This window comes from Anopheles arabiensis, chromosome 3 (genome assembly GCF_016920715.1).
Source record: "Anopheles arabiensis isolate DONGOLA chromosome 3, AaraD3, whole genome shotgun sequence".
Classification (NCBI taxonomy): Eukaryota; Metazoa; Arthropoda; class Insecta; order Diptera; family Culicidae; genus Anopheles; species Anopheles arabiensis.
Genome location: NC_053518.1, coordinates 94,017,884 through 94,162,062, shown reverse-complemented (window position 1 = coordinate 94,162,062; position 144,179 = coordinate 94,017,884). Strand labels below are relative to the sequence as shown.

The window sequence follows — 144,179 nt, the reverse complement described above, 5'->3', positions numbered from 1 at the left end:
TGCTGCTGCTGCTGCTGCTGATACACATTCGGTAAGAATCCGGCGTCCCAGCAGGAGACTACTACCGAACCGGTGGTGGACACAAGCTTTCGATTTTTCCGGTTTCCCCCCCGGGGTGGGCGGGACGGAGGGCGAGTAAAACCCCTCCAAAACACGATCTTTTTGTGTCATTCCGGTTCCGACCGGTGTCGAAGCTGGTTTCACAATACTGGAGGGTTTATACCCTGCGGTTAAGCGTTCTTATCGTGCGCAACGAATCTCGACCACATTCTACCCGATCGCCACTTTTCGCAACCAAAAGGTTAGGCCCAAAGGGCGGTGGAGGGGTGTTTGTGTGTGTGTGTCGAAGTGCACAAGGCGCGTGCAGAAACCACACCACGCGTCTAGGAAAAATGGTGGTGTAAATGGGTGCGCTGGAAGGAGGTTTTGGAAAAATATGGTAACGCTCTAATGCTGCTCCGGTGTGCAAGTGTGTTTCTTGCGGGTGCTCGATTCACCCCACTCGATTCATCTTGGCACCTTTCAGGGATTGGGTTGGGTGGAGCTGGGGGGAGGTTTTCTAATTTGCTTGTGCAAATTTCAATCATACAGTGCCAGCTGCACCGACTAAAGTGGATTAGGTGGTTTTGGTTTCTTTTTTTAGAGTTACAGGGCATAGGCTGTGGAAAAGCCTCGTGAAGAAGACTAAGACGTAGAAGAGGCTGAAACAACTCTGGAGCGGTGAATGTCTCTGAAATAGAACATAATTATAAAGGTGTGATGTAGTTACAGTTTGTTTGTATGGTAAAATCCATTTAAAACCGAAACCTAAGCTGACATTTCCCCTGACCTCCCAGCACCAGCTTGTGAAAGACGCAGAAAACCACTTTAATTCAAAGGGCCAAACTCCTTTCATGGGCATTGGCTTGTAACTCGCACCGTACATAGATCAACTCCTCAATGCTCGCGCCTTTCGATTCAACACTCCAGGCTATGGCGACTAGGTTGGCAATTATGAAATGCCCATTCGAGAGCCCACGCCACTGGCAAACTGGTTCGCATGGTCCAGGTGCACGAGGTGAAGCTCTCACTGTTTGGGAATAAAAAAAAACCGCACGGAATGCGGGCCTCACTTTCCGCGAGCCCTAGGTGCCGAAAAAGGGCCCCTAAGCCTTTTACAAAGAAAAGAAAAAGCCTGGACGGGATAGAGGAGTATGAAAAGCAAACTTTAATTGATTAGTTTTCTTCGAGCACACGCACACGCAGATATTTCCCATCCTGGGGGTGGAAACTGGGCAATTAAACAAGCTGTAATTTCTTCCACTCCAATTAAAACCATATCGCGCGCACCGTTCGGCGAGGATCGTGCGGGAATGGTTGAAATCGGATCCGCTGGACGTTGACTAAATCCCGTCACAAACGGGCCCAATGTGGTGGCGAAAACACTCGGCAACAACACAGCCACACGGCCAAACCGCAGAAGCAAAAAAAGGGAAGCCAGCTGCTGTTGGGAGTGTGCTCCCCCTTTCGGCTCCTTTCGGCGTGTTTATATTGCACGCATTTCGTACCGGTGACATATGAGACGCTGAGACGCTGTGAGCGCAATTTTTGCCCCTTGGAATGGCAGAGTGAAAGGTGGCAACCGTGACACAAAAGGCCTGCCCAACGGGGAAACAGGTTAGGCCGAAGGGGCACCACAACACAGAGTACAGTGGAAGAAAGAAAAGATACACCCCACGCTTCAGTCCCCCGTTTGCTCCCATCTACCCGCGGGAGCTCACGCTGGAACAGCCGAGTCTCACTCCGGGAGCCATTACAATTTATCATTTCTCTGTCTTATAAATTTATCAATCAATCTGTCAGCGTCCCGCAGGTGAAGAACGCACCACGGAATGCACGAGAGCGCGCGAGTGCGTGGGATACGATAGCCTCCTATTCCTCGCTTTCCGCAGGGAACAGGTTCGCACCGGTTGGGTGTTGGTTGGTTGTGGTCGGAAAAGGTGTGATAGAACGCTAGGAATGCAATCAATATTTGCAATCACACTTCACTGCTGCTTGATTTGCATGAGCCGTGCGCGGTGCTTCTGCGAATTCTTCACGCAGCCTTCTGATCGAACCCATCTGCTTGGGAGGAATGATTTATGTGGGATTCAAACCGGGAACAAAATCGGGTCAGCTTACTATGTCCAGACGAAGCTGGCCAATGGTAAAAAGGAGAGGTTAAGACAGTGTGTGAGACTCAATTAATTTAATAAAGCTACCTCCAATAATAATGCGCCTGGGCTGTTAAATTGTCTTTCCTTTTAATGTCTGTCACTCCTGAGCCCCAGCCGGCGGGTGGTGATTACCCATTTTTGCCAAATCTCCAAAGTTCCATTTCTTCCCAAGGTTCTGTTTTGGGGCATCGCGGCTCGTAAAATTTTGCGACACACACTGGCAGATTCAAACATCGATTGCGGCAACGGACATTTCTCATGTTAATTAAACCAGGCCCGGGCCACAATCTGACAGTAATTACCCTGTGCCTCGTTCAGTTTTGTGTCTCACACGCACCACTCCACAATGGGCATTTGCCGGGATGAAATTCAAAAAATCAACTTTGTAATAGCGGAATTCCAAATAATAGGTTTTAATAATAAGGGTTAAACTAAGAAAAATACCAAATATGAGCTCTTTATCTTTTCTGGTTCTCTAGAAAAGGCCTCTCAAAGTCGAGACTTGTTAAAAAAACGCAGAATTTTTTTCACTTTTTAGGAAAACTTTGAACCTTTGTAACTTTTTCAAATATGAACCGATTTTGATAAGTTTAGACATTTTAAAAAGGATATTTAGTCAGCTATATAAATACATTAAAGGTTTTGAGTTTAGGTAATTTCATGCAAAAATATACGATAATAACTAAAAAAACTTCTCGAAAATTTTCATCATTTTAATTTTTGACTTGATGCCATTATGGAAGTGGCGTAGAGTGGCGTTGTCTCATATATGTGACATAATAGTGTAATATATATACTATTAATCTATGAAGAAATATTCTGCGAAAGTTTGCGAACACGAATTTTATAGAAGTTTTTTCACATCAACTTTTTCTAAAAACAGACACATGCGTAACTAGGCGACTCCATAGGTGGCTAGTGCAGCGTTTTAGTGTATTATACAAAAATATATTCTACGTGCTTTTGATTACCTTTAATTTCCATTACGAAACTGTGAATCTTAGTTTCACCTAATGTACTTATCTAATATGTAAATTTCTATTCTAATCTAACCTTATTATTAAATATAACGAAGCAAATCAGAACCAAATACCTTTTGGTCCTGCTCCAGATTAGAAACGGATGTAAGGAAAATAATTCTAAAATTATACGCATAACAGGAAAATGTTATGAAGGCACCAGCATCTATTGCCGTTTTGGGAGAAGAAAATCCCAAAAGTTATGACAAACTAAATATAAGGATAGAGGGGAGTGTGCTACAAAGAATATTTTGCAAGAAAGAAAATGCATCCAGAAGGACATTTTGTATAATGAGCTGTATTCCTCTCATTCGTTAACCAGTTTAATATCAGTAGCTACACGCACTAAAATAAAGACAGAGTTTAACTTTACAAACGAAGTAAATTCTTTGTTTGTTGCTATCGTTGAATTTTGGATAGTTGTAAAACCAAGAACATCGGATTTTTAGTTTTATTACCCCTTCTGAAGGCAGTACAGCACTTGGAAAGGTATTGGATGAATATTCAAAGACAAACAATATGGGCTGCTTTTCATTACGAATTTGAGAACTACTTTATTTCAATGTACTTGCTCTATCTAATTATTTAAATGCATTTATTCATGTCTTTAGAAATGTGAACTAGACGTCAGAAGCTTGTAATAGCATCCACCTAAGTTGTGTATGTACATTTTTAATATTCGTACTACCTGTGAGTAAAAGTGATGAGAATTAGCTACAATTGTCCTATACAAAGCAGAAAATATTATCTTATTCAAAATATTATGTTTTGTTCATATATTATGGAATATTACAGTATATTTTAAAATGGTTTATACTATTAGAAACAACAAATACAAAAAAAAAGCACACAAAATTAAAATACAAAAGTAAAGATCCCTTAAAACACTATTTTATGAAGCGCCACCGGGTGGTATGGACTTGAACTACATATAAAATGTTATTTACTATCATAACACTTTACTACAAACGATAAAAACTAACAATTTCTGCAAAAATAATTTTATCCCGAAATTTGTTCTAAACTGCCCATTGTGCACTCGCCGTGCCGGGGCGATACGATACTGGAACGATGCCTCACGATGGGGATAGCGAGTTGCTATCGTGCGATGGGGACAATTACGGGCGACAAACAAGCAGAAAGCCTCTCGTACGCGATATTACGTAGTTTTGGAGCTTGTGCTTTTTTTTTTTTTTTTTTTTTGCTGGAGCCTTTTCCTCCGAAAGGAAAATGGCACACGAAAGTGGTCACACAAATGTGGACGGGATGCAAAGGCAAACACACTCGTCCGTTTGATCGCAATGGCGAAAGAGAAAGAAAAAAACGAACAACTTCCCAAAACATTCGCCACAAGGCACGGATCGGCATCGACACACTTGGTCTTGGCGTCGGAGCCTTGACACCGGGACATTGCTGCATCGTCCGCGCCTCCCATTGCCCAGACCACAAGTCAAGCTTGCACTTTTTGATGAATCGATAAAGATAAAGCATTAAAAGGTGGAATAAAAATGGTAATGGGATATGTTGTGCTGGGCTTTCGAGGCGAGGAAGGCAGTGATCGATATGAAAGCGGAGCGAAATTCCCAAGCATTTGCTGGCGGCTTTGGGTAGGGGGAAAAAAACAGAACAAAAACATTTCCCCGAGCCTGGCTGACAGGAAACGGATGTCTGTTTGGTGATCTTCGATAGGGAAAAAACGAAACATTTCGTAAACAACGCGAACGTGGCAAACGTGTCGTTGTGGAGGCGATGCGACGTGTTGCTGAATGTGCTGCTAGGCCATGCGAAGCCGTATAGGAGTGCTTGCTTCACTAAAATGATGCCATAAATTCAATATCAATTCATTCGCGGTCAGAAAAGATATAGATGCGTTTTGTTTAATTTTAACGACTTTTAATTATTTTATTTGCAAAACCAGACCAATTAAAAGCATTCAGCAGTGGAGTTTCGCATCAAATGTTTCAAACACAATCTCAAGCACCATAAAAACGGCAACACCGGATCGCCAAACATTCCAGCCACCTCGTGGCGAACTAAATGTAAAACATTCAAACCGGCTCTCAGGTTTGGTGGGGCTTTTGGCGCGAAGAAAAATTTCTCTTTTTTGCCCGAGCCGATCAAAGTGCACGAGGCCCCAAAACTGCATCGCAGAGTTCCCGTTCTGGAGTTGACAGTAGGCTCGCTTAATGTATGTGCATACATCGGGCCCGACAGCCCCGAAGTGCCCTGCATTTCGATCGATGCACGCCTTTGCAGCAGCAGCGGCGACGGTCCAGCAGCGTCGAGCACGATCCATCAAGCCGCGCAAAGTGACGTGGTAATGATCGGCGCGGGTGCGAATCGCGATCATTGCGCGTTGCCCGTTTGTCAGCAGCAAAAGGAAACACCGGACGAAAACGACGGAGAACAAAACACAGCAGCAAACACAGGAAAGTATGTTTGCACTGCGGGGCACAGTGGAATGCACACGATCATAACAATAATCATATTGAATTATTAATGTTGCTCAATTTAGAATGCTTTTCTGTCGCGTTCGTCGTCTCAATCGGGCGCATCGATCGCACCACGCGAAACTGGAGTGTGTAGCGGCAAACGGAACCGGTGGCGACCAAAGACCCCGAGACCCGGACTGGGGTGACAATTGCCGGACCATTCTCGACGCAACGGTGAAAGGGGAAGGTAAACAAGTACGGGAGAAAAAAAACCCTTTCCGTACGTGCGGCTGCGATTTAATGATGACGCGAACGGTTCCATAATTAATGAAAATGAAAAACAATTGAGTGCAGTTTTTGTCACATTATCAACAGCTCGGAATGGAACCGGGGAAACGATCGTTGTTTCTTGCTGCCTTTGGCCAAACTGCAATGTCATTTGATTCTGATTCGGATTTTTCGCTTCTTGCGCTCAAGTAATTTTGGAGCTGTTGGATGCTGTGTGTGTGTGTGTGTTTGTGTGCCAAAATGAAGCAGTTATCAGTTGGCCGTATCTGTACACTGTGAAAGAAAAATTACATCACAACGCATGTTCGAGTACACTTTCCACCGTCCCCGAGCGATGGGTTCAGTAAGATAAGGCCAGCTTTTTGGGAAAACGGGGTAGTGCGCGGGATGTTTAATGGACACTCAGCTCGGGGAGAGACAGAACGAGAGAGAGAGGGACCCTGAAAGGGTTTATTATGTCAGCCCTGCGGATCGATGATAAGGGATCGAGAAATGTGGTGAAAGGTTTGCATTGTAGCAATGTTGCTTTCATGTTGGTTCTTAGTGGAAATGTTGGTTTTTTGTTTGAGTTTAAGATTTGCTTCGCTTTTAAGCTTGATAAGGGCCTTTTTTGTTAAATGACATTGACTTTTAACCATTATATTGTTGGAAAATAACACAAAGTAATCATTTTCTTAGTGATTTTTGATACCCTCGCTGCATTTTTATCTCGAATTTGTCCTCCAAAACAAGAACTTCAATTTAGTGTATCAACTCTTGTCGGTGCCTTGCGTAACAGCTTTATTTATTATCACAACCCACCCCTATTTCACTCTCACTTTTCCGCTCCAGCCCGCGTAATCCATTAAAAAAAGCGATCAACTTGCTTAGCTCTCGTTTTTTTTTTCTTCTACGGTTTTGATGAAACAAGTTCACCACTTTAACCGTAAATTTCGTCGTTGGTACGCTTTCGCCGCAATTCGCTCCATTTGTTCCGTCGCCGATCCCTCGGGGGTGACATTTTTACATACGTGTTCAAAACCCTTTCCAGCTGCACCTTCTGGCAGCTAAAACACGCTGCTGCTGCCGCGAGAGAAAGAATGCTGATATAGTAGCTGCCCCGAAACGGTAACAACATCAACCTCAATCTCGGCGACAGTTACACGCATGCCTTCGCCGCGTTCGCCGGGCATCACGCGAAGGGAAGCTGTATCGACGTAACAGGCGAACGATGGGCACAACACACACACACCTTCAGGGAGGAGGGAAAAAATTAACTACACGACTCATTCCCTCCAGATCGACCGGCGAGCGCGTGGTACGACCCCTCGCAGGTGGAGTGTGATTTGGTGTAAGAAATGGAACAAGTTCACCCTAAAAAAGCGTGTGTGTGTGTGTCTGTGAAAAATGCAGTGTCACCTGTACTGCGAGCATGTACGCGATCGGGGAGCGTTTGAGTGGGCAAGCAAAAACGGCTGGACGATCGTTCGGGCGAACCGTGCACCAAAAACCGCACCGAAACAACCGGACCTCCGGGCGAGAGGTTTCGCTCCTGCTACAGTTTGTGCGCTCACTGCCTTTTTGTGGACCACTTTTTCTTTCATTTTTAGTTTACAAAAATCACCCCTCCCCACCAAGGGTTGCATGTTTGCTAACCGAAGCAGCGGTCTCCGTAGCTTTCGATCGAAATTGCGCGATCCGCGCGATGTTCGCGCAAGTGGATGCAAATAACGCGCGGCCAGGCTCGGTTCGGCTCCGCTAAAATAAACATGCCTTTTGGGGGTTGGCCTGTCTTTAAATAAGGCGCTTGAAAGCGCGCAGAGGGGAAATAATAAAATCAATCCCCTTTCCGATTGCCACCCTGCCCCGAAATTGTGGATCGAACGAAAACAAGTTCGATGTAAAAATTCCCATGTAAACGTTTATTACTGCACCCGCAGCGACACGTACGGCTCTCGGAACCGTCTTGAGCAGCGTTGCGATTGCGTAACACCGATGCTGGATCGGTGGCTGGACCAGAATCGCCTTGGAATGCTCTCGGAATCGCCCCGAGGTGGTGACCGGTCTCCCTGATTTGTGAGTGACCGGTTTCTGCGAGCGACCCGGGCAAGCAGGCAATCAAAACGTCCCAAAAGCCACTCCGAATGGCCGAACGGAATCCGTCTAGCTGCGGCTAGGTTGTGTTGTTGTTTTGCGCTCTATTTCTGTCGATCTTAATTGCCCCCGAGGTTTCGTGTTCGTAGAGCACAGTTCCAACGCCACTCTTGTGCCTCCCATTTCCCTTCTTCCAGTAGTGTCACTCGCGCAAGTTGGCACGGAACGAATGCCATGCCGTGCCGTAAAGTCAAAGTGTATTCATATCAAATAATCATCGCGTTTTCATCAACTTTTTCAACTCGTTCGGTTGTGTTTTTTCGCAAAAGAAAACCCCTCTCTGATTTGAACCACTTAAGTGTTGCTTGTCCGAACCGAATGCAAGCGCACCAATCGAACATGGAGGCATAGCTTGATACATATTTGCTTGACTGGTTGCAGTTGGTGGCACGGAGTAAGTTAGTCAAAATTGCTACAAAAACTTTAACTGACCTGTCCGAAAGTGCGGCTATCGAGAGCAGGTTGCGTAAATATGGCCCGCTCGTTAGTGACAGCTGTCATTAGAGAAGGGAGGGCGTTTGTTTGGGTGAGAAATTAGCCAAGATTATCTGCGACTGTGTTTGCTGCGTGCTGATGTGACGCCACAGTGTCTAAAACAAAGTCAGATGGTAGTTTGCAAGTTTTTTCGGTTGCTTGAAGGAGCTTTAATTAAGAAAAACAAATCCTACACCTCGTTGATTGCATGAGTATGACCAAAAATATATGTTCGCAAAAGTTAACGCAAAAAGTATGAATAGTCATCAACATGCTTATATCTTTTTTGTTTTGATATTTCTAAATTTTTGTGATAGTCTGACAAAATGTGTAACGATGATCGAAACAGCAACAAAAACACGACATTCCATTCCAATTCTCCGTAAGTGTTGGTAAATGTGTTTTAAATTACATCAACAAGGCATCGTTGCCAACAAATCTCACTCTCGAAATGATAGTGACTTGCCAATTTTCCCGCTTTTTTGCCCCAAATGGAGATTCCATTTGAAAATCTGCTCACTCATAGCCATGTGCTGATAGAGTCATCCTTCCACGACGAACCTCTCTCCAACGGACCGAGGAACAAACTAGCTAGCTAGTAAACTTCATCTCAAACTAGACGCTTTCGTCGGTAAATTTGATTATAGTACAGGGATTTCTTCCCTCTCCGGCAGAGAGTTTTCATCCACCAAGCCATTTAAAGGAAGGAAAGTAGAGGAAAAAAAGCCATCCCAACTCGGATCGATTCGACGGCAGGGATTTATTCCGCATTCGATTCAAGGCAAAACCCGATGTACACCGTGGTCCTGGGTTGGTGCGATAGTGCAAGCGCTTCAGGGCCTGCAGCAGGATGGCAGCAGGAAGGATGCGTCTTGTAAAGCCGCATGCTTTACGTAAAACTTCCTCGCATGCTCTCGTTCTGCTTCCGCACTTGGAGCTGAAGGAACGATGAAGGAATTTTATTTGCGTAACCATGTTTTCTGTCAAAAAGTTTCTGCTAATCCGGCTGAGATAGACAGACAGCGCGGTGCTGTACTCGATAGGACAGGGCAGGAGCTGTAGGGTCAAAGAGAAAGAGGTTAGAGGGGAATTCCGGTGTCTGGATCGTCCGAAAATCCGACACATCGGGAGGCAGGTGCGGGGGACAAGAAGATGGCCGACCAACTTGAAAGTTGGTTAGGTCTTGGTTCTGTTCATGGTCGAGGCTTTCTGGCTCGTCTTGGACGGTTCTGTCTGTCGTTCGTACAGGGTTGAGCGAGTTAAGTTTGTTAGGCGATGATTACTTTGGCAGTTTTAAACTCTTTTGCCGGCGACGAACCATCGGCACTTGATGGAGCTCTCTCTCTTTCTCTCTCTCTCTCTCATCGGAGTGTTGATAATCGTGTTTCATGAGAAGAAGTGTTTCAATCATGCTTTACCAGCGTTCTTGCTGTTCGGTGGCATGTCATGATGAGGATGGTTGTTGCGAAACAGAAAAACTTTAATCCACAATGCAATGAATTTGTGAGCATGTCTGTGAAATTCTGATGAACCGGCAGCCAGCCGTCTGGATGAACATTCCAATCGCCCCACGTGTTGTGTTCTGAAATGGAAAACTCTCGTCCAGCTTGCGTGACGTTTCTATCGTTCCATAAATCGATGAAAATATAATCGTTTAAATTGCACCACCGCAGGCTATCATTAAGTACGTCGACAGTTTGCATTATGGAATGGACCTCGCTTGCCGGCTCAGCCCCCTCAGCACGATTGCATTATCTCATTAACAGTCCTCACCGATCAAAATATTGATCGTCCGCCTATCAATCCGCGCTAGATGTAACGAAGAGCAAACAAAGTCAACAAAGGAAGTGCACGCCCGTAATGCAACTGCTGCTTCTACCGATTCCGCTATTACGTGCGCTACCAACCCCTTGACTGTATGCGAGACAGAGACTGTAGCCTCATTGCAGCGGCGCACCGTACAACTGGTGACCTTGTAAAAAATTCATCGACCCAAATATCCACTGAACCACATTCTGCACACAAAAGCCCCGGGAAGCGCACGCACGTGTTCCGTGTGAGCGTGTGTTCCCGGTCTATTCGTGTCTTCCGGACGTGCACACAGCCCATCCTGGCGAACAAATTCTGGACCGGTTGTCACGTACCTGTCATTCAAAGCAATCAAACACAGCTGAAATTGCACAACAAACATCCTGTCGGAGCGTCCGTACCGGCTGGGGAAGGAACAGCGCCATCTACACGGTGGGCTCGTTATTGAGCCATTCTGGTGTGTTATTTAATGGAGGCGGTGAGGAAAAGGAATTAAATTATATGGAAAGCGTATACCAATTTTAACACCAATTAGGTCGAATGCTTGCAAAACCATGACAATAATTGAAACTAATTTTAAAGACCGTTTCTCAAGAATAGATTTAACACAATAAATTTAATATTCATTTCTGTTGGATAGCTTTTCAGGTAAAGGATTATGGACAGTATGAATCAGTACATATATTTTAGGCACTCTGATAAGGATTCAATTCCATTCCCATTCCAGGGGATTCCAAAACAGAAGGGGACTGGTTTAGTCGATGAACCCTTTTTCACGTTACCCCAAAAGCAATAGTTTTAATTAAACGACCTGATGGCCCTACTGCTGAGGATAGCATGACTTCATAAGAGCCGAAAGGCTCCCTCTTTCTTAGTTTATTGATTCCTGGAATTACTTCCAAAATTTCGACTGTATGTAGACGGTATACTCTCTCATAAGGTACGTTTCCCTGTTTTACTTGAAGCCCAACGAGCTCAATTATCACTTCAAGCAAGTGATGACAGCTTTTTCCTGCGCTCCATGACATATCCGGTTACAATCGATGCCTCAAGAAACCTAACAAAGCGCGCAAAAACACTTAAAGCAAACACCTTTCAGCAGATAATATAGAAATAGACCTTCCCTGAAGGTCATTGAATCATACGGATTTTAATGCAGATAAACGCCATTGAAATGATTCGTTTAAAAATGTCTAGAACCCATAAAACCGTAGATAGAACTCGCCACAAACAGCAAAGGTGGCCTTCCCAATTGCATCCGGTAAAGTACCGAATCCCCTGCCAAAAAAAAAAAAACCATCCCCAAGCTAGTCATTATTGTTGCAGGTGAGCTTAAGCACCGTAGCTTAAATTTTACGATGCACTTTGTTCCGAACAACCGTTCTCGGGATCGGGCCAAAGCGCTCCACTGCCATAAACTGCACCATTCCCGGAGTAATTAAACAAAAAAGCAGCGCGTACGAATGCTACGTGATGAAGTGCTGGAATCGTCACGTTCAACGGGCGTAATAGTTGAATGGTGGACCAAAATCTGAGTGGAATTTACTGTCGATAGAGTTTCTGTTGCTTGCATGACTGACTCGGGACAGATAGCGAAGGGAGGCGTTGGGGGTGACCTTTTGAAGTGCAACGGAGAGTGCATTTTAACAAGTGTCTTAAAATGGTTCAAGGTGACTTTTGGGGTATTTTTCGAGGAGTGCTGTTGATTGTTAATGGAGACATTCCGCATTGAATCACGTCGTGTTCTAGGTGACCCCAGCGGGCGAATAGGTTTTGTTTTTTCATTACTCCCAATAGCATTTAAGCTTGGGGGTTTTTTCAACTTCCTCTGGGCTGTTCTTTCATTTGCCTAAATGACCTCCACCGTTTCCTTTCTGTATCAGATATCTCCCCCATCCAAGCCACCCGGGAGCTCACGAAGACACGCTGCAGCTGTGTCCCGGTGCATGTTTGTGCACTCATTTGCAGGTGCTGACTTTCGACAGTGATTTAGCGCGGGGAACGTTTAACGAACCGAGATCAGCGTTACGGCGTTGGAAGCAAAGCCACCTCCAACGCCCGGCCACACCAAAACGGACAAGAAAATGGACATTAATCCGCCTGGGATGAGGTGGATGCACCCGTGAATGTACGGCCTCTAAGCCTTCGACCAAATGAATTCATTTGCATCTCAAGCCGGAGCAGCGCGGGTGCAATGTTCGCTGGCCGAAATCAGTGCTTGAACACAAAAATTGCAATACTAAACACCAACCGGGGCACAGTGCGGGGTGCGATTTCCAAGAGGGTGGGAGGATTAGAAGTGAAGAAACAAGGGTGAAGAAAATATTAAAAGCAACTGTCTGGGACGTTGGCCAGTGAAGGATAAGAAAAAACTAGTGCACTTGCAACCATGGTCAGCAGCTTTTGGCCCAACGACTTCCAGGCGTAGCATTCCCGGGGCATTTTTTGCGTCTTTTATCGTTTCATTTATGTTGCGCAAAATACCATCTGGTTTTTTTTTCTGTTGTGGTTGTTGATTTAGTTTTGTTTCGACTTGCTTTTTTCTGCTGCTTGTGCTGCTGCCGTCCAACTCGTTCATTAAACGAAGACGAACTAGCGTCGTTGGCTCTGCTTTTGGTTTGCTTCAAAGAGCCCTTTTTTGCACTGCATTTGGAGCATTCTCCATGTTTTTTTTGTGTGTGTTTGTGTGCTCAATCCCATCAACAAAGCTTTCCGTTTGGGATTTTCTTTTCATTACGTCGGTAAACATGGTAAACGGTCCGGCATAAGGTGCCTCGTTACACGCTGGCGCTTGGCCCACCACCGGAGACATTTGCGGATGACCTGGTGGTGCAGCTGTCTGACACCTTACGAGCGGACGGATTATCCAACACTATCGCTCTATTTGGAAGGTTACAAAAGTCCCAGGCCCGTGGTCCGGGTGGAAGCCTTTTCGAGCAAAAATATACAAAAAAAGCCTTTGGTGAGCACGAGAACGTCAAACCGGCCCGGGCCTATGTACATTTTGCCTGCCTGTGGAGGTCTTGGTTTGAGGTTTAGTTTCTTCACTACGATGAGTTAATGCATACATGCTGGCTTTTTTCCGTTATTAAAGACACACTTTTTATTCCCTCGCTGCAATACTCTCTGGGCAGCACGTTTTTTGTTCGCTGGATTTCCGTTGGCTCACTGTTTATTGTTTTCCTCCTTAAACCTCACCATCAGCGTCTTCGCTTTGGGCTTCTTAAACGGTTTAATTAGAAGGTAAATGGTGTGAGTGTGTTTCACTGTTTGACTTTCGTGCGAATGTTTTGCCTGGGCGCAACGAAGAGAGAGCAGAGAACGAACCAGAGCACCGCAGAGTGCAGCAACAAAAAAGCTTCTCCTCGACGAAATTAAGCATTGCGCTGTGACACAGAAGTAACATGCCATACCGAGCGAAACGATATAATTAATTCGTTGTTATGTTCTGCAAACCGGGCGAGCCGGAGCTAACTGGCAAAACGGTTCCCGTGGTGGGTCGTTTGATCCTGGAAGAAGTTTGGAGTAGTTTGTTTTTTGTTGTTGCAAGTGGAGGAGAAAAAATGGCAAATGTGATGAAAGTGAGAGCAGCGAGATGTATAATTATGCCTTCGTTAAGGAGAGAGCATCAGATATAAGTTGCTTTAAAGCAAGAAAACCCTGTATTTTTATTAAAACTTTTAATGAATGAGCCAATTGCCTTCAAACGAATGCTACAATTGCCTTCAATATTGCTGAAATGGAAACACAATCTTATCTCCATCTTGCCTCGCTAGAAACACATTCCGACCTTCCTATGACAAATGAGCTCTTAACCTACTAAACAACCATAGCACGATAAAGAACCCTCAGCATCTTTCACCACCGCCAGCATCATTCACAAATCACCCCCAGTCCATCCAGTTCGCTTCAAATTTTATCGCTTCACACCAATTAAGCCTCGCTGCTGACCGCCGAGCTGGCCGGCCAAGCCACGGGTATGTGTCATCGATGCCAATCAAAGCGCCATGCCAAGCGCAAAAGCGTGCATAAATCCCTTGCGGTATCCCTCGAGGACATGACTTTCTCTTCCTTCAACTTGGCAACGGTTGCACCGCTTCCCAATCACCCTACCGCCGTCTGCTCGTCCGCATTGACAATGGCTTTAATTCTAATGCTCGACCGAGAACGAGCCGTAGCGGAACTACTGGATGCTGCAATCACCCAGTCCCGGAAGGTGACGGCCCCGGCAAAATGGTGGTCGATGTTGCCTACATAAATTACTAATCTCCCGCAGCCACACACCACCTTCAAGCGGCCGAAGGTTTCCGTAGGTCCAACGTCGAAAGGCAAACGTGTGGTCACCGCGGCAGTGAAGCAGCGGCAGCGGCCTACCGATCAAACCGCCTTGATTAGGTGCTGCGGGACAAAATGGCACCTCCATCTGCGGCTACTCGCTTTTCTCGTTCGATTTTCCCCTCCTCCCATTGCAGTGGCGGTGCATATTTGCGTCAGTCGAGATCTAGGCGTACGGCGTCCCATTCGCTAACCGGGCACCCAAAAACGCCCTACGGGGAAACGAATAATTATAATTTTCTCGTTAACACTGACACTTTCCACTCGCCATCGCCCCATCGGTGCTAAGGAGAACCGGAGCGCAACAGTTGCTTGACCCTGGCACAGGCTGGCGTCGAGCCGTGCAAACGTGGAAGGAAGCAACACTCGAGGCTACTGGATGGCGGTAGAACGGAAAAATGTTTATGTTGCGAAATGTAAACCATGGACCATGGCGTCCGGATGGCTTGAGCTAACAAGAAACACAAAAAATAACCTTCTCAATCCCGTTCCTGAAAGCGTTCGATCATATGAGTCATAAAGTCATCGAAAGGAAGGCGCACTCTCCCCCGTAAAACTAAGAAAGAGAATAAAGGGACAACAGAAATGACACACACACACGGACACAATCTGACGGTAATTATCACTTTGCAAACATGGCGTCGAATAACACCGAAAAACGGGTGCTGGCTACGTCGTCCCGGGTGAGTTGGTGAAGATTTTATCATAACACATCCCGCTCTCCCGACGATTCCCGGGAGAACTCAGTACGAGGGAAGCTGCAGGCGACGATCGGTCGTGCCGTGGCCGGTTTGGGAATGGCCAGGCCCCGCCGTCCAACCGACCAGTTGCAAAAGGTGAAAGATGAGAAAAATTTTAATTAATTAATCAAGATGTAAATTAGTGGATAGAACATGAAGCTTACAAACCAACGCCGGAAGGGAAGAATGGGAAAGTGCCAGAGATGTGAGGGATGCTGTGTAATGTTGCTCACGGTGAAGAATTGTGGCTTTCGAGTTGTGATTGCTCTGTGGGTTTCCGTTTACTTTGTGTTCTAAAACACTGGAATAAAGCTTCAAGCTCTAGAAGATGACGGATAAAATACAAGAACTTGCTCCAATGTTTAAAAAGTTGTCAACTCTGATGAAAAGTCACAGTTTTTTTTGCAATTTTGTGCATCATTCTAACGCTCCAACGCGATCCAAATCGTTCCGGCCAAACAGTCCGACCACTGCTGCGACCGAGTCTGCTTAACATGTGACACAGACGATGAACTCCGCAGATAAGTCTGATGCCGTCCGGGAGATTTTCCTGTTTTCGCCCGTGCAATAGTGACGGTTCTGCTGCTGCTGCTGCTGCATTTACCACTTCCCAGGAACGTTCCTTTCCAATGTGCATACGTTCTGGCCACTCTCGGCCTCTCTCCCCGTGGTTGCGGTTACACACGTCCCCGGAACCCGATACCCGATGGTGATAATGAGGGGAAATTTATAATGAATTGCTTATGAACTTATGAACGTGTCGGGGCCATCGCTGCAGTACCTTCACCTGGTCGGGCTTCACGGTACCGTGTTCGGGTGCTTCTGGAACGAAGGGGAACAGCAAGGCAGGCTACATGCAACTCATCAAACGTCAGACACCGATGTCGGTGCGTTGTTCGGGCAGATAAGCTCTGGCCAACTCCGAGAAGCCTTCCTATGCTCGTGTGTGGGTTCTTCTTCGTGGAAGCAAATATAGAGAAAGAGAGTGAAAAAACACCATGATGTCCATAAAAACACACACGTTCGGAGCTCGGGCTTGTTCTTGATGCACTTCTCAACGAGACCTGCACACAAACAACACCTTCAACACCTCTGTCTCTCTCCCGTCCGACGTGAATGTGATGTGAACCGGCCACTCGGCAAATAAATTGCATATTCTTTTGTTTTCCTATGCAAATAACTGCCTTCGCCTTTGGTCGGTGATCGGTTTGTTCGGGCTGGGCTGGAGAGGACTGCCGAGTGGAGCAAAACCCATCCAAACTGTTTGCCACCGTAGGAATGCGTACGGCCGCGCTAGAACGGCTACCCTTTTTGCGAGCGCTCTGTAAGAAGACCGACAAACGTCCATTGGCCATCAACTGGGAGTCGACTTCCAGCAAGTCCTAGCCCAACTGACCAGCGTGGTCTTCGACACTTGGGCTTTCTATTTTGCTTTCCGCACACTCTCTCTCTCTCTCTCTTTCTCTCTTTCTCTAACTCACTCAGATGTCACACTTCAATCCTGACCTGGGACCCCGGAAGGCTTGTCCAGAGAGGCGTTTAAGTTGACGCGTTGGGTGATCTGACTTGCCCTGGCCTGTCGGATGGGGAGTTTTTTTCGATGAAAATAAAAATCACCCCACACAAGCAAACCCTCCGTGGTCGAAGGAAGCCGGATCTAGTCAACACTAAATGTCCAGCTATTCATGTGCCCCTTTTGAAGTGGGGAGCCGACCGTTTTGGAATGGGGCCTTCTCCTCGGTCCGTACCAAACGGCAAACAAGCCGAAACGGTTGACGGAGCTGAAATGCAATTCAACACGCCGGTACGGTACCATTTTTTAGTCTTCATGCAAAAAGACATTCAACTATAGCTCTGCTAGAGTTTGTTGTTCATTGCACCCTTTATAACGAGTGAAAATAGAATGAGAACTACTGCTTTAAGGGCATTTCAATGTTGGACAAACTTTCTTCGCCAAGCTTTATGCACAAAAACGCTAAAGGTTTGAAAATTCCAGAAATAGTTCAACCAAGCACTAGCCACTTTCATTTCTTCTACAAATGCTCAATAAGAACTGTTTAGAAACAGTACAAAAACAGAAGCATTGCATAATGTTATACCCTTCCTTTCCTGCTCCAACTTTAGTTGCAAAACTCACAACCACAGCAACATCACGCAGACCCTCTAGGTGGTAATTAAATTCTTTGCCAACTCTTGCCGTTGCTCTTTCTCTCTTAAATACAGCAGCAGGCAAACTTCCTGCTTTTGTGCTTTCCCGGAACCGCCCCTACCACGTTCCCCCAGGGTGCCTTCGCCTTTCCCTTGAGCCACATTACAATATTATTTGTATTCATGAACATATAAAAATTGCAAATAATAGAAGTGAGTGACGTCCCGTAACAACCGCAATTACATTCACGTCTCACCCGCGCGGCAGGCCAGAAGGCCTTCGGTCGGTCGGGCGGTCCTGTCAGCAAATCTCCACCGGTCGGTTGGAACAGAAAATGCCTGGCCCGGCGAGGGAATAGTGCACACACATTTGTGCATTCGTCGAAACAGCGCGTTCCGCGGTCAGTCTTTCGAGCTGCCCCGCTTGTTTTGCACACATTCGTACGGGTTGAGGAGTGAAAAATAGAAGCAATTTAGCTGGCCTCGAGTACACACGACGAGATCTATTGACCGAGATGAAAAATTGCCTTCTTTTTGCTGAAGAAAGAGAGAGAGAGAGAGAGAGAGAGAGAGAGAGAGAGAGAGAGAGAGAGAGGTATAGACAGGTAGAGTCGGAAACAAAAAGTGCATCACGCGAAAGTGCGCAGATAGGAAGTTCCCGTGTACCTCGGAGTTGGAACTGGAGGATCAGAGCGCACTGGAGCGCATGGTCATGGAAATTGTTCGAATTAAAAATTATTACAATGCAATTGTCGTAATTACATGCTTCATTTATGGATTGTGCTTTACACTTGCGCGTTCCGCGGCGTGTAGACGCATTAACCAGCATTGAGAGTGTGTGTGTGTGTGAGCTGTGACGCTTCTGACCGATCGAACCCTTCCTACCGCGTCGTGTGAGTGTAGAAAGATATCTCCCCCGGACGGATAATGATGATGATGATGATGACGAGGTGGACAGGAATGCACCAGGGGAATGCAATAATTTCTTTTTCAACCCGGGGAAGCCACAGCACAGAAACGAGGGAGTTGCAAACAATCGTAGAACTGGTATTTGCATCGGAAGTACTACTGCAGACCGGGCCGGTAGGTGTAATGGCGTGGACTAATGGAAGCTTGTTAGCGTTCGATTGTCTTGAAGGTGTTGAATGCATTTCTAGCACTGCTGCTGGGGGCTGTTTTTATCTGCTTATGTGCTCTTTTTACTGCGTTCTATCACCGACATTCACTTGGCACTTTCATGAGCCGTTGAAAAATCGATTGCATGACGGTCGTTAGCAGCATTATTTCATTCTGATTAACATTGTAACAGCTTCCAAGGGCGTTGAGTTGATGAGAAGAATGTCTATGGAAATAGATAAAAATAAAAACTTAATAAACATCATACACGAAAGTAAAAAAGGTTTTTATTAAATTTTAACATGAATTTGCAACAATATCCAAGCATAGAATTCGACACTGGTACGCGAATGCCTTCAGCAACCACATAGAGGACAGTTTTCCCCTTATCAACGAGAAAGAAATGATGATGGATTACGGACTGCCTGCCTTCCTTTCTTAATATACAACTCCTCCCCTCAGTAATGCTGCAAAAGCATTTCGCTCTTTCGCTTACTTATCACTTTCAATAAAAATGAAAACCAACGTATGCATGCTAATGAACAAAGCGGCCCAACCGACGATGCTGTGGTTTAAAAATCGAGGAAAGCAACCGATCTGACAGTTTGTGAAAAGGGGCGCGCGTGTGGAGCGCAGTTTTCCAACACATGGGGAGAAAATGGACGCATGATGGATGGAAAATAGCAACTCAAAATCCATCCTGCCGGAGCAACGCAGCAGCAACGAGGGGAAGTTTGAAAATGTTAGGTTATGTTTTATTTTTATTGTTTGTTTATGTAGTACGCATATGCTCTTTCGACCCCAGCGACTCTCCACCCCCGTTCATAGCCCGCTCCCTTCATGCTTCTATTTTTGCATGCCGTTGCTGTAATGTTTTCATATTTATATTCCCTTCGTGCGCTTTAACAGACGCAACGACTTTTCTCGGGAGGGGTTTTCCCTTATCAAGCTGCGCCGATCACACGGAACGAGACTCTCTAAAGAGCTGTGGGTGAAACCCGCCGAATCTCTGCCTTTAAATGGAAATGGGAAAAAGAGGGATGAGAGGTGGAAAATCCTGAAAAGCGAAATCAGGAGATGAAATCTGTCCAGCTCTGTACGGTACACCACAAACGAAACGACAGCGTGGAAGGGCACAAAAAAAAAGCTCAGGAATCAACCCGGCCCGTCACTTCCCTAGACTGATCTTTCTCCTTTTCCATACAGTTGGGGAGCGGGGTTGCCAGTCCACCTCCCACCTATCACCCAGTGCAAGCCCAACCCGTGTCAGAAGGAGAAATGCGAAAAAAGAAGAACAGGGCTCGCGCAAAATCCAATGGCGGAAAGATGATTGACGGATGTAGCGCTTAACATGGTAAAGGTAAAACGTGTTGTTTTCCTGCACTCCCTCCCTGTCTGTATCTCTTCACCTATTTCAAAGTCGCCCTAGTTTGCTCATCCACCCACACACACACACACATACAGTGTTATCCTGCGGCTTTACGATGCAGCACGGTACGAATATGCCATGCGGAAGAAGCAAAAAAAAACCACCCGAGCATATGCTTTTTGATGTCTCTTGCATGAAATTTCCTTCCCACATTCCTCGCACCCATCGAGCCGAGCAAAATGGCAGCAGCAGCAGCAGCAACGGCATCGTACATATCGTTTGGGATAAATCACATAAGCAGCGCGCGGCCCAAACCGTACCACGACCGGGGTGTTTGGGGCTTGGTAGGATAAATATACTGCGAGTGACGCGCTCGCGCGCCCGCTCTGCTCGCGCTCGATCTGACAGCAATCAGTGCGCCGGGAGTGTCATGTCTCGTTCGCTTCCACGTGTGGATTCTCGCGGTGACGACGGAACGGGGCAAAACGGGGCCGACGCGCGATCCGTTCGCGCCGATAACGACACCAAAGTCACCGCTAGGAAATGGAGCCAATCGCGATACGGATGCGTGTGTGTGTGTGTGTGGAGGAAGGCTGCAGCTCGGATACATTGTCTTAGATTAGAAAATTCAATCAATCATCCACACTGGCTGCTGCCGTAGCTGCTGCTGCAGTGTTGGACTGTTTCGACCGGTAAAGGTGCGGGGTACTGAAATCGATCTGATCGTCTCTCGATCTCGAACACGAGCGAACTGAATGCCGAACTGGAGCGGGTTTCAGTTAGCGACAAAGACGCAAACGCGCGTGTGTGCGTTTTATTTAATCAAGTGTTTTATTTTGCTCCAAAACAAGATTGCTCTTGAACGCAAACTGCTTCAGAATTCAGGTCAATTTGCCCCTCCCGAAACGACCCGCAATGCATTGATGCAGGTCAAATTAGGTGCATTTTTTGCTCCGCAACGTCACAGCAGCAGTGACTCAATTTTGAGCAAAACTCTCTAAGCAAGCATCCCCGAGCATTGCATCAAACAAACTGCCAAAGGGGCCCCGGTAACTGACATCAATCTGGAAACAACTCTCCGCACAACTTCGCCTCACTTTCATCGCTCTTGATAACTGATAAGATTCCAAATCAACATAATGATATTATATTTCTCGCTGCTCGCGGCCCGGCGTTCGTCTGCTTCGCATCATCGTGACGAGCTGGGCAGAAACTGACAGAAAGGCTTCCGACTAACAACTTGCAAACTACTTTCCTCCCCCCCCCCTCAATTCCTTCCCGTGTTCTTCAGTGGAGCGTCAAGTGCACACGGGAGCAGCGCCTTCGTCGGTTTGCCGCTGTGCCGAGAAGACAAACTTTAATAAATTTGTTTATGAAGCAAACAAAATTACTGCCCTCCCTTTTACTGGTCGCTCTCTGTCTCTCAACCTATTCACAATTTAGAATTTATGAGGAGCGAGTGAGAGCGAGCGAGCGAAAAAATAGCTAAAGGACGAAACACGGAGCTTTCGCATGCAATGTGGCATGAAACGTGAAGACGACCCAAGACATGATGATGTGGTGCGCGATCGTCGGAATGCTTTGGAAGCGAAACAGCCCATAAGCTTTCGGGTGTATTATTAAGTGAACCTTGATTACGAGCTGGGAAGATGTGTGCATGTGGCTGTGTGTATCATATTTTCACTCAAGATAAGCTGAGAGCAACTAAGAACTGAATCGGTCTCTCCGTTCCAGCCTCAGCTTGTTTTGATTTTATGAACAGATATGGTACTGCTCCACTCTACTTTAACTTGGAAGCTATTTAGCGCACAGTGGCAGTCGGTCGACCACTTGTGTTTACTTGGCAGCTCCTCAGCTCCACCACAGCTCTTCTGGGGTTCTGGGTTAGGGTCAATATTTACCAAGCTGCACATATCCCACACATGCTCTGGGGCATCCCTGAAGTTGCTCTCCAAAAATGCAAAATTATTCGCGAACACTGTTGGGAAACAGCTACCGTGCAGGTTCTAAAATGTGTTTAGCTGGCCGTGTGTGAAAGAACAAATCCGCCACCATTCGGTACAGTTTGCATCGAAGTGTCTCATGATGCGTTGGTTACAATACTTTGTAGTGCTGTTTGTGATTCTTGACGTAAGATCCTTAGAGTTTTGGGCTCTAATTGTTAGTGCAATAATCGTTTCGTTCCTCTTCTCAGACTTGCACCGTTCGAGGAGACTTTGGCCTTAAGATAGCAGTTTCGGGATCATCCGTCCTCGAGCAGTACGCTCTTCGAATTCGGGATGACTGTAATCTTATCGAAACCACGTCCGGAGAGATCGTGCTGGATGGACCGTCGGTCGCATTGAACGAGGCCGCTGTAGCGCTCAAGACAATGTTCGATCAGATTGTGTTCTATGTGAAACCGATCGGCCTGTCCGTCGCTACGTTGGCCGCGGATGATGTGGGCCCGGTTGAAACAGTGTTCAACAACGCGAATAAGACGATTGTCGCTTTCGCTGCCTTCATTAATAGCTCAGCACCAGCTCTTCTCGCCACAATCCAGACCAAAGTAAGCTATAACGTGCGATTGGAACTGAACAATATCCTGAACTCTCTGAAGACCTCAACGGCCGATCTTGGTAGTGCGTTGAGTGCGCTGCGTACCGGTGTGATTAGTGCACGGAATAATAACGCAACCTCGACCAACGTTTCGAACTATGTGAAGCCCTCGATGGTGTCACTGGCACAAACCAAGACACTTTTAGTTTCCACCGACCTATCGGCACCGTCGTTCTCCGCTGTCGAATCGGCCCGCACTATCAATCAGGCGAATTTGGGTATCCAGATTGGTATCTCGATTGAAAGCGGCACCATGCTGACCGAGATGTGGGAAGGCATGCTGCTGAAGGATTACGAGCGCATTAACGCCTCTTTGCAGCAGGTGACAACGCTTGTCGCAAGAGAAGTTCCGCTGGTCAGTGGGCAGATTGCACAGTTTGACTCGACGTACAGTCCGCTGACGAGCGTGCTCAGTGCCAAGTACAGTGAGATCAATTCGGTGTACGGTAACGTGACTAACGGCACCGCAGATAATGTTCTCAATGCGTACAAAACGCTCGTCTCCTCTGCCATCGGGTACATCAAGGCGCTGATAGAAAGTTTCTACCCACCGATCAAGCCTGTCATTACACGGCTAGCGGAGGTTTTGATACAGCGCGGGAAAAACAGTGACTTTTGCTACGAATCTTACTACCCGATGGTGGAGCAGTATCTGTTATCGGGCCAGCTGAGCATCATCACGTGCCTGAATACGGAGCTGGAGCGTGAAAAGTACCTGCTAGAGGCGCTGCTGGAGATTAACTATCAACTGCAGTTCTTCCTGGAGGATGCGAACGCGTATCTGAAGACGTGCTACCGAATATCTCAGTTTGATAATCCGCTGACTTCGCAATGTCTTCAAGAGGTAAGTTTATAAACGAAGTCGCTTCTCGGAAAATCACAAATCTTACACACCTATTCTTACAGCACAAGGACTTCTCGGACCTTATTCCATGCACGGCTATCAAGGAGTACGCTACCATGCTTCAGCTGCTGTGCAAAGAGGTGGACTCGCTACTCTTCAGACTGTGGTCCTGTGTGTCCCGCGACACGATACGGTTCCCACTCGAGGCAAAAGACATACTGGTTCAGGTTAACATGTGCGCTCTGTTTGGTACGACTTAATAAACGGACAACACATGGACCGGTCGATCGCTAGAATCAGTCGTGTTCAATTTAAATTGTCTTAAATAAAAGCGTATTAGATCCTTGCTGACTACCAACAGCTTCCCTCCACGGACTGGCTTGTGACTGCGTTAAAAGTCAATCGAGATGAGTAATGGCTGCATGTTCTAGTGTTCCTCCCACAAGGCAGGTGTACCTACAAGCCAAAGGGACACGCGAACCGATCCCTACAACACCTCAACCCACAATTGTTTGATGATAAATTTCTTCTGCTGCCATTGCAGAAGGGACAAAAGCCTTCACCATTTCTCTTGCTTCATCCATCTTTCTCTACTGTCTGTCCTATTTCCCGAATCTGAACCCGGCATAGGAGGTGTCCCAATGTCCGTTGCATCATCGATTGTATTTATTTTATTGATTTGTTACAACGGTGTGTCCTTCCACAGAAGCAGGCCCGAGCCAACTGGCAAAAAAAAAGGTTCGTACTGTGGTTTTTGTGGGTTTTTCTCCTCCAGCGCGCCGGACTGTTTCGGGGTGTCTCTTATTTATTAGCTCCGGGGCTATTATGCTACCGCATCCCTCAGGTTGGTTCTGCAGCAATCATTTTCTCTCCTCCGGTTTGCATCCTTCTGCCAGCTGCATCGGGCTCCGGAGAGGGCGGAGAACATGTTCCCCGGCAATGCAGCGATTCAACTGGTCAACCAAACGGACATAAAGGACACGCTCATACACATGTGGAACAGAAACACGCACATAGAATAAAAAAAAAAAAACACAACCACATCGTCTGACTTTTCGTGGCCGTGCCTGGCCGTGAACGATGGCAATGATAAATTAGTCACAGGGCGGAACTGCGCTGCGTCTTAATTTGTACTGCCCCTGGACTGCTGTGAGTTTTTCGTTGAATGCCTCGCACCGTGTCCCTTTTCTTCCAGGACGCTGGAGGATTCGCATTCCGCAGCTTCCGCATTCGGGAATACGTTTGAAAATGAGGCAGAAATTAACTTAAAAATCTCATTCCAAATTAACGGTAATCAGCGCCCGAAGAGTAATTTCGAGGCATTTTTAAGCTTCGGCCTGCCTCCGGTATTTCTCCAGCCGCCGGACGGCACATTCCGCAGTTTAATTCAAAGGAATGGCTCTCGCAGTCACATCGGTTGCCCGGGAAACAAATAACAAGCTGGCTTTTAAATCCCTTTTGTTTCGCTTTACCTTGCCTCAATTTCTCGTCCGACAAGGCTAGTGAAAAGGTTTTATTTGTATTGTTCTACATATCAATATGTTCTTTACATAATAGAGGGCTCTTTTTGTTCATTTACCCTCAAAAACTTTATGACATACGTTGCGCAGTTTGGTTTCAACTTCACCGTGCTGTGAATAATTAAAACCCAACCGTCAAAACTTCTACTCGCAGCTTATCCGGCGATTGCGAGCATGTTTCGCTCGCCCTGTTGATAGGTTATCCAGCCCCAACAGGTAACAGCAGCAAATTTAAGTTTGCCAGCGTAACAAACAAAAAAAAACTAACAAATGAAAAGTTTTTGCGTTCACTGTTTGGCGTGCAGTTCGCATCATCCCACCGGAAAAAGGCGAACTTTCACGTGTGGCGTTCGATGGTTGCGCCGTTACACACATCCGCGCACTAGCAACGGTAGCAGCGAAGGCATCGGTTTGCGTGTTAAAAGTTATTTCACATGTTTTGCTACTCTGTGTGTGTGTGTGTTTTTTTGTATGGCATTGTTTTGTAAAAGTCAAAGTTTGGATATTATAACAAAATAGTGGCATAAGCTTCGAGATAAATTGATGTGTTTGCTCAAAGTTGGAGTTTTTTGGTATTTTTTCTACTGTTCTGTTGCAGTTTTCAGCTGAAGCTTGTTTGGTGTAAATTAATAAGCAAGCTTGAGAACAACGATGATTATAATCATCTTCTCGAACGCTTCATATACGCTCTTTGTTCGCAAGCGACTGAGTCACCGGCGCACATGGAATTAATTTAATTGCGTAAAGGATTTAATTTCTCACCACACACTGTCCCGATGCTTGATCAATCCGAACGCTCTGTTAATAGCGAGCGATAAATAAAACTTACGTTTTTGTTATGTGATAACATCTCCACCCACCCTCTCCTCCCCTTCTGCACCGACAAAAAGGTAAAGATGAAAAATTGATCTGACAGCGATGTGCGAATGCAAATAAAATACCAAGCTCGAAACAAACCCAACCATGATGAAAATATCGCTCGCAGGCCTCCCGTTCCAGCGGCTTAAATATCTGGCCACTTTCACGCCATCCTCCTTCCATGTTGCTCCCTTTTGGGGGGAGCCAACAGGGAAAGCAGGCAGTGCCATCCGAGCACATCAACAAAGGGGGGAGACGCCAAGGCGACGTAAATTTAAATCACACCAAGCTGTTTACGAGCAACGCTCCTGACAACGCTTCGTTTGAGCGTATTTTCTTACAGACCCGTACACCGCACGACCGGTTTCCCCGGCTGCCCGGACGGTCGGCTTGCCACAGTGGCCATAGAGGGTGCTAAAAGCCTGGGAAGGTTGCCAACCGAACCGTTGGCGTTGGCTTGCAATAAAAACCGTGCCGTCCCCCGAGCCGAGCTGTGTCCTTGTGGAATTTCTTCCTGGAGCACACAAAAAATGGTGAGGCAAAAAAGAACCGGGCGAAAGAGAGCGCGGGGAAACAAAAAAGTGCCAAACGCGAGCCAAATTAAACGTCTGGGATTAAATTAAAAATGAAAGATCCCAGCATAAGTGTGCCTTCAAACAAGACACCAAGCGCATGGACATGATGGTAAAACAAAATAACGCACTGGACGGGAAGCAAAAGGACGGAGCCAAAACGCAATGTAAAGAAGAGGAAGAGGATTTGGTTGGCAGCTTCTCCGGGGGGTGGTTTGATTGAGAAACAGGAAACCATCCCGCTCGGGGTGTAAATAAAAACATCATAAACATAAATGAATAAGCATCAAAATTCACACTTTTGCACGTCTCCCGTTCCACGCGCGCGCTTGTGTGATGCTGTTGCATCCCTTGTGCATCTTGGCGTTTCGATTTCACACACTTACCTTCTTCTATCGCTGATGCTGATCAATCTTGCGCTTGTGAGAAGCGAAACCTTCACTGGTTGACAGCAAGAAGGGGCTTTTTCGTGCGGGTAAAAGAACGCATTCTTTCACCCAAACAGTTCTGCTTTTTTGATCGCAAACGAGGCTACCCAAAGGGGAAAAGAAAATATGATACCACCCTGTCCACCAGCCAGTTGGACAGTGAAAGGATAAAAAGACCGGCTTCATTCATTATGAATCAAAGTTTATGCCACATCCACATGCAGATGGAGATAGTCCGGACGGGGGAAAGGTCTCCGCTGAAGAACCAAGAGATGATCCTGATTAGATTTGGCTACCAAACGCAATTATGCCACAAAGATATGCAGCGAACCGTTGGGTGGGAACTCACAAGGAAAATGCAATCAGCGAGAGCCTTATTAATTAAACAACTTGCCTCGGTGTCCCTGGTGTTTTGCGCTAGGTTGATTATGCGCGAAGCGGTCACTGGGGTTCGTAAAAATGACCCCCGCAATCTAGCACACTCATCAGAACTTGGTGGCGGATAACAGCTCCACTGACAGTGCTACAATTTTCATAATTCCCTATTCCTTTCGGGGATAACAATACTAATAATAACTTCGAATTGTTCCATCTTTGACTACATTAAGGTAGGATAATAATTATTGTCCTTTTCTACGACTAAATCAAATCGTCTCGTATCACAGAAAAGAATCTTGCCGATACATACGATTCATTTTATTGCCCAAAGAAAGGTTCCTCTTTTTCCAGAAGATGGTCAGCATAATTGTACAACCTTTGACAACACAGGAATAACGGTGCCCAATCAGATGATGAGGTTCGGGTCAAAGAAATCGATCCAGGATCCATGCAGCAGTAGCAAAACCAGGGACTCAAACGGACGTCAAATCTATATCGATTGCTTCGTCAGCCTAACGATGGAAGGACGTCAAGTGTATCGTTTCTGTGTTTCCTACTCTGATAGCCCACCGAGTCCAACGCTGATCACCCTTTGTATGATGCCAGTTTGACCTTCACAGGTGAACCGATACCCAAAGGAACCTTATCTCACGGTGATAAGGCAAATCCTAGCTCTCCCTTCCTTTGCTCTACGAACGTTCAACTCCGCCCCGGGACGATGACTGTATTGGATTAAGGTTACAAAGACTGAAAATGTTTTGCCAGTCACGCCCGGTAAACGGGTTTGGAAAAAGGACGATGTATGAGAAAAGCTTCCAAAAAACGATGACACCACATCGGCACATTGACCCGAATTCTGGGTGGGATGTGGAACTGCACAGAAATTCGGTCGAGAGACTTCACACCCGACGTACACTATTGATTGCAGCCAAGCGTCCGAAACCAGGACACTCTATGTCCGAATGTCCAAGCTGATGTCCGCCCAACGGGTCAGAACCTCAATTGGATCGTTTGTATTCCACCGAAGAAGCAGCATCTCGCGTTAGTTCATCCGTTAGTCGGTGGTCGAGAACCCGACACGTCCAAGAACCCAACATCCCGGACCTTGGTTTGTCTTCCCTGGGACGGCTGTCCATTGGGGGATTTCGTGTCCAATGGCTGATGCTAGCAAAATGCGAAGAAGCACAAGCTAAGCACAATTAAACTCGCCAATCGGCTGCTGAAGCATCGCTCCGGATGTCAACTGGACGGTTCATCATCGACACACAAAAAGAGAACAAGAAGAAACGCTGTTGTAGTTTGTTATTCGCCGCTCGGTACGTGATCATCATTTTGTTGCGCCCGGGGTTTTTTCCGTGGTCCATCTGTTTTTTTGGGGAGGTTTCGGGTGAAACGTGATACTTTTGAAATTATTCACCGTAACTCACAGCTACAACAGTATGCTTGTTTTGCTGGGCATTGAACAAGCGTTTTTTTTTTCTCCGAAACATAAAACTTTGTAGAATTATTCATCTTACATCCTTAACTCGTTTTTCGTGTGTGCGCAGATTCTCTGCATGATCTCGCCTAAATTATTCACGATGTTGCGATATTGCCGGGTCGTCCTAGTCAAATGGGTAAAACGCTCGTGTCAAATGTGTCGTGTCACGGGCACTTTCGCTTTTGGTTTTTTTTTCTGGCGGTGCGCAACTCAACTGTTACAATTGCACGGCACGGTTCGAGCCAGTCAACCATCTCACGACGACACATTGTTTTCTATTGGACAGCTGAGATTTATCGCATGTGAAAGCGCACACACCGGCAACCGGCTGACGGTGTTGACCCGGGCGCACCGTTTGATGGATAGACTTCTTGCATATTTGATGGGCTGGTTGGTGTGGCAAACAGACACAAAAAAAGCTGTTGGCTTCCGTTGCGGGTGTGGCATTGGGTGGAATTTATGAAAATTCTTCACCCAACCGAGGCGTTGCGTCAACGAGTAGCGTACGGACCCAAGGTAGCTGAGCTGAAGGCGTAGTGCATAGGAGCTACCCAGTAGGACCATGTTTGTAAATTGTTATTAGCGAAAGTATGCTGCATATTAAATTCCACTCCTAAGGATGATAGCAAATACAGTACATGGGCCGTCAAGCAAGCAGCTGTTATGTGTTTATTGAAGCTACAGGAGAATATTCGGGTTGGACAGTTATTTGAAAACAATTTGGAGCCCTTGACAAGCTGAGCGCCGTGTGATGTGACAAACATTGAGCTCCAGCTTTTATTGAAAATTATCAATTTGAGCAAAATGAAATATTCACTCTTCATCTCGATATAACTTTTTGATTCCTTGTCATGCCACAAAATTAACACGAATTGTTGTTGAGACTTCTTCAGAATGTCTAACTCCTATCGGCCGTAAAAGCCTTCCAAACTCTATGGCAAAGGCTCCCCGCAGGGCAATGGTTGCGTTGCACCGTACCGGATCATCTCCAGCTAAACCTTCCCATATATGCACGATTGGATCCGTTTTTGGGCCGAACCCAACCAAATGTCCAAGGGCACAGGCGTGGGCCGTACCCTTTGCACGAAGAAGCTTCGTGGCCTTGAGACGTTTAAGCTGCGTTCTCCACCTCTTGGAGAAGAAATAAACAATAGCCACAATAAATTTCTCCTCCTTTTTTCCAGAGACATCGAATCACGCGAATAAAGGCTGCTAAATCATGAATTTTCAACACTCCACCTCATGCACCTTCGCTCCGAACGAACTGATTCCGCTTTGGATGCGCTGCTAGTGGAGTCAGAAGTGGTGTTGGAAGAAAAAGTTGAAACGATATGTGCGTTTTTTATCGTTCCAAGCTTTCGCTTGCTTCGTCAGAACGCAGCGAGAACCGTCAGAATCGTGGTATGGCACGCAAGGCCACCGAAAAAACGCCGGCGATTCCATAACGTCTTCAATCCTCGCTCCACCATTGCACGTATGTGGGGCTTGGGGCTTGAAAACAAAAAAAAGAACTCCTCCATAGGATCATCGCTCCGGGGCTTTCGGGGTTTTTTTTCTCTTCCCTTCGAGAAAGAAAAGCGTGAATAGCGTGTCAATCCCACGCACCTCGCACATGGTACCGCAAGGCGCGAAACACTTTCCTCCCCCGCCGGAAGAACCCGCGCCGAAAGGGGGGGGAATGAGACTTTTTAATGTCTAATCAAAAAGCACGAGCCACACAGGCAAATGGTTGCCGCACGCACACGGTTCTGCTCGTTTGCACGCACGCACGACCATTAAAACAGAACAAAGGGAGCAGTCATAAGGGTGGGGGTGGGAGGGAAGGAAAGAGAGGCGGCCAACAAACAAAAACGGCCAAATTCCCCTTGATCGTAAAGCGATTCTTCGAGTACTTTGCGCCCGATGGATGCCGCATGGATAATAAGGGCGACATACCGCGAAGCGCTTTCCAGGAAAACAAACTTTTTTCCTCCCTCTATCCTCCCCGCCTCATGAACTGTTGGGGTCGCGGCGAAGGGCTGCTAATGGCGTCCCTAACTGTCACGTTCGCTCCACCTGATGATGGTGGGGGGTTGCGGGGCTTGGTTGAACGATATGACACTTCCCGCGTCGCGTCGTTCCACGCGAAAACGTGCCTCTTTGAAGAGCCCTAAAAGGCACCGGTAATGCAGCCACTTTGTACACGGTTCCGAAATTGATCCATAAAACCGTCCACGGGGATGGAGCAGGAATGGGGCTGCAAGAAGTTTAGGTACAGTACCATACTGTACGCTCAAGGTGAACCTCAAAAAGAGGGCGTTTAAGGGTGATGCAGGCACAACAAATACTTCCCCATGCCCATGCTCGTGCTCTCCAACAAAAGCTCAAGCGGCGGGTCGACGCGGCTTTACTCCGCAACAATTGCTTCATCATTTATGCTCGGGCGTGAGAGATCTCCTTCCTCTGCGTGCCACGTTTGGGAGGCAATGTCCGTACCTTCAATCTTCCCTGTTCTCGTCAAGGCAGAGAGTCCCGCGTTGGCCACCCCAAAATACGGGGCGGGCGTTTATTTATTTATTTTTCGTTATGATGCGCGCGCGCGCGCGAAGGTGTCTTTATTAGTGCCGCACACAGTCGGTGCACTGGAGGGAAAGATTGCAAATTTTTATTACTTCCTCCCACGGGGTACCCACCGCATCGTTGCACCACACACACATACACACACATACAGGTACATCAGGGCCGTGTCCGTGACTAATGTGTGTCAACCAAGAGCACGAAAAGAGCCGCACACACAATGCGCCCTGCTTCCAGTCATTAAACGTTATGGCCGTTGGGGTGCTGTTGCAGTACATTGAGCATACATTGACTGCAGTAGGATGTCGATGGCCTGCAGTCAGTGGTTTATGTGACTCGAACAAACAAGTTATGACTTTGCTGCATGTTTTCAAACAACTTGAGCATTATGTTGTACTCCAATCGCTTCAAATAGATCGCAAAATGACGATTGAACCATTCAAGTATGCTTTTTAAGGAACAAAACACCACATCAATAAATGAGTTGGGACTATAATTGCTTTTTTGATTGTTGAAAAGTTATAAAAAGAAACCCTTGCACATCAAGCGAATTCTTCAGTGGCACAGAAACCTAAGAATGAGTTAATGCAGAACGTGTGATAATTTCCCATGAGGTCTCAAAAGCGATCATTAAGATGGTCACACTTTATTAGGAGCTGGCGTAAAACTGTCCCTGCAATGGCCAGCTATGAATTAAGATTATGGCTTTAATAAAATATTTCATCTTCATTGCCACATTTTCCAGCTCTTAGCTTCAAATAAAGATGCTCAGATAGGCGGCCCTAACCCACATCTACCAGGTGATCGTAACTCTTGCCAAGCTGCATAAACAAATCTCACCGGCTCTCACGTGTGGCTCTCCCAAAAACTACGATCTGTGCAACCACCCCATCCCCTTTCGAAACATTGCAACAAATAAAACAAATTTCCTTCTCCCTTGTGGAGTTGCATTTCTCCCTTTGAAAAACGCACGCACACAAACACTCAAGGAAATAAACTAATTTTCCCACCCATAAGCCAATTCCCGCCCGCCGCTTCGTGTGAGGGCATGATTTATGGACGCTTTCAAAATTCTTTCCAATTCTTCGCCCGGTGCGTTCCGGATCGATGGCCCGGGCCGAGCGAACGACCCGAGTCGGTAGGGAAAGTATTTCACTTTTATACCCTTTTTCTGCCCGTCACAAATCAATCCCGACTGCAGCAGCAGCAGCAGCAGCATCAGTTTGCATTGCTTCGGAGTCAATTCTATGCTCCATCAAAGCCGTGCACTACATGCCAATGGGGAGAGAAACATGATCATTCTGTAGAGCGTGCGCGTGTGTGGAGCGATGTGGGGCGAAATATGGCACCAATAGATAGCCGAAATAAATTGAACGTAAAATACGTGTCTCGCTCTCTTTCGCTGCATTGGGAAGATAGACTAGGGTGGAGTCGTTATCACACCGAAAAGATGCACTCCATCCGGAACCACCCCGTGGCAGGAACCTAAGCGCATACCACTCGGAAGTGCAGCTCGGCCATCCTCAGCGTGTCAAACGGCTTTAGAATCGGTTTCTGATCCAGCTGGCCGGAGAATCTCAGCGATAGAAAATGCAGAGAACACTTTCGCTCGCCCATTGCTTCGAATCATAAAACACTGAAATAGCTGTCCCCATAAAATATAACATGACTTCCAGCTAACGAATTTATGCTTTTCTCCGAAAACACGCCGCGTACTTGCGTAATGGCGTCGCCCTCGTCGCTTCTTTCTTTCTCTTCTATCTGAACAGAGGAAGAAGCAATCCTCCCCGAATGCTTCTGGATAGCTTCATCGCTTCGATAACTCCCGGATGGACCTTCTGACATCACTGCCGAATGACCTCTCGCTGCTGGTTGCCGCATGCAAATGGCTTCATCAGCGCGGAGACAGCAGCAGCATATGTAAAATGAGGTTAATTATAATTGAGATAAAACTCACATAAAAATCAATTAATGGTAAGTGTTTCTGCCCGAACTATAATCAACTCGGACCCGCTCCTGGAGCGTTGAACGCTTACATAATCCACTCGGCGCGAGAGGGACAGAGATATGATCGATCGAGCGCAGCCATCGATTGGCGGACGCATTAGTGGTGCCGATGACGTCCCGATCACCGGCAACGGCTCCCAGTTCTGCGACTTTTCGCTATTACCACCGGAAAGGGGCGGTGGTCTTAATTGTGGGCTCTCTTTGATGCCCGTTTTCGATTGCGCACGGTCCCTTCGAAGCCGCTTGCCGTGCTTATTAGTGACAAAATTGAAAGTTGAGCACGGAACCGGAAAGCCACCATATGTTGAGCATGGAGATCGGATTTAGGGTGAGCGTATGATCAAGCCTTCTCGCTCTACTTCAATGCTTTACAGTAGCTTTATACGACGGTAAAGACGCATAAAATGACACGCAACGATGCACTTCAAGGAAGGTGAAGCGATTATGAGCTATCACCCCGACAAAGGTTGAACTTTATGGAGCAAAACCTTCTGCTCCTCCCCGCGTGATCCGGTTGCACCGGTCACCTTTTATCGACAGGTACAGAGCGTATCGCTCTCGGTGCGATACCAACCCGAAAATGTTAACTTCATTAAGCCCGCAACACGCGTATGCAACCCCGCTCGTGGGCTAATGAGCTTGTTTATGAGCTCACTTGGAAGGGCTTGCCGAGCGCTGCCGGGCTTTAGCATTCGATTGTTTGCCCTTTTCGGAGTAGAAATTTCAATTTAAACCCTCGATCTTGGACACCGGTGATGAAGGCCATCGGGCCATGCCGTAACGTTAGACTCGCGTAGTCCGACCTCCCGCTGCCGGTGTAATGTGACTTGCGGCTGACATTTAAGGCACAATCGGCGCCTAAAACGCTCCGCATGCGGCACGACGGGAGGGATCGACAAAGAGACACACTTTTTTCCCCCGTCCAGTCACGTTCAGTGTGTGTGTGTGTGTGTGTGTTCCCTTCAGCTAGTTTGGATACACGCACCTGTGCGAGCATTGTTACATCGGTCTCGTTAATGCTTGTTGGTGGGCACAAAAGAGGAAGACAAAAAGCACGACTGCCAAAATCACCAAAGGCGGCATTTATGAGGCATTTACATCCTGCGGCTAGGCTCCTAATTAAGTTGTTCGCCGAGTGGGTAGGACGGCGTGGATTTAATTCTAATTCTTCTCACTAGCTACATTGCCGGAAGTTTACTTTTTACGATGCAAAGTAATGGAAAGTGTTGTTCCTGTCAAATTTGGGACCTTTTTCTCATTATAATTGGGCTTTTGTATGATATCATGGCATTAATTTAATTACCATGTTGTCTTTTGGTTTTGTTACACACATACTGAATGTTTTAGCAACCAAAATTGTATATCTAATGCCTGAAAACGGTGTCCATACAAATCTTCGCTGTTGTACTCCATTGTACCTCAGCAAATCAATCCAGTTTTGCCTGATTTTAACCTCCATCATCATCATCATCGTCATCATTGAGTTCAATTCCAACTGTTCGGAACGTTCAACGAGCCAATTTTATGCTCTCCCTTAGCCGAGCGCGCATATCTTCCGGTCCATCCGGATTGCACATCCTGTCCGGCCGGTCGGTCTCACGACTTTAAGCCGCAGCGAAGGTCCAGCCATCCCGCCAATGTGTCCGTTACTGTGCGAGCATAAAAGCGCGAAAATTACGATCACTGATAAGCCCTAAATAATTGACTTCTGACGCTCTTTGCCGACGCGATCGGAACGACCAGCAACGAACAACGGCTCAGGCTCCGCCGCACTCTGAGCAAAAGGTCATGAGAAAAAAGAAGCACGGGACAGCGAACACCGCCAACGGACGACCAATGGGCAGGAAATCATGTTGGCCAGCCGCATTGGATAATCCTGCCGTCGAAAGGCAGCAATATGATTTACATTACATAAAAAAATCGATAATAATGGCCCATTGGAGGCCCTGTTTCCTCTTGCTCCGATTGCACCGGTTGCATCGGTTCGGAACAAAGAGCTTTCGTACTAAAAAAACACAATCCTCTTCGCTAGCTTTCTACCCATCGATGCCACCGGAACTGTGGATAAGCGTAAGAACTCGAATCAAAATCAAATCATAACTATGCAGCAACATTTCCCCCGCCCCAAACCACACAGAGGCTTATGTAGACAAGTGAGAGAGAAAAACAGCCCTCGGGCTCGGAAAAAAGCTTAGTGGCCTAATCCGTACGTTCGGCAATCATAACAACATAAAATTTGGGCTTTACGTTGACAAAACCCTTCACGGTCAAACGCGAAGGGCAACGAACACGAGACAAAACAACGCATTGCTGATGAAAAACTAAACCCAACTGCCAAAGCAAAACTAAAAACCGGCCTCAGTCGGTCGCTCTGCCCGAGCGTAACTAACTCCACAACGAGTCAGAACTATTTCACTGCTCCCGAAGGAGGAGGTGCGGTTGGTGGGATGGCAAGTTTAGAATCCGACGCACTAGGTTGGTTTTGGTTTTTGGCGGTCCCTTTTGTCCAAACTTCAAATGAACTCAACAAAAATCATATTTCCAAAGCAGTAGTTGACGAGAACGGCTTGATCAGGTTCACAAACGAAAAAAACAATCCCAGTACGGATAAATAATCCACAAACGGAACTCAACAGAACAGAGATGAAGTTAGGACGACGGCGAGCTAGCGAATTATCGACGTCCGAAATCATGTCTCTATTAATTTCCCGCTGTCATCTGTCAATACATCGTCCATCAGGGTACGAAAGCCGCCAGAGGGACAACCAAAACCCGTTTCCAGCTCACCCGTCTAAGCGCACCAATATTAGCTTTAAACGAATTTCGGTGGCCAGCCTGCCTGGGACTGTCTGTCTGGATCGCATCCAGTTATTATGTACCTTTTTTCTCCCAGCTTGCCCTCCACAACAAGGCAAAACAAAAAGGGATCAAATTTCCAATAGTTTCACTCGCAGTCCACCCAAAAAAAAAAGGGGCAGCAAAACAGATATCAGTGGAAAGGATTATGTTAAGTCAGTAAATCGACTTGGAATGTTTTGGCTGAAGCTCGATTGATTCCGGCTGGATTAAAATGCGTTTATGTTATGCTTTCCCGTCGCCAGAGCGAAGGTTTGATTTAAACTTTATGAAAAATTGTTCCAAAATCAGCCCTGGATCGCGATAAGTAAACATCGGGAGGGGTGTGAAAAAGTCCCAAATCGATTGCTACCCGCTTAAAAGGGCCGATTATGGTTATGTCGCTTTTGGATTTAAATCTGTCGAAAAGCCTCGATCCAATCCAGTCAATCTGTTCCGGCGGATCGAGAGGTATGGATTTGGGAAAACATTGCCCCGTTTCCCGCCAAACAAGCTGCTTATTAAACAACGGCAGAGAGTCGACAAACACACGCCGTCTTAAAGCCAATCCCGCCTGCTCCGGTATCCGGTGTTTGTGCCCTTGAAGCTGTGCTAAAGGGAAATCCTCCAATAAGGCAGCCAGAAATAGAAACAAAAACTCGGCCCACTCTCGTCCCGAAACACACGCAGCGATCGAACCGAACACGATCCTTGAAAGCTTCAAGTCCTTGAACACACACAAATCCTTTGCCTAATCCTCGACTGCCATCCGCCCCTGGTGGGGTGGGGAAAGCTTCGGCCAAAACACGCCCCAGACAGCCCAGAGACAACCTTTTGCTGTTTACCCTTGGAATTACCTGCGGAATCTCACTTTCTCCCGCCATCGTTTTTGTGTCGTTCTGTGTTTCTAAGCTTCTCCTCCGCTGCAACCCAAGAAACAATTATTTCCAACACCGAGAGCATCTTCCCCGGGCGGCTCTCGAGCAAAACCCGTGGGGAGTTCGTGGCAGAAGACACGCGTTCAAGGTAAAGTCATTCGGGTCTCTCTTTCTCTTCCAGAAGAATAAAAACCCACCCAAGTTTTTATAAGCACTCGGTTTAAGGTGTCGATGTCTGTTTGCGCCCCGTTCTGTCCCTGTGGTCGAGCGGAGGAATAATTTACTTAAATGCTTAAAAACTTACTGATGTACTTTTGCTTTAATCCTGTTTGCAAGCAGCTTTCTTTCGCACCTTTTACCACGTCTCGACGCCGGTGCAGTGGGAGTCTGCTGAGAGGAGAAACAAGGTATGAAAATGAAACCATGAAGACATCTTAAAGTTAACTCGGTAATGCTCGTGATAAATCCTTCTGGAGTTGACCTTTTGATTGGAATGAAAGAGATTTGTGTTTGTGTTGGAGGTCTTCAATGTACATTCGCTTCAGGTACAAACATAACGGCAAATGTAATTGAATACACACCAGAGGTCTTTCAGGCTTAACATAAATTGCAAGTTTTACTGAAATGAAAATATTAAACCAACGTATAAAGTAAATTTGTGATCGGTTATTTTAATATCCAGCTTCGAATCAAAATTTATTCAAAGAACAACTCATGCCTTGACCAAGTGACGAATGAACCCTAATGAAAAACTGCAACAAATTTATTAATAGAACGGGATTATTGGATTTCCCATCACCGCAGATCTTGGACTCCGTTGTCCGCTCCGACTGACGCCATACTACAATTCCAAACACTGGTCTGACTTCTTCCTTTCATTCGCAAATCAGACCAAGAACACCAACCTTACTCAAACACACCATCATCTGCGATGGTATTTTTGCGGTCATTTTCAACTAAAAGAACCGATGCACTGATTATCGTCATCAGACCAACGATCAGCACACACAGCATGATCACCATTCTTTTCTTTCAGCGCCAGTTCAAAACAGCAAATGGCACGCAACAGCAGCGCAACAACCAAGGCAAAAAAAATCCAACACACACACACACACACTGCATAACAGCATTAAAATGTATGCTTTCATTGGAAACCGAAGAGCAGCCCACTGAGCCGAGCCGATGAAACGAAAGGGAATGCTTCCCATGCCAAACACGAGCTGAACAGAAATTTGAATTAATTATCTCTAAAATCTGTATTTAAGGGTCATTTCGTGGAGCTCCCGACAAAGGTGGGATGCGAGAAGAGAGGGAAACGCAGTTGCACTTCGATGTTACCCGGGTGCAGCAAGCAGCGGGCAATCTTGACACAGACGCAAGCGAAGAAACTATATCACTTATCTACCAACGGCCAGTGCAAAGTGGAACGAAAACGCAATGCCACAAACGGTGCTCGCCGTCCGGTCCGGTGTTTCGAAATTGGCACGCAGGAAATGCAAATAAAAATGCACCGAAATATTCGCTTTGTGCTTGCGATCCGAGATCTTTTTGCGGGAAACGAGGACGAGTGTCGGCGTGCGTCTTTTCAGGTCTGCTGATCTTCCGGCCGCAAGCGGGGGGCGAGGACAATCGAAGGTTGGGAAGAATGTACGGCAGACAACGTCCAGACGAAGGTTAGCGAGCGTAAGCCCTCGCTATCGGCCGGCAGTTGCGGCAGTCGGGACGCGTTGAAGGACATGGACGTTTGCCTTCTTCCTGCCATTCAATTCCGGGAAGACGCCGTCCCGAAAATACCGATCAGCAGGGGCTTAAACCGAGGGAGGCTCTTAAATAACTCGATCAGCATTCCGTGTGTCCATTTCGTTGCTTGTGTTTTTATTTTGCGGCGAGAAAGTGGGAGAAATACTGCAACTTTCAACAAAACAATAGGCTGGCCTTTTTCTAACGAGCAAACAGTTTCTTGATTCCCTTTTAAGTGAGCCCACACCTCCGCATGTTGTGCCTCGAATCCAGAGACCCGATCATTGCAGTACACGCAGATGAAGCTCGACCAACGGAACGAATGCCACCGATTTGCGCTAAACGGCGTGATGATTATGTCGCGATAAGAAGCTTCTCTTTCGCGCGGCAGCAGTGTTGGGGGTCGCGTTGAAAGAAAAGCAAAAGTCCAACACCTCGGCCCCCACCGTCCGAAGAACAAAAAGAAAGAAAACGAAAGACATCATCATAAGCTAAGTGATGGGAAACGAACCATGACCCCTGCACGCTATGAAGGTACTCGCTAAGAAACACAGCGCACGGACTGCGATCATGATGATGACGCGCGCTCTCGATGAAGATGATATCGCGCTGGAAAGCCCAAATCGAAGCCACTCACGGTGCGCAAGATGGCAAGAAGAAGGTACTTGATGTCGAGAGGTGGGCCGTGATTGAAACCGGTACCTTCAAGACGGTTATACCTTCGTTCCCTCTTTCTCTAGCTAGGGGCTAGGGGCCCGTCGTCGATTCTCGGGAAAGATTTGGCGGGAGTTTACATTTACTCCACAATGAACTACACTCTTCCCTGCGGAACAGCGGAGCGGAAGGAACATTGGTGCCAACATTCGGCAAACAACATACCGAACACGGTGACAGGCCCACGAAGATGACTCCACACACACACACAACCACACACACACACACACACACACACACACACACACACACACACACACACACACACACACACACTGCCGGGTACAGGGGGTAAATGGTAAGTAACTCAAGAGGCTGATTATTCGAAACAAAACACTCAACGCTCATAAATATTTAATATACACACTCTGCTAGGACGGGAGCGAGCAGAGGAACTACCGAGGGAAGGTGTCCGCACGGCCATCGACATGCTAACATCAGTAAGCCAGGGACTGAGCAGTGCTCCCGTGTACGGTCCAACGGAGACCCACCAATTCGAGAGTAGGCAGATGGCTCCGAAAGCAGTTCGAACGGTTTTGAAACATATCCCTCCCAAGTGGCGACATCGCGCGCTAGTACATCATGCAGTCGCTTCATGAAGTGTCCCAACTTCGCATAATAAATGCTACTTATCAAGATTTTGAAGTTCTCGCCCCCAGGAGGCGTGTGTTGTAGTCGTTTTTTTTTTCTTGCTGCTTCTTCAGGTTTACGTTAACCATTGTCCAAACGCACGTGTTGAGCGGGAGAGGCACCGTTCGGGACACTACACGGCTCCACGACTCCGCGGCTGACCTCGGTTTGGCACTCGACCGCAATTATAATTTGACGCGAGGTAGTGCCAGTAGTGAAAGAGAAAAGACCACACTTCCTCCCGGTAGGCCAATAATAACAAAACCTCGTTGGAGCGCTTGGCAGAGGAGATCACTCTTGGATAGGAACAATGACGGGTGAATGTCATCATGAGGAATTGTCAACCGTATCGCTTGGACGTGTTAGGCGAGTTTACATTGCAACATGAAAAAGGGGAAAGTATACACTAACGTTCCGCTACCGATGGACGCAAAAACGAAACGGAAGCTAACCAAGATTTGTCCGTCTTCGTCAATCGTCCAGCAGCCTAGCCGCCTCCCCGTTCGCGGATCACTTTCCTTTCAAAACAAAACCTTCATAGACCTCGGTTTGAAAAGAAAGACGATGTTAGATCCACAATGTGACCCAAAAGTGGCTGCCATGGGGCGCAATTGAGTGTGTTGACTCAAGAGTGTTATATCTCCCAAATCTTGTCTGCTCGACGTGTTTGCCGGTGTGATGGTGTGCTGACTGCCACTGCCTTTCGTATGCGCTCTCGAGCTTAACCGAGACATACACCGCACAAACGCAACGTGGTTGGGGAAGAAGGAATGGTCCGAATGTATCATTTGCCACAAGGGAGGAGATCACCAAACTATGTCCGGTGTACACAATGGGCCACAAAGCTGGTAGCAGGCAGGGCCGTTGCTACGACGGCAGGATCGTTGTAATTCAACGGACGCTCAAAACTAACCTACAAAAAAAGCATACCCTCAGTCAGTGGGAGAGGGCGAAAGAAAAAGAACTGACTCATGCGCCTTCCCTCCGGTTGCAAACCACTCCGGGTGAAATGATATGCAGCATAAGTATTGTTATTAATACCACACACTATCGTGGGCACGATCGGGGCCAGCTCGACCGTGTCCAGCGACTTCTACGTCGAGCGCAGAGAGGCCAGAAATGGTTCACGCATACACACACACACACACACACTCATACACACAAAAAGGACCAAGTTATGTGGTCACTCGGGATACATTTCGAGGCACAACACCTTGTCGCACATCAGCTATACCCCCGGCTTGGAGGGAGGAACCTTTATAGGGCAAATCCGTCATAATCATTTGTCGGCCGGGGAACACTTTTATGCGGTGCGAATGGAATTATAATTTGTAATATTTGTGCGACGCGCTCTACAGAGAGAGAGAGAGATAGAGAGAGAGAGTAAGAGAGAGCGAAAAAAAGAAAGAGAGCAATTTTGGTGAGCCGTTAAAGGAAGCAGTGAAGCTTTTAAGACGAAAGAGACAACAGGGAAAGAAATTAGTAGACCGGAATCAGGCAGCAACGAGCGGCACTACAAATTTGAAGCAATAATTTAAGCTTTTAAATAATTCCGGAACAAAGTGCTCCGATGCAGATTAATCAGATAATAACAATGATGTGCTCGATGCCGAATTCTGAGCATACAGCAACAAGAAACTCCACAAAATCGCTCGAAAATCCCAAACCGATAAATGTGGAAGTTTCTTCCACACTGGCAATGAGCATAATTATCGCCAGCAGTAAGCTACAATCCTTCCTGCCCACGTTAATAATCAGTATCAAGTGCATCGAATGAGCATCAAATCCACTGCACGGCAATAATCGAAATTGTTGCCTGCTTACTGAAGGTACATGGAATCACGTTGCTGATGTAGTTGTTTAATTTCATTACACGAGATAAACCGAACGCGTAAACCGAAATCGAAATTGGCGCAAGTGATTCTAGGATTTTCGAAACCCATCCTTCGTACGTAACATGCAGCAATGGGGAGAGCTTAATGTGATCCAATTGCAAGGTGGCCATTTGAGTGCACAAAATCAATCAGGAAAAAAGGAAAGGACACACGATCTGAAAGCATGATTTAATGACGTTCAGTTCGATCGGTTGTTCCACGAAACAAATGGAAACCCGTTGCTCTCGAGCTTATCAACACGTGGCGCTTCTTCTCGCCGTAAATTCCGATAACAAGCCAATAAAATGTAATCGCAAGGACACCCGCTCACGTTTGCTCGTTGTTTGTGTGTGTGTGCTGTGTTCATACGAAATGCAAATAGCACTCTCCGTGTCAGTGAGACCTCAATAATTATACGAACGTAACAGCATTGAAGAGATGTACGCACAAAAACAAACAACGCTCCGTCCGTAGAGGTGCGTTATCCCGACCATACACCGATGGCGATTTGCATAGAAATGCGTCGTTCGGTGCAAGCAATCTATCTAAACAACGCTGAACGAGATATGTGGAATTTATATTTTTACGTCTCTCTAGGCTCAAACCAATGGACACACAAACATTTTTTGTTGTTGTGTCGTATGGGGCTTGTGTTGTCATTTTTATGTGTCCGTTTCCCATTCCCAATAAATGATAACAATCCCCATAGGAGGAGCGCATAGAATGGTCAATAACTAACTAACTAACTAACAACCTTCGTGTGCGAGAGCCGAAATGGCAGCATGCTGTTGCATCACGACGGAAGCGCCTGCGAGTCATACCAGCTTCCTGATAACGCACCACCTTCAAACCCGCGACCCAACAGGTTCCGTCGGCGCTATCCGGGACGCAAATGTCCGAAAGCACACGGGACATGTTTTGCTTATCGACCGGGCATTAAACCCCAACGTGCAGTCGCTATCGGAGCTTATCGGCGGGCCCATTCCGGGAGGGATGCTAACCCGTCTGCAACATCAATCCAATTGATGACATCCTGTTTCCGAGGGTCGAAGCTTTTGGGGGGACTGCAGGCGCACAGTACGAATCCTTTAATCGAGTGTGGATCCACCGGTTTTGTATCCATCGATATTGTTTTTACAGACTATTTGCATAGAGGAAAAGGTTATACCTTCGCCGTAAAGGTAATGGTTTGAGTGACATCGATGATAAAGCCTGGTGGGACTACAACTATCTCGTTTGTTTTGTGAAAAGCATCGATGCGTTGAGTTCAAAATTCATAAACTGAAAAGCAAACTGAATGTGCTAGAAAAACAACATGGAATTACGCTCCGCTATCTCGATATCCACTGGTTGAATAGCTCTATCTAGTAATAGTGTAGAAAAACCGGTAATGATTCTCAATAAGCAGGTTGCTGCCCATTACCTGCATCGATCGGTAACCTTCGCATTATCGCAATTGATGCGTAACTAAGTAACAGCCACAATGTCGGGTTCTATTGCACGGGAAGTGAAAGTGAATTGAGCCACATCGTGGAATCGCTCCATCGGCGATCCACTGACACTGAACTGGACGCCTTGGGCGGCCGCCTCGATTAAAGTGGATGTGTCTCTCGACCCTCTATCGGCTGACCTAATCGAGCGAAAGTAAAATGATGGTAGACCAGTGCCCGTCCGAATTTGTTACGGGCACTTTGTTTTGCAGGCCACGAACGCCCGGCACATGAGTGGTTGTTGAGATACGTAGATGATATTGCATCCACCGTCTGCCGACAGTGCTGCTCTGGCACCGGAAAAAGGAAGTGAACATAAAATGGAACACACGAAGCATTTTGCGCGACCATCCACCTACGACCGGTGCGGTTCGAGCCCCGGAGATAAATACGATACGATACAAATTAAATTAATTTATTGAAATTATCGGGTACGGCTTCGGGTGAGCAGACACACTCGACCAACGCCACACGTACAGACACACACACACACACATGAGCTGTCGAAACATTGAACCTTGAGGCGGATAAACTATCGCAGAAAACACGCACCCGTACCACCGGTGCAGGAAAATCGATAAACCTCACACCAACGTGGCCGTGGCAGGTATGTGCAGAGAGTTAGTAGAACGCCAATTGGCAACTCCCGAGTTCCTGGCGGGACCAGGTTTTTTCGCACTCGCCTTACGCCCTATCCTATCTGCCTTCCGGTGTGAGCAGGCAGTGGGACGCAGCAAAACACAAAAATTCCACCCGTTCCGTCAAACCGATAATCACGCTCGTGTGGTCTAGATTTTTTCGTGCCCCAAACGCCGTGGTGACCTCTGGCGAGGGTGTTGATATGGGCCTAACAAGAACTGGAGCTGTTGAAAGCCCGGTAATTGTAGCCTGGCAAGTGGGGGTGGAGGTTTTGACTTCCGTCATACTAGTGGCCCCGTGCCCGACTACCGTGGTTGGGTGCGGGGCCAACCCAAGAGTCATCGTGGGCTCTGGCCCCTCTCGATAGGATCGCTTCTGTGTGACCAAAGCATCCGATCATGCGATCGAAATGGGTGAATGTGCGAATGCATGCTGCCCTCTGCCCAAATGGTAGCCCTCGTCGGACATCGAGCGCCTCTGGGACATCCAAATGAGCACCTTGAACCTGGGTTTTGGGCTACCGTGTGGAAATATTCATCATTCGCTCAAATCAGCTCCCGTCTAATGTGAAAGTGTGGCTCATTCCATCGCAGGGCAGGGAATGGTGATATGCCAAAAACTCCAGGGCTTTGGGGCTATCTTGCACGCAGGAAAAACAATCACAAATCAAACAACAAAAAAGTTCATTCAAATTAGCGCGCTCTCCCGCGGCGGAGAGTGGATTGAGTGGGAAATATAGGGCAACCAGTGATCGGTGCTTTTGCTGCAGGCTTCGTTCTGCAAATCATCAGCCCGGTGACCCTTTCCTAAGGCATCAAACAGAGAAAAAGGAGCGCATTTTCACAACCTTGCCCACCAAATGACAGGTTTTGGCCGATTTCGGACTAATTTCTGGCGTCCCAAAATAGAATCCACCGAAACGGCAAGGGCACGCGAGCGAAGAAAGTTCAACCGGCGGTAGTGCGGCTTGAAGGCAATCGTTGATTGAAAGGGAAACAATCCGGGCCTTTCGGACCTCCGGTGGCACAGCAAAACAAACATCCAATGGTTTCGTTGCGTGAGGAGCAATTTTAGCCAGCAAGGGTGTGTAACAATTCTAACGGAAAGCAAAAATCAATTAAAAACTCATTTGCACGGTGCGATGCATGAGAGGAGTTAAATACACCTGCTGGAATTTTCCGATATCACATCTCAAGCCATTCCAAAACTCGTCTCGATACAGCAAACAGTCGGCCAAACATGGACATTCGCTCACCTAAAACAAGATGCTCATAATTTACACCCCGAGACTGCAGTAAAAAGGTCAAATATCCGATTATAGACGTCCTACCCGGCCACAGCAACCTGGAAAGAACAAAATAACGGACTCGGTATAAATCAATCCTCGGCATCTTTGTTGGCAGATTTGCCTCTGGAAGGAATGCCGGTTGGGTATAACCTGACTGGAGTCGTGGTGAAACAAGGCAGAGGCATAATCTTCTTAGTTTGTTGAAACGTCCAAGCTTAAGCCGAAACTGGATCAGACACAGTGTAAACCGGAGCCGGTGGTCATCGAGCTTACCGAGCGCCGAGTGTTCAATCGATAATCGAAGAAGACTTCGCGGTGTCTCCGGTGTTGGGACACGGTGCGGTCCAAACAGATCCGTTGCAAGTTCACCCAAGCTAGAAGGGCCGAGACAAGAGAGCGAGAGAGGGATTGTTTACACTTATGAGAAGTGACAGTGCTCGTCGTATCAATCGAGCCTGATATTGCAGCGACTGCTGCTGCTGCTGCTGTTGCAGCACGGGTGCACGAGCTTCTGAAGCAGCCAAACGGGCTGGACATCCTGTTTTGGCTATCTCAACGCCTTCTGCAGACAACATTCAACATTCACAGCCCAGGCCATAGATCATCGAGAACCCGGTTTTCGTCCGCTCCAACCCTCCGAGACACTAATGTTGTCAGGGTCGTCTTCAATCTTTCTCTCCATGTACGGTAGCGCTGCAGTGCACCGGCGACCCATCATCCGGGACCCCTCTATGGAACCGGTTTTCCACCTTTCGTGTGTAGGATTCTGAACCAATTACTGGAACTGGGGAGGAAGAGAAAGGGCTCCCGGTAGGGTTACCGTTTGCCGCAACCCAAACACTCTGAACGATGCAAGGTGTCTCGTAACGGGGACCCACCGAAGGTTGGTAGCTAGTATTCTCGAAACACTCCACATGAACCTTTTGCGAGAACCTTGTGCAGAAAGAGTTTTGCTGGAGCAGTGCTGCACACACGACTCCTCAATCAATGATGGGTGAAAAATTGTCCTGATAAAAACGCCCAGAACCGTTTTGCAGTAGCACAACCGGACGGACTCCGTCCACCATCCAGCGTCCCGCGTGCGTGCTCCAAAGTGTTGCTAATGAATTTCAGCAAATACCCCCGTAATCTGCGATAATGTGCTATCCAAATATAAATTCCGTTCTGAATCGTTCGTTGAGAGCCGAACGAGCCGGGACTTTCGACCGGGCTCGTGCTTTCGTGCGTTCCCGTTTCCCGTACAAGGCGCAAAATTGCCTTCATCATTTCCAATTGCACCCGGTTGGAGCAAACCTCCTCAGCCTCATCAAGGACGCACACAGACACACGCACATGAACACATGAGCACGGTAGGATTAAACTCCTTCCCCTGGAGGTCCTGAGTGATTATGGGACCCGCTGGTTTGCTTTTAATTCTAATTTATCTATCATGCCAACCCCTTTCCTGGAAGGCCACTGACCAGTTGAGATCGTTCCCGACTCAAAGACCAGGCGACAGGTTTTGTTTGTGTGTGTGTGTGTGTGAGAGCAAACCATGTTTTTTCGTAGCTCGTTGGGGTAAGCCTCATTTCCTCAATAGGTTTTTAATTTTCTTTAATGTACTTTTTGTCCGCACAAAACTTCCGGGGTGTCGGTGCAGCTGCTAATTTAGACACCGTCCGATTTTGTTTTTCGGTGAGGAGAAACAACCAGAAGCTCCAAACAAGAACGGCCACGCATCACACACTGGAGCATTATTTGCCTCGGGTAAAGAGTGTCCCAACGCTTCGCTTCCTTCACGCGCTTATCTTTCCGCTTTGACCATTTGCGTGAAACGGTATTTTGTGTTGCCTTTCTCCTTACGGTCTCCAGCAGTGGTCGTCGTGGTCGTTATCGCCATCGTTTGAAGCATCGGGATAATTTGACGTAATGCTAATGGGTCTTGAAAGTACGGCTGGGCGTTCAGTTCAGGCTGCTGCAGGTGGTTGTTGGAGAGCGTGAAAAAAGTTTTGCGTTTTCTGGAACTGGGGAACCTACGTCAATCGGCAAACTGTCAGCAGCAGACAGACAGTTGAGGCTTCAATGACTCTTGCCAGAGAAGTTATGCACTTGATCCTCAAACTCCAAAGTACAGGTGTTTTCGAACTAATTAATTTCAAACAAAACATTCCATTGACCTCATCATTTCAATATCTGTAAAAATAAGGCCAACAAAAGGCTCAATTTCCGGTTTCCGTTTGGTATCATTCGATATTGGCAAGCAAAAACAGTTTACATGGAATGTGTAGGAGTTCCTGCAGGTATGAATCAACCCCATTAGGTGATATTGCTTTCGCATGCAAACCACAACATGAGCTGATCTCTTTCCCCTTTCTTCTTTTGCCTGGTGTTTAAAGCATGATGTCTGTCCTGAGGGGAAGTTTCTCATTTACCGGCCAGTGCATTTCGACGTGAGTGCATTCTCTAATGAAGAGACCCTCTCGAGGTGACCGCACACTACAATGGTATGAATCACAGTTTTGCGGTGTATCTACCCTGTCCCCAACCCAGCGGAGAGACGATTTTAAGGAGCTTTTAAGGTTTGTACCGTTAAATGAGCTCGAAAGTTTTATCTGTCCACCCTGACCTTAAAAAGAGCTGCTTTGCCGACGCGTGCAGTGTATGGCCGTTTGTGTATATATGCTCTGCTCCCAAAGAAATGAAGCGAAAGCCAGTCCGCGCCATTAATCATGATTCTTTCTGCATGTGAGGTTAGGAATGTTTATCCCTCGCGGCTCTGCCGAAGCGCTTCTTCCTTGAGGCTGATGAAGCAATTTAAATTGCGGTCGCTATCGTTCGCGGGATTTTGTCTCGTATGCGTCACTGGCAGCCGCAGCCGGCCAATTGGAAAATATTAGCTGCTTAATATGCTGCGCTACGAGTGTCATTTTGATGACTTGTGTTTCGGCAATTGGAGGGCATTAAAATTCATTCCAAAATAGGAGTGATTTAACACCGGCGCAGGCGAAATGTGCATTTGTCGGCACAAACGTTGTTATATTGTAATGGCTCACTAACAAGGCACAAACAACGTTAAGAACGACTTCATGATATGACATTATGTTCAAAACATTCTGTTCGGTTTACAGAGCAATTCTCCAAATGGAGGCAAATTGCATACTACAAACCCTAACAATTATTACTTTCAGAAATGGTACAAATTGCGAGTGGTTTTCATTTTGCTTTCCACTAAACCCAGCTCCCTTCCAAAAAGCAAAGGCAGCAAAGTAGTCCGATTTTATGGTCCTGTTTCGCGTACTTAACGAGCCAACTGGGCAGGCTAAACATGCTGAGCAAACGAGAGCAAACAACTGCAAAGTGGCTCGTTGATCGAAGTTTTACTATCGATAAAATTTTAAAAAGCCACTCAAAACATCCCCCCTTACCGAGGGACCGGGCGAAGGTCATTAAAAGCACTGCTGCTTAAGGGTTTTGGAAAAATGCACACGCGGCCCATGCAGCATTTTTGTATAACACATGGCACGCTGTGTACGTTCTTCGATTGACACTGTGAAGTGTTCCAAATTCGCTGCAAAACAGGAAACAAGGTTTCCCTCTCCTCCCCGGTGGCATGTTTTTGCTCCGCACCTGATGAAGATTTCATGCGTTCAGTTTCGGTGTATTCCGGTCACTCTTTCTGGCCACGAAATGAAGTCCTAACTTACGGCGCGCTTCGCACGATGCCAATTATTCTTTGCCCTCGCGCGCGCGCGCACGCTCGCTCACATACGCTAAACATCCATCGAACCCTGACGCCCTATTTCCTGTTCGATAGCTACGAGGGCTGAGGGGGGCTACATAAGTTCATGCTCTAGGATGGTTTGTTTTGCGATGGCAAACGGCTCTACGATGCTACACAAAACCTCCCCCCCCCACAAACGATGGGGTAAAGGAGGACGGAAAACGCGAATTAGAATTTCTTTCGTTCGATTATTTCGTTCCGCTCGAATGGGGACGTCACGGAAACTCGCGATTGCTTGCGCTGGTGGTGCTCAGCGTCACGCACAAAACGATTCTTAAATAAGGTCTAGCGGTGGACCGCTTTCTAGGGCAAGTAGATAGAGGAAAGTATTCATTGTATTGATGTTGGTTGGTCTAAGTTCATATTTTGAAGCATTTTTAAGGTGCTTTGCTAACAAAACGCTTAACAAACATTATATTTTCCCGATGATTGTTTCGTACTAGAGAACAAATTTCTATTTATGGTATAAATTTAAGTGAATTTCAAAAACAAACACAAAATAACTTATCATTCCGCGCAAACCATAGAAAAAAGCGAGAAAACGACACTCCAGTCCCACAAACGACCTCTTGTTGTGCCAACTGGCCTACATTATGTTTCCGTCCTGCTGCTAGATACATTTTAAACGCGCTACAGCGAAAGCCCCATTCACGTGGACCTCCCCCACCCCAAGCAGACCGGGGTGCGTTTAATGAAGCATAAAGAAGCATAAACTTGAGGCTGAAAGCAACATAAACACACACGCCCGGTAAAACGAGGGGTCACATCGATCGAGTATTAATATGTGTGGGCACTGGGACGGTTTTGCTGGGGACGACTCTCCCGATCAAGGCACACACAACACCACACGCCGGCACGACGCCATGAAACAATGGAAAATCTATAAAATTGATTTAAATACCCATTAACGAGCATAGAAACGAATTAAGCAATAACAAACAATCGAACAGCGCTGTTCGATGGCCTGACGCCTGTCCGCGGGTCATTTTCAGGCTCGCCCGCTGTGCCAGTGGTTCTTCCCCTTTTCCCCACACTTTCCTCCCTGCCAACCGGTGGTCTACTTATGCTGGGTTCCGGGTGAGTAAGCTTTAACGGGCGGAGGCGCATCCAGCGTTGGAGAAAAAATAAAAGTTTAGAAAATATTAAACTGTCCATCTGCCCGGCGCGACATGGTCAAGAGGACACTTTGACCTTAGTGGCACACTCTCCACACTGTTTTTCTTTGTCCATTTTCCTCGTTTTCAAGACAACGGCATCGTGCGCGTGTCACCAGACGGGTGCCACTCTTGTCGATTGCTTCGAATCAATTTTATCACATTTCATTAACCTCAAACGACTGTTTGAAAGACAAACAAAACGGTTCGAAACAAACAAACAAAACAAAAAAAAAAACGGAAAATGGCTTGCGACCGACGTATCGCGACAACGCAGCGCGAGGTTGACATTAATGACCCAGCACACGCTCCACACCAGCCAAGGGCCAGGCGTCGTTTATTTCTTTGCCTTTGCCACGGTTCTCGGCCGGCCAGCCCTGTTTTGATAATCTCAGCAATCGTGTCTGCGTGTCCGTCGTCCGGGTCATTGGTGACATTGGGCCCGAAAGTCATCAAATTCATTCCCTTGCTTTCAGGGCGTACGAGAAGAGGCAATTCCGCGTTTAGTCATCTTGAGGTTGTTGCTTTTCTGCTTTTAACAAAAAAAAAAGGTACAAGAGGTTCTTTTCTTTATTTTTATGTCATTGCACCTTTGCTGGATGATGACCTCGTGGGGAAATTCATTAGAGAAAAAAACAATTACAAACCAGCACGAAGTTGGCAAATGGGAAGTTACTAATAACAACATTGTACGCCAAAAAAATATAAAATCAATTCTGCAGCAAGTTCTGCAGCGTGTTTCAATTCCAAACACATGTTCAAATAGATTTTTTGACGTGTAAAATGTAATGTTCTCCGGTTAGCTGGCAGAGTCGAGGGCTCCTTCCCTTCCCAACTCCGCTGCAACAGCAACATCCGCAACAGTAAACGGCTTTGTGGAGAAATTATTCCATCCACCTTGTCAGTTTAACATGCGGAATATTTTCCGCATCATTTCCATCACTCTGCGCTGTCTGTGCGCGTTCGTTCTGACTCCATCCAACCCCTCCGCCTCGGAAAGCGACAGCGCAAAAAGAGCGTGTAACAGCAAAACAGGGAGATAATTTTCCACAGCATACATCACAACAAACAAAAAAAAAACAGAAAGGGCAACAAAGCCAAACACTCACGTCTCTAAACACAATACACAGCGAACGTCAGTCGAAAGTCACCGTAGCGCGGGCTTCGCGCGAAATCCGCTCAACATAAGACGCACGGGGCCAAGTGCGCGCCGCCACACAGTTTGCGTAACCCGCAGTGATGAATAATAAAACACCGAGCCGCGCCAAAGTCGCAAGGCTCTAAAAGCCAGTGCTTAGAACCTTTAGAGTGGCTTTAGAGTTGGAAGCTGAATTTGCCTGCCCGCCTGCCTGCTCAGACCCGTTCCATCGCCGCGTGTGTAGGCCAAACCGTTTTACATTTCGATGGCTTTCTTCTGCGCTGTGTCTTTCGCCTCTGCCCCTGTCTGCTTCGGTCCTCCGTTGTAATAAAAATGCATGAAGCATCTGCTTCACCTTATGGCAAATTTACACCATCGATAAAAAAAGCAGAGCCACACCAACAGAAGAAAGAAGGAAAAGTATTTAAAACAAAACACCTTAGCGCCACCGAGAAGAAAGAAGCATGACGAAGGGGAAAGGAGCACCCGAAAAAATTAACATAAAATTTTGTGCACATTCTTCACGACGAGCAGTATTTAAAGCAAAGTTTCTTTTCTTCCCTGCTTCCTACCCACCCCTGGCACACTGTGCGGATCAAGCGGAGCAAGAGCGAAGCGCAGCAAAACACTTACGCACTGGCACCTCCCGGACCCAGGCTGTGTGTGTTTTGCTTTTTTCGTCCGCTCCGTGGCGCTCTTGCGGTACCGCAGGGTGAGCGAAGGGAATGGAGGACAAAGCAAAAACGCCTCCCCATACCCTCCCATCACGCAATGCAACGAAGCTGGGAAGGGAAGTACGTCGGCCGGAATGGGCGGAAAGACGCACAAAAAAGGCCAGCGTCGTCAACCTGTCGTCTCCGGGTGTCGTGTAGGTTCGCGGCGCGCGCCCGCACACCCGCCATTGACCTCGTGAATCGTGACGGGAAGGGAAATGATACCGCCGGGCCCCTGGGGTAATGGCCACGGCACGCATCCGCACGCTGAAAGATGATGCGCCGATCGTGCGGTGTCACCGAAAGTTTAATTTCTCTCGCGTGACATGAGTGGATAGATTTCATGCCGGCTAAACGGATGTGTAATGGTTCGCTTCTGTGGGAGTGGGGTGTTTTTTTCTTCCAGGAAATAATAAATAGCGGTTTATAAAGGTTTGTTTCAAAGGTTTCTTGCAGCACATTGCAAGAAAGTCTAGTCAAGTAAGAGGTTTTCATTTCGATTGCAATGCAACAATTCATGCTTTAATCGATTTTAATCTTAAAATCCGCCTTCATGTTAACAACATACCTTCAACCTAGTCTCCACTTTGCCCCAATTTGCATATTTTTTCAACTAAAGCATCTCTTCATTCGAAAACTAACAGCTGCCAATTGTAATTTCCATCACCTTAGAATAAAAAAAAAACACACTGACATGCCTCCCAACTCCAACTCCTTCCCGGGATGTGGCTCCGGATTCCGATGCGTCCAGAGCACACAGCTAGACAAGCGCCCCGACTGGCCGGAACTGCGATAAGCGCGCCTTTTTTTCTATTTCCCAACCCATCTTCACAAATTTGACAAATAGCTTTCCTATGCAAATTGCTTTAACAGCTTCGGCGCGTTCTTTGCCCGGGCCCTGTCTGCATCTTACAGCATCAATCGATTCGAGCTTCCGAGACGCGGTGCGCGCCAGAAGAGCGCGAGCAAGAGAAAAGACGCCCCGAAGAAAGCAAGCGAAGCGGAATGCAATCAATAAAAATAATTACAGGAGCGCAAAAATTATGAAAAACACGAACACGCCACCAAGCACCTCCTGCTGCTGGTGCCAGGGAAGGACGCGCTCGGTTGCAATGGCGAAAGATTCTCGCCAGCGGATAACGAGACAGATGCTGGCATGCAGGCGGGACGGTAAACGGGAGTCAAAATCGGGAATGGAGCGGAGCAAAACAGGCAGAAACATGGCCCCCGACATTGCAACCGGTTCTTAACGATCCATCCATCGCATCGCATCCATCCATCCATCCAGTCGGCCCGTCCGAACTGCCCGTCGATATTCGTGTTCGTTGTTCGGAGGCACAGGCACTGGCACAGTGCGAAGAGCGACAGTCCGCCGAGTCGGTCAGATCCATCACACCGGGATGGGGGGTTTCGCTGCAATTGGGCTCCACAGCTCGTTGGGCACGAAATCGCCCTGCAGCAGAAGGAGATAGAGACGGAGCGCATTCTACGCCAACCACCAACATGGATGGAGCAGTGGCAGGAACCAAGCGGATGGAACGAAGAAATGGGCCCCGAAGAGGGAAAGGTTGTAGCAAAAAAAAAAACGTAAAACCTGTCGATCGTGATGCTGTTAAAAGATTTTGCATAATGAGAGCGTAACTAAGGGCATCGGCGGCGTTGCAGCGAACAGCACAGCCGCAAGGGGGCGAAAATGCTGGCGTTGTGTGCGGACGAGTGTGACGACGACTACCACCTCGAAGGTGCGCACATGAAATATTGTCCGAAGCAGCCCTCCCCCCCCCCATCCTTACCGCATCCCATTGCAAATGCTCACGATCGTGTCGATGCAATTGCTTGTCTCCTGCACTTTCATCGGGGTTGGCGCGAACGGGGCGAAATGCACTTTTCGCCCGAAACCGTTTTACGCACCCCAATGCGCGCATAATATTCAATTTTGTAGGAGAAAACTAGGCCTACCCCGGCTGGCCGTTTGCGCCATCGTGCTGCAGTCTCCACGCTGCAAATTGCACTCAGCTGCTCCCTCCTTATTTATCACGCCACCCGCTGCCCCGTGCGGTTCTGTGTTTTTATGTGTGAGGATAATTGCAGATAATTTGCCCTCCACAGCCCAATGATGCCCGTGAAGTATTTATCACCTGCCCGATGCTGCTGGCTCGAACAAGTTCGGGCCAGTTCAAAGCAACGTTCGGGCAGCGTGTGCATTAGGCCATTTGGGGGTTCCTTTTGCGTTGGTCACCGGGCGCTGATAGCGTGTCCAAAAAGTCACCGCAAAACGGCGTGCGAGAAGCGTCACCTTAAATGTAACTGCCCGGAAGGATCATATCTCCGTCCGTTCGCTCTTTCTGTTGTGGGGTCTATTAACTCTTGGAACAAGGATATAAAAACGCACCGCACACGAAAGCATCGTAAAAGTTAACTTGATTTAACTTAGCGAGCATTAAGTGTTTAAGTTACACGTTGCGGTGGTAAGGACCAAACAAAAAAAGCACCATTGAACTAGCTCGTTCCCGGTTCGTTTCGTGTGCCATTAATCATTTGCTTCAAGCAGCCAGTTCAGTCCTGATTTTGACAAATAGGGCCGCCAAATGAGCAAAGATCAAAGCGAGGATCATCCCGCTCGGACCGAAAAATAAAGGACGTCCAGCTGGCCCTGCGGGCAAAAGGCGGGACGCTTTGAAGAGAGGAGCGCATCCCCCGGCAAAGGATGTGCGCGCCAAGCTTAAGCGCTTTTTAATAAACGAAATTACGCGTCACCTTCCGCTTAATGATGCAGCGCGTCTCCATCGCCTGCACTTTCACCCACTGCAGCACAGTCGCACGTCCTTTTCCGTGCTTGCATTCCTCTCATTTGACCTCCGGTCTCGAAAACAAGATCCTGGGATGAGAAAATCGCTCTCCACCACGCTAGGAAGATCAGGTTCGTCGCTTGTCGGTGTGTTCTTTCGTTTCCTTTCGAAGGTTTCACGGTGTAAACTGCTCGACACGAACTGCACTTTAATCAGAGCCGCTCGTTGGGTGTCAGCAACGGTCCACACACACACACACACACACACACACACACACACACTAAAGATCGAGGTCATTCGTGGATGAAAGCGGTCATTTTTCGTGATGAGCCCGAAAATTGAAGAACGCCCCAAACCGTCGTGCGTGCTCACACACACACACAAACCGCGACACATAACTCACGGGTGTTTATCAGTCGCCGGGCGGCCCGCTGGAGAAAGTGTCGGATGTGCTAAAGCAGAAATCACTTCCAACGAGAGTGGGCAAAAAACGCCCCCAAAAAATGCGGCTTGCGGAGGAAACACCCTGTCCCCATGTCCGGAAGATAATTTCTGCCGCGGCAACGAGGGCTTGATGAAAAAATAAACGCCCATCACAGGGGGGGCGCATTAAAACGCACGCTCGTTATGACCCAATTTGGGATGGAAAGACGTTTAGAGCCCTCAGCTGCCTCCCGCGCAGTGTCTGCTACAATTTCCGAGTGCGAGACCCATCTTTCGGGGCGAACACAAAATTAAGCCAAGATGTGTGGCTGCGGTGGCCACTGTTGTGACGTCGGCTGTGCGGGTGTGCCCACTTTGGAACCGCACAAATGGTGTTTTGCCCTTCGTGCGACTCGAAACCAAAGCTCTTCCCGACTCGATGGTCGAAAATCTTCTTTCATTGCATAATAAAACGATTTATCATGCTCGCTCGCTCGCTCGCTCTCTCCCCACCTGATCGGATTAGTGCAAAGTATTGGCAAACGCTCTCGGGGCACCGAAACTGAAGGCACAAAGCGAAATCACCAAGCCGGGAAAGGGACGAGGAGAGCGAAAAAATAAGCAATAGAATTATGATGTCGGAACAGGCTGCGGAACCGTTAGCGCACGGATTGTTTGGGGAAATTGTGGCAACTGTTGGTGATAAGGTAACAGCACCTTTGCCGGCTGAGTGTGTGTGTCCCGGGAGCACCCGGGAGGGAAAAAAGTTTATGTTCCACATAATTCTCTACCTCTATCCCTGATGTCCCTCCCGAGGCCGAGGTGCAAATTGAATTTGGCATATTTTTAGTTTTCAATCATACAAATTGATTTCGAAAATAGGTCCCATTTGGAACGCGCACACACACACACACACTCGGGCTGCGTCCCACAGAGTGTTGAGCAATTTGCACATTTATAGCCTCATTTGTGTGTTGTGTTTTTGTTTTGTTGAGGGTTTTTTTTTCGCTGTGTGTTGCTGCTTTGTTGGTCAAATCTGCGGCCGGTGATTCGCAATTATGCGCAACATCTGCAAACCGATGGCGGAAGGTGTGAATATAGAACACCGGGTGGAAAAAGAGGTTGAAAAGGTGTTGTACCCGTGATGTGTCGGAGTGTGTGTGTGTTTGAAATAAATTTAACAAATAAATTAAACCATTGTGGTAATTGTGCGCGTTCCAGATGTCCCATTTAGAGGTGAGAGCAGTGAATTAGGAGCTGACCTTTTGTTATCTATTTATGAGCTGTTTTGTCATAGAGACTGTTCAATTTATTTTTCCATATACGTACAATTGGTGTGAATTGATTTAAACCATTTATATATTATCAGAAGGAAAAGGAAATAAATCGGGCAATGCCTGCTCTTTGAACCTTTTCCATATTGAGTTCATAAATAGAAACAAATAAAGCTAACACAAAGCTGCTCCCTCTTTGGCTGAAAATTTCAAATAAAATCCACAAATGTCTCCAACCTCATAACGCACCCTCTGTGGTCAGTAAAAACACAGACCCACACACACACACTCACGCACAAGAAACCGTTCCGTGTCGGCAAATAGAAAATCAACCTTCATTAAGTGTATCAACAGCTCGCAGCGTGCCCAAAATCGAAGGTGACACTTTCGCTCGATTACATTAGCCTTATTTATTTTCGCTACCGATCCATAAAATAAAGTGCTCCGGAGGCATTTTTCCTCCCGGCACCCGGATCAGATAGCTGGTGCGTGCGTGCGTATGTGTGACCTTTTCTGGTAACACCTTGTGAACCCTGGTTTCCCGTGCCCACCCTCCAGGCTCCCTATGATCCCTGTGGCTGTGGTGAGTGAAAAGATCCGATTAATCGAAGGGAAACCCCCCTCCAGCCCGACTGCCACACTGCGAACCGGAATCGGAATCGGAACATTGTTAAGATAAATAGCCCTCCCCCATCCCCGTAATCAAATTGAGCGGCGATGGTGCGTTATGGTGCGGATCGGTTCGACCTGCTGCCGCTACCTGGCCCAGAAGGGTACAGCAGAACAACAATCGGAAAAGCGAAATAAGACGGCGAGAAAAACGATTTCCAAAACCCCATGAAAAACTGTCGATATTGGGGAGACGAGAGCCCCCCGGAACGTCCCAAGAAAGTAGGCACCATCGTTATAGCGTTTTCCCCATTTTTTGTTCTTCCCACTTGAACAATGTGGGTGACAATTTTTCGTACGCTCGATTCCCCATTTTTCCAATCGGATGCATTTTCGGGGTGGAGGGGGTTCCTAAGAAGCCGGACCAAAAGACGCGCGGTGTGTTTGTGCTGTCCGTGTGGTCAGCTGAAACCGATAAAACCGAAGCCGGACTGCCGGGTGCCATAAATCGTTCGGTCAATTTCGGTCAGTGGCCGGGTTTTCCGTACTTTTATTTCCAGAGTGTGTGTTTTTGCCTTCCCTTTTTTGTTGTTGTTGTTGTTGGTTCCATCTTATCGGTCAAGAAGGACTTCGTTGTTGGGAGGGAAGGTATTGCTCCGGATACAGACGCAAGGGTGACACAAAAAATCAGGTCTAAAGCGGTAAGACAAATAATCATGCCGGTCGAAATGTGCCTTTGATAATGCGACCATATTTGTTTGCTTGTTCGGGTAAGGATCAGGAGACTTCACTAAACTGTTGGGGGCCGGTTTTTTTTGTGTCCTGTAAGGAGGATGCGGAAAACATGATACGGATATCAATATACTCCAGCTTAAGAAGAGGAGCATAAACGTTTCCGTTGAAAAAACAGGCACAAGAAAAGTGGACGTGCAGCAAAAACTGACCGCTTTCATAAAACAGCCTTGCACGAGCAGCATTGTGACAAAAACTATGCTCATTTTGGCGTCTTAGAGATAATATCTGAGCAAAACTATCAATGGGGAAAAAAACAAAAACACACACACACAGGCAAAACAATCTTGTAGATCCTTGGGTGCCTTTTCCAAATGAAGCAAGCAAAACCTATAAATTTCCACCTAACAATATTTGTGCGCAGGGAAAAACCATTCCGCAGCAAACACAAACGCACACACTCACACACATACACGCCCACACTAATAGAAGAGTTTATATTCCTCAAAAAGCCGCAGCTAATTTATGACCCCGAGCGTCGGTTTTCGGATAAACCAAAACGATTATTTATTCCGGGTGAAAATATTTAACCTTTCTTCTTTTACTTCCTCTTTTCCCCCATTCCTCTTCCTCTCTCCCTCCTCCACCCCTCTCACTAGACAACACCATTAAGCATGCTTTAGCACTGCAAATAACGAGCAGTGGCTGTGTATCGAGGCAAAGCAAAAAAATAAATAAATCCTTCACTAGGCAAGGGGCATGGTGGGACGCTTGGAGCTCCAAAATAGAAGCCAGCTATCTATTTCCCCCCCTTTCCGAGCGTGTGTTTGAGCGTGTGGTTTCGATGGGTTTATTTCTTTTCGGCTCTGGTGTGTGCGAAAAAAGGGATTTTCTTTATCGGTCCACGAGCGCGCGCCACCTTGTGGAGGGAAAACAGATGAGACGAATTAAGGTTTGGGGCTCAATGGTGGCCCCGTAAGTGGTTCGGTTCACCTTGGGCGCTCCACGGCACTCAAGTGCGGCACTTCCGATACATCGAAAACACTTTGCTGTTTGTGTGAGTGTGTGTGTGTGTGTGTGTGTGTATACGATAGTTCAGCTCGAAAGCAGAGCTATGTGTGTTAAATAAACTCGTAATCGTCCCAGGAACAAACGATCCGATTTGCCAACCAAAAAAAACCCCTGCGCTACTAGCCAACAAATCCTATCCACTTTGCTGTGCGGCATTGCATCTCCCGGTGGAGCACTTGAGTGAGAAAGAGGGGGAACAGGGTGCTGCAAGCCCGGGTCGTTCCAATAATTCCAAAGACCACCCCCGCGACGCTCATAAATTACGTAATGGTTTCGAAATAAACTATAAATTTGATCTTCATCGTTGCGCGGGACTTGGGAGGAAGGCATTCTAGCTGGCGATCGCCACACCGAGTTGTAAGCTGTTTTCCCTCCCCAATGGTTCTTTTTTGTAGGTCAGCAGACTCAACCTTCTTCTGGCACCGTAGTAGCGGGTGTCTTCTGCCCGCGGGATAAGAGCTCATCCCGCCTCAACACACACACACCCTGGTGGGCGCTTTTTTGGTAACGGATTAATTGTGCATATTTTACGCTTCCCATGAGCGATGAGCTTACCGCAAATGAGTTTCGCGCAAAACGATCGTCCGTCCAGCAGCAGCAGTTCCCGCGCTCCCATCTCAGCCACACAAACGGAAAAGGTAATTAATTTATCTTTCTTTCTCGCTCGCGTGGAGGCCCTCCTCGCTGTAGAATCGGCCAGAGGAACTCCGGCAACTCCACAGGAAGCATTTTCGAAATCGTTCGCCAAACCGCTCCGAATAACAAGATGGATTACCCTGTGTGGCGTTTCGTTGGCCAGTCCCAAGACGCAAAGCCGAAGAACCCAGTTCGGGCGCACCATCGCGCCATGTCGTCACTGCGAAGCTCCGTCCCGATCATTAGTGTGCCCCCGCGCGGAAGAGGAGAGAATGGAACGAAACAACACAGGTTATTAGTGCGACGCTATTGATGCTGATGATGATCATGATGGAAGGTGCAGACTAAACAGAAATTTAGCAAAAATCCATTCATTTCCCAACCGGGCGGCAGAAGGAAACCGTTACCCATCGGGCCCACCTGTTCCCCTACCGGTCCGGATTAATCCGATCGAGGAAGGAGAGAAAAACAAAAAAACAGGAGTAAAATCAATCCCGATAGCCAAATTTGTTGAAACGAATGCCTCCAGATGCCGTACGAGAACTGCAGGAGGCGAAGGGGCGAACGGGACGAACAAATCAAATCACACACGCGTTCGCACGACGCACTTGCCAAAAACGGAACGGGATTTCTTGCCAACCGCCTTCGGAAACCCATCGGGGACATTTAGCAGGAGGCCCCAACGGTCCACGGATGCTGCTGGGCGGACGGGCGGACTTTCTCCCACCGGGCGGACTGCGAACGATCACTCATTAGCCTAAGCCTCCGGGGGCGCTCGTCCGGGCAATCGATCGATCGATCGTCCCCCTCCTCACGAAAAAAGCATGCACAAGAAGCTAAACGAAGAACCACACCGCCGCCCGGGCGGCCTCCCACCACCTGCCAGAACTCCGGCGTGACTTTTAATCCGCCCGGGATTTGCATTACTAAGCGAATATTTTATGCGTGCTCTAGTTCATTAATGGGTTTTCCTTCTGCCACCGGAAGGCTGCCGCTTTGGCGCTTTGCGCTCTTTTCTGTGCGTTTCTTTCTGCCATCTTGCTAGTTAAAAATTCCCATCACGCTAACCGTTTACGACGGGTGATCGCGTGCAAAAATGTATGCTTTTTCATATTTATAAACCTACATCTTCTCTGTTATTGTAAAAGTCCCACTCGTCGGCCCTCCTAATCGCTTACCGGGCAGGGTGGTAATAAATCAACATTCCTGCCGCGGTTTGGTGTGATGAGCATGTTGTGTTTGGGGCACCACAGCGAAAAGCAGAGCAACGATTTACAACCAAATGACACTTTGCTGCTAGCAACATCTAGCAACCGCTCGAACTGAACCATTTTGCAGTATCAATAAGATTCCAACTTAACCTCCAAAGAGCAGAAAGAGAGAAAACACAGCATCTCTCTATGTGCGCGCGTGGATTTATGGTCCAACACTTAATCATTAATCTCCTCTTGCGGTCTCTCCCACAAAACCGCACCGAATAAACAAACTTTGGGGAGAGAGAAGAAAAAAACAAAAACATATCGAAGGCAATACTGCCCTTTCCCAGGTCTCTCCTCCACCCCAAAAGGGATTGGCTGTATTATTCAGCGTCGATCGCTCATTAAAATTCTCATATTTTTCTCATCTTCCCACCTTTCAGCCCCAAAGGTCCGCCCCTTTCTGCCCAAAACTGCGGTGGCAAAACGGATGTTTTCCTCCCTCGAAAACCACACACAAACACACGGCGAAGAACGGCAGTCCCCCCTTTCCTGGTCGCGATCGCATTCGTTCGATAAGGCATGGGCGACACGACAACCCAGGCCATCCACCACTACCACCCGGCTGGTCGTCTGTCCGGGTGTGGTGGTGACGGTGAATGCACGTTTAATTTCGAAATTGGGAGAAAATAGACACAAAAACGTACCAACAATCTGCCCCTCGAGTCGAGAAACGAAAACAACAGCAACCAGAGGGAAAAAAAACCTTTGATCTTTTCCTACCGAACGGCTTCCTGATCATGCCTGCTCTGCCCGCGCTATCAAAAGCCCCTCCAAGCAATCCACTCCAACCCAATCCCGCTCTGCCAGGCCACGTTTTCCGGGATTCATAAATCATCGCATTTAATAAATTTAATGCCGAAAGCTAACGGAGCTTTTTCGATGCTTTTCGCGCAATCTTCTTCACCGATTTCGGGAGCTCCGGGCTGGAAATTGGGCAGATTTTTGAGCAGGCGGGCATGAGATCCCATGCCTACTGGCCGGGCAGCGACGATCAGCATGATGACAGTGCCATTTTAATTTATTCCTGATAGGTGCAGATAACTTCCAACACTTATGGGACTTTGGGAACACGAGTTCCGAATGTGTTTCGCAAACTTCCCGTTTTCCATCAATATGCTACCCATGCTGGTTTAGCAAGATTTTAACGGTGATTCTGACCAACTTTGAATATAAAAATTCGAAAGAATTTGAGGTCGTTGACATCAATGAGCAAGACATCCGCCAGTAGTATCATTTAGTAAGATTCAAAAAGAGTTTGATTGCCGGCCAGATTTGAAAATACCATCGTCAAGTGTATTGAGTTGTTTTTAAACTTTGATCGGTTCGATTGCAGTTATCCTTCATTCTCATCCAAAGAGTTCCTGGTGTGAAGAAGTCATTAAGAACTCTGCTTTCTTCCGCAAGTACGCAGTACAAATTTGTTGACCAAACGGATAGCAGGTTGCATAACATTTTACGACCCACTATTGCGCTCTCATAAAAGGTCAAATAAAAAAGTTACTACCCGTTGGTATTACAAAACACAATGCCTCTATCATGGGGATAGGCCCGAGGGTCGAGAGGCTTCCACAGCTCCTCATAAACTCATTAAAAATCGATCGCTGACATTTTTATAATTAATTGTACGGTCCAATAAACCAATAAGCGCGTAATTGGTCCGGAGGGGTCCGCGTGTTGCGCGATTTCAACGGAGCAGATCAATTGCCCCACGGATGGACGATCAAGCGAAACATTGGCGGTGGTAGAAATAATCCCATTTTGGGGGATGTCTCATGAGAAGCCACGTTTTTAATGGGTCAGGAATTTCGTACCATCTTCAATCACGCTCGCTACTATTCCTTTTTAAATAGTACGTTTCCTAATTGATGCGATCGTGATGCTTTCCAAGAGGCAAGATCATGATGAGGCTGGACATTTTGGATTCATTTCTTTTCTCACTTTCCTTCGACGAACAAATGCATCCTCCTCATTTTACTGGCATTTGTTGACTTTTGGCTAAACGTTTACAATGCACCGACGTGCGGGAGAGATTCCTCCGGCACAGACCTTTTACTCCGCGTCGTGGATCGATTTCGGGTTTCATCTGTGTTTGATAATAAAAACACGATGGAAATTAAACCATTGACATTTACCATTCCCTCGAAATGATCGATATCGCGCCGGCCGCCCTTAGCACCGCTCGTCACGTGAAGGGCGAACTCTCCCTGCTGCTGCTATCTCCTCCTTTCGCCAGCCAAACAACAAAAAGCTACCCGAACGCCGCCTTGCCAAAGCGGAGGGAACCTTTCACGATCATGGCACTTCCCGGGGATTGTTCCCGGGGGCCGCAGAATGCACAACCAGTCCGGTGGAAGGTGTTCCCTTCTTTTTTCGGGGGCGGGAACGTGCCGGTTTTCGATTTTACGTCTAGCGTGATGTAACCCTGGTGTACTTTGCTGGCTGCGGGAGAGGTGCCTGGGAGGTCCTCATCAGCTCGAAGTAGACGAGATCGAAGACCGATTGTCGTCACTTTCGAAAAAAAAAGTGTTTGGCACAAGGCGGTGACGACGACGCGGTGGCACATTTTTTGGAAGCGTGAAATTTTCGGCTCCAAACGCTGGTTTGTGTGTGTGTGTATCGGTATGTTTATCTCTCTAGCAGGGGGCGGTTTGGCCGTTGGTCCGACACATTTTGGGAGACGTTCTCCCAACTTTTTTAAATACAGCCTACGCGTCAAATCTAGAAGAAGGGAAAGTGATCGCACGACGCTGACCTCCGGGGTTGTGCCCGCACTAATGTGCTGGTGAAGTGTTTGTACGGGCTCTCCGCTAGTCAACAAAGCTGTCTGCCTGTGTTCATAATATTACTGTTTTGGTGAATGCAAATGAAATGAAAACAAAAACTTTCGAGTGGAAGACTTTAAAAATTGTTCAAACTGAAGAAAGTAAATGACGCAAGTATTTCATGAAGAGTAGGTAAGATAATATTTGTGTCATTTTTAAGGTCAAAATCAACGGTTTTTAGTGGAGCTGTTCTCCAGTGCTACCAACAGACAAACTCCTGACTTTTACCCCTTCATTTTCAAGTCTATTCCTGTCATCTTTGTCTAGGCAATGAAAGGTTTAGCTGTGATCGTAAGACGTTTTCATGCAGCTTAATTTTCTCCGTTGTGTTTTGGCTACTTAATGCTCACCCGCAGATGATTGACACCTTCACACCTTGTCTCCTGTCCTGTCTCCACGCTGCCAAAGCAAAACAAACGAAAAAGAGCAATCTACTCTAAGCCTGCCAACGATGATGAACCACATTCAATGCATTCCGTGCGTTTATTCTAGCGTTAAGAACAAATCCTCTAACATTGCCACAGCGCCACGCCAGCTCCGGACGATGATGCACGGCCCTTCCCGCTCGGGGTTTTCAGGTTCGTGACACAAATTATCTGTCCCCCGCCAACCAGAGTGAGACGCCGCTGATGGAACGAATCCGCCAGAACCAAAGCCAACATTTCGGGGCCAAGCGTCTTAATCAGATTACCTGCGCTGTGGCCATTCTGTTCCCCACAAACCAATTCCAATCCCGCAATTGTACGCTTAGTTGCCCATTAGGGCTCCGCACGATTGGCTCGATCGGTCGCAGGGCAAACGCTGCCACCACCGCTAATGCCGCAGATAATTCCCTCCCGCTCGCTGCCGGGCCCGAAAATGCTCATTGTTTGGCTTATGAAGTCATCGGACTGACGGACCACGGACGTCCCGAGATAGAGAGGAAAAAAAGGGGACCGCGTCTTACCGCGTGCGCAAGAACACCTCTTAATCTTCACGTCCACACAGCAACCGCCTTCATCCCGAAATGAAATAAGCTCATCATCAATTGAACCAACTCTGCTGCAGCAACGGAGCTTCGGCGAGGAACCGGCAGAGGGCCCAACGCCCCGTGAAAGATCCGTGAGGAAAGCGAAAGAAATGCTCTTTCGCTCAACCGCGGCTAATACGCTAACAAACGACCAGACATAACCATTATAATCGTCATCGAATCGATAAAATTTGTTCAGCTCGCCCTCAAGGCGATGAACGGCGAAGCAAACCGAAGAATGAGCGCCGAAGTGCGTGCGAAGCAGAGCAGGCAAGAAGGGGGTAGCACCGATGTATTTATTGTCATCGAAATAGGGATCCGGATTCTGGCGCGATCGGTCGCCGTTTCTTGTGGCACTTTGCTGGACGAGTGAACTGATTGGAAAAATGGATGACAATCGTACCGAAGCGAATGGAAATATTTCATAGAATTATGGACGTCCGAGCGTGGTTTCGGTGTGCCTAGCATCGATTCCATTTTCGGTGAGCTAATTAACTGCAATTAATACGACGGTAGCTTTAACCGAATCTGACCGAGAGTCTCCCCGCTCCCTGAACCTGTTTTCAGACAGGCCAGTTGCGTTCTCTTCGGCCATCGCTGATGGCTTCTGGCCATAAACCGGAGCGAGACCGAAGCCGATAAGAACGGCTTGTAATGGGGAAAGGCTGGCGTTCTTAAAACAAAAACGGATTTTCCCTCCCCGAAAACACCAACCTCCTGAAGCAGTCCACCGAACGCCAACCACGCTATTGCGTGATAATCAACCGAAAAAGGGGAAACCGATCCGTTTGTGTGCGTTTTTCGATTACGCCACGCGGTCGAATCGATCGTTCGTAATATTCCAGCGACAGGCATGCGGATTAAGCTAATTTAATGATTATCACCGGGAGCGTATTTCGGGCGGAGTGGTGGTGCGCGTATGCGGTTTCGGGGTTCGCCTTTACGGCAATTCAACGTCCACCACAGGTCCCTTTTCTGCCATCCAGTCCATTTTTGTGTGTGTGTGTTGCCTTTGAGAAGCGAAGCTTTAATTCATGTTGGTCATTTTTATGTTTTCGGTGTGCTGTCGCGTTTGCCCGCGTTTGAAAAATACCTCCCGCCTTGAGGGCAGTGTGCTTTTCCTTTTCCGCTTTTTTTTTTGTGGGCACACACGCACACCTCCAATTCTTGGTCGTTCAATTTTCTCTTTTATGATCGCTTCGCTTTATTTCCTTGTGCATGCGTTGCGTTGCGCTGAACACGCAAAGCGAAATGTTGCCCTCACGCACGACTGTGATAGATAACAATCGGAGTCGCCGGGGCAAACGGTCAGCAGCGACGATGGCCGATGCTCGATCCTGCGGCCCTCCGATCGTGAAGCCGTTGACAGATCACGAATCAGCGGTGCGATGACGCACCAGGGCCCGCGTCGTAAAAAGAAAGCCATTCTGCGCTTGCCATTTGGGAAACAATATTTGGCGATTGGTTTCTTTTGTGTCGCTCCGGAAGGATGGTGGGATGTATTCATAACCGCTTTGGTGGATCGTAAAAGTTTATGTGTGAATTTAGCGCATTCTTAACGGGTAGCTTGAAATGGCAATCGAATGTGTCGTGGCTTTCTCGAGATGGTATTTCCATTCCACGGTTGATACAGTTTCGTCAAACTAGATTTAAATGTCGTCATGTATATCTTTTCTCGCTGTTTTAAAACTTCAAAACGATCACTCAAACACAATTCATTTTCCCCTGCGCGAAGTTCTCCAAACACTTTCCTGCGCGTGCTCGTAAATTTCCCTTCTACACACCTAATTAGAAGGAAGCTCCGCAAACGTGCTGCTTGTTTCATTCAAAAGCCCATTCCAGGCTCTATTAATTCTATCCGCGCGCACATGGTTGCCCTCCAGATCGCGATGGGTTTTGCCAACAGTTTGCGCATAAATTGCCCTGCTGCCCCCCTGCCGAACCAGAAGCTAAGCCACACCGCACGAAAAAGTCGTTCACACGGTTGGAGCTTTTCAGCGGCCGAGGGCAGTGTCATAAGAATTAGAAATATGTTAAACAAAGCCGCAAAACACACACACGCACACACATAAGCACACTTACGGCCTTTTGTCTGGGGCGTTGTTTTAACTGGGACGAGGGACTTCCAAGCGCTTCTCCGGCAGGAAGAAATAATTTGTATAAATAACTTAATTATGTTGAAGCCCGGTCATCGCGCCACAGCACCTGTTTCTCGCCCCGAAAACCCGAACCCGGGAGGTGCGTGCAGGGGTTATGGGAGCAGTGCCAATGTCATTCTTTGCTGCTTTGATTCTCCGGCCTCCGAGCCGAGGACTGGTTTTGGGGCGACGTAACCTACCACCCAGCGCAAAAGCGCAAGAACATTACGAAAGTTTGACGAGCGAAGCCCTCGCCCCGATCGAGGGAGCCGTTTAGGCGTCCGTAATGATTGCCGCGAGGAAACTAGAAGCGGGAACACATTAAAAAGAAGCAGCGGAATTCCTCACCCGTGCCACAGATAGCCTGTTTTTGCGCTCCGCTTTTTTTTACGTTGACGACAACACACACAAAACCCGCAGGAAAAAGGGACACGCAAAAACAGCCACCCAAAGAACCTGCCGACTAATGCTAATAAACTAATAAATCCAACATTTGCTCCCAAGAAGGATACCCCCGTGTCTGGATCGGGGCAGCTGCGGAAAGAGCTTCTACCGTCTCCATCATGCGCATTCCCTACTACCAAGCTTCGGGAGGTTCGTTTAAACCCCACACTGACCACGGACCGCACGATAATCCGGGAAAAAATGACGGCGTTAATTTGCGGGAGCCCCAACCCCAAACTCGAGGGCAGAACAGGTAGGCTTGAACATTGAAACTGAACGCACAGCAAAAAGTAACAGGCTGTGGGAGAAACAAATCCTGCGTTTCAACCGGCAGTGGAAAGAAAAATTGCATAACTCTCTATTTTCCCGTCACCGAATAGCCGAACGGGGAACGTTGCTATCTAATCGTAGCGCTAATTATTCAAATTCTTGGTCCAATTTTTCTTGCGGGAAGCTTTTAAAATCCAAATCGTCGCTTTGATCCTCGTTAACACATCCAGCCCCGGTGAGGACATTCTTTTGGGGCAGGAAGAAAACAGAACGATTATGAACGGTGATCACACGGCTGGTGGACGAAGTAAAAGCAAAACAAGCGTCCAACCACCGTACCAATAAAGCTGCCCGAGCGAACAGTGCCTTCATTATCAGAGTTAATAATTTAATTGTCCCAAGCAGGGGCAATACCAGCACCTTTCGTTTACTCGGCATAGCCTGGTGCCCGGGAAGATAAATGATGGGCTTATCTTTATTGGACGACAATGTTTGGAAAAGGGAGACAGTTTTCAAAGAACAGGATTTTGAGTGTTTTTTTGGGATAGTCGGTACAGACAACAAAAGTGGAGGGCATAGCAAGTCTACGAAAAATACTGAAATGAGGCCTAGATATGAGGTCATTGGTTGTTTATTCATTCTTCCCATTCTTGGTGGCTGGAACATTTCCATTTCAACTTCTATCAAAGCCTTCGTTTGTCACTTCCGACGTTCAGGGAAGGGGAACAAAAGTCTTTTGAAGCAAAGGCCTCTCAAAACCACGCTCCAAAGTGTCGGACGTTTCGCGCACCACTCTAGGACATGTGTTGTCAGCTACGGGATGTATGGGGCCATATCGACCACATAAATCTCGCCCGCTACAAACGATTGTGGATCACGAATTCTCGTCGAACTAGACGACGATCTAGCGGCGATGCGCCCGGCCTGACAGATGAGTCCAATTTTGAAGCCATTTTTAAATTATGTCTCGAGCAGTCGGACGGAAAAAAACGACACAATCCCAAAAACCGGGCCCATCCGGACAGCACGATTATGACTAAAGCCACACGATTCACAGTGCGGCAGGCTTTCTTCTAGGACTGTCCTAGGTGGGATAAGGCCAGCCCCTCGGAGCCTCTCAAACTCAAAGTTCGCTCTTGATATTTCGGGGCTCGGCACTTTGCGTTCGGCACTTTTTGGTGTTCACTTTTAATTTTCTTCTCGCGGTCCCTGTACAGACCAGGACCAGTGCCGTGGGGAGGAGTTGATGATTAAGACGTTTGAAAAACCGCTGGTGCCGGTGATGCGACGAACTCTTCAAAACTGTTCGCTTGCGATAGAAATGCAGCACCGCTTCTTCGCCCGTACCGATATCTAAAGCTTTTGATGGAAGTGAAGGTGAGTAAGAAGATGGGAGATATAGAGAGAGAGAAAGAAAAAACCCATCTGAACGAATAACATTTTAAGCGAGTAAGATTTTTCATGTGCCGCCGCTCTTTGAAGGAGCGTCATTTAAGGAGGAATTCCGAGCAACTCACTTATCCTCCTCGGGCGCGTCTCGCGTAGTAGTCTTTTCTAGCAATTAATAATAAATAATTTATTCTCCTTTTGTGATTGCATTTTCGGTGCTGGGGAAGCCGCTCGAGTGGAATCAAACAAGACCGGTGGGTAATCCTTTCGGTAAGGGTTTACTTTCTGTCTCTTTGGAATCGGAATTAGGGCCTAGTCGTGGATGCGGAATCGGTGGCGAGAGGTAAAGAAAGAGATCTCATTTTTTTAGCTGCGAAGTGATGAAGATGTCTTTGGCGGCATTTTGATGGAACGATCGGAATGGTTGGCTTCCGTAAGTGTGCACAACAGTAGGCGAAGAAAGGCGTTTGAATTATTATGAAGAGTAAGGCGATGGTATTAACACATACCGAACAATACGCTTAGGTCAAAATTCCACTTTTGGAATGCCATTGTATCGTGAAGACTTAATTAATTTAACAACTACTTCTCAGTTTATTAGTATTCTTTTCAACAGAAGAATCATGAAGATATTGTAGAACTTCAATTGATCATTTTTTTCTAAAAACAGCATTTGAAACGCAACAGAAGGAATTATACCGGCTCTAATAGCAATGTTCTTTCCAACAGCACCTGTACAACTGATTCTTAGTTTGACATGTCCCGAAAAACCATATCAATAAACAAATCTTCACAAGCCCTTATCGCTACACATCTTGCAACCCATCATTTACAGACCGATCAATGTCGCCGACATCCATAATGCCCAACGACATCGACGAAAAAAAAACGCATCACGCATGGAAACGCACGCTATTTACGCTAATCAAACACTGTCGACGTCCCCTCCACATGTCTTATCATACGCATGTCGCAGCACAGTGCCCAGTTACACGCATTTATTTGTTTTTTTTTTTGCCTCCCACCATAACCATATCGAACAATGTCTCATTAAGTCCCCATCTCCAACATCGCCAACACTGCCCTCCCCAAGGGAAACTAGCCTACTGGAACCCCTTGTTCTGAGTCGTGTTGGCGAAGGCTCAAGAAATCAAATATTAAATGCACCGAACATTGGGGCGCTCACAACGAAGGCAGCGCGAACTCGTAACTTATCGTCAATCGTCAATCCACCAGCATAATAAGCGATGGGATTTGGACGTTTCGTAATTTGATATGAATCAGTCGAAATGTCACGGGCAAAATCTTTGGCGCGGGAGGGGAAGAGGTGAAGACGGTAGGCACTCACCGGAAGTGGATTGACATTTAGCCGTACTTTATTTAACCGTTCGATTTGATCGATGAAATTGAATTACCTACGGTTCGGGAGCTGTTGTTCCCTTACGACGAGTGATGTGAGCCTTTTGAATAACAGATAAGGGAGAAAACAAGCGATTTGCCCAAGGGAAACGATAAGCACGAGGTGATTAGACGCATTCTCGCGCATGTTATTGGATATCGATGTCGGATTTCGGTGCAGAAAATGTAAACATGTAAGCAGATACGCTCGCAAACGCCTCGCACCTATTGAGAATCCCATATTTGTGTGGTTTCGACCCTTTCAACACGTAAGCGAGAAAACATTCTAACACACCTCTTATCGTAGTGATGCATCTAACTAAAACCGCCGCTCAAAACCCACATGATGGAGGCATTAAAGACTAATCGATCACGATCAAAGCAGGCGGATCGATTGGTGCAAGTAAGAACATTCGGGATTAACATGTTTAGAATAGTATTAGTTTCTGAAACTGCCCTGAGTTAAAGTCTTTCCAAGAAGAGGCAATTCATATTACAAGAGCTATGTGTGCTTCATAAGGATTATCAGCAGTTCTGCGGAAAATGAACGAGTCTACCGAAGACAACAGAATCAAGAACGAAACATAAACAAAAAGCCTGGTGCAAGTTTTCAGTGAAAGTTTCGCCCGAAAACTATTCCAAACTATAAGCTCTTCTTCAAACTCTAAGCCCCTGCCAGTGCCTCGGAATCAGAATCGCCTGCAGCACACAACACAACAAGCCGCCAGAGTACACCGAGCAAGTGCCAGGAAAAACTGCCTTCCCATCTTCCCATTACCATAGCAATAGCGCCGGCACAATCGTTGCTCAATTCATTCTCAAGAAATTGCCCCCAAAACAAAGCACCTACACACCATTTGCCTGACGCGGGAACTGATCGGTGTTCACACGCGAAACTTCCACTACAAGGCTGCGCCGAGAGGCCCGATTGCCCAAACCCACGCAAACGAAATCGCCGGGAGGGAAAAACAAGAAAGAGAGAGAGAGAGAAAAAACTCCCACACACATATAGGAGGATATAGAAAAGTTGCGATGGAAATTGGGCAGCAGTATCAGCTGCATGCTAAGAACCTATGGGTCAGACTCAATCAGCCGCACGAGGGTGAAAGGGCAATGGTGGAAGAAGAAAAAACTTTCACCTTTTTCCACCTATTGATCCAACTTTTTCTTCTTCGCCCTGGGTAGGATATAGCAAGACGCTTTTCTTTTCCCTTTTTTCCTGCTCGATGCTTTCTTCGTGCAAATAAATACTCTAATTCCAACAATGCCTATCACTCTTCGCGTCACTTTCACTACCTATAGTGTGTGCGTGTGTGTGTGTAAGTGTGTTTTCCCCCACCCAGAACAGAAATGACGGAATAGAGAGGAAAACTCAATGCCCGTGAGCTGTTTTTCGGAACACAAACCTTCTCCGTTGCGAACAAAGAGCCGTCTAACGGGCAGCTAAATTGTTGCAGCACAACACACTAGAAGGAAACGCCTCCCAACAACAAAAAAGAAGACAAGAAAAAGTTACACACACATACACAAACTACAGCGAAATCTTCCAACTCCCCACAACGCTGATCGCACCAGACACACGGACACAGGCCGAGTGAAAGTGATTGACTGGGTGCGAAAGGAAGGAAATGCGAACGACACGGGCCCACGGTACCAGGACACTCCGGAAGGCAGGACAAAGGAAAGCGCTGGGAAAACTCAGCATAAGCATCCGTTTTGCCGATGTGGAGAAGCAACCGCATGAATTCCACTGGAGATGGGGAACAAAGTGTGTAGGCTTCTATAAATCCATTGGATCAAACTAATGGCAAACAAAGTTTTTTTTTCTCGCTGCTCGCCGCTTTGCGCTCGTTCACCCTGCGGCACTGTTTGAGCGAAAAAAAAAACAAAAGAAATGTACCAACTTTTCCTTTCACTCGTCGTGGTGGTTGGATTTTCAAGCTAGGAAACGAAGAAAAGGGAGAAAAAAGACGTACCAATTGCCCGCGAAGACTCCGCTAAGCCCTTGAGCATTATCTAGCCGAAAAACTCGAACGCTTCCATGGTGCAGGACGAACATGAGTGATGAGTGAAGGTTCCCAGCGGCGGGAGGAACAACGAACCCGTGTTAGGTATCAGTTATCGGCGAGCGGATCGAAAAAAAAGCAAAGAAGCACCGACGCACCTTGCTCGGAAAACTCGCCGTTGCCGGTACGAAAGTGAATAAATAATCAATATATTCTACTATCAAGGAGAAGGAAAGCTCCTTGAGTGCTGGGGGAATGCCTCAAGGATGACTGGGCGGAAATGTTGGGTTTTACGCAAAGCTTTTTTCTCATCCCGTCCCTATGATCATGCAGTTGATCTTTCAACCTGGAATGGTTGGACGGATCTGGCTAGGATTTTCCGGCCCGCAGGATGCGTAGGATCGAACGCTTTTGATGCGATTTGTTGGCTTCGTGGGCAAACGGAAAAACAAGACATTGCTTCGTTAACAAGCCTTAGCTCTGGTGTTTGTTTCTGGCTGAACGAGCTGTATCCTTTTTGATCCGAAAAAAACATTTGCGATACATTATTTCATCGCTTTAAAGAGCAGCAAGACAAGCAGGATATAATTTATTTAAAATATTCTTGAATGCTACAAGCATGAACATTTAACTCTCCTGCTTTTTAGTGTGTACACGTATTGGGATTTTCTCTTTAAGTTCGAATCAAAAATCCCACCAGCCATTCAACCAGCTGAACTTGACATCATCATATCATCAATTTCCTTGTATTTCTGCGCTCTCCAAAGCTGCTACACCTCATTCCAGCTGAGACCGAACATCGCACCGAAATTGGAAAATATCTTCCGGCCAATGGTGACCCGACCGAACGAGACAGATGCATGGAAGAAAATGGGTCGCGAAAAGGGGAGAGTTGAATGTTAACAACAACGGCCAGAACCCGGGGCGAGCGAAAAATCCAACCCATCAACCCAGAGACCTACCCACAGAGACGTGTCGACCGACGGGTGACGGGTGACAGCCAGCGCCACACATCATATGTCAAATTGTGATCCAATCCACTGCCCCCGACGGCTGCTGGTCCTGGCGGTTTTCTTCCACCATTTATGGAAAGGCGAATTTTCCGCATCATCCGCATCAGTGAGGCGGTGAGACGAGGAAGGTAACGTGTGTCGTGTGAACCCAACCGTAACATATGGCACAGTGTGGTAGATGTGTGTGGAGAATATGCATATGCGAAAAGAAAATATGAAGCAAACGGAGGAAATGGCCGCAACCCCAACCACATGCCCATTTACGGATGGAAAATGGAAAACCAATTAGTGAATCTCCCCGGTTGCTGGATATGGTTGCTCCTGTCCTTCATAGGAAGTTGGAAGGATCCACCTCCCCGAGTGCGAATGGTGAGTAGATAATCGCGCATCAGTTTTTGCGATGCTGTGCTGCCAGCTGTTTGGCATGATGTATCCAAAGCTCCTAAACGGAACGAAACGCTGAAAACAAATACCACTTGTTGTTGGTGGTTGGATATGAAGCTTCGGATAACTGGGACATTCAGCGAGAGAGATAGAGCCGAAGACAAGGATGCAAATTCGATCATCATCATCATCATCACCGGCGTACACGTTTTCCGTTGCGTGAGCTCTAAACGTGCTCATCAACCGACGCCTAATACGCAACCGGGGTTTTTGCAAATCAATGCTGAGGTCATCGACGAACCGTACAGATCCCAACTAACCCGTGCTGTGCTAAATCCCATCCATCAGCACCCGAAACCACTCGGATCCTGGTTAGCTCCCGGTAGCAAATGACAGGAGGCAAAGGATGGCGCCATATTTCCAATCAGACACACCGACGGTGGAGACACACCGGATGTGAGAATTAGTTTTGATTGTTTTCTTATCTACACCGGCATGCTACGGCGAGAACCAGAGGCAGGGCATTTCCTCGGAAGGCTCCACACGTCGGTCAACGTGGGACGTGGTGCTGCTTCCAGTGCTCGGTCGGTCGGGTTGCTCCAGTTTCATAATTAATTTCTAATCTCGTATGCAGCGCCGACGATCACGTGCGTCGAACCGACCGGGACGACCACAGCCGGGACGCCACGTGTCACACTACCCCTCGGCGCGTACTGCAATCGAATCAGAAGAACTTTTGCGTACACGTTCGATCGGAAAAGGCACATTAGTACCGTCACCAACCGGCCACATCGGCTCGACTTAATCGATCATGCCGCCTGTTGGGGCCACATGAAAAAAGCCACTTTTTGGAGGTCTAGTTGCAGCAGCAGTTTAGATACCGAAGTCGCATGCACACATGCACACCGCAATCCGACGCACTGTCACACGTCCTAGCTGGTGGTCTCGATGGAAATAAATCGTGCAGCATATTTTATGCAAATTTTAATTTCGATTGTCCTCCTACGGGTTTTTTTGTGGAGGGGAAAATGAAGGGAGTTATGGAGGTTATCAGCAGACGAGCGTGTCCTTTGGGAAATTGAACAAAATTGCTCGTCGAGCGTACGTCGGTTTGATTTTCTTAAAAGTATGTCCAGACAAGCCTGGTGTTTGCGAGACATACGAGAACGATAATCGATCCCCAGCGTGAGGAAGACTACGGTATACGGATTGGGATTTATGTTGATGCATGTTGAGGAATAACTGAGAATTGTTTTCCAGGATTATTTGATACTACAATGCGCCATCAACAAGATCTTATTCTAACAACATTAACGCAACATAGCATGTAAAGTGTGCTGAGAATATTTAATAACTCAATTAACAGCACAACAATCATTTACAAGTGTGGGTTGCACCATTCCATCGCACAGATGACAGAGATGGCAACAATGCAAAACCAACAAGTGAACCAACAACGCCCACCAAACAAGGCTTTTGCTGCAACCAAGAACCCCAAGCTGTGAAGCAGGCTACACTGTTCGCCATTATTGCTTGCCGGTTGCTCTTTAGTACTCGATATGATTATTATTTCTGATGTCTCCATGCTTGCCATTCCATCCATCGATCGGCCACATTCCCCCCAAAACCCGTATTACAATAAGGCAGTAACAACAGTGCAAAGCAAAAGCACCCCGGGGCCGGTTTCATCCAGCATCTTGCGTCTTGTGTCTGTCATTATTGTCGTTATTGATTTTATCGCACACCCTGACAAGTTGTGGAGCTTGGGCCTAGGAGGTGCGCACATACAATCACAACATAGTATCAAAGCGACATAGTGTACACTATCGGTAGAACAATGAGGACGATGCTTGGAGTCTGGGACGCATCTGGTTCTCCAAACTCATGACAACCGAACCGCCCAAGCTTCAAGCAAGTCTTCCGTCCCAAGATTCCGTCCTCGAATGACCACCGTTATGTCCGTCGAGGAGCGTCATTGAAATACCACTTTGCGTACCAGATTGTGTGGCTGTGAGTTTCTGAAGAACGACGAATTCCAAAATCTTGCCCATTGCCGACTCTGGGTGGGAATTTACGCCACTGCTGAGGATGATGATGATGATGACGATGATGATGATGAAGTGACGAGGCATGCATGCATGATAAGAACTTATCCAACTGCCGCGTACAACCACTCACCCACGTACAGTCGTCTGCTAAAGCTCCGGAACAATTTGACCAACAACTCACAGAATGTTGATTCAGTGATCCTGCATTGCTCGTACCTCGGAATGCCCTTTCTACAGCCGCTGTGCCGGGCTGTGGTCTGCACGGGCTCAGGTCATGCACGCTGTCTCTGTCTCTCGGATTTTCGCATTCGGAGTGCTCACACAACCAGTCGGGGACAACACAAAAAAAGAAACGCATCCAACGGTACTGGCTGTTGCATTTGAATGTCCAAACAGGCGTCTCGTCATGTCCGCTGTGTCACAAACCGTACGAGCACGAAAGCCAGGCGAACAGGCGGGAGGTCCCAGTCCCAGACATTTTGAGAATGGGACATAAACGGACGGAGGATGACGGAGCAGGCCAAAACGACAGACAAATACACGAAGCGAAATATCGCGCGACAGCAGCAGGTCCTATTCCGGCATGAATTGTGGCCGTGGCGTGCGGGTGATGATGCCCGCTGCAGAACTGCAATAAATAAATGCACAAAAGTTGCACACGCATAAATTGCTTTAAATGCGACCGATGCGACGGGAACTCGGCGAAAAGGGCAATCGATTGGAATGATGCTGCGCTGGGCTGGATTGTTCAGCATGGGTGCACTGGATGCAGTTTTCGATTGAAGGGGAATTAAAATTAAAAAAATATGATCAATTGTATCAACTTTGAGAGGAATTGGATTTAAAGCTAAAATCGTAATCTCTTAAACAATTTGTCTATCATGGGTGCAATGCTCTTTCGAGATCGCGACCTCTTGTGCAGAACACAAGACCTTTTCGCAAATTTAATTCTAATCCATCATTGAACACAGGCTCTGAATGTTAACTAAGGTTAGTATGGACGGTTCGGTGGGAATGCAACCTTTCAATGTCTCGATTCGCCCAGTCTCGACGAATAAGTTTATGTAGCTTTATAATACAGAAGCACGTGCGTTGACTACAACGCTAATGTGTCTATAATTCCGTTCGCGATCGCTGAATGCATATTATTATATTCTTTTCAGAAGCAAAAAAAACCCTCGCGGCTCGGTCGGTATAAAAGCAAACAGCCCCAGGTACGACAAACGACTGGTTGTGCTGATTGGTGCGTTTGGAAGACATTAGGATGCAACGGTTCTGCTCGATACGGTTCTTGCCTTCATCCGTGCGCCGTTGATTCACATTTAATTGCTTTCTATGATGCATCCTTCCGACCGGTGGTACGATACAACCAGCCGATAACGGGCGTGCACCATCAGACTGGCCTTTACACATCCGCACAGCCAGCCAGCGAACGAGCGAAGATTGATGATGCTCACAATTTACATATACGGACCCTGGCCGCGGTTCGGACCCGGTCTTTGCAAATGCGAACTATTCTCGCTAGTTCTTAGTCACTCACACGAGGCTTGCTCTACGCGAACCGGCAAACCGACTTGCACCATATTTAGCACGGCATTCTGGGCAAAAGAAGGAAAGGTAGCATTTTCCGCCCAGTTATTCGCCCCGGACGCAGACAGATGCGAGTTCAGAAGCATCCCGCAGTGTCGTTTAGCGTGATAATCCACTCTTCGAGCCGTCCAGTGTCTCGGCTGGCTCTGAGAAAATATGAGAGAAAGCCAAACGCACGCAATCGCTACTTTGACTTTATTGACATTTTATGCATACCGCATCATCATATTGTGCGCGAACACAGCAAAGCAGATGGGGAGAGAAAAAAAGCATCGCACACCTTGGAATCGCTCGACCAACGCCTGGCTGGAATGTGCAGTCCACCCGTGGTCTGCTTTCCCGTTCCGTCGAAGCTTCGCGTAACGAAACCATCGTTGCTTTGCTTTCCTTATTGCTTCTTCTGCACTGTCTTCTTCACTTGCTGGTAATACTATTTCTGTGCACCCAGTTGCCCTGTGACGAGCCCTCTAGCGCGACGGAGTTTATGTCTATGGCTGCTACTAAATACGAGCCCCACACACATAGACGTTAGAGCCCGGCACGCCATAGGATACGGGGTTCGGAATGTTTAAGGTCATTTCGTTGATTGTTTTTCAATTTACGTAAGTGATCGGCGTTTGCATGGTACAGCGACCTGGCAGGGAAAAGCAAAATCGGTCATCGTGTACCTTGGCGAGTGGGTTTGTACGGAAAAAGGGGAAATATGTTCGGAAACGTAACACCGACGTAGCTTCCGATTACAGCACAGACTTGGCAGCGAAGGGTTTCGCTAACGAAATACGCGATGGCAAGTCCTTCCCGAATAAAAGCTTTTATTGATTGAATTTTTTTAACTAAAGACTAATCGAAAAACCTCTTTAAGTTATCAAAAACATCCACTTTCAGCGGCAGTAAATGGTTAATAACTTTTCAAACGCTTAGCTTTTGTATAAATATCCTGGTCACGGCACCAAATGTGTTCCACTTTAGCCAAAGCTTACAAAATGATTATCAAGATAGTTCCGCTGATTAAAATCATCATTATTTACGGTCGAGCACCATTTCCATCTTCCAACTCATAACATTAAAGCTACAAAGAGTTCTAAAGACACCAAACAAACCATAAGAATAATTCACCATCGCCGCGAGAAGTGTGCCTCAGCTTTCCTGCGGTTTGTCCCATTCGCCAACCCACGCGCGCACGCAAAACGCACCAACCAACAACGTCTAGCACGCCCCACGAAAAAGGAGTCCAAAACAGGACCCATTAGATAAATTTCTTAAACGCTGGTACGAGGGCGCCCACTATCCTACCCCACCCACAGTCGTTTTCTCTGTTTAAGTTTTACTTCCTTTAAATGAAAGCCTTTACCTTCGAACCGATTCTTCTCCAAAATCGAAATAAATGCGATGATAAGATGTGCTTGGTGGCCACAGAGCCCTCACCACAACACACCACACGGACAGCACACTTCGGACGCCTGATGGGAAAGTCGTCGAAGCGAGAGAATGAGATGAGAACGCGCATAATAAATTCCACGCAGCGCGAACCTACGTTCAACACGTTCGTGCCATTTGTTATCAAGTTGCTTTGCCGCGGCGCACCCCGAAACACCGAAACCATTCACCTTTTTGCCCCGACTGCTTCATGCCTTCATTTAGCGGGACGTGTGTTTCTTCTCCCTGTACCAGCCTTGCCTGCTGCTGTTGTTGCTTATGATCCATTCCATTGCTCAATTCTAAATTCCACCCCGTACGGACGTCGCGTCTTCGGTCCGGTGGCTAGTCGAAACAGCGCGACCTGTCTGGCTGTAGCTTTGCCTCACAACGGCACGTTCTAGGGGTGGCAGTGGTTACTCGGGAAGCTTTTTTTTGCCAAACAATTCTTTCCACTCTCCGCCTTCCCTACCCCATGCTTCCCTTTTCTCCCGATACGGTGATGAAAGCGCAAAAAGAGTTATCATAATAATCTCCTGTCATCCCCGTCTCCGCACAGTTTCGTGTCGTCCGCGCGTTCGTTGGCAGTATTTTTGTTTTAGATTTTTATGCTCCACCCTTTATGGGTCCTTATTTTTTGCGCTGTAAAGCCTTCTCACTACGCCGTAAGTTGAGCTGTTGTTTTGAGTTATGAATTTTTATGCTGAACCCTTTGGGGTTCGGACCACAAAAAAAAACGAGACTTAGAACGCTAATACGCCCCAGAGCTTAGAAAGTCTCGGGCAAGCTTGGCGTACTCCCGTGTGCGGGAAGAAATATTGGCGCTTAAAAATTAACGAAGTGGTGAGAAAATGGAGAAGCATTGCTTGGGGCTCGGTTAACGCTAGCTTCTGCTTCTGACGGGGTTTTCGGACAATTTTCGACCAAATAAGCAGACGATCAAGTTAAGGCGCTTGGTGTTGATTTTTATTTCACTCGGTCAACGATTCACCGAGCACTTGTACGGGAGGAGGTCGAATAAAGAGACCTAAAAACACATTACATAGGCTCAGTTTCTCGAGTTTTTGTGAATGTTTTGTTTGTTAGGGACTGACCTGGCAGCAGTGCAAGGGATCGTTTTGGCTGTTTGTTTGGGATCGTAACATTATTTTCAAAATTAATTTACACTTTATGCCAACAACGGACGGAAACATACATCCACTCACACAGCTTCATTACGGGGTGTCCATCGACGCGGGATGATTGCAGGGATGTGCCCGCGGAAAGGCTGGAATAAAAACAATAAATATCAATTCTTATGCTGAAACATTAGTTAGCGTAAAATATACGAAAAAAGCTTTCTCTAAGCCGGCTCCAAAGCTCTAACTGCCAAATCAAACACCAACAATAGAGACACCATAAAAACACACGCCGAACGACGCGCTGTCAAAACGGGGCCGTAACTCAGACCATTTCCAGCCGTTGACAAAATCAGTGATTTGATTGTTTCCTAATTTGAAATATATTCCACACACACCGAGAGCAACATCACCCAACTCATTTGCACCCCATTCGGCGTACGGACTCCGTCGCCTTGCCGTACGCGAAGCCATAAATACCTGGCGACCTTCCGCGACACGATCATCCCCGGGGCTTCAGGCCCAGGACGGTGCTCGTAGGCACGGGCCGAGATCGAGTAGGCGTCCCCGGGGGCAATAAAAGCGCATATAAAAATCACTCAACTTACCCTAAGCGATCATCAATCGAGCGACAGAGAAGGGTAGAGAAGAGACTGTTCAGCATTTGGGTTGCTGATACGCAACGCGAGCTCTCATGCCCACCATGCTCACCGGCCGGCATTCCATTTTTCCCACATTCAAAGCGAATCCCCCGAAGCAAGAGCGGTGCGTGCGGGGTGAGAAGCGAGCTCCAATAAAAAGTAAATTTAAAATGTAAATCATTAATTTGTTTTTAATAAATTAATTATCTCCGATAGGCAACACTATCGGCTGGCCGAACTCCATTTTAGGAGCCGTCGCAATCGTTTCCCCCTAGTTCCACACTTTTCTAGTCCCTACCTGGTTTCGACTAGCCTTCCCTTGCGCTGCCAACAACTGGGTTGGACATTTGCTGATGGAAGCTATCGTTTCGATTTCGTTAGATTGATTGGAACTGTCCGAGATCGTTCCCGATGTCATTTTCCATTCTCCTCTGCACCACAGCGAGGGGGACAGATAGAGAGGGAAACAAAACACAACAGCCCCAAATCCGCTCCCCGGCCATGCACGGACTACAAACTGGGCCGGGGTGCCTTTCGGAGGTCCGTATCGTAGATCTCTTCGCCTTCGGTATGCATATTTGATGGCGGATGCTTTTCATCATCGACATCACTCACAACGCCTATTCGAATGGTAGGCAGAGACACCGACCAGAGAAAGAGAGAGAGGGACAAACAGGACACAACTGCATGACAGCAAACCTATTCTCCTCTGTGTGGCTTTCGATTGGAAACCGGTCCAAAAGGGGTGGCGTTGGGGGATGAAAGATAAAAATCATCGAATGTCACGTGTTGGCATGAACGCGTCGATGTTCTGTTTGTTTTATCTCACCACACCGGTGTATGATATCTTGCGGAGCACATTGGAGGATAGAAGTAAAGGTTCGTTTTGGGGCGGTTGCTCTGCGGCTGCATGCTTGTTATCGGCGCTATTAAAGTTCTGCCGCTGCTTTTCAGAAGCAAATGTTTTTAAATTAACCACAAACAAGTGGCACGTGGTGTGGAAGTTTGAAGAAAATTAGCTTCCAGGGCACGCCACACGCCACGCTCGGTGGTTGATCGGTAGAGCTGCAAGGCCCCCGGGAGCGGTTTCGTCCTATGCGAAAAGCTGCACCTACAGGTTGTTAATCCAATTAGCGCCCGAGTAGCTAATGGTTTCGCTTTCGCCTCTCGCTTCTGCCGCTCTTGTCAAAGGATGCTGAAGACCTGCGCCGACAGGGCACGTGCCACAAAAGTCCTGATGGACGTGACGTGCACACCTGCCTGCAGGTTGCACATTTTTGGCCCGAAACCAAACGTCCTGAAGCAGGGCCATGGAAGGGAGAGAGTGGTTCTGAAATCAGCCGACTGCAAATCTTCTGGAGCGATCAGCTGTTTCTAGCCGGAGACACCTATTTGTCATTATTAAGGTAAACATGCAGCTGCTTTGTAGCGCAAAGCACTCAAATTATCAAATTCACACTCTACACGGTCGTGATGCATCTTCATTATCGGCTTAAGTACGGTGAAAAGGTCAACAAACGCGGCACGATTGGTGTAAGTGTGTTTTCAGCATAGCTTTGGACAATTATGCATCCACTGCGTACGCGATAATTGGACCATAAGTTTAGCTCAAATTTTAAAGAATAGCTGTCAACTCGTCTTCCAACGAAAAGGCATTACAGTGATGCAATCTGATCATGTTCGTAACTCAAACTAAATTGGACCAAAGTTGCTGCTCACAATTCTTTAATGAGGAAACCGTCCACTCACTTGAAGCCGGATTCCAGTTGTAACGAATTCACCAAGCAAAGGCGGGTCTGTCGCTAATAAAGCTCGGACTGTTGAAGCCCACTTGTCGCAATTGCACAGCGAAGATTGCATCCCGTACGTAAATGAGCAACGAGCCCGCTGCAGCTACAGACAGTGCATGCGACTGCACTCCAAAAATTGCATCCCGCAGGAGCGCTCTTTGTAGGTGCAGCAGCAAAAGGCGGAAAAAACTCGGACAGTCGAGTGGATGAGATAACGAATTGCTTCCCCTTGTGGTCTCGACGAGTACGTTGATCCCTGTTAACGGTTGGGTCGTAATAAACGCAAGGATTGAGGTTTACAGCAGAGGTTCCTTTGCAATTGCCGACTGCAATTGTAAATTTGTATTAAAATCTGCTAGAATCATTCAAATGCATGTAATTACATTAAAATCGGCTTGGTGCGACTTACTCTTGGAAAAGTTATTACAAAACAATTCCAAAACAAGGTCGGAAGGACATTCACGTACCAGCGAAATAATCACGGATGTCTGTGGCGTACTCACAGCGTAATTCCTTTCCCCGGTTGCTCATCATGTATCGATAATGAGAAATTTCAAACCCAAAAACATGACCGCTGCTATTGCTCCAAATGGCACGCATAGAAAGGATTCCCTTCACTGCAATCCACCAGCTGATCCGGCGCAATATCCGCTGCATCTAGCTACCGAGAGCGATTCGTACCGCTCTGGTGGACAACAAACGACAGTTGGAAGTAATAATAATGCATCGATTGTTGTTAAATTGTTTGGATTGGAATCCGATCGGGTAGCGAATGCGAACTCCTAATGACCAGGAACGCACACACACACACACCGGAATAGGAATTGGGAATTTGAAATTCCCATTGCGTTCCCGTCGCTCCAAAGCGAACCGTCCCGAAGAGGGCTGGTGCGCTTGACAAGCCGGCCGGCCGGGTTCGTGCTCATAATGATTATTATTTTATGTTTATTATTTTATGCGCCACTGCGTGTACGCACCGGGAGCGCCATAAAGAGTCACACTTAAACCTCTCTCTCTCTCTCTCTCTCTGTGTCTCTCCTCCAATCGCCCCTCAATGCGCTGCAGTATAAAAACACAACGCCATCACTCGATCGTTGCAGGAGGCGCACTTCCTCCCGAGGGACTGCGAGGATGACGGAATCGGAATTGGCCCCGTTCCGGTCGGTCCCAGCCATACCGATGCACAACTGCACATTTCCATTTCCAGCAGCAAACGCACCGCAGATGGCCACCTGGAATGTCATTATGCACCGGGGGATGCACAACACAAAGAGAATCAAACTTCAAACCGCGCTACGCGTACGTTGTCCGGGACCGTTCGAAACAGTTTGTTTATTTTAATGCACTACAGTTGGGCCGATCACGGGATGTTGCTGGTAGTTCCGAGGAAGAGCAGCAACAAAAAAAAACGAGTCATGATATCCAACCATCCGAGTGGGATGCTGCTGCTTTAGGGACGGACTGTTGCGTAGATGCAAGTTGTTCTTTTACCGATGCAACACAGTTGCCTAGTCGCGTACTCTCCGAGCGTCCGGGAATGGCAAGTCAGCAAACGGTTCATCATCGACGAGTCAACCGGGAGGTTGGGCAGCATTTTCTTGCATAAACAGGGTCTCTCGAACAGGGGTTTCGATTGCTGATGTCTGTGAGAGTATACGGTCGTAGTCCATCCCTGCGAGAATTATTGAAATGGCTAATTAGAGCAAATAAACTGCAACGGTAGTTGACATTGTAGCTTTGCGGATGGGAATAAAACAGAACATTTGTATGAGTTCCAAGTGAGCTGGCAACATCGGTGGTAAGAGATGTTGTTTGATATTTCCTTTGGCTAACTTTTAAAATTCTACCCAACATACTACGTATAATAAATCTTAAAATTTAATCCCGTATGTGACGAATAAGCCACTAAACCGAGAGTTTAGTAGGTGACATCGAATGATTTCCTAAACTCCAATAAGCTTCCGATCATTTTAAAATGATAATAACATTGCTCTCCCGCTCCACACCATTCTTCACAAGGTCCAATAATGCCACAGTAAATGTCTGCAGCCTTGTAAAACTATCAACCGCTGCCCAGAGACCCGGGACAGCTTGCCAATTTCCTGCAAAACGCACACTGCCGCTGCCAAAGAGTACCCATTACTACCGACCGACTCGCCAACCTACGCCAGCCAATCAACTCTAATGCCCTAGAGCTGGCTTCCGGTGCCCTTACCATTTGCGGACTATTAGCAATCATTAAACATTTATTCGATCCAAGCCACACACACTAACGCAAACTATACGCTGCACACTGCCACTGCATCGAATCAAACTACCCAGCGCCCAGAAGATCCAGCGTCCCATAGCGTGTGCGTTATTATGTCTTATGACACGGCCACACGAAGCCGGTTCCCATAATTCCCGCGTACACAAAGCTCCCCTTCCCTACCATTTCCCACCGTCCGTGTCCCGTTCACAATTTTTGCATAATGCCATTATGGCCCGATACTATCCCAAATTAAGAAATTTATGCGAATTATTAGGCGCTTCGGGTGCGTAAATGGTGCTTCCCCCCTATCGCGCTGGTGAGCTTTTATTGCTTCAAATTTCAAAGTGCTCCCGGTGGTGTGTGTGTGTGTGTGTGTGTGTGTGGGAGAGGACTGGCGGAAAAACAGGAAACAAGAAACGCATTCACGCATATGGACACTCCGACAGGAAATGGACAGATAATAATAATTCGACCTTTAACGCGCGTTGTCCGATCCGATCGATCCTGCCGGGTTACTGCTGCTGTCGGTGCGAAATTGGCGAGATGTCGCACTGGCGGGGGGTGGCGGGAGCGTTTGCAGATGCAGCACACACAGATACCACCCAGACCCTCTTTGCGCAGACCCCGGAATGGGAGACGAGAAATAAATCGAACCGCGAGCGAGGTTCTGCCAGCAACCGCACACGGTAGACATTCGAATGGACAAAGGAGAACACGGAGAGGCAGCAGTGTGGCCTCGTTCTTGTCGATTAAATGCACTTATGGACGATCAAGCGATCAGCCTGGGAGGGAATGTTGTGGGCGGGAGGGCCAGAACCGTGTGGTGATGCAGCGCTGAATTCAATGAATCAACCGGATGCCGACGACGACGACGACGACTGTGACCAAAGAGGCAACCGAAATCGGTTGAAAAAAGGCGACCGCGAGAGATGAAAACGGAAGGAGAGCGCAGCAAAAAACGGCACAGCACACACACACACACGCGCTGGACGCGCACGACAGAAGAATTGTGAATAGAATTCAAATTTATGTAATTTGAAATTATTGTGGAAAGTTTGCAATCCAATTAAGATTATTTAATTGATTACTCTCCGCGGCGGAGTGCAGCGCGACGCGGCAGTCTGCCACAGCATTGGTGGAGAAGAGCTTTTTTGTCGATGGGTGCGGGAGGACAAATGTTATTTTGCCGTTTTGAAATCCTTTCGGCAGAAAGGAAACAAACATTTATGGTGGAAACGGACAAAGAAAGCCTGGCGACCGACGACAGAGAGGGCCATCAGAAAGCCGAAACACACTATTTTTACCCACAATGGGGTATTGTGTGGGAAGGGTTTTAAAATGAGCGCGGACGACGTAGGCAACGATTACTTTGCTTGAATGCTTTAGACTTTTTGAGAATCTTTTTTATTGAACTGTTAAAATAAAAGGCATCTCTTGAGCAACTCCTACGCAAATATCACACAAGATTATCATTCATTCGCTTCTATCCATCAGCTTCGGTTATAACTCTCTCGCATATTCATATCAGTCGCCAGAACGAAATCCTTCCCATGGGAAATCGCATGACCATGATTTAAATTGCACATGTGTGTGTATGAATGGGTCGTTAACTGTACAGATGGTAATGGAGTTGCCATTCATGGTTTCGCCGGTAGCATCGGAACTCGAGTTGACAAGCTGCGCCAATGACAACTACTGCAAGCCTTCCGCCTAACTCATGGCGACGACACTAGAGTAGGCGCAGCGTTTACTTCACATTCAATGAGCTTATAATTTCCTCCCAGAAAGCATCCCGAACCCGATAGCAAACTTATTGGTGGATCGATGTTTCCATCGGGGCAACGCTTTGCACCATCTCGTTTTGCATAGCTAATTAAAGTTTGGCAAAATAAATGACGCGCAATGCTTTAATGATGCTCATTCCCTCTGTCTTGACGTTCATTTGTATGCCCAGTATCCAAAAAGGAAGCAGAAAAATCCATTGGATGGGAAGCTGCATGACTTTTTATGGGCTGAGCCAAACAAATGGTGACAATCAAGCATAAATATTGCCAATAGGCGCAGCGAAACATGCTTAAAATAAGCATAATGGGGTAATGGGGATTGTAAATGCACACCGTGAGCTTTGCCAAGAAGTCTTTTCCTCATATTGATAACTTCAAGGTGTTTTTTTGATCACTCTACCTATATCATCATATCATCCCGAATGTAATCAAATATTTAAACATAAAATAGTTATTCCAGGCTTTGAAAGCAACCCAAAATCTTGAAAAGATGCATCTTGCTCGCAATATCCAATTCTAACAAAGAAACCTAAGCCAAAATGGCTCCGGATGTAGTCACGTAATCAAAGTTGCCAACAACAAAAAAACGGTAACAAATGGACGATAACAACAGCTGGATAAAACACCTCCAAACTAAGCTGACGAGCTTGCTGCGTTCCACTCTCACCCATATCACCAAACCAACCCAGCGGAAAACTGATAGCGCACGGTGGCACCTTTATGCCAAAATGTCGCGTTTTGGTTTTGTTTTCTGTTTGGCTGTGGTGCTTCGTCCCACTACTTATTCACTTCACTAGGAATGTTTCGAACCCCATTTGCAATTCTATTCCAACCAGTGGATGGCCAGAACACCGCCGTGCGAGATAGACGGAATAAAAACCCTCCCAATACCCATCACGTCCGCAACACATTCCACGCGAGCCGAGCTGATGAACCGGGCGGTAACCCGGTGTGTGTGTGCCTTTTTTGCTCCTGCCTGCCTGCTTTCGAGTTCGTGCTTTCGATTCCAAGTGTCGAATCGTTCGTTTGCGGTGTTTTGCGGTCACTCCAAAACCACGGGGACAACCTTCAACAGCACACCGACACCTACCCGGATGGGTAGCACCGGGCTGAAGCAGGTTTTCGGGGGATTTGGTGAGTGTTTCCGCCAGCGATGGCTTTGGGGATGCTACATTTCTCTGTCACTTCTTGCTGGGCACCGGTAGCACTCCCGGCGGTGGCTCTCTGTCGATGCCGGTGAAACACAACGCTCAACCACACACACACACACACACGCGCGAAAAATGGAATGAAAAAATAAATTTCGATAACAGGGAAACAGAGTCCCGCATCCACATCAGCGCTACACGCTCTGCGTACTCCGTTAGAAGACGCAGTTGTCGATCGAACCTCGATTTGGTGGCCCTTCGCAGTGACCACCACCTGCTCCTCACTCACTCACCCTCCCGATCGAGTGTATTGCTTAATTTAATTTCGAGAAAAGTGGCTCATTTGCATAATTCGAGATGACTTCCTTGGCCGTGGCACTGTCGCCTTGCTGTCGGACACTAATCGAAGAATCGACCAGCCCGAAGACCGCCCATCCTCACCCAGCAAACCCGGTAGCCGCCACCGTTGGAGCTGCAAGCACCATTCGCTGTTGATGTTGATTCTCGTTCTTCGTTCTGTCGTGTTTTTTTTTTTCTGTTCATCCTCCTCCATGTAAACTTCCCACTCATCGACATGCTTCTTACAAAACGGTCGGTGCGCTTTGCGTATTCGGGCAGTCGGGATGGACGCCACGTCGCCCGAAAATTCAATTCCAGCTGGCTTTGCGGCAATAAAAACCCAAAATTTGGTTACACAACCAATGGCGGCGAGATTTTAGGGAACGGCTTTCGGGCAGTCGGCGGTCTGCGACGAATTATTATCGACAAATTAATGTTTTCGTGCTTTGCGAAGGTACATTCGACGGGGGAGAGGCAGCTTGGAGTGCTGCCCCTGGTACGCGACTGACTGAAGATAACGGCAAATGGAAATTGACAGCTGGCAAAAGAAGTTCATGGAGCATTTTACGGCTTCCAGACACTTTCCAATCAAGTAAGGAAGCGAGTGTTTGGGTATCGCTTGTAAACATCTGCGAATGTGTACGGCTGCAGCACTCTGTGAGGTCTGAAACCAGTAGATTCTTTAGGCTTTTTTATTTGATCGGTGCATGAAATGATAAAAAAGTGCCTGGACAACATTCAGACATTGCCCTGCAAATCTTCTACGAAGGATTACTTGCGGGCTTAAATGAATGCCCAACTCTCCAATAAATCCTACCGTCCAACACACTCCAAAAGCTTAGTTGCTGAACAAACTTCCGAACATCAAACGAATTATGCGGCACACAAGTCTTCTCGGTGCCATTTTTTCCCTTTAGGTCAACGATGTAACACTGTAACGTTTTCGCCTTTTCGTCTTGCCTAGCCGGCTGCTTTACGGCACAAGTACTCAGTGGGCTTTTCCTAATTTTTGGAGGCTCCAGCGTGGGTGCACGAAGAAGGATCAGATTTCATGCCGTAATACTCGAGCCTGGTCAGTGACCATGTACAGTGCCATGTTCTCACCCAGAAGTTCTACTGACTGAAAACGGTTCCCCTCCACACACATGCCACACACGGCCCGCGAGCTAGGGCGTGCACGTAGTAGGTCTTTTCCGACAAACTTCACGCCACAAAGCGTCCCAATCCCAGGCCGCCAGGCGGTTTCGGTTAGCGAACACGGAACAAATCCGCATTAAAAAGATTTCCTGCGCCGTAATCTGCACCTGCTCGCCCGTGCGCTGCCCACGAGCACTGTCCAGCCGTTTCCGTGGCGTAATCGTGTGGCATTTTGGGCATGGTGGGCCAGGTCTGGTGGACTCATTCCGGCTTGCCACCGTTGCTAGAGAGCCCCCGAATTATAACTACTGCCGGGCCCGTTCCAGGTACGGCTTGTTTCAGCATCAGCTAAAGCCGGCGGTTACATCGTCGGTGCAATCGTTGGAGCTTCCAATGGGGTTTCCAACCATTTTTGGGCATTGATCATTTTCACTTGCCCAACTTGGGTGCTCTAGCTTCCAAGCGTGTGTGTGTGTGGGGGGGTTTTCTTTTTCCTCGTATTAGCTCCGGTCACAATCAGTGAAAGCAACGAAACTTATGCTAAACAACGCGCTGCACCAACTCGTAACCGCGGAACCCGATGCAATGTACTTGTTTCTCGTTTCGTTGGCGAAAACTCTCGCTTTTCCCACGAACACGAAAACACACATTCACATCGCTTGATTGATGGATTCCGGGGCTACGAGCTTCAATGTTTTTTTTTAAACGGAAAACAGCTCATTCCGCACAAACCGAATTGATCGCATTCTCGCCCGATGATGGGATTTTCCGGCAAGCGGAGGTGCCCGGTGGGAAAGTTATCCATTTCCGTAATCACATCGGTGTGGTTACGTTTCCGGGGCAGTAGTAGCAGAGCTTGCTGAATTGCACCGTATGCAGTTCGCTGAAACACAAGTGTCTGTGAAGTGGAACTCACTTTTCGGCTAACGCAAGCTATGGGAATTTTGTAGTCCAGAGAATGTAGTCCGCTAATGAGGCATGTATTTGGAATGTGCAAACAATCGTTCTCAACTCGTAGTATTCCAAAATATCTAATAACCCTTATCCTGGGTCAATTCACATTACACTTTAAATTATTGAAGTCTTCCAATATATCCAAGCTGTCTGCTTCTGGGGTAACATTTTTCCAACTCATTCCATGCCTCGGGTTTTGCACCTTAAACTGCTCCAATTCCTTCACAACCGATGACCAATCCCTTCGTCATCCCTAGCTCCACTTTTTCTCAAACGAACCGCAACGCAAAACGAATTCCAAAAGTGGCACAGATTTGCATTAGTCCGCTGGCTGCTTCCGCACCCAAGTACTCCGTGCCCGAGGTCACACTCGCATGAGTTTAGTACCAATAAAGTGAATTCGACACACAGCTCCAACGGTACGGTGAACTACCGCAGCAGCAGCAACTAACGCTCATTACCATACACAGAGCCGCGCTCAATCGCAGCGGTAAAGGGATTTTACATATCAATCCTTCAAAGCATGCCGAGAGTTCCGAAGTATTGTTCCGAGGTTTTCTGGTTACGCTTCGTTAGAGTGGAAACTTTCACTCTGAAGCGTATGCCCTTTTTTGGGGAGAGCTGGAGACGGCTGGAACTCCATTCAGTCAATCGCTTCGGCCGTGCTTCCCAGAAGATGCTTCTTTGCCAATAAAACCCATATCTAGCCACTGAGTGGGCCCTCCTCCACAGCGCACAATGTGAAGAATAAATAAAAGGCTTCCTCTCTGCTACTCTGTGTTCTGTGCGGTGAGTAGAATGGGTGACATTACCCCATCCGACCCATTAGTAGGCAAATACCACGTGCTGTTCGAAATCGAAACGCTTTGACATTTAACTTCATTTTATTGGTTCGGCATGCGCGCGCCTTCTTAACCTTCTCCTAATCCCAACTCCGCCAGGAGCTGCACCAACGAGGCCCAGGCAACTCCGGCGATCTGTGTTCTCTTTGCCCAACAATAGTTGCACTGTGTCGCGCCCCTTCATTGCCCTTACTTTCCCTCTCGCAGGAATGGGTGTACGTACGTGCAGTGGGAAAAGTTTATCGGGTGAAGCTGTAAAACAAAAACAAAGCAAAAAAACCTCCCAAGACAAAAGCGAAAGATGTACTTTGCATCACACTGTGGCCCGGCCCGGCTGTGTCCCCGTGGCGACCGCAAAACGATCCAGTTCCCGGAGATGCGCGCCCGTTCGCGGGATGAAAAGTTGTTCACTTTTCAAGCGCAAACAGCCAGCAAGCAAGCAGGCAAAAAGAGTAAAGTACAAATCGCGCAACCCGAGTCGTTCCCACTGCGCTCGATTTACGCCCGTTCTGTCCGGGAGGGGGTCTACGACTACCCGGCACCCCAACGTCCACGTCCACACCGGCATCTTGGGCATCACGAACTCTGCGCACCTCACACAGTGGGAGTTGTTGTTCTGCCACGGGTCGCCTGTCGAAGATTTACCGATGCTGAGGGAAAAGAAGGAAGGAAAACACCACACAACACATCAAAAGGATGGTAGGGCTTGGCTTTCTGCAAGTGGGGGAGGGAGGTCCCGTCGGGAGGCAGTGCAAATTCAAACCGATTCTACTGCAGCGTTCTAAGTAAAAGAAGGTGGGAACTTCTCCGCCTCGCCACCTCAGGCCAGCCCCAAAGGTGTCCCTGGAAGCGATCTAGTGTTACAGCACACAACAATCGTGTTGTAAAGACCTCCCCTTTCTTCCCTCGACCTAATCCCCACGTTGACTTTCGTCACGGTGCGGGTATACCACTCCTAAACCGCCAAGATTCGCTGCATATTCGCACAAAACTGTGCCGCTAGCGTATGCCAGAGCCGGTGGAGAAGCAGGGCCAAAGCGATCTGCGACACACCGCGTGACCCCGAGAGACTGGGGGGAGGAAAAGAACGAAGCCCGCCCGTGCCGCGAGTGCCAATAGCGAGTGAAGTGTTAATTTGTAGTTCGATGCCGTGATGGAAAGGGGTGTGTTTGTGCGCGCGACTGCTTTGCGTTGGCGGTTTGTGTTTCTGGTTCTTGCGAGCGCGAAAAGTGCTGCTCTTTGGAAGCTCTTCTAATCGTAGACGTAATGGGACTTTTTTTGTTGTTGCTGTCTTACCTTAAGCACCAGTACCAACCATTCCACCTTTGTGCACCGTACAGCGACACAGTGTGGGATGAAATTTTCGCACAGGAAAGGAATAAATGTGTGTTACAAGTTGCATTTGTGGCTCAAAACAGGCAAGTCGTCTATTCCCTGAACGCCGTAACAGGTCTTTCTACATCAGCAATCTACAAAAAGTGCAAACACTTTATCCCACACTGTAATTCAGCATAATAGCATCACGCCGCTGTGTCAGCGTGAAGGCAGCAAAACAACGGAACCCACGGAAAGGTGCCAAAGCCGTCGCTGTTTGGCAAAGTTCAAACGTTGTAAGCGTATTTGTAGAATATCAAGTCACACTCCCGTCCATGACATTCGACTGCGGTGGTTGGTGCCGCGGGTTGAGTTTCGCCAGTACGGCAGTGGTGTTCTGTGCGCACTCTATCATTCCAGGCCGATTCTGAATCGCGAAACCGGAGCCACATCGACACCAGCGGAACCAGCCGTCCCGTTCCGCAATTTTCAATCGCAAGAAATCTCAAACCGCGACGCACAAAACCGACCTCCCCAGCCCTTTCGGTACACAATGTAGCTCGCTGTCTCTGCTCCGGATGTTCGCGGGCACATTCCACAACGCCCGTAGATCAATCGTGTGAGCCCGCGAGTGAGAGTGTCGTGTGCGGTACAACCACCAGGCAGGAAGCCAGGCACAAGATGCGGCAGTTCATTATCATCTGCCATCGGGCGGAATTAATGATCACTTTAACTGAATTACTACCAATCTGCTCCACCGCACCGTCGTCGTCGCTCGCCCACCGGATGGACGGCTGGCAGCACTGGGGGGAAGGACTTTGTTCGTTGTGGCCCAGCGCGGTGCGTCCAAAAACTGCGTAGGGGTACTGGTCCCAAGACTGGTCGCCGATCTAATGGAATTACCGGCCCCGGTTCGGAAGGAACCAGCAGAGGAGCAACAAAACAAACTCTTTCCCGCTGACCGGAGACGCGAGAACGCGCGCACATAAAATGTGTAATATCTGTATCAAGTTACGCGACCGACCGATCTTTTCCCTCCCATATCCCCGCGGGGGCTTGGTTGTACTGCGTCAGCCAACCAGCAGGTCTTGCGCCGTCCGCCGCCCATTCGGTGGTTGGTAGCATAATTCACATGAGCCGCGACGCGCTCAGATTACTTGGAATTGTCGGCACTTATTATGCATTATGGTGGGTTGGTTTTTTAGTTGTTGTTGTCGCTCCCTTCTTTTACAGCGCCCCTCCACTTCCGGACACTACGGGCTCCAGCTTTTACAAGACACCACGCCGACAGCGACAGATGAGTTATGCGTTATCTCGTTATCGGAGCTCTCGCGGTGGTGGTTTTGATTCACTTGAGCGTATTTGTTACGATTATTACGCGAGTTTTTTTTTCGGAAAGGGGAAGGTTGCTGCTTTTCCCGGCAGCTCACGAGGGAAAGTGGGAGAAACCCAACACCACCGGGGCTCGTCAAGTGCTGAGGAACAGCCACCGATAGCTTCCGGTTTCGATGGCAACCACAGCGCAGCGGGAAACTACTCTTGAAGGTGCTCTGCCCGCACTAACAAATCGTTTCCATGCTGCTGCTGCTGCTTTGATTTCAAACCTTTGCCTCTGCCCTGCGTATGCGTGAGTGTCACATACACACGTGTGATTGTGTGTGTGTGTGTGTGTAGAGCAGTTTGTTGCGTATCTTTTTTACACACACCCAATGAGGGGAGCAACCCAAAAAATTTGTAACACGATCGCGGAGAGCGCGCGCACGCTCGTACGCGCCTCCGAGAACGCGCATGGAAATGGAACTGCTGCGGCACAGATCAAACGGAACCGCGCACCGGCAGCATCATCATCAACCGCGCGCCAGAACGAAGGTCTCCGTGGCGGTGGACGGGAATGGGAGGGCCCACTACTAGTTGGGTCATAAAAATGATGATGGCAATCTTCTGGGTCGGCGTACGTTTTGGATTCGTTTTTCATTTCGTTCTACTGTCTTTTAATATTTCCCCCCCCTGGCACGGGTGCCCCAGTCCGGCTTTTTTCTCCACCCGGCCAAAGTGTCACCAACACACTGTGCGGCAGGGGTGAGAGCATAACGATGATGCACGAAACCGTGTGTGTGCGATGGTGCGGACGGCATTTACAAAACAACCAATTTTATCTCACCATCCTCACTGTTTCGCTTTTTATGTTTGATGCTTTCTCCCTTTCTCTCATGCCAGTTGGATGGCATTGAAGTTGTTTTTTTTCGTCGCTCCCGCGATTAAACCATTTAGTGGTCTAATTTAAATGGGATATAAAATGCGCTGAACGACATTACGATTGAGGGGTTTCTCGGAAAATGGTAAAATCATTGAAAAGAGAGAAAGAGATTGTCTTCGCATATCGTCAGAGATGAGCCTTAATGGGTAGCGCTTAAAAACGATATCCATGTAGTGGAGTAAGTGTGCAATTTTGAAGTTCAGAGACACGCTCAAGAGGATCAAACGATTGAATCTAGATTTAGAAATGTCTACAAGGTCTTTGATATTGTAGCAACAACCTCAAAAATAAAATTTTCTAGAACGAGACGTTGTTTTCTTATTCCAACTCCTACATACACACACGATAACAACCAGTAATGACTCCATTCAAACGGACGGAAATAGGTGTGACTTCCTCTATTCCTGTCCCTAATTCTAATCAACTTCAGCTTCGACAGAAACGGTGAATTATTTTTTGGCTATGATAAATTGCTTCCTCCCTTCAAACCAAGACCACTGACTTCGTCATTTGATCGATTTTGTTTCCGGTACGGTCTATTCTTTTCGCTACTCGAAAAAAAGCACCCCACAAGTACCCATATTATCTTGCTCTATTTGGTCTGTGTGGCTTAAAGAACCTATTTTTTGCAGAAGAACCTAAACACTTGCAACACTACAAGCGTCGTTTCCGTACCGTACCGTCGTATCACGCGGTTCCATTCTGAATCTGCACCGTGAACAATTTATTGCATTTATCTTCTTCCTTTTCGCTTCACCCCTTTCTGGCTGCCCGTGCTCCAAACCACGACAACAAAACCGATCATGATGCAGCAGGGCACGATGATGCAGTGCACAAATAAATTGCAGTGTCAATCAGCAGATGTGCAGTCAAGTGCAGCTTCTTCCCGCGTGGGTCAACTGGCGCAAACCGTCGGAAACACGGAGGCACGAGTACACCGACGAGTCCTTGATCCTGTTTATTCTGATGCTTTCATTTTCTCTGCTCTCCTCCTTCCCAGGGAGGAGGAGGTTCGCGTGGATGCAGGGGTTGTGAGGAGCGAGTGCGGTGAAAGTTTTCACTCTCGTCATCGTTGTCGAGAGCGATCGTCGTGTGCTCTATTTTCATTTCATTCCCATCGTCGTCAACGTCGGTCCGGGGGTATTGGATTCGAGGAATGCTGCTGCTACTCGCTTCACGTCATCATTTGCTGTCGTCGTCGTCGTCGTCGTCGTCGTCGCTGGCGTTCGAGAGGTCGTTATTTGTGGGTTAGCATCACGGTAAAGTTGTCCCTCGTCCTTAAAGTACACAGCAACAAGCAATTGCTGCATCATCTTGAAGTAAGAGCTGTGTTGTGAAAATTATTTCTACACGTCCTTTCTAGGGCAAAACTTATCTTCCCAAAACATGAGCTTCAAATCATATAAAAACTCCCTTCATTTCACTTTAAAATGGATCTAACCATAATGAAAATTACATTGCACTAATTGACGTTTCCTAGAACCGTCCTCCAAGCGTCTCTTTCCAAGAAATTATTATGGATTTTGTGCAACACAAGCCTTTTCCCTTCCTTATGCATTGACAGTGTGGATCCAACATTCCTGATCATAATCGAAAGTATCGTCATCATCTTCATCATTTCAGCTTCCCTCCATTTCCACTAATATCGCACGCGTTGGGAAAACTTTGCTCAGCATCTGCACAATATTCACTAGACGCTCGCTGCAATAAACTTACCCATAGATGTGGACAAACTTTCCACTTTGCTGCCAGACCATCGGTCCAAAGGAAGCACCCAAGTTATCACCACCACAACCCATACAACTTCTGGGTTGGCCAAAGTTCCGCGTGCGAGCACAAAAAAATGGAAAATTGGTGGCGAAATATGCTTAAATTTCTACCAGTTTTTCGCCACCCATTTCTTGAGTACAAACACAGCTTCCAACACAGAGGATGGCAGCAGCGACATCAAACGACCAACTTGACCAACATCTTCTCGGGTTTCCGGGTTTGCAGGAAAACTTTGCCCGCTCTATTCCGCTCAGTGCGAGTAAAGTTGCAACCTCCCCGAGTGACACCAAATGAAATTATCGATCGCTCGTCGCGACAGCACAGCAGCGGGCGCGTAGGAAAATCGAACTCGAGATTTCGTACCTAAAACCCGCCACCGGCTTTCGTTGCCCCACCGGGGCGGGTTGTGATTCCTGTCAGCCGCACCCGCGGGAAAATCCATCAAACAAGCCGGGCTTTCCACCCCACGCAGCGTGTCGTGCGCGGTTGTCCACGCAACCGGATACGTCATACGACGCCCCGGAAAATGGGAAAACGCCGGACGGGCAAAGTCTGGCCCTGCCAGCGTGCCATGACGCGACAAACAAGCCGGCACACCCAAAACGACGATGGAGGACGGTAGACGGCGGTGCCGTTGAAAGGATCCTTTCCTAGCCAGATGAAATCGTACTACTTTCACGCCTTTTTCGCGCTGTCCCGAGCCAGCTCGTAGGGCGAAAGTCCCACCGGGCGACAGCGCGGAAACTCTTTGTGGAATAACAAATTGGAGGAAAAGTTTTCGGCCCAGATATTATGCTGACTGGGGCGAGTACGAACTTCGGCGTAGGAGCGAGCTGTATAAAATCGATACCGATCAGACGCGATTTCTGAGAGTGGGCAGCCTTTTTTCCATTTTGCTTAGAAATTGCAAGCAAACGTTTCGGGACGACCCTGTGAAAGCATTAAAGATGCCGCCAACTCCAACAATCGTGAGGTGATTATGCGTGACGCATGAAAACTTCACCTTCCCCAAAAAGCCTCCCCAAAAGACACTAAACAAACTCTCCCACTACAAGAGCAGCCATTGATTGATCAGTCATGAAATTACACCAACTATGCGTAGGTAACGCGCAGGAACTACGGGACGTACGTACGTCCAATACGCTTCCCTTAGTGACACGCGACACTTGAGCACTGCCGGCGCGTTATTGAGGTTAGCTATTGGGAGCGCTTTCGGGCATGATTGGTTCCGCGTCCGAGAAGAAGTCTCGCCCAGGAAACACACACACACATTGGAAGCAAAAAGGGCCAGCAGAAAAAAAAAACCACCACCACCTTCAAATCACGACCGCATTCAACGGTGACAACAACTGGAGAAGGCGAACGGCACCCCAAACCTTCCCAGCGAAGTACATTGATTGATCGTATGCGATAAGTATCGCATTACCAATTAATCTATTTTGAATAACGAAGAAAAAGGTCTACGGTCCAACTCCCGGGGACGGCCGTTGTCGCACGCGCAACTCACCGGGTCGCTCGTAAATACGCGTGACTGCGTGCGAACGGAATCTCGTCCGCATCTCGTCCGCTTTTCTTCGTTTGGTTGGGCTCTTTTTTCCCCATTGCTTGCGGTGGGATCGTTCCACGCAACCCCCGTAGGCAGAAGGGAACGATACACACCGGCAGCAAATCGATGGCGGGATTGATATTTTGCTATTGCTCCTCCACAACCGCGAACGCATTCATGAGGCACAAGAGCGTGTGGCTGCACCTTTCGTGTGGCAGGTGATAAACTTAATCGAGATTGATAAGCCAATTGCTGGAGCTAGGCTTTCGTTGAATGCTTTTTTTTGTGCGCTCCTTCCATTTTGGGCTGCGATATCGAATTGCGTCATAGGTTCCGTGAACACCAACGACTTACGGCTTCGTTAATAATGAAGAAAATTTTCCTAAACAATCTTCCAATTGCCCCCGACAGAACGCTTCGTGACTCAATCGCAGGCTAGTCCTTCCATTCGGGCGCCCGACTAGCAAAACGCAAACGCTCAATCAAAGTCAAACTATGGTGCGATGTTGGCGTTGATCGAGATTTTGGCCCTTCGAACCGGATGGAATTGGAAAATTGCTCAATTGTTCGCGCTGCCTGGTAAGTGTGTGGTTTTTTGTATAGTAGCACACAAAAAAAGGTTAATCATCGCCCGATAATGGGCGAGATTAGTCGCACGTGGCTTACAAGTGGAGCTGAGTTATGGGGCTAGGCGTGAAACCAACCTCAAAAAGCGTACGCAAAAACAAATTCCGTAGAATTTAGGTAAAAATGCTTCAAACAAGCAGGGAGTTATTTCAAAACATGTTGAGCTAATTTATCAATACACAACCATCTCGACAAGCGACACACACACACACAGTTGCTCTGTCGCTGTTCGTCAATTAGATTATTTGCATAATTTAAAACAAACATCCCTTGTACCTCTTTAGAAGGAATTACATCAAAGTCATCGTTATGGGCCATTTATTTAGCTTCCCCCAACATGCCCGAAAACACACACTCTCGCGCAGACACACACACAAGCGCGCACTGTAAAGAGAGAACACTTTTCTTCTTTGCTTCAGTGAACAATTCCTTTGATCTAGATACACCCAGCACAAGCCCCTCCAAAACAAATCGATCGCTTGCGGCGGCTGGCCGGGACGGTGTCACCAAGAAACGATCACTACCACCACAAGACACATGAAAAATGTTCGAGGCGCCTTTAACGCGCTGGCCAATACCGCGCTTTGGCTACTGCGCAAGTAGATCACAGATAAATGATCTGACTTTCAAAGGAAAACCCCCGTCACTCCCGATGGCGCTCCGACTCTCCATTGGGTTGCCTTCCCCAAACGTATGTTTTTTTTTCGGGAGACAGCATTTAAGTGCTCATATCGCTCGATACGATCGAAATGATAAATGCTTCCCCGCTTGGTAAGAGAAGGGGCAGTCAAAACAACCGGGCGACCGGACCAGTTTTTCCAACGCAAATAAACAAACAAAAAGAGAAATGGAAGGCACGGGGAGGGAATGCAGCGGACCAAAATGGGAGAGGAATGAGGAAAAACAAGGGTACACACTCCATTGGATGGTTGGCTGTGTGTGGATGCACTTGATCGTGGCAACTAGATTTAATTAGAACTCCCCTCGCCAGCGATGTAAAGGACGAGCAGGCGAGACGACGATCTTCAATCGAGATTGCTCTCCGTTTGATGTTGTCGATCGGCTCGTTCACCACTCGGGACATCAAGATTGAGAAATAAAACCACCACAAGTGAGCAGGTTACGATGCGAAGGGACGCGACCAGCGATACGTAAACGACAGGAAGGAAAATCTCCCTAAAACACACACACACGCGCGCGCACGTCACAACAACACGACAATCGGAGAGCAAGCGTAAGCGAGGCGGGCAATGGTGGCACTGCGGAGATCACCAAGTGAGCCAATAAAGCCACATTTAAGGGCACGCAAACGCGGGAAGCCAGCGTAAGGTAGCGTTGGGAGCAATAAATAAAACACGGCGCATCGGCATCGGTGGGTTTTCGTGTCAGTAATCGGTGGAGCGATTCGTTGCTGACCCGACAGGTCTGGTACTGGCCGGACCACTGGTCCATTAGCAGCCTCCAGCAGGGGTAAAGAGGCAACCAAGAGCAGGGAAAGGAAGGAGGAAGGAGAAACAACAGAAAAAAAAACACTGAAAGAATCTAAACGATCATTACGAACGCTGTAATAAAACAACGGCAAACAAATCAACGATCGAAACACCTGAAAAGGCAACATAGAATAAGTGAGAAATGGAACAAAGAGATAAAAAGAAGAGAGAAAAAAATTGAACAAATGAACTAAATGATCTCAACTAAGGAAAATAAATATTAAAAGCAGTTGGTGGAACATTAAAGTGAGTAAAGAGTAGAAGGTAAGTATCAAATTAAAACAATGACTTTAAGATAACACAGTAACTAAGCAAAAGAAACAAATCAATGACAATAATGAACAAAGGAACATACCAAATATTAACGCTTACTTTTTAAAACATTTCAAACCAAAACAGAAAACCTATTAATAAAACGGAAGCATCAACGATTGGTTGATTTAAATTCCTGCTCCTTTCCATAGGCTTATGCTTATGAGACGTGCAATGCAAAGAATGTCCCCTTCATCTATAATCCCCTAAGCTTCCCCACAACCCATAAGGGATGACAACAAGTTTCGTAGCATGATGTTCCTGGTTGATCACATCGCTCGATGAATACGATCATGATCCAACCAGAACCGAACGACGGTGTACAAACACCACAAGCAGAACCACACGCCGGAGTGGAGGTAAAAACCGGTGAAGTTATTAAAGAGATTCCTACAAAATGATAATGATTTCTGTTTATATTTTAGAACGCTCGATCACTCGCAGTCCGCAGCAGCTTAGAGAGGACACAGTGCAACCTACTGTTGAATAGCTTGGGTCGCGATCGCAAGAGTGTTTTTTCCTCTCTTTTCTTTTCTTTTTTGTTAATGAAGGTGTTGTCTACACACACACGAGCGCGTCCCGTTCCTCCCTATCACCCTCACCTTCAATCCGTGTTCCTTGTGCCCGCGCGAAGGTGAACAATTTTCGGGAGGGAATTATTTCATTTTATTGAAGCCGTTCGTTCCTGCAAAGCGCATCGGAACGAAGGGAAGAAGACGCAGTGGAGAGCATAAAGGGGGAAAAACACAGGAGACACAAACTTTCAACCTCCACCGTGCACACATTCCTCCAACCGATCGATGATGATCTCGTGTTGGATCGCGCCAAACTTTTTTCCACGTTGAAACACCGCGAAAGAGCGAATGAAAAGTATTATTAAGCAGGGAATAAAAAAGATGCTGCTGCTCCATTCAACCGCCACGGATCGGGTGGGTTTGTGTATGAGTTTAAGAAGCAAACTGGAGTGAGTGAGAAACCTTGAAGCAAGATTGTAACATAATCTTCGGTTTTTAGGTTCTTTTTTTGTTTGTCTCCTTTTCCTCCCGGTGATCATGGCTGTAGAGCGTAGAGCGTAAGGAAGGGTGACGAAGGTGAAACACATCGGATCGGCAGCGGATCTACATATAAACTGTGATTCATCTTCACTTCTGTTTCGGATGCTGCCGTACGAAACCCTGGCTGTGCCGTTGTCTATCGGTTGGGCTTTGCGTGAGGAAAGGATTTTTCCTTCCTATTTCTTCCCGATGAAGCAACGGGGTAAGGGACGGACAGAACAGCTCAAGCACCGAAGCCATAGAACCAACTTGATCGAGCTTGAAACAGCACGAGGCTGCAGTTTGGACCAGAACCGTGGCAACACACTGCCCAAAGCAACAGCGAGATAAATAAAAGGGATGGGAAACATTAATAAGTTCCAACGAATGACTTCCTTTCTCGCGGCGATCTCTGGTAGCTTTTTTTCCTCCGTTCGCTTGTTGGAACGCTGGTAGTCGAGATGATTGTCGTTTTGCTCTTCATTTTTCACACTTGAATGAAGCTGCAATAGGGGAATCATAATTTGCTTTCAATTCTTTCTTAAATATAAAAACAAATTAAACTAATATCCACATTTGTTCTACTGAAATAAGCAAATCAGAAATTAAATCACTTCAATAACATCAAATATTACATTTTCCCGAACATGGCCCTTTCAAAAATCAACTAATCTAAAACATGTTCAGAAAATTAAGATACCACCCTCCATTACAACGAAACAGCGCGTGACGAAACCGATCGCTTATCACCATCGCTCAAGCGTTTTCGATCCACTTTCTCCGACCGTAAGGGCCGAGGCCGTGATGCGCGATACCATCGCCGTGACGTATCAATCAAATTCAATTGTTCACGTAAGATTTGGGGGAAGAAAAAGCATCAAATTGTACACGCGAATAGGGGCTCGTTAGTTAGTTCGAGGCGCGTTTCGGTATGGCGAGCAGTTTTGGTGGCAAAATTCGGAAAACAGAGACGAAAGGGGAAAGAAACCGGAGCTTAATTGTAACAAAACATCCAATTTGTGGAAAATGTAGGGCAAATGAAAAATGATCAGATTTGAAATCTCACCATTGGGTGTTAGATTTAGCCAGAAATTGTATGGCTTTATGGGTGCTTTATGTGTTAAGCTAATATTTACCTTTTTAAAAGATATGCCTAACTACAAAAGTTTGAAGCATCAAGCAACACTTTTAAAAGCAACGTTTCAATCTCTCCAGTTGCCCCCTTAAAACATGACTTCCAATATCCAACCCATAACGACGGCGGTGGAAAAAAAAACATGCAAACGCATCTCACACCAATGTCGTTGACCGCTTAAATGAATCGCCACCGGGCACAAGCGACCCGTGCAACGGTACCAGCGCAAAGTACGTTTCAAATTCATCGTTTTAAAAACGGCCCTTCAACTGGCAACCATCGAGAGATGGGGCAGCGAAAAGTTGGACAGCCAAACCTTCCAACAATGCGCGCGGGAAAAGGAAGCAATAAGTAACCGATTCGTTCCGGAATGATTTTCGTGAGCAGATTCGCCCATCGTGGAGCGCAAAACAGCGTGTAACTTTGGCACAGGGTGATGGTTTTTCTGATCAACGTTGTTTCCAAAAATCCCGAACAAAAGCTTGACGGAGCGTAGCTGCATCTCAAGAATGAAAGAGTTTTAGAATTGCATGGGAAAATGGGTGTATTCTAGCAAAGTTCAGGCAACAACACATGTCTGAATTATTTCTTCGCCCCTAACAAACACCAGCTCGATACTACTCTAGCAATAAAGTGGTTGACTCCATCGACACATGTTCGCATACAGCTTCCGAAACTTTCCAGACAAACCTCAACCTCCCTGTTTCGACGCAATGTCGACGACCCACAGTGTCCAACACTCGCAATCCATCCCAGATGTCACTCCGGAGAGATGAATCTTCACTAGAGCAATGCCGACCAAAAACGGGACCGTGGAGCTGTTGTATTATTTCTCGTTGACACTTAAACCCTACAACGATCTGCTTTTAGTGGACGGTTGATGCGTCCGAAGTAAAGCGACCATTCTCCACCCGAGTTGAGGCGTGAATAGCCTCCGGGAGTACACCATGGCGGTATGTCAGCTTGGAAACAAGTTTCTCTTTTGCAATGAGAAAATGGCACACACGAAAAAAAACCCCCCTCAACAGGGACTAGCAGAATGCACCGGTGGTTGGTGGCGGCAAAATGATGATGAGCCGGCAGCGCACGCCCAACATTAAAGGAGGTGCGAATGCGGCCCACCAAACGGCCGCAAACCGGCCGGACACTTCGCCGATGCAAGAACGTAGGAAAGGGAACCGAACCGAAAACCTCGGCGCGCGCGTAAGAAGTTCGCGTGGGCACCACCTTGTACTTAAAATATGATAAAAGTGATAGGTAGGCGTTTTCTGATTCAAACCCCGTCCCTTGTCTTCCTTTCCCTTGCCCTCGCACCCAGCAAAACGAAACTTGCTCATCATCTCGCGGAAGATGCGCAAAGCCGCACCAAGAGCCACGCAATCATAACGAAGACTGGGTGAAGGGGGGAGGGGGAAACAACTACAACGGACCAAAAAATCGAACACACGGGCCTTGCAATAGACAAAACGATACGCTCGCGATGTTCGAACCGCTTTGCGCCTTCAAAAACGATTCTCCCAATACCATGGATATTATTATTACTTGCATTATTTATGATGGAAGTTGGCCGAGGGAAAAAAACAGCGCTCCACCGTGTACGGGGAAGAGTTCACAAGACATCCAAACTAGAGGGAAGGAGAGAACGAGTGAGAGATTGCCCTGGAGGTGCTTTAATTCGAAACATTACCCAAACTCCGAAAGAACGCAGAAGGTTTGAGGTTTTGGGCGTTGAAGAATATTGAGAGTTCGGTCTGTGTGTATTATTCCTGCGTTCGTTCAATTCTGGGGAAGTATTTTTCTTTTCTTTTCGACTTTTGTGAGCATCTCTCGCGCCTCTTTCAAAGCGAAGAGATGGGTTTGAAGGTGCGTTTTCGAAGAACACTAACGGGCCCGTGGTGTTCCGTTGTCGCTCGTCGATACACCAAAACAAGATGCTCACGCAAGGGAAGGTTGGTACACGCGCCTTTGATCCTGGTTGTTCCAGAAATATGCTCCAGGGTCGTCAATGCTGCGGTGGCAACTGCACAAATATACACCTTCACCCACACGTCCCCAAAAGCCAACCCCAGGGGCATCTCCCAGGCATTGAGATACGGAAGGTTTGGGTTTCATTTTCCAAACACGGTGTTCTTGTGAAAAAAAAAAGAAGAACGCTCTCCCCAACTCCATAGAAAAGTCATCCCGTTTGCCACGAAGAAAACATGACTCAAAAGCATAAACTATGCAACAATGGTTTGTAATATTTGTTTCACGTTTTGGGCACTGGGGAACCATTCTTGCTTCCTCTTTTATTCTCCAGCTCTTTTCTTCCCTTCGATCGTCATTATTTCGATCGAGATGAGCTCTAAAGACCGCAAGCAACAACCATTTAACACTTCTTACAAGCCCTTGCGGAGCGAACAACTACCTAGTCCCGTTGGTCTCCGCACCGTTTGGTCTGTTGCTGCCAGCAAGAGCAAGAGAATGAAGCAATCATAATGAACATGTTCGAATGCAGTGTTTCCAATGCTGCTCCCAGTGGGTAGGTAAGACGAATTGTTCTCACCTCTCCACACTCACCACTGAATTAGCAGCGAACAACCCAAAAAGGGTGTTTTTCTTTCCGTATTTATTTTCCCCTTCCCCGCTATTCGAAATGCATTCGAAAACACTAAACCCATCATAGAAGAGTGATTAGCACATTCAACATATTCCTTCACATACTAAAACCGAACAGAACAGAACAATTCAGCGGCAGCAATCGGAAATGACTTGTTTCCAGCCAACCGAAAGCATAATGGAACTGCCATTAAGACGAAAGGCCCAGCAGAATAAAGATACTCAGCTTATCTTTATTAACATAAGGAAACAACACAACAGCAGTGTGCCCTCCTTCCTCCAGACTTTCCTGGACGGAAAAGAAAAAATCCACAAATCAAATAAATGACCTTTCCGGCGTAACGGCCACCCGGGCTGGGTGGCACAAATTAAATGCCCATCGTGGACGTAATAACGGCCTGAGAACATGGCTCGATTTGAAATTATGAACCGAACCGAGCAATGGGCCAGCAGCAGCCTCAATTTTAAACTCCAGTTCGGCCTTGTTCTGGAGAGAAAATTAAGCAAATTTCATCTCGCTTTTCTGCCTCGACTCGGTCTAAGTCCGGGCTCCTTTAATGTCGCTCCTATGTTCCCATGTTTTATGCATTTTGGCAGCGCTAGTTTGCTGGTGTGGCTTGTTTTCCACATCGCGCACCTACTGCAATAATTAAACGATTGTTGCTTTTCCTACACCTGCTAGTTCGCGACCCGTGTCTACGCTACTGCCGCCGAGTAATGAGCTCCAAATGATGAATTGCATTACGTTTAACTGCTTCTTAGGCGGTTTTAATGGTCTCAGGAAGTATGGTTAGACTGTTAAGCCCTTGTTGTATAGTTTCAGCAGTAGGTTTTGATGCGTTTCAGTAGCTTTTGTTTGCTTGAGTCCTTAATTGCTATGCTTTTTTCATTTAAATTGCAAAAACATTGTTCATAAAAGTTGTAATATTTCAAACGTCATTTCAAACGGCTTTTGCAAAAGGCATTCGCTTCTCAATCAATTTTCCTCGCTTGGCTGCATTTGCGCCGCACCGAGCCGATTTTTCTTGGCACGTGTGTGTTCTATTTTGGCGACATCCCTCCCAACACCCATTCCCGCGAGGAGTTGTTTCGATTTTGCCTCTCGACGATTGATGACATCGTTTCGTCGCGCTTCCCAACGTACCGGGGAGCAATTGGCATTTTAATGATTTATTGTGCTATTCTTAGATCAATGCTCGATTTGCCAAAAAATCATCTCCCGTCTGCAGCATCGCTGTGTGTCTTCACTTCATAAATAAGCAAAGCGGAGCAGAAGCGAACACGATTTATAATAAAATGTTTCAATTTGTCTGCATTTCTTTGGCACCGGTCCTGCAGGGTGAGAGCCCCACCAAACGGACGGCAAAGGACGCTCAAAGGTTTGGCTTGGGTGTAGAATTTATTCATCTCGTTCATCCCTCCGCTCGATCTGCCACCAAACAAGCACATTCGGAAAGCAAGAAGAAACTACACGCTAAACGACGTGCCTGTGCCCTTTAAGAGTCACTCTCCCCACACAAACACACACACATGCACACGATCGCGATTCGCAATGGACGCGGCGTTAAAATCTCATTTAATGCTCAACTCTCGTTTATGCGTCTGTCAGCCATATCGCCTGTTTGGTCTGGGGCCGATTTCCACTCACGCTGCGCCCAACGCCTGCCCCATATATGCGCGCATCCCACACTCTCCGGCCTTCTGCACGTTGGGTGTTATTAATTTCTCCACCCCTCTTCCAGCTGGGAGGGAAGGAAAAGAAGCATGCAAAATTCTCCGTCCCCGAGCGAATGCAACGCGCAGCGTGGTGCAGAGTTCGGCAACGCACAATCGGTACATTTATCTCGTCCCTCGGTTTGCCAATGTGCAACGCCAAGGACTCGACCGGGCGAACAAGACGACGAACCGGCGTGATATGATGCTGCACCAGAGGATGGGGCATACGGGGGGGGGGCACGGATACAACCGAATCTCGCCCACCTGATGGGACTTTATTCGATCGTTTGCGTTTCCGCGTTGGCAACATCTTTCTTTCATCTGTGCGTTCGGTGTGGTTGCGATTATCGCGCACTCATCGCATTCGATTCGCACATCCCGCGCAAAATCGCGCGTTGAAAGGGCTTTCCTGCTGCAGGTCGGGGAGGCACAAAGCTGGGGAAGCTTGGTGGGGCTGACAAATGAATAATTAATGTCAGGTCCGATTGTTGTTGTCGAAGGGGAGCCGGTGCAACCCGAGGAAGAGCTTGATGCAGCCAGGCCGGGAGGAAATGGAACAAAACAACACCACTCACACATGACCGATCGTGAAAAGGGTTCGGAATGTTGATCGATTTTTTTATGCATCCGTTGTTGTTATTTTTGTTGCGATTTTTATGCTTCCCAACCTTTTCAATCCCTACCGAACGAACCCTGTATGACCTCGAAAAATTAATTCCAAATATTAAAAGCACGATTCCCGAAACAAGCAACAGCAAAGGCTCGACAAAGCACTACAACGCGAATGGCAAAAAAAGGCGAATAAACTCTTTTTATCCTTTTTTTTTGTTTTTTCCCCCTGTGCTCTTCTACATATTATGTTGCAGTTTTGTGTGCCACCGTCGCTGCATCGGCGTGCACGAAGGGCAACACAAAATTTTAATTTAAATCGTCACAAAAACAACACACAACCCGCGCCGCCGCCCCGCCTTCCACAGTAAAATGGTCGAGCACACTGTTTCGTTTGACACTTTTCGGTAAATGAAAACAAAAAACTTTTCCAACGCTTTGCCAGAGAATCCGATGCCTATCCGGCGCGGCGAGCGCGGTACGGCGAGGGAAAATATGTTTTCCATGTCTCGTCGTGCTCCTCGTGGAGTTTAAGCTTTCAGTGGGAGTTTTTTTCTCTCGTTTTTCGTTGTACCTCGCTTTTGCATATTTTATGACAGATGAAAAGTGTGGCCCAGCAGGTTGAGGGAAAATGGAAAGTGAGTAAGCTTCCGTACCTTCCGTGTTCTACCTTGCCGACCTTGCCTTGCGCGTCCTTTATCATAATTTTCATCTCCCTCGGCCCAGTAGCGCGCGCGTACAATCCAAAGTGTGGAACACAATTTTCTTTGGGTCAGTGAACGCGTGACGTCATGAGCCTTTCCAATGTCTCTCTCGCTCTCTCGCTCTCTCTAGCAATACAGAACAGGAAATTTCGACAGCGTTGTTTCTGTCAGCAGCAGCAGGAAGTCGGCCTTTCCCATGCATTTCCTAACCTTTGCCAAAAAGGGCTCGCGGCCCGCGTACGACTTTAGAATTTGGTTCTGTTCCGTTGTGACTTTTCCACGCGCAGAAGAGAAACAGAAAACGCACACACACACACCGTCCCAATGTTTGATTTTATTACGAAACGACACACTTTTTGGGGGGAAGTAAAAAGAAAGCAAAGGCAAAAACCGAGCGAAAGAAACTTCAAAATTGGGGCATTTGGGGTATATTTTTATCAAAAAGTACTCCCGTTTGCACGTAAACGTAGATTTAAAAAGGTTTGCCGGAAACGCAAAGATTCGTTCGTACCCTTTTGCATTGGTTTTCGCTTCGATGCACAATTTAAGAAAGTAGAAAAATATTCCTACCTTAGCTTGTGTTGTACTAGCTCCTTTCTGCCTATCTGTCTTTATAGGGACTTTTTTTGATCCACCACCACTTGGTAGAAAATGGAAGAAAAATACCAAACTTTACTAATAACCTTACACCTTTGACACGTGTCATGTGATACTTTTGCTGAAAGCCAAACTGCTAAAGTAGGTAAAAGGATAAAAATTATGTTAAAACAAGACAAGTTTACGGACAAAAATAACAAAAATTACATCTCATAACCTTCTTCACATTGACGTTATTGCAAAAGTTTACACAGTCGTCTTTGACGGAGGCGAAATCAAACCCCCTTTTTGATGGAAGAAAGCAAGAAATGTGTAAGATTGTAATACAAAAAAAAACATCAACTCTGTTATGAGTTTGAAGATCTTTTTTCCAAGAACATAAGCCTTACCAAAGATTCCTTTTTTTTTTTTGAGAGTTAAACCCTAAATCTCGGCCATTAAAGTTTTGTCGAGACAAGAATCTGGAAGGATGTCAGTGGAATTAACGCCTCCAAGCGGTCAAAAACATCATCTAAAATTTGGTAACGTTACTTTACAGCTTCTTTTCGTGTTCCTTTTTCTATGTACACTTACAACAGTTCATGGACCTTCAATGCCACCGAGGGCAAATACGATGGCAATCGCTCTTTAATCGCCACGATAAGGATGCCCTTCGCAGTGTTTCGATTTTTCCTCTTTCTGCTTTTCCCTCCAAATACCACAGCTCTCTGTCCAGCTCGGGCGGGTTTCGCTTGCCCTTAAATACATCACATTTGAATTTTCATCTCATTTCCCTTTCCCCGGAGGCCATACCAGCCTACCAATTTCCAGCTCCAAAATAATTAAGGTACGCACCGCACCGGCCCTGCAAGGGGGAAACCCATCAAATGACCAAGGTCAGGGCGAGGGTTTGCCTCCAGTGAAAACGGTTTTTTTGTTGTTGTTCTACGGTATCGTTTCATCGGTCACCGTGTCCCGGGCGGCAGAAAAAGCGGACCCGGGTCGCGTGTATACGACCGCCGACCGTCGTAAACGGTTGCAGGTGTTTGTGCCGGGTGGGGTTTAAAATTCAAATGAGCGCAACGTTACGCAAGCGGGAAAGAAAATGGGCCTCCAGGATGGCAAACAACCACGGGGAGCTGGGGCTAGTTTGCTGCCAGTCTTTAAGAGTCTCCTGAGCGCTCTTTAAGACGCTCTAACGGGCGCACTCGAGGAAGTAAAAGTCAAGCAACACTACTACTACTACTACGATGGGCCCCATTGTGTGTATGGAGGCAAGTGTTGCCAGTAAAATTGTGCTCACTCCTTACTTTTTGCCACTCCTGTGCACTGCCAAGATCTTCATCTCCCAGCGGCAGCTCCACCGTTGTCACAAGCTCATACGGAGTAATATTTCTTGCGAGCAATTGCTGCCAACTCTTTCAAACAATTGCCCCGTTTGGTGAGGAGGGCCGGCAACGGAGAACGTCCTGTGCGGTGCAGGACGATAATGACGATGATGGGAAAACTTTCCCAACCTCTCCGGCCATTTTTCCCTGTCGCCCCGCTCAACAAACAGTTTGCTTTTTTCTTCTTGTTGCTCTCTGTTTACATCACCACCTTAATACTACATTCCAGCGCACACAAGTTTATGGGTCGTTAGGGGGCGATTTTCCGATGGCACTTGTTTAAAGTTCTCCCGTGTTTGTGGTTCTCGTGTACGCTCGTGGCTCTACACACTGGGCCCCGAGATTCCCGCCCGTGTTCATGTGTGGACCGGCATTTTTCCTCCGGCAGCCCTGGAGCTTTCTCTTCTTCAGCCTTTCCGCACTCGATTCGCACCTTCGCATTCACCGTGTCCTACTTACATCCTTCGAGGACCTTCGAGGAAGGATTCCCTTTGCGTCCATAATGAACACAAACCCGGCAGAAGAACGACAAGCGCCCGGCACAGGAGCACTGGGCGGTTTGGAGAAGATTTCTGATTGTTATTTGATTGTTCCCATTGTGTTGCGATATTTCCGGCCCTGGTACTTTGTTGTTGGTGTGTGTGTGTTTTTTTTGCCTCCAGAATCCTTGGCAATGTTGAAGCTTTCCACCCAATCGGGGAGAAAAAACCAACCTCCAAGAAAAAAGGCTCAGTGCGATGAGTGTTTCTGATTTCTTTACATTTCGCACTGTGAGCCTGCGCTGGTCAAGGTGGAATAAAAGCATGCCTGCAATTTTCCGCATTTTTGCTCCAACCGTTTTCCCGGCGCCTTCAAGGGAATTCAATTCAATGGTTTTCCGCTCAACCGGACACAGCACAACGGTTGAAAAATATCACGCCCAAAGCTCGGCTAAATTTTCCCCGAAAAGGAAGGTTTTTCTTTCTACCAGCACACCAAGGTGTGTATGGCGGAAATTTTAAGAAAAACCTGTCCACATCCCCGCGGGATACACGCCCGGAAGTTTACGTTCCTGGGGGAGCAGTTTAATCTATTTTCCGCGGTATTTAAAACGTCGTAAATCAATAAAACATAGAACGAGTTTCAGCAAAAAAACGACCGAAAAGTCCCCAAAAGCGGCAGAAAATGAGGTGGAAATTTTATAATGAAATCATTTCCACCATGTCACAGCGACGGTAAATTGGGCTTTAAGCTGTGCGGCAACCGAGCGCCGGTTGTCATTCACCCTCAGTCAGCGAAGCGCGGAAAAACGTTGCCTGCAATGTGATAACGGCTAACTTTTGACTTTACTTCTCCCACCACGGAACCACTTTTCGTCGGTTGAGATAAGGATTAAAGTTAACCGAATTTAATAATGTTTTTACGGGAAGGACGGGAGCAGTTCCTAAACATTATCGATCCATAGAACGAGGAAGGATCGGTTGCGGTGGTTGTTTTTAGCTATCTGTCAAGCTGCTGGAACAAGAAAGGAATTAATAATATCCAAATTTCCCTTCGTGAAACTGAAAGTGCCTTCCAATATACAGGCTTATCTGCAACCATCTTTTACGGCTCGGAGTGTATTCTCGGAAAGACATTGTCTGCCGACTCCATAAAGCCTGCTCCATTCAGCACAGTATTGGGGCATAAATATGATTCTAAAACAATGCACCACCTAATCTAATACGTGTCCGTCTAGACAGCACATAACGTGATTAAAACCATGAAAACAGCCCCGATTCTTGGGAGGGAAAGAACACAAACAACCCCAGATCCCACAACCAACTGGTTGGTGGTGGTGCAGTTGCGGGAAATCCATTTTCCAGCAAATCACATTTCCTGGAGCAGTGTAAGAAAAAGCACACGTGCCTAGGAGATCGTACAACAAAACTGTTGGGAGTGGAAGCTTTTGTTTCCTAGATTCTCAAAAACGTCCACTCCTCGGAAGTCCAGCGAGTCTTGACCGAAAGCGTTTGTCCCACTTGTGGCCACACTCACACAGCTCAAGCGTGTAATGGTGGACAAATATTATCCTTTAATAAAATTCCCCTTCGTCTAGGGCTTTGGCCGTGCTGGACCAACGGTCCGATCCGTTGGAAGTTTTAGGTTGGTTTCCCCCAGAAACTTGATGGACCTTCTTCTCTCCGACCGCTCCCATGGACTGGAGTCGGAGTCGCTGTCATCGGTTGCGGTCGTCGTGCTCTTATTTTGATCACGTTCACGTCTTCTCTGCTCTGCCGGCGCGTCCACAGCCACATTCCCAGCCCTCAGCTGACCAGAGAAGTATAAAAGAAAACCTGTCCCATTCCCAGCATAAATATGTGATGTGTCTCGTCCGGAGCGACCCCGGACAAACGACGACGACGACGACGAAGCGAGTCACATTGTTATTGTGCCGTTCCACAAAACACCGAGATGACACTGGAACGCGTCGCGTACTCGAGTGCAAAGGGCCAAAGTTCCGAGGAAACAATTATTCATTTCGCTTTGTATATTCCCTTTTTTGGGACAGAGCGACTCCGACGGGCAGGAGAAGCCAGGATGGGTCGTGGTGTAGTGGACAAGACAAAAACACACACACACGCACGCACACACTTTAACGGTGACCCTGAACATCGCATCGAGCGATTGCTGGAGTGCGGACAGGTCCGCTGGTTTCCTTTTTGTTTTTTTTTTCGGAACCGAAATCCATCAAGTCTTCCACTCCTCCGACGACAAGACCACGGCCATGCTGGTGACCACTTCCCCGACACCGAGCGCAAGACTGCGCAGAGTGGGAGGACGACAAAAAGGGCTCCGGTCCGGGTCCTTTTCAAGTTTTTGATATATTGCCCGGGATGACTTTAAAGGCGACAGCGTCCGTTCGTCCATCCGTCAGTTGGCGTCGTCGTCGTCGACGATGTTGTCCGGTCAATGAAAAGGGGCCGATTTCGCGTTCCCTTTTGCCCGTGTCCCGTTTTCAGCACTGTCCGCTAAATTCTGTACCCTTGCACGTTCCTTGCTGAGAAGATCATATGAAGTCGTCCTACATTGTGCTGCCGCTGCACGGGCGTAAAGTGCTGACTAAAGAATAAAAGCATTTTCAGGCTAGTTTTCTCCTTCAGGGGAATAGAATCGGACAGCGAGTCTCTAATGTGAAAAGGCTTCTTGTCCACTCAGCACTTCCTTGCACAGTTGATTGTCTCACTCTTTCTCTCTCGACTCTCGGAAATACGACGAAACTAGCTCCTGAGTGGACAAGAAATTGAAAACAAATGAAAATCGATCGACGACAGGGTTGACCCTTGTCCTAACTCAACGTTACCTTTAATGATGGCAATGGCACCGGGTCACCCATTCCCTGCCCACAGTTGCTGTGGCGGGAAGTGCTTTTCGCTGTTTTGCACAGCCCTGGAGAGATGGGGTTGACTTCGGTGCCGCCTATTTCCCATTTTCTAACCCCTGTTTAAATTGGTTCTCAAAAAATGGACTGTCGGCAAACGAGCAACTAAATTTGTGATGTAGCGCTGGGTGTTCTTGCAAGCAGAGGGAATGAAATTTAAGCTACAAAATGCAAGTACAATGTCAATAGACAATCGTGTGAGATTATTTGGATGGAAACAACCATGCATCGTTAGATTCGTTTTGGATATAGTAACAGAATGCATTTAAATAATTATCAAAAAAATCTCGTTTTCTTGAAAAAAATTATCAAAATAATATTTTTTTTTTATTCTTTTCATTGTCGTCTCGTTTAGTAAAGCGTGTAACGAAACGCCGCTTTTTTTTAAATGCCATTAAAAATATGAAACTCAGACAGATTAATTAAAATAAACGAATTCCTAGCCGCTTCCCCAAGCTCACAAAGTATCCCTCTCCATGATGGCCTTCTCCCTTGTGATTTCTGTACACCCTTCGTCCGGGAGCTCGGCCATTCAGGAGCAAATCTGAAACGGTACGGTCACGGACCCTCCTCACTTTTGGCAGTTTTGCTGAACATTCTGGACATAGGATACGCGAAATATGAGCATTAGGCTTCGAGCACGGGATTCAAATAAGGAAGAAACGCTCCTAGCCGAAAAGAACGTTAACCTTCCGCTTGTTTTTTTGTAACTTACCAACTTTAACTTCATGCTCAACTGGAACCGTGGCTTCACCGGAGCGCTCGGAACCGTCATCCTCTCTCGTCGGTTACAACAACTCCCCTTGTTGTTCCATCTGCCACCGAAAACGACACCAGCGTCTCGGAGGAGTAAGAATGTTTCGCTTTTTTTTTTTTGGTACTGACTTCTCTGTTTTATAGTCCCACAAGGAACCAAAAAAACTGATATCTTCGTCTGCACCGAGCCTATCCGTCCGGCGAGATGGGATCCCGGGAGGGGAAGGTAAAACACACGCACCCGAAAGAAAAAAAAACCGCAGCATCGATAGCATTAGAAGCAGCAACCACGGGAAGGCTGGCAGAGCGAAGCAAACACACGCCATGTCATAAAATGCAAATGTTATGATTCCCGCGCTAGGGAGCTTCTTCTGCTTCGCTGCCGCATGCCGCTGCGCGTGGTCACACTACTCTATTGGAGCTTATGATCTTCACCTTGACGCAGGCCAGACACAACCACGGTGCGTATGCGCACCGTCTGCATGATGTGGCTCCGTCCGGACGATAGTGAAGTGGTACCGATGATAAATATGACGTGCTACGCGATAAGATGTTTCCCTTCTGCCGTGTGTCTTCAGCCACCGCTACGACCACAAGTGCAACGAGCGCTTCTGCTTCGAACGGAGAGCGGAGAACCGGAGGGAAAGATCTCTGGAATTCATCCACTAATTTTGTTTTGGAGAACACGCTCGTCTCCTTCATTCCCCGTACGCCGTGTTCTCTAGAGGGTGCCTGTGCCTCCACTGCCTCTTATCTACCCCGTTAACGTTGACCGATTATCCTACGGTGCGATCTGAGCTTCCCAAAGTTACGATACAGCCAACATTGAGGAAAAAGTGTCTTCTCCAGTGTTGGAACTGGCTTCCTCGTTTCTTTTTATTGCTCCCACTCCCTTCCCCCCCCCCCCTTCAAAAACGCCCGATGACATCTGGTCCGGGATGAAAAATTGGCCTGAAATTTGACATTTCCGAATGGCGTAAAGAGACCCCGAGTTCCTCGGTAGTTTCTTAGATAATCTCAGATTCGACGCACCAACGAAGTCAGACGAGATGCTGATATTTTTCGTTTTATTACTCCAGCACGTCCTCCGATGGTGATCGAGCTAATTATTTTATTAACGCAGCACTAAATTAGAATTATCTGATGGGGAGGGCAGAGCAGTTTTGGGACAGCGTTCGAAACGCATACCCACCGTTATCGCAGGCAAATCTCTATCGCGCGAGCGAGCTACGACATCTTCATTCGTTTGATTTAATGTTTGTAGCGCAATTTTTTCCTTTATGATAAAGTCTTAGCCGTGCCAGCATAGTCGTCAAATTAATTCAACAAAAAAGACGTTACCTTCGCCGATTTAAATTATTAAAACCAGCGATTATTCGACCAGGTTTTTATGCACCAACGCTTCCGAAACGTTATTGCTTTTAATCGGGCACACCGTGTGAAACAAGGGTAATAATTGAAAACTGCAAGCGTGTCTGGTGTGTCCCGGGGTACTTGCCGACCGTACGCGGGACACAGCGAGTGTAATGAATTTTAAGCGATAAAGGAAGTACCGAAACTTCTAAATATACCCTTTTTATGAGCCATTTCAACAATCTTACCACGAACGTCCGTGTTGATACTATGTTTTTTTTTTCTCTCTCTCCCGAATCGAGTAATCTGATCCTATTTTCGTGTTGTTCCATTTGCTCGGCGGCATAAAACTTTGATACATTCAATTACCCAAAGTTGCTCTCCTTGTCCGCGCAGGAGAAGCAAAACAAGCAAAACACCCAGGCTCATTCTCATGGGAGTACTGTGGAGAACGGCAACAAACCAAAAAAACTTCACCCCAAACCGGAAGGAAGGCTTTGCTTCTTCTGGGTGGGTGACAGTGTGAAGTGAAGGTAAAAAACGCACCGAAATCAACTGCAAACATAAGAACACGCTGTAGCACACACACACACACACATACAAGTGGAAGGTAATAACAATTAGAACCTACGACCTACGACTGCACACTGCCGATGGTCGCCATTGCCACGGCCGAAGCCCGCGTAGCCAAAGCCGCGTGGTGTTGGTGCTGTTCGACTTTTGGCCCATTACACCCATTACGTAGGTGGTGCGGCTTCCGGTCCACTGCGGTGAACGAACCGTTTTTCGGGGTTTGTGTTGATTTTTCTGGGCGTGCGGGGGCGTGTGGGCGAAGAAAATTGTCTCATTTTTCGTTACACCTCGGCGTGTCCTCTCCCCAGGTGTCGTGCTCCAATCCTTTCCTCTCAGTTGTTGGAGCAAACACCGGTAGCATTAACATTTATGGGTACTTTGGGGGGTTTACTCTTCAGTGGTTCTAGAGTTGGATGGCGGGCGTCAAGGCACCATTCTTTCATTTAAAAATATTCCAACATTTTGTTGGAATTCAACCGCCCTCAGAAATGAAAACAATTTACATCGAAAACACTATCTTTTTTATGTCTCTACAACTTAGTTACTCCAGTCTCGAAAGCAAACAAATGATTAAACTCCCAAAATAGCTCCCTAAGGTTGACATTCTTCCCTCTTTCCATTTAAGAGGAAAGTGAAAGAAAAATCGACATTTTCATCATCGAACCAAGATAACCCCAGCTTATCCGTTTCCCTTTTTTAAAGTTGAATAGGGACACACTGTTCCATTTTCATTATTCATTTGAGCACATCCTAAGCAATACTTCCTAACCTATGGCCCTTGCTCGTTCCCAACTTCAAGAGGCTGTATTTCTCCCTCAAACAGCTTGGTCTTAAAGTGAAGGAGCGTCTCTTCAACCCTCTCTAAAAAACAAACCTGTCCGTCCCGAAAGAAAGGCCGCGACAGACAATCGTCACATTCGGGCGTCCGCGGGCCCAAAACAAAGAGAAGAAGAAAAAAAAACCCTCGACGAAACCTGCTCATTTATCTCCCAGCGTCGAGGCCTCTATCCTTTTGCTCTTATCGACGTCGTCTTTCGCCCGTCGAGGTTTCAGGTTCTCCTCCTACTCATTTCCCTCCCGATTCCATTAAGGAAGGAGTGTATGTGTGTTTTTTTTCGGTAGAAGATGAAGGAGCAGTAATACACACGCAGACACGCGGCGATAAAAAATCATACACACACACACACAGCGCTGCGAATGTATTAAAAGGCATATTACTCCATCCAGCATCCGAGCGAGGGCGAATGGCGGCCTGTGAACCGCGGAACACACCAACCGATTGAACCCGAAACCCGCGCCCTGGCAAACGGGGTAGACAAAAGCAGGGGGAAAATAATAATTACTTTTTCTTTTAATTAACACGTTTCCAAACTTAATGGTTTGTGGCAGAAGGAGCAGAAGCAGCAGCAGGAAAGGACAGCAGACTACGGACGGGTTTGATTTTGGTCGTCTCGTCTTTCGGTCCAGCCGTTTTGTTGCTCTTCGCAGCACTCGTCGTGTCCAGCGAGGCCTGCTACTAAAATGCTGGACGACGACAAAAATTACGACGTCCCACGTATTTGGCAGTCTCCGGTCCTGTCCGGACCTACCGTAAATGAAGCTGGCCTGACGTGCGGGCTCAAACCGGACGATGCCATCCGAAATCAGAAATGAGCCACACGTCTGCTGGCAATCTTTCATGTCAACCAGTGCCAGTTTTGGGATGAATACTTTCACATTAAAATACGTTTAGAATAATCGTACCTAAAAGCCAAGGTAAGGAAACAAGGTACACTATGCGTCACTCACCTCTTTGCTGCATCGGCGGCAATGCTTCATCTTTCTCCAGGTATTGTTCCATTAGTCTTCAGTCGTTCGGACAACACAAAAACACGCCACATTACTCACGATCGGCACGTTTCATCGAGTTTCGTACACATGTTTTGGTCCGTATTGTCGCACCGAAAGCCTTTGAGCGTCCGCAAACCACCGTCCGATATGCAGCACGAACGATAGGAACGATGCACTATCAACAGTACACTACTAGCTTTCTTGGAAGCGGATACGATTGTTTGCGAAACATTACACCGCTCTGGAGCAACACTGTGTGTCGTCTAGCTAGCGTCCAAGTCACAACACACAGCCTGATAACAAAACGGTGAACGGTGTCATTAGTGTTCTAGTTGGAATGAATATTTACTTTAAGGATGAACTTCACTCCGCAATTACACAAACAACGGAGTCATCGGAATCCTTCCCATTGCAAAGGTCAACCTCCTGCCCGGGGACGGGTAGGTTCTTGACTTCCGCTGTCCAACGGGGAGAAAGACACAACAAACAACACCTAAACCCTCATGCAAACAGCTTCACAAAACCACAGACTAATCGACCGCAACACTTTCCGCCGAAACCGGGTCGCCGTTCGTTCGTGGTCGTGGCTGGTGCGTGTGTCGTGGCTCCTCCGACTTCTGGCCAGACCAGCCACACAATCCATCATTCCCGTGCCTAAGAACACACACACACACATCCATGTCCAATTCTTTCGCGGTCACACAATCGAGATCGAAAAGAGTGCGTGTATGACGCGCTGGTGAAAGGCGAATTAACCTTCCCCCGTCATCTTGCTGGCGCGTTGTAACAGATGACCCCCATGCCATCGCCTCCGATATGATAATTCGCCAGCATCGGTACATCGGTTGGCGCTATGCGAGTGTGCGTGTGACGCCCTCCAGGTGGAGCAGAGCCACCGAAGCGTTGTCCTCCACATCATGCTACCGGGCGTATGCGCGGTCGCTTATGATGCGCGCATCGTGCCGGTGGAAGTTCCACCGTGCCAGCTCAACTCGAACGACAACTGCATCACGCACACACGCATGCATACTGAAAGAAGAGAGAGAGAGAGAAAAAGGCTGAACTGAAAGCAAAGGGAAAAAAAACGAGAAACTAGTTTATATTTTATTACCACTATTACCTTTATGTAATAAAAATTAAAATAAGAAAGACAGCAAAAACCTGATACCATTGCTCGGTGAAACCTGAACTAGAGCGAGGGTCTGTGGGTGCTGCCGGGAGCAGAAGCCTGGCCTGGAAGCAATGGGTACAGAAACCTGAAATGAGCCGCGACCATGGAGACGGAAGGGAACATACAGAGAAAGAGAGGGAGAAAAAAATGTACACAAATGCTGAGGAAAGAAGGAAGAAATTAAAATAAAAACTCAATTCCTTCGACGCGACACACACACACACGTACACACACGAATGAAATGGCCACACGGTGGTTGCCCCGGTTCCTCCGGTCCTTCCGTTTCGTGCTCGCATTACGCATTCGTTTGTCTCCTTTACACCTATAATTTTCCCTTCTTTCCCTTCTCTTCCTCTCCCTTGGTTTCTTCGAGAGGTATTCCATCACGTCGGGTGCGCTGCGTACCTATGGGCATGCTGCCGTCCCGTCTTGCCACTGCCCTATGCCATGACGTGAAAGCCCTAATAGCCACCGTCTCGGGCTGTACTTATCTTGACAGACCACCAAACACATACACACACACACAAGCACAAGCCTAGGGTCTTCGGGCTGGTCCCGATGGCCCGAAGAGAGTCCGGTGTCTCGAGATGCGACTAATGCGACCATTTCTTGCCTTCATTTTTCATACCATCCCTCCAACGCGACACGATAACGTCAATGTCAGCACAAGCGCCCCCGCCAGCCCTCCGCCCCTCCCCCGTTCAGGTTGACCGCTTTTCTGCCGGGCGTGCCGGGTGTGCCGGATTGTGCGACTGCTTCCTGCGCGCTCTTCTTGCGGCCCCCGTTAATATTGCTTACCTCATCGGTCGTCTATTTCGCTATCCATCAGCCTTCAATCCCTTTTACTGGATCGATCCGAAAGCCGGCCGCGTGCCGCACCTTTCCTTGTTCCTTGGGGCCAGAAAGGTCGATGCGAAAAAGTGAAATGATCCGAAAGGCAACGCAAACAAAAAGCACGCCATCGGAATATCATCCCCTCAAGGTTGATTTGATAAGCTGCCAGGTCTTTTTTCTCCCCCGTCAACACGTCTCCGTGGCTCATCAATTTACGCCTGACGGTGGGACCGGCCGCAAACAGCCGAAACACGCCGAAAAATATCGATTTTGCCGCAAAACGGGCACAGCGGCTTCCGTGCGCGGTAAAATCGATTGCAATAAAATGCGGGCTTTATTGCGGGAAGGCCACTTGGAGGCCATGTTTTACCTCCGCACACACGCACTGAGAGAGACAGTTATCAATGCGGCATGTGGTGGGGTACTGAAAGGGAAGGGAGACGGAAGAACATGAAAGGTCGTTAAAAGTGTAATGATGCCCATCATCCCGTATCGTTCCCCGTCCGACACGAACGCGACATTTGACATATTTGAATACGGACAATCCGGTGGCAATGGTTCTCTCCTCCTTATCAGCGACGGCGCGTTCTCGGTGGCTACTTCACAATCGCTGCCTGTTTGCTAACCGATCACCACATGTACCACAGATGTTCTTCACACACACGCACACTCCAATCTAGGCGGTCAAAAATGCAACGGCTTGCCGGAGACTCATCGAAGCGTACGAGTTTAATTGACCCGAGACCCGCAACCAGTGTTTGGCCCGACGAAAGATAAGCCACCGGTCGGGTTTTCGGCCGTCTGACGGATGTCAAGAGCAATCAAAACCGTACCTCTTATCGTTCGGATGGACGATTCCGTCAGATTCAGCGTATGTCACCCCGTGACCGGCGCGTCAATGAACTCCGGAACAGCCGTTAAAGAGAGCATGTGCATTCTAGTCTCGCGAGCATAGGTACATCGTTTGGATATGCGGCCTGCTCTAATCACCATGATTCTTTAAAGCTGTATCTCCGCCTTATCACGTCCGCCGAATCACAGCACAGGGCGTGGTACTCGGTACAATTTGTCCCGATTTCGCTTCCACACAGTGCGTCGTCTGTAATTAGCCCACTGATTGACAGTTACTGGTAAGCCAAGCGCCCAACTTTAACAGAGGTAGGAAGATAATCTCACGCTTTACACAGCGAAGCAAAACTTTACCTTTGCCAAACGGACCTGCTCCACTGGAGAACGGCCCGGAGTCAGCCCGGCGTGCTTGCGGATAATTGCAGACGTTGCAAAAGTTGCCGTTGCTGTGGCGGCTTCTGATTTCATGCTGCTACGGTACAGTGCAGGAAGGGCGCTGGGCCAGCGTACCGTGGCCGCCAGCCCGTGTTTGGAATGATTGTGACAAACTTTCACAATCAAAAGCTCTGTGTCCGTGTGTGTGAGAGAGCAAATGGTAGAAATATCATCCCGCGTCGGTCGTTTCCTTCTGCATGCGTTCTCCTCGACTCGTTCAGCTTTTCAGCGCCATCATCGGCGAGTAGGTCACCGGTGCAGGCGCTGAAAGCCCTTTAACTTGCTGCAACGTGCACGAGACCGAGCACGAGCAGAGGGGTAGAGTTAAGCTTTTTCAACACTTTTTGTCCAACTTTGATTACAGCCACCGTAAAAACACCCAAGGTGCACTTTGGTTGGTTGGTGGGTGCACTTGTTCTGTGGTTTTTTGGGAGCAAACGTTTCTACTCCGTATCTCTGGGCCAGCCTTTTGCGATTGTGGTTGGATTCCTATGCAAAGACCCAGCGCAACGGGTAGGTAACAGCACAGTTCATTACCAGAGCAGGCTGCACACCATTCCCGAGGGCTTCGGTCGATAAATTCAAACGACCCAGGGGGACGGCGGGACGGGGGGGACATCCGAGTTCGTGCAGCTTCAGCGACCAAGCCCAAGCTTAATGTCTGCCCTTGATCGGTGCCGTGCCGCTCCACATATCGCCGCTCAATCTGCTCTCAATCTCGTATGCTTCAGCAAGCTTGCCACCACAGCTGCACGCTGTCCCGGCCCGACTGTTGGCGCAGTGCAAATCAAATAAAAAGCCTATTACTCGGCAAAGGCGCCCGGTCCGGGTCCGGTTCGGCTGAAGGTGGACCTGTACCACCGCATCGAGCGATCCGAGTGTGGTGACCGTTTGGCCAGCGGCTCGGAACGGTGCATGGATTAAACCCCGCAACACACATATAGGTTCTGGGTTCTGTACGCTGTTTTTTTTCCTCCTCTCGTGTTGTGTTTGTCCCATTGCGTCCATCCCACGAGACGACTTTGTGTGGTGGTACAAACTTGCCCAACCGTGGCAGCTATACGGTACGGTACCTACCCTGGGACAGTGAGAGAGAGAAAGGAAAAAAAAACGCCCATCTAACAACATCCAACGCGTCAAACTGCTGGAAAACTACGGACCATAACCGAATTCGTCATCCCCCGTCAGACGTCCCTGTCCCGTTTGCCACCCCGCCAGAACCCACAGAACGGATGGTGTTGATGATTCCGAGATCGCCACATCCGGTGGCAACAATTCGAGTAAAGCACGGCACAGGCAACATTCCATCGGCCGCGTTGAAGAAGCTCCAACCGTTTCGGAACACAATGAACAACAAACGGGAAGCGCATCGCACGCCAGCAACTCGGTGACTCCCGGTGACGGGAAAAAAACGGTCCCAACTCCCTCTCCCTACACATAGTCCTGTCTACGTCCGATTCGCAACACGCTCGGGCTCGCACACAAACAGAGGTCTTCAGATTAGGTTTTAATTAAAAGTCAATATTTACTTACACCGTTGTTGGCGATGTGGCGGCGACGGCAGCAACGACGACGAGTTGCCATCATTCCCGCTTCAGGGGCTGTTGTCGGTCCGGTGCGTTCGCTCCTCGCCTGCGTCGTGTGTGCGAAACCTTTCCGTCGAGCGATTCGAAAGGCTTAAGCGGCTTTAACAAAAACGGTAGAATTTACAATTTGGCAATCGCATTTTTCCACAGCAACAAACTCACCATGATGGGGGGGTGCGCAATGGCTTCCTGCCTGGTTTGGGATTCCCTCAGGGGTTGAAACCCATTCCCGAATCCTGCAACAGTAGAGAGAAGGCTTTAATGTTGTGTCAACAGAATATGTTTATTGCATAAAATCTACTTTACCCATTGCTGCACAGCGCGGTGTCAAAAAGCGCCAAATCATCACTCTCGCAGAATCTCTACCGAGCTTGTTCTGAGCCCGCACTCTCGCCTGCTGCGTTAATACTTGGGCAAACATTCGGGCGCGTTTGTTTACATTTCCGCTTACCATCATCGAGCCGGCGGGGTCGGTCGTTGTCATGTCGTTTATGAGGCTGCGGATCGATTTCTTTCCGTGAAGCCATATTTGCGAAAGTGACCCACCTATATCGCCTGTCAATTGCAATTGCCGCCAAAGCTAAATGTCGGTTTCCGTGCGACCGGATCCAGGGCCTCGGCGCCAAATTAAGCTCCAAATTTCCCATGCCCCGTACCCACCTCAACCGGCCGTGGCCACCAATAAAAGCTACACGGTGACCCAAATTACCCGGTCAACGCTCGGTTCCAACCTTGCCCTGCGACACTCCACGTCTATTGACGGGACATCGTAAAAAGTGATACAGTTTTAAAATATTCACACTTACCCACCGTTGGCGGAAACTTTCACCAAACTGGTTCGTGCCCCGTCCCGGCAAACGTTGACAAAAACCGCGACGACCTAGACACAACACCAAATGCGAAGACAAAGCGGAAATCGAACGCAGCGGACAAACAAACAAATGTGACGCCTAACGCCTGGAAATGAGGTGACGATGGACTGGGCCACCGAGGGGAACTTGGACACTCTTGTTCGTGGTGACGAAACACTGGCCTGACCTGCTTAACCCCCTCTCCAGAACCCCAAAAACCCTCCTGACCGGAAGCGACCGATTCGATGGGCACTGGGCTTCAATTGTGGCCAACTTACTACACACACATACACAAACAAAAACAAAATAACAAAATCGAGTGCATCGGAGCCGTTGTTGTTATGTTTGATTAATTAGTTTTTTGTTTTATTCACGTGTTTTTTTGTGTTTGTTTTCCCACTTTTTTCGCTCTTTCTTTGTTTTGTTGGTTTATTGTGAACCATACTCGTTACTCGCAGCACTAGCCGACCACCCTCCCCAAACGCGCCTCATATGTATATAATACGAGTGGCTTTTTGCGTGTATATAGGTATATCTTTGTTGTCCCTTTCTGCTTATACATATACCGCTTGTACCGCAAAGTTGCTATTTTACTCTCGGGTTTTTTGTTGTGGTGAATTTTCCATAGCTCCTAAAATATATTAATATACGCGATTTTTGTTGTATTTATTTCGTTCCCTTTCCTTCCTTTCGAGCAGGCAACGGGCTTAGTGGCATTTTACATATACGCTTGACTTTTGTTCTTTTTCGTCTCGCTTACTCTAGTAGTTGTGGTTTTTTTTATTTCGATCTGTTTCATTTGTTTGCTCTACTCGTCCGTCATATTTTGCAACATGTTTGCTTTGCTGAAGGCAAAACATATAGTCTGTTTGTAACAATGTTTTTCGTTACTGGTTGCTTTTTTCGCTTCACCCACATCTCTCTACTCTGATTTTGCCGCATCGATTTGACACTCATTGCGCAAACCTTCGCGCAGACAGAGCTGCAAAACGAACCCACCTTGAAACGGAAAGAATGAACCAACCCAAAACAATCTAGTGCAAAGTAGTTGCCCAACGGTGAACGGAACAGAATTGAACGGGTTTTTTTGTTGTTTTTGTTTGGCCACTTTTTAACTATCTCCCCGCTACAGTGGGGGGGATTTGAGTTTGTGTAATGAAAGCGTCTGTTCTATTTCACTTTAGTAACATCCGGTTTTGTGCGAGTGTATTCGATTTACTTCTTCTGGTTTCATTCTTCTGCATCTAGTTTCGCTCTGCTAAATCATTTGCTCTCTTTGTTCTGTGTACCTTTTATGCAGCTGCTGGCTCATTGAACCACTATTTACATCTTTGTGTATCTTTTTATAATGTTTTCTATTTTCATCATACTTTTATCGATTTACCATGTCATGTTTCTCTCTTTTTCTCTAAATTATTGCCAATTATTTCCTTGCTGTCCACTAGCTATATCGCGGTTGTAGTATGCGTTTAGGTCTGATAATTTCATCACACTTTCTGGTTCTCTCCTCCACCTTCTGGCTCGCCTTTTCGCGCCTACACGCTAAGTTCAGTCTGATAGGGAAATCGAACCGCTTCGCCGGAACTCACACAAGGGTTTTGGGTTTTTTTTTGTTGCTTTCCCGATTCCACTATGGTTGTGCGTGTTTTTTTCTTTATAATTTTCGATCGCGTTTAACAGTTCACTAAGCTACCATTTATGTACAGCAGTGGTTTTCTTTTTACAATCGCGTTACTATTCTTACTCCAACCTCTCTCTTTCTCTCGTATCGATCAGTCCTTTTGTAGCGTTATTTTTTGTATCTTCCAGTATCAAAGCAGCAATTATGTGACTCACTATTTCGGTATCGCTTGAACGGCTTTCGTGGCTGTTTTTTTTTTTGCCTATACATTCCGGGTTGGCCTGTGCTAGTCGGCGTTCCTTCGCGCGCCTCCTAAACGCTGAGAAAATCTTCGTCCTTCGTTAAATAGGTTGTGAATAAATAATTTAAATAATAATTACACGCTTTGCTAACCTCCATGAGGGCTTGGCCGTTCTTACCGTACACTACAGGGGGGGTGTCCTGTTGACCGATTCTCTGTGTCACTCACGCACCTAAGCAATGCAAACAGAAATGAAGCGCACACGGGGAAACAAAACCAGGGACACAGGCGGGAAAGAAGATGGCAAACTAATTAAGGAAGCGAGCCCTCTGCCTGCTGACGCCCGTCCCGAAGGCTGACACACAGCCGGCCCGAAACGCACATGACACTGATTCCACGGACCAGGACGGCCGGAGCATCCGTGGGCAGGACGAGGACGAGCGTGTATGCCATTTAGTGTTAATTATGGCCTTCTAGCAAATGGCATTTTATCCTTTTTTTCTGTTTTCCTTTTCTTCTGAAGCTACAATGACGAATGGGTGGCAAAAACCTGCCCCTGTAAAGGTATTGGCTTCTTCCGGAGCAGGCAGCAAGTGGCAAAGCGAAATGGGGGGGGAAAAAAAGTTCGGAACTCTGCAGGACAAACCGACACCGGACCGGGGACGAACGAAAAGTGAAAAAAAAACGAAGCTATAATTAAAATGCAATTGTGTATACGTGTGGCTCCGGGCCCAGGGCAGGCCCAAAAGCCCACCGGACCACCAACCTTCCCCCCCCCCATCTATTTACCTTCTTTCACTCTAATGCCAATAAAATCGAAATAAACAAACTTGGGTATTGGTTTTTGTTTTGTTTTTAAAAGTTTTATCCTTCTTTCGCTTTATTTCAACGACCGGGTGAGTTTTGTCACTTTGTCGGTGTTTAGTTTTTGAGCCTTCGCAACACACATTTTCCACATAATTTACCGTTAATCTAGCTGAGAGAGAGAAAAACTAAACTGAACTAAGACCTGTGCGCCTCTCATGGTTCTTCTGGTTATCCATTTTTGTAATTTTCAATATGCCTTCCTAGTTTTGGGGTTTGGTGTACGTAGTTCTATTTACTTCAAGGGCGTGTTTCCCTCAAAACCACTCTTCCACTTCCACTGCCACGCTGCGCTACCGATGATTACATTTAAAACTTATTAAATACGATATCACAAATAGTTTTTCCTCCTTTTTCACCAATTTCCCTCTCTCCCTACTCTCACAAAACGTCAGCCAGAGAGGGACCTCTCGCTCGCTAACCTGCTGCGCCTAGCCGGCCACTCGCGCTGTTGTGGCTGTTCGATTTATCTTTTTCAGTTCACCATCGACCCCAGCCGGCCGGCCAGTATTTTCTCCGTACTTTATTTATCCTTTCCCTACTAGTAATACTTTAAGAGATGACTGTTGTGAGAGCGAGCGACGGCAGCGAACGGGTTGTGCAAAACCGAGAGTGACCGGGGTTCGTCGTCACTTCGCACACGCGTCGCACCTTCCGGATTCTCGAGCAAATTAAATTAAATTACACTTTAACTGCCGCTTTTGTTTTTTGCAATAACGAACACATACATACAGGCTTAATTGGGTAGGCGCGTTAAGCGACGAACTAGAGGAGAAAGAAAAACAAATATACACAAAAAAACGCGAATCTAAGCGCGTACAATGTACAGGGGAGCTAAACTTAAGATTTGATTAAGAGTGTGTGCGGGAGGGGTAGCGGATTTCCTTTTTACAAACTGTTTTTCTTTGCGCGACGCACTTGCACCTCCTTTGACGCCGATTCTATAATACACGCACACAGATACACGTACAGACTTTAGCACTTGCGTTTGATCAGTTCCGCGTTCACGCACCTACGCCCCTCCTAAACTCCCTTCCCTTACCTAACTGACTAACCGACGCTCCGCTTCACACCAGATACGCCTGCACGTGGTGGCCGCCGGCACCCGCACCGTGCGGATGCATCGTGCCACCGTTCTGGACGCCCGGATGGCCACCGGGGCCGCCAGCGCCGCCCGCCGCTCGCCACGACGGCCGATGGACGCCGGCCGGTGCCATCACCATGTTCTCGCACTCGAGCGTACTGTAGTCGGAGTCGATGCTCGAGTAGATGTGCTCGCTGGGCGGCCGCTGGGTCGGCACCTCCACCATGCCGCGGCGCGACGGCCGCGGCGACGGGGTGGCCGTCGTCGCCGACGAGTAGTTCGCCTCGTCGATCTCGGGACAGTAGGCGGGCGGCGGCGGCTGCCGGAACATCACCCCGGCCGCTCCCTGGCCCCCCGCACCTCCGCCCCCGCCGCCCCCCGTCTGCTTCACGCGCTCGTGATGGTCGATGGTGTAGTTGTTGCCGCGGTAGGGCGCCTCCACGGGCAGCGCGTACCGCAGCTTCTCCCAGAAGTGGCGGTCGCCGCGCCGCACCCGCGTCACCGTCGTCGTCTTCAGGTAGGGCACCAGCTCGACGTCGTTCTCCGCCTCCAGCAGCACGCCGCCACCCTCCTCCACCACGACCAGCTTGTGGGGACGGCCGCGCAGCGCATCGTGCACGGCCCGGCGCAGCTCGCACCGGCTCCACTCCGTCTGCAGGAAGTTGCGCGACAGCAGCACCACTATCCGCCGGGAGGCACGCGACGCCTCCAGCAGCTGCAGGTGCGACGCGTCCTCGGGCAGATCCCGGTGCTGCAGACAGAGCCGCAACGGTGGCCGACCATTCTCCAGCTCGCCTGCGATGCTGCGCGCCACCAGCTCGGCGTCCTTGGCCGAGTACAGCAGGATGGCGTCGTACAGCTTTTCCGAGTCCTCGCAGCGCGGCCCAAACACGCGCACGCCGTAGCGCGAGAACAGCCAGAAGCGCAGCGGCTCGCGGAACACGAACATCAGCACGGCGAGCAGCAGCAGGCAGACCAGCACGACCGCCAGCGCCATCAGCATGATGTACGTCTCGGGCAGTCCGTCGCCCGGGAGGACCGAGCGGCCGGCGTAAAAGTCGCTGCACGCGGCACTCACGTTAAAGTCCAGCTCGCGGTGCACGCCATCGTCGGCACAGTACACGTCCTGCGGGTCCTGCACGATGACTGCGTTGTCTGCGACGAAGGCGGTCAGCTCGGGAAGGAACCGACACCGGCAGCTCCACGGATTGCGACCGAGCGACAGGGACTGAAGGGCCTGAAGATTGCCCTGAGCAGCCTGCAGTTGGAACAAAGGCATCGTCACCAGCCGGTTGCCGTCGAGCCGGAGCACCCGCAGGGAGTACAGCGGTGCAAACGACCCATTCGCGATGCTCTGGAGGCCGTTGTTCTGCAGGTAGAGCTCCCGCAGCAGGGCCAGATTTTCAAACTCATACCCGTGGATGCGCTGCAGCGCATTGTCCTCCAGATGGAGCGCCTGCAGTGCCGTCAACCCGGCGAACGTTCGGTTCTGAATCGTCGCAATGCGGCTTGCGTTCGCGTACAGCACCTTCAGATTCTTGCGCCCAATAAACACATGATGCTGCAGCTCCGGGATGTCGTTCCCGTCCAGGTACACCTCGGTCGCGTCCATCGGCACCGGGCGCAGGCCACCGGCCGCAGCCGCCGCCGCACCCTGATTGCCGCAGTCGACCACGTTCGTGCCCCAGGTTTGATCGTGGTAGCAGGTGCAGTTCGACGGGCACGTCATCTCGCAGTCGCAAGCGTCAAAGTCACAGCAGTGGCACAGCGCGAAACAGTGCGTCTCGTACCGGCACAGGAAGTCTTTCGGCTGGAGCGACACGATCGGGCGGATGGGGGATCCCCGCGCGTGCGGCATAATGCACTCCACGTTCGGCAGATCCATAATCTTGGGGTGCTGCCGCGTGGTGAGATTGTTCACGCGCTGCATCCACTCCATCGAACAGTCGCACTCGAAGGGATTGCCGCCGAGGTAGAACTCGGGCAGCGGCCGTTCGGTCGTCGGAGGAGCCGGAGCAACACGCAGCTGGTGCAGCTGCAGCTTCTTCAGCGCGTTCGCGTACAGGTCGACCCGCGCCAGGTTCACCTTGTCGATGAAAGTGTTTGCGTGAATCGTGCCAATGTGGTTGTCGTTGACGAACAGCAGCTCGACGCTGTTCGGGACGTTCATGGGGCCCAGGTCCGTCAGCCGGTTGTGGCTCGCATCGAGCGTCTTCACCTTGATCTCCTCCTGCAGCTTGTAGTAGTTGCCGAGCGACTCGATGTAATTGCCGTGAATGTCCAGCCACTTCAGGTTGCTCGGGATGAACGCGTAGTCGAACCACACCAGATGGTTCTCGGCCAGGTTGAGCCACAGCAGCGAGGCGAGCGTCGCAAAGATGCCGTTAATGTCGGTCAGGAAGTTGCCGTCCAGCCGGATCGCCTCGATGTCCAGGTTGCGGTCGAACGAGCCGCGCTCAATGTTCTGCACCCGGTTTTTCGCCAGATTGAGCACCGAGAGCCGGGGCAGATCGGCAAACATGCCGACCGTGACGTTCTCAATCTGGTTGTCGATCAGCCGCAGCCCGGTCAGCTGGTTCAGGTTCGCGAACGTGCCATTCTCGATGCGTGCTATTTGGTTCTCGCCGAGATCGAGCGCCCGCAGCATCGACAGGTCGCGGATCGCGTACGGCACCTCGGTCAGCTGGTTCGAGCTGAGGTCGAGCTCCTTCAGGTCGGAACAGTTGCGGAACACGTTCGGCTCGACGATGCTGATGAGGTTGTTGTTGAGCGTTAGCTTCGACAGCACGAACAGCCCGTTGAACAGCCGGTCGTCGAGCGTGTGCAGCCGGTTCTCCGCCAGGTTGAGCGTGTGCAGATTGTACACCGGCAGGAACGCGTTGTCCTCGATGTAGCCGATCGAGTTGTTGCGCAGATCCAGTATCTGCAGGAAGTACAGCTCGGCAAAGGTGCGGGCGTCGATGCGGGTCAGCGCGTTGTGGGCCAGGTTGAGCACGACCAGCCGGATCAGGCCCGAGAACGTGCCGTTGTCGACGTGGTGCGACGACAGCTGGTTGCGCGACAGGTCCAGCACGAGCAGCTGCTCGAGCCGGTGGAACAGCCCGCGGGGCAGCTCGTAGATCTGGTTGCCCTGCAGGTGGATCTCGCGCAGATCGCGCGACCCGGCGAACAGACCGCCCGGCAGCGTCTCCAGATGGTTGTAGCTCAGGTTGAGCGTGCGGAGCGACCCGAGCCCGGCCAGCGCGTCGCCGTGCACCTCGGAGATGTTGTTGAACTCGAGGTTGAGGTGCTGCAGGCGGCGCAGCTTCGAGACGCCCCAGCCGGTCGGCACGGACCGCAGCTCGTTGTAGGCGAGGTTGAGCGCCTGCAGCTCCGACCCGCCCGGGCAGCTCTTCTCGGCCAGCCCGAGCGCTTCCGCCGACCGGAAGCGGTTGTTGGTGAGATTCAGCACCTTCAGCCCGGTCAGCGGGCACAGAAAGCCATCGGGCAGGGCGCGGATATTGTTGTCGCTGAGGTCGAGCGATTGCAGCTCCTTCAGGCCGCGCATGGAGCCGGCCTGCAGCTCCAGCACCTTGCCCGGGCCCCACTCGTAGTTGCGCGTGTTGACGCTCAGCTTCTTCAGGGCGAGCAGCCCCTCGAAGGCACCCTCGGGCAGCTGCAGCAGCTTGCACGACTCGAGCCGCAGCTCGCCGAGCGCGGCCAGCCGGCTAAAGCTGTTCCGCGGCAGCTGGCTCTCGAACAGGATCAGCTCGCTGCACGCAATGTCCAGCCGGGACGTGCCCTCGGCCCCTTGCAGGTCCAGCCCGGTACGCTCCAGTGTCCGTAGCCGGCAGACGACGCTGGACTTTTCGTACTCCCACGTGCACTGGGAGCTGGCGGCCAGCGTGACGGTGCACACCAGCACCGCTAGCCGGAGCAGCAGCTCCATCGTTGAGACGGACACGCCGGCTCTACTGCTTCGTTGCTGCATCTTTGTTGATCTGTGTATTTCTTCTCCTCTCAAACGCTCTTTCTTCAAAACCACACACTCACACGCACACACACTCGTGGTTATCTTTCGCTTTACCACAATTATCCCGTGCTAGGGATAGCACACACGCCTCACGGACCTGGCACGGCCGCAGGCTTCACCCGATAACACAAACGGAACCAATACGGAACGCAACGGCACAACGGCTGGGCGTGTTGACGACCATCACCACCGTGGCAGTGAGCGCACATTCCAGCACCTGCCAGCAATCTTGCTTTCGCCCCTCACCAACTCATCGCAATTTTCCCCACACACACACACACGCACGCACAGGTTGGGAGATAAATATTCTGGCGGTTTTTCACTGATATCAGGATCGGAACATTTTCATTGCGCTATGAACACATGAGCACGATACACATGTACGCACAAACACACACACCCACACCGGAAGACGCGGATTAGAACTTCCTGCGGTATTGATTTGCTCGTTTTCCGCAACACTTTCACCACCTCAGCACGATTTTTCACACTCTTCTACTGCGCTGATTGCTTTAGGCTCACAGAACACACTGAATTCACACTGCCAGAGCGATGTTGGGCGGATTTTTTGTTTGGTTGTTGGTGCCTCTCATCAACATTCACCCCCAAAACACGACGAAACGATGGTTGTTGGAAATGGTTGGTTGGACTTTAGTTGGCCCAAGTCCACGAATCGCTCGCTCTCGCTTTAAATCACGTCCTTTTTTTTCCCTTGCTGCTGTGCCCCAAGTCCATTCGAGGCTGCTCTAGTGGACATACACAGATATATATTCACATGTGCATCACCAGCACCAGCACGGAGAGCACTAAACCGGGTGCACTGGTTTTCTTTTTTTTTTTGCCTATTTTTTCACGATGCTTAGAAGGGTGGAAAAACTCGTTTTCCAATCCGCTTCACTTCACTTCACCGCGGGAGAAGAGCGGCCTGAGCTACACTTTATGATTTTGCTTCGTTATGCTTCTCTTCACTCTGCTCTCTTCACTGCACACTCTGCGCTGTTTTCAAACCCTCTTTCTTGCGCGTACGCACTTTGCACGGAATTTAACGTCACGTTTTTTAAACTTTTCCCGTTCAACGAAACACGATAGTTGCCTAATTTCTCTACACGACACAACGCACACACACTTACAAGTCCTGTGCGCTTTTTCCACACTTTGTCCCGTATGGTTGCAATTGCTCTGTTCCCGGTTACTCTACAGTGTTGTGCCCTAACAGTGCGCGGCTTGCAATGCACGTCCGTTAGGCTTCGCGTTCGAACTCGAAATAAACTTGAGATGCGTTTCGGTGTGGCCCAAGCATCGCCACTTCACCGTTCGAGTTGTTATGCTGTCTCTCTATCTCTGTTTTCGACTCGTTCGCTCTCTCGCTTTCGCTCCCACGGCGGTGTGCGTGTTCGCGTGCTCTCTTCGCGTTTCGATGTAGAGCAGTTTGCAATGTGTGGCGGAGAAGGAACAGCATCTCATCCAGTGAGAACGGATTGCGATCGAAGTGCGTTCGGGTTTGTTTGAAGAATTCAAATGAATGTGAGAGGCACTGGTCGAAACAGAACGAATCATACACAGTTTGTATCATAATTTTACCAGACTACTTGCATGTTTGGTAGCTTACCATATGAGGTGCAAATATGAAATGAAAGAGCTACATCAGATCGAACTGCAAACCTGAGATGATGTGGAATTGAAGAAGTGGATGAAAAAAACATGAAATGCCAATTTAAAAACTATTTTATGTATTTCAATATAAGATTTAAAGTTTGGTATAAGTAGAATAAGACTTATTTTCCATTTTCTAATGAACATTTACGCTTCATATAGGTATTTTCAACCTTCCTCGACCCTTGGTTCCACGGGAAAAGGTTGTTCGACCAATTGAGTGCAAAATGTTTTCGTTAGCGCTGGTAAACAATTCCTCGAAGCAAAAAATAAATGGCAATGAGCATCATGTCGAGTTGTTCGTTTCTGCTCGATTTGGTCACTCAAATTCATCCGCACATTGCGAATGCAACCCGAACGTAGCTCTTCTCACCCGAGTGAGATGCTGCTCTATCATCTCATCTCACTATGCAATTCCTGCAGAGGGGAAAAAGTTCATTTATGTTTTCTCTCGTTCTCGCCGTAGGCACAACAGTGTTCTTTCTTTCTTCATCTTTCGTCAAAACATAAATAGATGCAGAGCGGCCACCAATGAATCGTTCGAGCAGTCGAGCAGTTGCTCGAGAGTAAAACGCTCTCTCAACGAACAGAGAATGCGAAAGGAGCGATAAAGAGAAAGCACAAAACATAAAACATAGAGAGCCAGCATAACAACGCGAACGGCAACCAGGGATTGTTGAGGAAGCACAGCAACAAGACTGCTCAGGTTTATTTCGACTTCCAGCATGAAACCTAACGAATGTACATGTAGAAGAAAACAAATTCACAAGCACATACAAGTGTAGGAACAGTATTTCGTGTTCGATTGATGGCAAAATAATGCAATCGAATTCAAGGCTACACGCCGAGCTAATCCATAAAGATACATCAAATGCTGTGCCTTGATAGCGAGCCTCACGTTTATGTCACATGTGTGCTCGGGAAGCTTCAGTTACTAAGTCCCGCAAAGGTTACATCAGTACAGTTCCTCTTTTTTCGTCGGTTTTGTGAGAAAAATGACTCCCGCGTAGATCCCAAACCCACCTCCAGCAACGGAGCATACGCAGCACATACACACCGGAGTTGATTTATGAGCCGGAAAGGATTAACTAGATACAAACGATGTTCGATACCACACCGCTCATTGGATGCTGCTCGAATGCCAAACTGAACGAACGTGACTTACACTGCGTTGAGGCAGATCAGCTACCGACAGCCGCGCCAGTGTTGTGCCCTGAATCATTTCATCGCCGGTGGCCACCGAGGCAGCGCTACAACACCCTTTGCATTACAACATCTCTCCCCCTTGCTGTGCCATATGCTAAAAGCTACCAAATTAGGGTTTTTATGGCGAATAAGCGAACTACGAACCACAAGCAGGGCTGATATCGCATCCCAAAAACGCAAAGCCGCAAGGGTTGTACGCACACACGGTAACATCGGGCACGTGACATAATGGGCTCTCGGCGCTGGAGGGGCCACCTTCGACGCCTGCGTCTATTTTCCACTCGACCACGTGGCAAGGATTAGACGGCAATACAACTAATCGACAGACGCGCAAGGTGATAGTTCCACCCAGTGGCCCCGGTGCAAAATCGCTCCTCGGCCGATCTGATTTCATAACCCGATTGGTCTGTTGGCAAAACAGTGTGAACTAGCCGAAAGGATTAATTTTGTATGAAATGATGTTTGCGTGTGTTCGTCTTCGTGCGTGAGAATTAATTTCCTGCGATGAGCAATGCGCGACGGCAGCACAATGTGAAGCACGTGCCATTTATCTGGAAGTCATTTAGTTTTTAATACACTAAGCTCCATGGAAACATCTATGAAAAATGAGTTTATTCGAGTGAAAGGGTTGAGGTAGCTTCAAAATGAGGATTTCAATTTGATTTTTATCATCCTCCGCAAGGGTTGAACGGGTTCGGGGTTTCAAAATGACATTCTAGCTAAAACCTCAAAACCACGGAAAAGCTAAATCGTCGTTGCAGCGTGTACTTGTGCCACACGTTCGCATCATTAATCACGCTTTCCGATTAACCCATCATCAATCTTTGAAAGCTGTGACCGTGGCTGACTCGCCGTAGACCGTGCAAATGCACGCGCGACATCTCGACACAACACACCTTAAGCAACGGGGCAAGGAGCAACGAAAGAAAAAGGATTTTAGATCAATATCGTCTTGGAAATGTATTTCGACGAGAAGCGCTACTTTGGCCTAACCAACCGAGCCGCGTCTAACCACACAAACCACATGACACACACACACGCGCGGGCGGACAAATGTTGTCACATACTCAAAGGTAAAATATGACGCCACAATGCTCGCTCGGTGCAGCATATGGTTGAACATAGCGCAGGCCTTCGAGGTTCATTCTGTTTTTTTTTTTTCTATTGGGTTGGTGAGGTTCGGTAGCCCGAAATAATCGAACCCAAAAATCGATTGCACTGGGACGGCGTAGACGGTGTAGTAAAAGGGCGGTGGCCATTTTCGCTTTCACCTAGACGGAAGCCACCGTGTGCCTTTGATGCAGGGCTCACGCTTACGGGAGAGGGACAGCAAGAAAAAAAAAACCTCTCGGGAGAAGGACATGAAATACCGACTGTCCTGTGTCTATTTTTAGTCAGCCAGTGGCGTGGTCATTCGCTCGAGTTCCTTAGCTTATTTCATACCCTTGCGAGCTTGAATAACTTCAATCGCTTTGAATTTCGCTTATCTTTTCACGAGCGGACACAAACCCTTGGAAAAAGAAGCTGAAAATCCTTTTTTGCTGTTGTTGCTGGTGCTCTTCTTTTCTGTTTTGTAAAACGGAACCAACGCGAAGCAGGGAGGAAAAGCCGGAGCGCAAAAAGGGAAAATAAAATACAAACACACCTCGCATCGCGTGCGTTGTGTATGTGTTTACAAGCGAGAAAGACGACTCGCTTTCGGCCAGATAAACCGGCAACAAGATATCCTTTTATTTTATTTTATTTCTACCTTTTTCCCTGCTCGTTGGCGGAGAGACCCTTTTGCTCCGACTCCGCCAGGTTTTCAAGCTGCTTTCCTTCTGTCCCGTGGCTGATAAGAACTCCAGGAGCACCGGGAGTAGCGAAAACGTGTGTCTCACCCTACCCGTACAGCACCCTTTCGTGTTCCCAACTGTCCGCTCGATGCCATCTGTGCTTATTCCATTCTGGTAGGTACGGGCAAGGCAGAGAAGAGATCCGAGAATTGCCCCAAGCTTTCCATGCAACATCCAAGAGTGGAGGACGCGTTGGAATGTGGCCGTTTGAAAAACTGTAAACATCAGCTCAAATTCCTGCTCTCGAACGTCTCGGCGTCCTGCACTGGCCACCCTGGTGTCAGGGAGCCACCTTTTTTTCTCTAACGCTTCCATGCTCTGTACCCCGTCGCATGGATGACAAATCACACTGCCGAGACCGCGTGGACAACAGCTTTTTTTATCAATTCGTAGCAATCTTTGCCGCCAGATTCTGGTTCAAGTGGAGCCCCGGATTGAAAGGACATTTTGCAACAAAACCGCCATCCCGACAAGGGAAGGGACCAAAGGATCTCGTCTTTCAATTGACATCGTATCTAATTTTTACAATCGTTTTCTGAAAAAAAAGGAGCACGAAGAAAAGAAAATTATCTGCTCACAAGGCGTAACCGGTAAGGATCGGTGTCGTCCTGTTGACAGGCGTCCCATCGGGTTTTTTTTCTCTCTTCTGTTTTCCGAGCGGCACAGCTTCCCACGTTGGTGCAGCACGAAAAAAAGTGCATTCCTTCGTTCTTGCAGGACCCTGCCAGGGACCTCGGCCGCTTCGTAGCCCGTGTAGCGTCGCATTTGTCGCACAGCACACAGGGGCCACAGGACACACGCTCTTCGGGACAAAGTGTCCCTGAAAAACGATGCCACCGATGGGCCTCTCTTTCCCTCCGAAATGGATGGCCGAAAATCGATGCCAAAGGTCCTTGTTTTCATTTATTTATGTGATTTTGTGTGCTGCCTTTCCCAGCACGCGGATCATCCCCCGGGTGGATAATGGGTCCCGAGGCCTGAGGCCAGCATGAATGATGCTGCAGGATGCGGCGGAAAGAGTGAGCGAAAAAGAGAGAGAAAAACGGCAAATACTATCCTTAAGCCCAGTAAATACCAACAAAGCGATGAAGTGGATGGATTCGGCGTAGATAGGATTCGGAGGGAAAAAGGCCTAGAAAAGCCCCTCAAAGAAAGAAACGCACAGCGCAAAAGAGACGATAAAACGAGGAGAACCAGAACAAAATAGACGGTAAAAACGGCAGCAAGCCTCATAATGATGGCAAAAACGGTTTTGATCGACGGGATTAGGCGTTGGTATGTTGACGGTATTGTCCTGTCCATTATTACTGCCGTGGCCATCAGGACTCGATCGATCGCTGCGCTGCTGAGCTGCTCTTTTCAGTGGTTCTGTTTTCGATTAGGGGCCCAAATTTGTCAGGTAAAAAACTGTCAACTCACGACAGCCCTGTGCAGAAATCATTGTGGCAAATGATGATGCCCGATGCTGCCTGCCGCTGCTAGACGAGCCCCGATGTGCCATTTAAGCGTGTCGAGCGAAAGGGGCCTCATCCATCGCTCGCTTTTGTCCACCGGGGCGGAGGGTTTTGCGGTTAGGTGCGGTGGCTTTTCAAGATCTCTTCCCGGGTAGAGCGCGCTCGGCGTTAAAGGATTCTCATGCAGGACGAGAAAGGATGAGTTTGTAGGTTTTTTTTAAAGCTATTTTGCCTGGAATTACATTTCTCTGGCACATCTGCCCGAATTTGGAAGGTTTTTAATGTTGCAAAATAAATAAAAGAACCGAGCGGGTGAAAGCACGACACCTCAGCGCTGAAAGAGCATGTGGGTGATGTTTCATTATTTCAAAGCGCGCAGGAAGGATGCCATTCTTTTCACTTTGCCACAACGATCCACCCGCAAATGGCGCTGGCTTCCGGTGGTAGTAATTGTTACCCTTTTCTTTCTTTTTTCTTTCTTTCTTGCTGTCTAGACACTGCATAGCGATTTTTCCTTTTTTCGCAGCTGCCAGGGTTTTTGGCAACGCTGGGTGGGTGATTTTGCATAAAGTGCAACTGATTATAAACGATGATCGAGCCTGCGGAAGAAAAGGGTTCCTTGTAGGTATGGCGGGTGATTTTTATGATGAGGGAAAATATTGTGACACGGCTTGTCCCCTTTGGAGTGTTCGTGTCGTGGGAGTACGCATTGGGAATTAAAAACTGACTGGATTATTTGTCTGAAGGGAAGTGGCAGCTGTGTAGGTTTATTGGTATTTATGATAAATGACAAAATTCGACGAATTTTGCAATTTGAACACAAAAACCAATTTAATACGAAAAACTGAAGGAGTTACGAGTCCTATAGAATGCCTTCCATGTGGCATAAATCATTCACATTACTTAAATACAATTTATATGATCATGAAATGGCTTTTAAACGCAAGTCTTCAATGATTCCCTTTCCGAAGCGTACCACGATTCAAGTGTCAGCTGCCATAATTGCCCGCTCTCGAGATCATCCCGCCTGTCAACCATCGTTTGCACAAGAGATCAAAGTATCTATTCCCTGCGACATACGGTGCAGCCGGCCCGATCGCTTCCCGGGAGTGTGTTTGACGCTGCGTATAAGCGGGCTTTGGATTGCAGCTGAAGGACCTCAGTACAGCCTCAGTCTTCGATTTGTGCAGCTTAATCGTCAAATCATCGGGTCCTTCAGCACTTCACGATGGCCAAAATGTTGAAGTGTTGTTGTAAGTGCATACGTTGCTTCCTCGTTCAAAGATGCCTTACTGACAGGATCAGGCTTTGCTACAGTTACTGAAATGCCTGACACGCTGTACATTGTAACACACCCAAAAACTAATACTAAAAGTTGTCCATTTCCGGTCGCGCTACTTCACAAGCGCGCACAAGTAGGAAACGATTGTTATTCTGCTCTCGGATTGCACTTGGAGTGAGGAGGCAAAACCGACGTAAAAAAACACGGAAGTCACACTTGTCATTTTGGCGTCAGGATGTAAGGCGTTTGGCTTTTACTCTCCAAAGTCGTTTCGCCCGGTTTGACGGTCTTGCCCACGCGTCCCCTTTTACGATCGCGACGTTGTCCATGTTTACGACCGCAAGGCGCACACATTCCCGCACAAACCCTTCGAACCTTGGCTCAAATTACTGCCGCAAGCTGTGTCCTCTGCACGGACAGCGTATCTTCGGTTTTGCGAGGACACTTTAAGAGGCCCGCTTTTCTCAATGAACACGAAGGCATCCTCCAGGCGGTGGGGTTTCTCAAGGATACTGTCCCACAGCTGGATAGCGGGCTGGTGAGGTAAATATGTATGAAATAAGATAAATATTCCTCACCTCAGCTCGGCTTGGGCTCGGTCACAAATGCACGCGTATGAAATGACACGGTTTTACACACACGCGTCTCGCACCAAACGTTCCCGCTCAGGTATCCTGCCTCCTGCGTCGAGGTCAAGCGAGGATTGTGCCGGCCGAAACTCCGAACCTGAGGCTTTATGGCAACGCGCGGGGCGGTCGAGCATGCGGTGCAGCGGGCGAGGTGCAGCGATGCATTACATGGGGCCTCAACCTTACCCGTGCAGAACGGCCAAACCATCCAGGGGTCCATAATTTAACGAAATATCATTCCACACCCGATCCACATAGAGTGACGCGTTGACTGAAGGCTAGTGAGTGGAATAAACATGGCAATGTAATGTCGGAACTCGAAAGGTCAAGCGCTTCTGTGGATCATAGATATGAGAGACTTACTAGACTTTGAGGTTAAAGTATGATAAATATTGTTATTTGATAAAATGTTCCTAGCAGTTTGTTAGCTCTCATGCGCTTAAATGGACAAAGAACCACGCAGTTACACCTCAAAGACGGGAAGGAATTTTTACCCAGCTCGGGACTCGTTGCCAGCGCCAGAGTAATTAATTCCCCCCAAACGGTGGCGGTATTCGAAGGCTTGTTACTGCAGGCGCGGTGGTCTACCGGCCACCGGCTGGCAACCAACCCGACCACACGTCACGGTGATTGAATGCAGTGAATTTGTTGAATTTATGGTGCAGCACACAGGTACAGTGGTTCGTTCCAGATGGATAAGTACTCTTGTCGACCATTTTTAAGGGTTACGTTTCGACCGATAAAAGCTTACTTTAGTAAGGAGTTGCTGTTAATTTGAAAATAATTTCCGTCCATCCGCTTTGCTGACCTCTAATTGTCATCCGCGTGCAGCGAATGCAATAATCAACTCATCGCACCCAAACACGTGTTTCCTTTTAGGTCAGAGTCAGTTGATTAGCGTGTTCAAAACCGACATTCGAGTGTGGGGTTTCTGTTTTTTATTTGAACTTCCATCAATTTCACAACCCGAAACGGGACAGACAAGTGAGCTGGAATTATTTATTCCATTTATTGTCATGCAAATATTTCATTTCCCGACTGCAGTACAAGCACACACACACACACACACTGCACACTAGTTTCCAGTTAGTTCATTTCGTTTTGCGCCTCACAAAATAGAACACTTCCCGCATACCGATACACCCCGGCCCGCTTGCCCGCTGGCGCTTAATTGGCTGTGGGAATATCGATTAGTGCAATTACGCGGGCTCGGCAAGGTAGAATGATGGAGCTGACACACGCGGCAAGTGAGGCGGCAAACACACTCACACAAAAAATGGGTTACTAATGACTGGACTGCACTGGCCGTGGCTCCGGACCGTGCTGAGTAACGAGCGACATTGTTCGCAATCATATTTTATGAAACGGCATTAAAATTTATTGTGCAAAACGTTGCTCCGTGTGCTTTGGGTGATGTGTAGCACATGGTTTTTCATTTGTCGTATGTCAACCGTCGACACCATTGACATGCATTTGGAAACATTTTTGACAAAAGAAATCAAAGCAGTTTAGCCTGCTGTAATGAGACTGGAAAACACTCATAATTCCCTAGCGTTCCTGTTCCCAAAAGCCATCAACAACTGCTTAATTTGTTAATCGCTGGAAGCTATTAAAGTACAGACGCTTTTCTTTTTCTTCTCCCAACACCGCACTGTTAACCAGAAGCAGAGCTGTTCCTTGTACCGTTTTATCCTCCCCGTGGGAATGCGATTGGGATACATTTTTCATCCCCTGACTGACTGACTGACTCGGCAGCAAGCAGCGTGGTGTGCTGCTCCTGCCCAAAATGCTTAACGCTTCATCTGTTTCCCGACCTCCGACGCCGGGGCTTATCTGTTCCGGGAGGGAAACGTAAACTTGAAATTGTTTTACATCCTCCAGCGAGCTACTGGAAGCAGCATCTCAGCAGACGGCCGGCTCCTTCCGCTGTGCTGTGCTGCCGATAGTTTCCCAAAGGAAATCTTTATTTACGATCACGCGCACGAAGGGAAGGAATGGATTTCCCACTCCATCATACACATTCTCGCCGAGGTATTGTGAAAAATTGAAACACACCTTGCAAGAATCTGGAGCACTTCAGGTGGAATCTTTTGCAAGGCATATGAAAGAAAAATAAGGATACAAAGCTCCTGTCAAAGACTACCGGTTGGGATGTAATTGTGAAAACTGGACCCCAAAGTGGGAGCGACAATTCAATCAATATTTCAACAGGTCCGTGTTGGAACGATTCTCGGCGGGGTCGTTGGATTGTGTGCTTTGCCAGAGAGCTTGCACAGATTTTGCCTTGCCCACTTAGGTTGGGTTGTTTGAATCTTAAGGTTCTATTTGATAGCACTTCTCTGAAACGAAAATGCTCTACAGTTTATTGTAAAGAAGGATGTGTACGTAAAAGTAAACAAAAATTGAAGGAAGACTTTAGAAATGGCAAGGATATTTTTTCATTTTCTCGTTTTCTGTTCACCACTTGTAGCAGATGCTGGATTTACAGTTTGCTTCTGTATCGATTGAAATAAATCCCAATAGAGAGAAAAAAAACAGTCCTACTAATACAGCTACAACATGCGATTCATTTAGAATGATTAAAGTCCTCTCCCAGGATGATTACTTTAAGGCCGGAAACACATTTGCTACTTGTCCGTAAGCGCTACAAGCAATAACTAATCTCGGACCTGCCCCTCAGGAACCTTCCTGGATCTCTGGAGAGTTCGGCACCAAACTCCACCGGGACCCGAGTGCAACAGGAAGGCGCCCGGGCAACATCTTCCCTCCAACAACAACAACCATCATCTTTTCAGCTCTCCAGCGCCCCTAGCCGCAAGCGACGACATTCCCGGTCCCGCGATGCCGTGACGATATGGCGATTAAATTTGACTACTGCTAAATTACTGGCCATCGTTCGAAAACCGGCTGCACATACCGGTCTGCAGCGCATCTGCATGTGCAAGGGGGCCGGTACAAGCAACGGCACAGGAACATGTCGGACATGCAATTAATGAGGGCATAATCACCTTCATTTAATGAGATGAAGAAGGTCGCCCGAGGAGTTGCAACGAAATTAATCGTCCCATCGGCGTCCTTCCTTGCCCACGGACACACATTCTACACATTCGCTACCGGTTTTGGGTTCGCTTGGCGGTTCGTAAACAGGCAAAACGGCTACCCCGAAAGTGCGTTTCGTAACGTGTCGCACATTAGGGACCGGTTCCGGGTTAGGCCTCAAGGAAAAGGGGCCCATGCACCCGCGCCCGTGCACCCTCATTAGCATATGCCGAATGCCACAAAGTATCTTAAAAGCTCTCCACCATAGCCCAACGCCACGGAAAACTGGACAGGTGCCTTACTGAGACCTGAAAGCCCCGGTCTGGTCCGAAAACGTAAATCAATTTACATTGCCAATTGAAATTTAATGGCCACCGGAATTGCCATCCAATATGGATGGCCCACAAATCCCGAAGCAGACCTGGCCGGGGCGATCCAAGCGGCATGGACAGATTGGACTTTAATTTTCGAAAAAACAGTTTGCCAAATTCACAACTTTTGCACGGAGTGTGGCGTGTTTGAGAGTGTTCCTTCAGAGTTGGGCCTGATTTAACATTCTCTTTGATCCGTCTGGGTGGGTCTGGGGCATAATCTGCTGCCCGGCGGAGGAAAATGGGGAAACTGTTTTTTGGGTCGAAACGGGTCGCCGCACGGTCCGGGATGATGGGATCAAAACCTCCAAGGCAGGATGGAAATGGAGGACTGCCTCTTTAACTCGGGCAGATAAATCGATTGCCAATGGATTTCCGGTCGGGTCGGGGTGGGATATCTCGGTGGAATTTCGTAAATTCGATCAGCAAATAAGCAGTCCCTTTGCAGTAATGCGTTGAATGTATTTTCGGTTGAAAGGACGGCGTGATGGAGGAGTTTAGGTTGAAGGTTTTGTTGTACGAGTCAATGTCACTGGGGCAATGGAGTACGCGTTTTTTCGTTGTTTGTGATCCTTAAAATAAATTTGTTTTTGCACCAAAACAAAGGTTCAGAAGGAAATTGATTGAAAGAGCTCTTCAAAAATGTGTACTTTTGCTTTTTTGAGAATATTCTTCATTATTTTATGAACAAAGGATTCGCTAAAAGAGACTTCAGCTTTAAACTCATCTGTTGTCGATGAGTTGCATTCAAAGATATTAAAAAATAGTTTTCTTCAGAATAACGCTTTGCGTTATTGCTCGACAATTTATGACGCCCTTCTCCGATGCTTCATTCTCATTAACAAAACAAAAAAGATTTCTCTTGCAGAATACACAATGCAAACCTTCAAGCGCTTCCAACTAATCTCAAACAAACTGCTCCAATTAAATGGTATCACATTCCTGGGGGCCATCGGCTCATCATTCACCACAACATGTTTCAATTTACCTTCACCATCGCCAGAGTGCATTCATTTGCATTTGCCGAACGCTGAAAACGAAACCACACGCCATGACTCATATAACTCCAGCCAGCCCGCTCCCAGCGCAATGAAATGGATTAATTTTTAATTTTACTTCTCGAAACAAGATCTCAACCCCGTGACGGGAGATCGTTCCGCGAGATCGACTCCAGACGTTGGCGCGGGTTCTCGATCGCAAAGTGAGCGAAAAAAAAGCTTTTCTAAAACCACGGAACCGAACGCCTTGAACTCGGGGAAAGATATTTGACCCCACGTGGCGTTGACGGAGCCGGCACA

At 47.9% G+C, this 144,179-nt stretch overlaps 2 protein-coding genes and 1 long non-coding RNA gene across 6 annotated transcripts; 1 reads left to right on the top strand and 2 right to left on the bottom strand.

The window, feature by feature from the left end:
• The first annotated feature begins 22,049 nt into the window (after positions 1 to 22,049).
• LOC120904250 lies at positions 22,050 to 23,860 on the top strand. Its single transcript, XM_040314112.1, has 3 exons — positions 22,050 to 22,188; positions 22,253 to 23,500; positions 23,563 to 23,860. Exons 1-3 carry the CDS (start codon positions 22,141 to 22,143, stop codon positions 23,758 to 23,760), a joined length of 1,494 nt encoding a protein of 497 aa, XP_040170046.1. The 5' UTR covers positions 22,050 to 22,140; the 3' UTR covers positions 23,761 to 23,860.
• A 55,956-nt stretch (positions 23,861 to 79,816) lies between these two features.
• Positions 79,817 to 123,229, bottom strand: LOC120904251. 4 transcript variants are annotated; one of them, XR_005739727.1, is made up of 7 exons: positions 123,046 to 123,229; positions 122,902 to 122,975; positions 122,687 to 122,838; positions 118,985 to 119,120; positions 117,823 to 118,893; positions 79,967 to 80,139; positions 79,817 to 79,899 (listed from the first exon to the last, which is right to left on the bottom strand). It is a non-coding gene; the product is annotated as an uncharacterized LOC120904251 (long non-coding RNA). The 4 variants fall into 4 exon arrangements; XR_005739724.1 differs by having other exon boundaries at positions 79,817 to 80,139; XR_005739725.1 differs by lacking the exon at positions 118,985 to 119,120 and having other exon boundaries at positions 79,817 to 80,139; positions 117,823 to 118,927.
• Positions 123,230 to 124,672: 1,443 nt separating this feature from the next.
• LOC120901465 (toll-like receptor 7) lies at positions 124,673 to 132,682 on the bottom strand. The gene has a single exon (XM_040309435.1). It carries the CDS (start codon positions 131,368 to 131,370, stop codon positions 127,384 to 127,386), a length of 3,987 nt encoding a protein of 1,328 aa, XP_040165369.1. The 5' UTR covers positions 131,371 to 132,682; the 3' UTR covers positions 124,673 to 127,383.
• Positions 132,683 to 144,179: the final 11,497 nt, after the last annotated feature.

Bases quoted from the DNA above. Each gene is read 5' to 3' on its own strand.
- LOC120901465 (XM_040309435.1), bottom strand. From the start codon at position 131,370: ATGCAGCAACGAAGCAGTAGAGCCGGCGTGTCCGTCTCAACGATGGAG.
- LOC120904250 (XM_040314112.1), top strand. From the start codon at position 22,141: ATGATGCGTTGGTTACAATACTTTGTAGTGCTGTTTGTGATTCTTGAC. The intron at 22,189-22,252 runs GTAAGATCCTTA...TCCTCTTCTCAG, and splicing joins TGCTGTTTGTGATTCTTGAC to ACTTGCACCGTTCGAGGAGA. The intron at 23,501-23,562 runs GTAAGTTTATAA...CTATTCTTACAG, and splicing joins CTTCGCAATGTCTTCAAGAG to CACAAGGACTTCTCGGACCT.